Genomic DNA, 122,919 nt, shown 5'->3' with positions numbered 1-122,919 from the left:
AAAGTGGTGGCAGGGAGAAAGATACATATGACTATTTTTAGAAAAATAAAATTTGACACTACAACTTTAAAATAAATAAATAAATAAAGTTGTCCTGGTAACTTTTCACTGAGGTGGTAAATTTAACTAACAGGACTTACAGGATTTAGGTCCATGTTAAATTGTTACACTTGTTGAATACCACTTATGCAACCCTAAAATGAGCACATCTGTTGCAGAATAGCCAAAAGAAAGCACAACCATACACTATATCCTCCAACTGTCCCATTTTGTCATGGACAGTGATAATGAATCCTCTTTCATCCCACTTGTTCAGCTGTTTTTAAATTGTTCCAGTTCCTCTCTTTCCCTTCCACTTCCTTTTTGTCCTCACATTACTTCAGTTGCTGCAAAACTGAGTTCAAAATGCAAAAGTAGTTTGCACTAATTCGGCAAGAGGGAGAGGAGAGTAGTCTTGCCCTTCCGAGTGCACTCAGGCCAAAAGTGCTTACCAATGGGACTGCACTCTGATGTTGCTTTGCCACACGTGTCCACAGTTTTCATCAGTGAAACGATGGAGGGTCTGGATTACTGTGTCATGATGCCAGATTAGAAATCCTGGTTTCCATCTTGTTAAATGTTAGAGGGTATGCCATACACATATGTATGATGCTAACATGGATCTGGCCTATATTAGGCTAGAATAGATGGGCAAATGATCTCACTTCATCTGAAGGAAGATTCCTGTGAGAAGGGTGAGTGCAGCCCAACATGTGAAATGATGCCAGTGGCATCTACTACTCCTTGAAGCCAAGCCCACGAATACAAGAAGAAGACACAGGCAGTTCTCTCCTGCATCTTTATCAGCTTCTCCTCCTCAGTTATAATGGCTAAGAATCAACAAGGGCACAGTTGTTGCATGAATGTAGAATTTAAGTGCTACTTTTTCTCTACAAAAAACAAGCCACAAGGCCTTGTGAATTCACTTCAGCCTTGAACATTGAGGCCTGTTGTCTAATAATATTTTACATATACGGTGCTATTTTGAGCAATTGCTTGGGATTCCTTTTATTACAAATGGTGTCAGAATTGATAAAGGATACAATAGGCAGGATAAATGAGCTAGCAGGGAAATGTGGAAGCCCTCTCAATAGAGTAACACTGCAAAACATTATTTCAAAGCCTAACTTTGGTTATATTCTGATCCGGCCTTGCTTTAAATTATAATTGTTACGGGCTTTTCTTTCTTCTGTTCATCCATTGAACTGAAAAATCTACATAGTCAGTGCAAACTCTTGAGAAAGGGCAAGTTGAAAAATATTGTGGAACATGTGGGATAGCAATGAGTCAGTGCGATGTAGTGGTTTGAGTGTTGGACTATGACTCTGGAGAACAGGGTCTGAATTTCCCACTTGGCCATGGAAACCCACTGGGTGACCTGGGCAAGTCACATCCTCTCAGCCTCAGAGGAAGCTAAAGGCAAACCCTTTGAACAAATCTTGCCAAGAAAACCCCATAATAGGTTCACCTTAGAGTTGCCATAAGGCAAACAGCAACAGCAATGATATATCAAAAGCATTCATAATAAAATAACAAGAGTAACAGTCATCTGCTTCAGTAGTTCTGTCTCTTCTTTCATTTACGTGGAAATATGAACTGTTACCAGCAGGGCACCGATGACAGTTCTTTAGCATCAGGCATTTCCTGAGTAAAGACAGCTGTTAATATGGGACAAATTACAGCCAAGATAGATAAATCCTGTTTAAGCATTTAAGTCAAAATTACAGGTGAGCAGCTTTCCTTGGCATCAAGAGGGCTTTCCTGGAAAGACAGCATGAGCTGCGAGGTTTCCAGTAATTTGCTTTTTTGGCTACACAGAATCAACAAGATGTGTGTGTATTGTTTTTATAAAACAGGCAGATGCCAAACTCCAGCCAATGCAGACATCACGCAGCAATCTGTAATCATCTCAGTGTGAAATTGTTACCCTGCAATGTGAAGGATAAGGAGGTTTTCCTGTTATTGAACTTTTGGCCAGGTTTGCTGTACACTTTCAGGCTTGAGCCATAATGTTCAGAAACTTACAGCCTAATTTTACACTGAGTATACTGAATGTTGAATGTTAACTGGGCCAGGGCACAGGAACCATAGAACTCATCTCTTACAATAGCTCCACTGGCTACCAGTATGTGGGCACAATTTGAAATGCTATCTATGACCTAGTAATCCTGTATATAGCTTAGGTCCAGAGTAACTGACAGACTCTGAATCTCTCTCTATGAGTTTGATTATATGTTAAGGTTAACTTTTTGTATGTTATTAGCTATATTGTACTTGTTTTAAATTGTAAACCATCTTGATTCCCAGTTTGGAGGAAAAGCAGGGTATAAATGAAGCAAAGAAAAGGAAGAGGAAGAGGAATTGAACACTGAACTTTGGAGTTGGTATTCTTCTACTGTCCAACTCCAACTGCTTCAAAAATAACAAATCTATATGAAGCAACAGTAACAAATTTACTGTAGTAAAATGGTACCACAAGGCATTTCATCACAACCAAGGAAATTGTCAAGCTACATAGATTGATAGAACATCAAATATATTTATTTAAGTATAAAATTATATATCTACCAAATAGTGTTATAATATTGTAAGTTTTTATTTTGAACCATCTCCTATCCATTCCCATAATGGCAGGTTAGGAAAAGTGCATCTTTGGGTTCCACATGTGGCCTTAATATCACTTTTATGGCTCCCAAGCACCCAGCACTCTGTGGAACTATTTACTGTTATGAATTGTCCCTAATTTAAGTATTAAAATATTATTAAATATTAATTAATTATCCCAGTGTGACACAATAAATAAAAAGCCAATTTGATTCTAGGCTGCCTCAATAAGAATATTGTTTCTAAATCAAATATAGTAATAGTATGGTCAGACCTCACCTGGAATGTTGTGCCCAGTTCTGGCACCACGATACAACAAGGATGTTGAGAAGCTGGAGAATGTCCAGAGGAGGGCAAACAAAATGGTGAAGGATCTGGACTGGAAACCATGAAGACTCTGAGGAGTGACTTAGGGAGATGGATATATTTAGCCTGGAGAAGAGAAGGTTTAGAGGTGATATGGTAGCTATGTTTAAGTATTTGAAGGGATGTCATATTGAGGATGGAGCGAGCTTGTTTTCTGCTTCTCCAGAGCCTATGACATGGAGCAATGGATTCAAGCTACAGAAAAAGAAATTCCACCTAACATTAGGAAGAGCTTCTTGAAGGTAAGAGCAGTTTGACAGTGGAATAAGCTGGCTCTGGGTGGTGGATTCTCCTTCTTTGGAGGTTTTTAAACAGAGGCTGGATGGCCATGTGTTGAGAGTGCTTTGTGTATTCCTGCATGGTGGTGGTGTTCAGGGGGTTATGGACTGGATAGCCATTAGGTCTCTTCTTACTCTATGATTCTTCAAACTCAGCAAGGTGGAGAGGAGGGAGTGGGATCTTACTATTCCTAATAGGTTTGGGCAAAAGCAAACTGTTGCAGTTTGTCTGTTCTTCCTCATTAATATTTTTTGCCATCCTGACCACACTCTGATGTTGCTTGGAGCAGTCAATTCAAACTGCAGGAAAAGAGATCCCATTTAAACATTTGGAAGAACTTCCTGAGGGTAAGAGCTGTTTGACAGTGGAAGACACTCCCTCAGAGTATGGTGGAGTCTACTTCTTTTGAGGTTTTTAAACAGAGGCTGCATAGATAGGTATCTGTCAAGGGTGCTTTGACTGTGTATTCCTACATGGCAGGGGGTTAGATTGGAAGCCGTCTTCCCTGTGGTCTCTTCCAACTCTGTGATTCTGTTATTCCAATACAAAGCATTTGAGGGGTGTTTAGTTCTTGCATGGGCAGGAATCATTAGCTGTATAAAGGACCTGTTTCTGGTAGAGATGAAAACTGCATGAAATTACTTTATATATACAGAGAGAGAATGGACAAGAGAGAGAGAGATTAACATAACCTCATGCTTTGTTGGATTCCTTTAGGGGTGTCACTACAGGACCTTCAAAATTTACCTCTGTGGCACTGCTCCTTGAAATAAGCCTCACTCAGATTCATGGTGCCTAATTTTGACATTATAAATTGAATTTGAAAAACAAGTAGAAATTCAATCATTTGTTTTTATTTAGACATGTAAGGTATCAGGCACCGGTATTAAAAAATCTCCATTGGCTGCCCATTCGCTTCCGGGCGCAATATAAGGTGTTGGTGTTGACCTATAAAGCCCTAAATGGCTTGGGCCCAGGATACCTGAAGGTCCGCCTCTCCCCATATATTCCGTCCCGCACCCTCAGAACATCTGGGCAGCAACTACTTAGGGTTCCCGGGGCGAGGCTTGTCTCTACTACCAGGAGGACTTTTTCCATCGCCGCCCCGGCCCTTTGGAACACGCTGCCCACAGAGCTCCGCTCAGCTACCTCCCTGGCCCAATTCAGACGGGATCTTAAGACCTTCCTGTTCAGGACTGCATTCCCTGAATAAGGTCCTATAGGCCTCCCCCCGCCGCACTGGCAACGGGATTGGCTAACCTGGGGCCTTTTGTTTTTATGTTTTTGTAATATTGTTATGATGTATGATTTTAATGTGTATGTTTATTGTGTTTTAACTGTTGTAAACCGCCCTGATCTGATGGAAGGGCGGTATATAAATAAAAAATTTATTATTATTATTATTTATTATTATTTAAGTGGGTTGTATGCAGAAGGAACTCCATCAAGGGAAAAGCAAAGTGATAACAATCAATTTCTAATTATTATCCTCATTCACAAACTTGTTCTGTGCTATTGACAAACTGAAATATGTCCAGAGTAGGGCAGCCAAGTGATTAAAGGTCTGTAAACCAAGCCTTATGAGGAATGACTAAGGGAGCTGGGTATGATTACTTTGGAGAAGAGAAGTGTTATGATAGTCCTATATAAATATCTGAAGGGAGGTCAGGTAGAAGATGGAGCCAGACTATTTTCAGCTACTCCAGAGACTACTAGGAGAGTCAATGGACTCAAATTACAAGAACAGAAAATCTGACCAAAAGTTAGGAAGACCTGTCTGATAGTAAGAGTTATTTGACAGTCTACCTTGGAAGGTATTGGACTCTTCTTCTTTGGAAGTTTTAAGCATCTCTTGAGGATTTGTTAGCTGTGTGGCAGGGGTTTGCAACAGATGGCCTTTGCAGTCCCTTCCAACTCTTAATATTCTACTATTATATTACCAATTGCTTGTTTCTCCATTTTTGTCATATTTTCATTTCTGTCATCACAGATACAAGGTCCCCTTTTTAGCAAAGAAAGAATCAGAAATGGTGTATGGTTCTCCTTGCTTCCAATCCATGGAATGAGATCAGACACACATACATTTAATAATATCACAACACCATCAAAGACTCCATATCCATGGGCAACTTAATATGTGTGGCAGCCAAATTTACTATTCTATATTATTCTGAAGTTGCAAAGGACTGCTTGCCCTTTCGTAAAGGAGGCAATAACACTTGGGAAATGCAAACCTATATTCCTCTACAAATACAGCCACTTCTCTTCATACAGAAGCATGCTTTACAATGAGTCAGTCCATTAATCCATCTGACTCATTATTGTCAACAAAAGCTGGAAGCAGCTCTCCTGGGTCTGACGCCAAAATCCTGTCAAAACCCAGAACTACTTTCATTTGAAGAGTTACTTTTTTAAAGTAACCAGTTCCACTTCTAGATCTAAGGCCTCTCAAATGAGCTACAAACAGTTGTATTTGGGAATTCAGAGTAAATCTTTACTTATCTGTTTTGCAGAATACTTTAAATAGTTGCATTCAGTTATTTTTAAAATGCAGCACCATAAAGAATAGGATGAGCCTGCACCTGAACCATGTGATAATCTTCTTTCTCCACCATTCAGTGGGTCCACACACATCCATAAGCTAGGCTTGCCAAAGCAGAAACTTGTGAGGGCTGCGTACCAATAATAGTCTCCTTTTCAAGATATCTTCAAAAAGAGGTTGGGCAGCTCCCTACTTGGGATGCTTTAGCTGGAGACCCTGCCTTGAGCAGGGGTTTGGACGCAATGATCCATGAGGACCCCTTCCAAGTCTATGACTCTATGTGTATTTTTTAAAAAGACATATGCCAGGGGTGGACATGGAACTGCGCAGGTGGGCGATTACCAGTGTTGCCAACAAGTCTCGAAGATATTTCCCCGCACGTTTGAGCAAAACACACCGAATCCCCCTATATCACATGAAATATTCAGTCAAAATCCCAGGGAAATTCCCGTAATGTTAATATGGCAGATCTTTTGCAAATAAATGTAACCCTAATTGAATAAAAATAATTGTAACTTATTTCAATTCTCAAAATTACCATTAAAACCAAACAAAGAATCTTTCAGTCCTTTTAAGATATTTATTTTGACATAAAGGGGGTTCAGGAAGCTTTGTGCCAAATAGAAACGTGTTTGGCTGCAACCGCACTGCAGAAATAAATCCAGTTTGACACCCTTTTAATTGCCATGGCTCAGTGGTAGGGAATCCTGGGAATTGTAGTTTTCTGAGACATTTAACCTTCTCTCTCAGCAAACTCTGGTGTGACAACAAACTACAATTCCCAGGATTTCATAGCACTGAGCCATGGCAGTTGAAACAGTATGAAACTGGATTGTCTCTGGAGTGAAGATGCAGCCTGAGTTGGGTCCAAGACACATTGCAGAAATAATCCAGTTTGAGACTGCTTTAGCTGCCCTGGCTCAGTGCTAGGGAACCCTGGGAAGTGTAGTTTTGTGAGACACTGAGCCTTCTCTATCAGAAAGAGCTCTGGTGCCACAACAAACTACAGTTCCCAGGATTCCCTAGCACTAAGCCAGGAGAGTTGGCTGAGCTTTTCCTGAGGGCGGGGGCGACCACTCTCCTCTCTCTCTGATTGGCAGTTAGTGTGACTCCAAACAGGATTGGTTGCTCTGTAGCCTGGCTCTCAGAGGGAGTCAGGGGCTGAGAGAGAGAAAGAGCTTTTTCCGAGGGCGGGGCGGCGACCACTCTCCAGTCCTCTCTGATTGGCTGAAAAATGTTAGCTTATGACTCCAAAGGAATGGTTGCTCTGTAGCCAGCCTCGCTCTCAGGCTGGAGCTGAAATGTGCAAAAGTCACTAAATCCGCACTGAAATAGAGCCAGACACCAAAATCACACCAAAAGCTCTTAAAAGTCCCCATTTTCATGTGAAAGTCACCAGACTGGCAACACTGGGACTCATTACATTTTGCCTGCCTGGTGTAGGATCTTGATCTATATCAGCAAGCTGGTTGAAGACCAAATTTACAGAAGTGCAAAAATGTCTGCATGCAGTGTTAGCACTCTGCCACTTCCTTTGTGGTCAGGAATAAGTGGGTTGGAATTTCAACTCCCAGAATCCCCAGCCAACATGACCAATATGCAGGATAATGAGAACTGAAGTCCTAATCGGAGGGGGGAATGGTTACCTGACTTTGACTTAAGTGAAACAGCAGCAATGTCCACTAGGATTTAATTTGTTGACCCAACCATTATTTTTGCACACACTGTTTATTTTTATATTTTTTGCCTGCACCGTCATGTACGTCACCAATTTAGGACTGTATCACATCAGGCTACGAAGATAGAATTTTAGCAGGATAAAAGTCTGTTTGACCGTACTTATCACATGATATCAGTCCTGCTGCTGCCTGGCATTCCATTCGTTTCTGTAGTGCACCTTTTCATTGATGTGCAAAAACCATCAATAGGCTCTCAATATCACTATTATTCCATTACTGCCTTTGTGCGATAAGTCCCTTCTGCTCCAGTTCTGCTTCTCAGCCAATGGCATGGTGTGAATTGGTGTAATTCTAATCTGCTCCCTCTCTCCCCCTCCTCCTCAGAGTGATCATGGCAGCCAAAACTTTTCCGAAGCCAGTTGCTGTGTGTACATTGTTTAACTGGTCAGTAATTATATTGGTGCAAAAAGAAACACTCCAAGCATCTTTAAAAGACAAAATGCACCCTAAAACTGCATTTCACATCCTGTGTAAATACAATATTTTAGCAGAAGCTTATAGTTATACAGTATAAGGATTGTAATGGTTCCTGGATGGATTCAAGATTTCTACTAAGTCTGCTTCAAAAGTTCTGCTGCAGAAAATGTACATGGATAACAAATCTCAATCTGTCATGTCAATTTTGTGGTCCCTTTTAAAAGGACATTCATTTCATCAGGGAAATAATTATTTGTCCATTAGCTATCTAGATCTCTCACAGACAGATAACAATTGAAAACTTACACCCACAAGAATAGTAAGCATGCCACAATGCACTTTTAACCAGAAAATTAAAACAATCAGTGAAAACAATGCGATAGAATAATCCAACAGCAAAGTGGAATAGATCATTCAGATCCACTTTGCTCTTCAAATTACATTTCACTTTGTTCAGTAAAAATCCACTTCATAAAAATATCTGCAAGAGCACAAAACATTTTTACCTGGCTTCTAAATGATGATAAAATTACATCAGATATCGTCCTTCTTTTCATTGGTTGAGATGCAGTTGGCATCATTCTAGGAAATATTTTCACGTTTCTCCTTTTAAAAAAAGAGAAAGAGAAAGAAAAAGAGAGAACAACCTTAAGTTTGCAGTTATTTTCACATCATTACAGTGGACTCTGCTGCCATCATGTGGAGTGCCAAGTAATTTCTGCTTATATTTCTCACAGATGGATTAAAGTGCTGGGTATAGAGTAGTGTAGTGATTTGAGCACTGGAGTATGGCTCTGGAGAGCAGGGTTAGAATCTCAGCTGAGCTATGTCAACCCACTTGGTGACCTTGGGCAAGTCACACTCTCTCAGCCTCAATGGCAAACCCCATCTGAACAAACGTGCCAAGAAAACTCCATGATAGGTTCTCCTTTGGTTTGCCATAAGTTGGAAATGACTTGAAGGCACACAACAACAACAACGCCCCCATACAGCTCTATATGGCTTTTCTCTGAAGGACTACATTCGATATATGAGCCTGCATGTTTTTTGAGATCTTCTGGAAAAGCCTTCTCTCTGTTGCCTCACCTTTCCATGTGCTTCTGGTAGGAACACAGAGAAGGCTTTCTCTGTGGCTGCTCCCAGATTGTGTAAATCCTTTCCTATATTGGTCAGATTGATGCTCTTCATGCTATTCTTTCATAAGTAAATGGAAAACTTTTTGTTTTGGCAGGACATTGAAAGCTGATTGCTCCGAGTAGCGAACCTTTCACAATTTGCTATACTGTTTGCTGTTTTCTTTTTAATTGTCTTTGAACTTGAACTTTAATTACTTTGAACTACTTTTAATTCTGTTAGTTTACGGCCAGAACACACTGCAGAAATAATCAATGATAGGTAATCCTGGGATTTGTAGATTATTGTGGCACCAGAGCTCTCTGACAGAGACAGCTCAATGTCTCACAAAACTACAGTTCTCAGAATACCCTAGCATTGAGCCAGGACAGTTAAAGCAGTCTCAAACTGAATTATTTATGCGGTGTGTTTTGGACCTCTGTTATGCTGAAATCCTATATAGAAGCTATGCTTTGTAAGTAGATTTATATATGCAAGAATTAAAATTGGGCCATATCCACTAGAAGACTGCTGCTGCTACATGACTACATAGAGGAGCCAGCAAAGGGACCATTGCACATTGGCACCAGTTGTACAATGCAACCAATGAACAATGGAACTGATGCACATTGAGCATCAACGCGCTTCAGACACTCTTGCTGTTGTCCCACTATGCCTCTTCACAATTCACTAACAGGATGTCTTAGCACCTCTGTTACTTAGCTGAGTTATATTAAATTAAAAAAATGACATAGGATTTCAGCATATATTTTAGTTATAGCACGGTAAGCATAAGGCAAGCCTCTCAAGGAATTAGATTCCATATGGAAGGTGCCATCGTCAGAATGTCCTTCTCCGCAACCATGGTGAAGGTACTCAGAGGACCAAAGAGACAGATCTTACCACATAGGCCGATCAGTATGGGGAATTGGCATCTGACCTGCTGTGTAGAAATGCACTGGACACAGCTCTTTCTGTTGCATTTTTGTTACTGGAGTGTAATTTTGTCTTGCAATGTCTGCTTGGCAAGGGATTCTGAAAGAGAATAGTATTATAATTGTGCAGTGGGAAAGATACCAGAGAGAGATGATCCCCTTAATCTTTATAGACAGAGGCCAAATTAGGTAAATTCATTGCAATTGGTCTGAAAAACATTAAATCATGAAGTTTCTTCCTGGGGAAAGAAAAACCAACTGCCTATTTGTTCTAACAGCAGAAAAAGCATTCTGTTAAGGAAGTAGAGAAAGATATATTGGATTTAGAGTGGGGAGGCAAGGATTAATGAAAAGGGAGATAATGGATAATTGTGATGATTTAATTTTATTGGAGTTTGAAGTCAATTTGAATGTGGCTTGGGTGAACTGAGAGAATTTAGTTGAAGTAAAAATAATGCCTTCAGCGGCTTCTCTGACAGCAACAAGTTCTCTCAAAGTCTGTAGAAATATTATTATGCACTTAATTTTTTAAAGCAAACTGAAGCAAATTGGCAATATTCTACTCTGTAAAGGTGTTGTTGTGGTTGTTGTGTGCCTTCAAGTTGTTTCTGGCTTATGGCAACCCTGAGGTGAACCTATCTCAGAGTTTTCTTGGCTAGACTTCTTTCAGAGAAGGTTTGTAGTTGCCTTCCCCTGAGGCTGAAAGTATATGACGTGCCCAAAGTCACCCAGTTCTTATTATGTTATTATCCTTTTAATAAAAACCTGTAGCTAATTGTGATTGTATTCCAATTCATGCCAAATCTTAGACAGAATTTGGCAACGTTATTTTTTGAGGCGATTACAATCCCTATAGTCCCTCACCTAGAACTGCCCAGCTATCACATCATTTTTCCAAGTTTGAGTTACCAGGCGTTGTTGTTGTTGTGTGCCTTCAAGTTGTTTCTGACTTATGATGACCCTAAAGTGAACAGCAAACATCCTCTGAAGCTGAGAGAGTGTGACTTGCCCAAGGTCACCCAGTGGGTTTACATGGCAGAGAAGGGATTCAATCCCTGATCTCCAGAGTCATAGTCCATTGCTCAAACCACTACACATGCTGGCTCCCTATTGGGAAGCTAGACTTTCAGAAAGCTTTAAAGCAGGGCTGGGCATAGGCTGGTCTGTCAGGGCCCCTATGAGCCACTTTGACTTCCTCTAGGAGCCATTTTTTTATTTGTTTGTTTGTTTGCTGGTTTACTTTTGGCAGTCCATGGCAATCCTAAAACTCTCTTTCAGCATCAACATTTCAAATGTATGATGTGTGTGTGTCTCCCCCCATCAGCTGTTCTTTCTCTCTTCAGCTTTCATAACCATTGATAAAAATCAGAAATACAATGGCATAGATTATCTTGACTTCAAAATTCAGCAACATATCTTTACACTTGAGAGTTTTATCTAATGCCTAGCCTTTTTTTTTTTTTTTCTGATTTCTTGGCTCACCCCTGGCTGTTTTTGCCTCAGCTGCGGTTCAAGTTTGATTTATGACAGAGCAAAGGTATAGTTATTTCCAATTTAGGTTTTTCAAATTTTCTTAACATTTTTGGACCTAACACACCCTGGGCATTGGGTATGAAAAACTGACGTTGTCCATTCCTGCATGAAAGATCTCGTGACAAAGAAAACGAGTCTGATTCAAGAAATCTGTGATATAGTGATAAGGAGTTTCATAGATCCAGAGGGATTTTTTTTGCACTATATATAAATGTAAAATCAAGAAGAAAGCTTTCTCCGTATCTCCATACACTGACCCAGAAAGTATCTATTTTTCAGCTCTCTCTATAAATCATCCGTGAGATTTTAGTTGTCAAAATAAACAATTATTCATTGATCACAGTCTCCCTTTCTCACTGTTTTTCCTTGCTTCTCCCCTCTTCTGCTTTTATAAATGTTTCTTTTAATTGGAAAAATGTCTTTGGTTGCCATGAAGGGCAACCCTTGTGTCACTTATGGCACCACACTTTCTTTAGAGACATCTTCTTGACCATGTTTGGGTGAACATTGCAATTGTCATTGAAAGGCATAGAAATTAAAATGAATCTTAGTCATATGTATAATCATATCATATTTAAACAAAGACACACACATTTTTAAATGCTATGTTTTTTATCAGGACAAAAATGAGTATGTGTTACCTAATGAGGAAAAGAAGTGAACAGAAGAAAATATGTAGATACAATTTTAAAATGTAGTACTAGGATAAGAATGCTAGCAAAATAATAAAGTAAGGGCTGACAGTCACACTGCTTCAGATAATAACACAAGCTCTTTGAATTAAATAGATAAGCCAGTGATATAAAGAAAACTTTAGACCCATCATTCATATCTTGATATTCCTTGTTGATATTTTCATGACTAGCAGCATTTTTTTTTGCAAAGGATCCTCTCTCCCAAAGTCTCACATACCCCAGGTTTTAAAACACTTGAGCCAGAAATCTTAGATCTTATTACTGATCAGAGATAACAGATGAGATTCCCAGCTTAACATGGGACAAAGTGCTACCTTTCTGATGATATAGGGATAAGGTTTGGAATGAAAAAGTGGGATTTGGGGTGAGAGGCTACCCCTCATGGGCAACCCTCCACAACTATCATGATTTGTCAGGCACAGTCCTGATTAATCCTCTGTTGTCCCACTTTTTCAGCTGCTCTTAAAATGTCCTGGTTTTTCTATCCTTCTCCCCCCTTCCCTTCCCTTGAATTTACTTCGGTTGCAGCAAGCTGAGTTCAAAGTGCCAAAGTAGTTTGCACTCATCTGTATAGTATCTAGATTGAAGTAAGTAACAGTACCACTTTGTTGTGCTTTGGTCATACCTCACCAGGAATACTATGTGCAGTTCTGGGCACCACAACTCAAGAAGGATATTGACAAGCTGGAGTATGGCCAGAGAAGGGCAACCAAAATGGTGAAAGGTCTAGAGACTATGCCCTATGAGGACTAGCAATGTAGGGAGCTGGATATGTCTAGCCTGGAGAAGAGAGGGTTAAAAGGTGACATGAAAGCCATGTTTAAATATTTGAATGGATGTCATATTGAGAATAAAAGAAGCTTGTTTTCTGCTGCTCCAGAGACTATGACATGGAGCAATGGATTCAAAGTACAGGAAAAGAAATTCCACCTAACATTAGGAATAGTTTCTTGAAGGAAAGAGCTGTTTGTCGACTGTGGAATAAACTGCCTCTGAGTGGTGGAGTCTTCCTCTTGGGAGGTTTTTAAACAGAGGCTGGATGGCCATGTGTTGAGAGTGCTCTATGTATTCCTGCATGGTGGTGGTGTTCAGGGGATTATGGACTGGATAGCCATTAGGTCTCTTCTTACTCTATGATTCTTCAAACTCAGCAAGGTGGAGAGGAGGGAATGGGATCTTACTATTCCTAATAGGTTTGGGCAAAAGCAAACTGCTGCAGCCTGACTCAATTTGTCTGTTCTTCATTAGTAACTTTTGCCATCCTGAGCACCCTCTGATGTTGCTTGGTCATTCATGTTCCAGTTTTTATCTGTGTTAGAGAGTGAGCTGCTGTCATCCAGCTTCTTAGAGGATAACGCATGCATGGAGGGAATGTAGCCCCATTCCACAAGGCTGAAGCAGTTTCCCATCCCTGAACTAGAGATTATGCATCCTTACGCTTTTAACACTTTGGCATCATGTCACTGCATCCCAGCCCATCCAATCAATTATGAAATGGTCAATCAACATGTAGGTAAATCCCACTAATCCAATGGGTCTAGTTTAGTCAGGACTAAAAAAATGGGATGTTGACCATTGCTAAACTAAGAAGGGGGAAGTTAGTTTGTGGGTGAGTATAATTTAGATCTTAGGGATCTGTTTTTCTTTCTTTTTTTCTTTTTTTGGAATAAAAACCGCAGAATCCCTCCTCCCAGACAGCATTTCGGAGGATTCTGGATGTTGTCCAAAAAGTTATTTTCCCCCAGTTCTGATGTAAAGGGAAGCATGGTTGATGAGGAAAGAATGGTTTATCTCTCCCCCCCCCTTTTTTTTTTCCCCTTGCTTTAATAGTGCAAAGTTGAGAAAAAGAGTGATCTGGGGAGTTCAGAGGGAGTTGAGGGCCACAAAAGAGCCTTGGGGCCACATGTGGCCCTCATGCACACCTTTTGTTTTAGCTAGGGTTTTCTGCTGGCTAGGGAGAAATGGTATGGAAGTGTATAAGTTGATATGCTTATCACCTGGAGGAGGGAGTAGAGTGGCACTTTGATGTATTGTTATAGCCTATTTGTCTGCAGAAAGAAAGAAAGACCATTTAAACCTGTCAAATACTCGCTCCCCCTTTTGTAGACCTGGAATTGATTGACTCTTTAACCACAGACGAACAGTTTTAGCAAAAACTGCAAGAGACAAGAAAACAGTGTGATGTCTGGAAACAAGAACAAACTAAATCTCAAGTGTTGAGCTCATCTCCCTTTGCTCCTGTCATCTGTGCTTTTTTCTAAAAGAGAGCGCATACTGTATTGCTGAAAGCATACAGATAAAAATAATCTTTGTCAGTTGCTAAATAATTAGGGTACCCTAGGGTTCTGGCAGTCTGGAGCACTCAAGTCAAATATCCTTTTATTTTGTCAGAAAGCAATTCAAAAGTGAGGATTCACAACTAACAGAGCAGAACTTTTACCACACATCGGATCAAACATGCACTCTTTTATCCCTGAAAAGAATTATGCAGATCACGAAGTGACCTTGGTGTAAGAGAGTACACCTTGGAGGCCTTTTTTCTTACCATGACTGTCATTGACACATGGCAACCCTATGAATGAGAGTCCTCCAAGTCACCCTGTCACCAACAGCCCCTGCTCAGGTCTTGCAAACTCAGAGCTATGGCTTTCTTGATTGAATATATCCACTTGTACTGTAATGCCATCTTCCTCTTTTCCTTCTGTCTTCCTCCTTGCCAAGCATTATTGTTCATTTCTAATGAGTCATATCTTATGATATGTCCATAATACGACAGTTTCAGTTTACTCATCTTGGCTTCTAGGGAGAGTTCAGGCTTGATTTGCTCTAGGATCCATTTATTTGTCTTTTGAGCAGTCCATTGTACCCATAGAACTCTTCTCCAAAACCACATTTCAAATGAGACGATTCTCTTCCTATCAGATTTCTTCACTGTCCAGCTTTCACAGCCATACATAGCAACTGGAAATACAATGGCATGGGCAGTCCTGACTTTGGTATTCGATTATATATCTTTACACTTGAGGATCTTGTCTCGCTCCTTCACACCTGCCCTTCCAACTGAACCTCTCAAATATATCTCCATTTATTTACCTATTTTAATGTATTCCAACAATTTTTTTAAAAATCTATTTTACATATACTTAGCTCATTTTATATATTTTTTTAATCTTTTTCTGTTTCTAGTGTTTTGCCTCTATTTGTGTTTATACACACACACAAATATATATATATACACACACACACACACACACACACACACACATACACAGTCCAATTCCTCCCTGCAGGCCACATCCACTTTAAAAGCCTGACCCTAAAGCATTTTGCCAACACAAAAAGTGGCCCAACCCCAACCTTGCACAAGCTACCCACCCTTGGCTAAATCATGCCTGCAATTTTGGGTCCTGCCATTTTGTGTTGGGATCGACCAAAGAACAGAATGTGGCTCTCCAGCAGTTCTCTGAGATGGAAGATGGCCTTTGGATCAAATTGAAGTTGGCCCCTGCCCTTGATTTTGCTCAATACTATATTCTTATTTTTGTAAGAAGGGGTTCAGGCAGCCCAGACTTGGGGCAAGGTTATGGCCCTTCTGTTAAGCTTGACCCTGGTGTGAAAGGAGAGGTTTCGTGGTTGAGCCAGGAATTGAACCCTGGTCTCCAGAGTGACAATGCAACACTCAAACCACTATGCCATGCTGGCTCTTGCTAACTGTCCCATTTGCCACTGACCCCCAGAAGGTGGCCAAGGAAGAAATGCAGCCCTTGAGGTGAAAAAGATCCCCCATTCCTCCTTTAGAGTGTCTCACATCTCCTGCTACCTTTTGCACAGCAGTGAATCATTTTCAGACGTGGGAAGAAGAAAGTGTCTTTTCCTCCTCCCCTACTTGAACCCTGCTCCCCCCTTGAAGGCTGAACAGCACTACAGATGCTAGATAGACCCCACAATAAAAGCATTTCTCAGGCCTGAGGAGATCATATTTTTGTTGCAGGTCCCTGCTGTAAAGCCCAAATGGGAGCTCTTCACATCTTCAAGGAGGGATGATACCTATTAACCACCCAGAGAGAGAGAGGAAAAGAATATTCTCAGGTCATCTCTTTAAAAAAAAAAAAAGACACAGAGAGAGAGAACATTTTGTGCCAGCTTTTCCACCAAGTTTTATGCCTTTATGTCGCAGGCAAATGTTTTCTTCTTCAAAAGTTAGATTTCTCTCCCTCTCAGGCTTTCATCTAAAAGGCTGAAAAGAATTCCCAGTAGGTCCCTTCTGCGGTGCTCTTTCCACTGTTCTTATCTCTGCCCCCGGTTTCATTGGCCAGAATAATTCCTTAGCCACGGGGGCTCAGGAACAGTTCCTTGAAACATCCTTAGATAATGAATGCAGGCTAGAGCTTTACCTTAACAAAAGTTGCACTTTTATCAAGAACAAGACCTCTCTGCATTGCGCTAAGATTTTGTTGGCTTGGGGGGGAGTTATAATGAGTGCTGGTGTGGTCCGCTGGGTAAAGAACCGGACTGAAAGTCAATCTCATCTCATCCTATTTGCCCTCTTGAAATTGGGACACCTGTTTGCAGCAATGTGTTAGCTGTTTTCTTAAGTGCACTATAATTTTTGATGAGTCTATGAAGGACCAAAACTTACCATCTAAGCCAAGGTAGGGCAGGAGTACTGAGATATCCAAGTTCATTGTTGTGACGTTTATCATTTAACCTACCCTACTTCGCAGTATTGTGAGGCAAAAATCCTGGAGGAGAAAATCCAAACAGCACCCCCATATCCAGACACCTGCAAAACGATTTGCTGTCCATTAACAGTGTCTCAAATTCTGAGGAAAGTATGACCATGGGCAAGTCACACTCTCTCACCTCAGAGGATGGCAATGGCAAACCTCCTGTGAACAAATTTTGCCAAGAAAATCCCATGATAGTTTTGCCTTAGAGTCACCATAAGTCAGAAATGACTTGAAGGCACACAACAACAACAACAATGACAGGATGAGCTCTGGTTAGGTATCTCACACCAGGGTTGGGACTGGGAAATACAAATTTTTATTTGAGAAGCATTGCAACGCATACAAAAACACATAGACCAAATTATAGATATGGGTCCATGACATAAAACTGAAGGACAACAAGTAGACTAAAACAAATATTGACTGGAATTCTATATCAGCTGCTTTGTTACTGAGTAACAGAAGTAACCTAGATTGACTTATCTGTAAGTGTTTTGTATTAACGATAACTACTTAGTCACAATTTGACACTACTGCCACAACCTACTTTACCAAGCAGAAGATTCAGCCATGAAACCCACTGGGTGGCCCTGGGCAAGTCACACTCTCAGCCTCAGAAGATGGCAATGGCAAACTCCCTCTGAAGAACTTTGCCAAGAAAACCCTGTGATAAAGTTGCCTTGAGTATTCATGGGTCAGAAACGACTTGAACACACACAACAACAACAACCTGCCAGTCTACGAAAGCTCATGCTACCAGTTTCTTCCTTTCAGTTAGTCTCAGAGGTGGTACAAGATCCCTTTGCATACTGATTTTCCAAACTAACAGGGCTATGTCTTTGAATTCTAGTTAAAGTTATAGATAGAGGCACTGCAGTTACAGTTACTGAAAGTGTAAGTAACCTGTCCTGGCCTGACCCTCTCCACTCCAAACCTCATGGAAAAGTCATTCACCTGTGCTCCCAACCTCAGCTTCTTAACATCCTTTTTGAATTGTGGTGCTTAGAACTGGACACAGTTGGCCTGACCAAATCAGACTAGAGGGGCACAATTACTTCCCTTGCTAAGAGTGTTTTGAGCTTTTCTTGGGTCATGCCGTCTAATCTTCCCTGGAATGTCTGATGTTTTGTGGTGCCTTGTCCTCCTTGGTGGTGAGGACATCGGGTCACACTGACTGGACATCAGGTAGAATCTCATGCTACCAGCTTCTTCCTTTCAGTTAGTCTCAGAGGTGGTACTGGACTGAAAATCAAACAATCTCATCTTATTAGCCCTCTTGAAATTGGGACACCACCACCATCCCATCTCTCATGCAGCCCCCTGCCTTAGGTGAAGAACCTGACCCTTCCCTGATGCATATTTGCTGGTTTGTTTTTGTTCCCCATCTCAATCCATGGGGAGAGGAAGGTAAGAAATAACAACAACAAGAACAACAACAACGAGACTAGGACCCGGAGCGATGGATTTAAACTACGGGAAAAGAGATTCCACCTCAACATTAGGAGGAACTTCCTGAAAGTAAGGGCTGTTTGACAGTGGAAAACACTCCCTCAAAGAGTAGTGGAGTCTCCTTCTTTGGAGGCTTATAAACAGAGGCTGGATGGCCATCTGTTAGAAGTGCTTTGATTGTGAGTTCCTGCATGGCAGGGGATTGGACTGGGCAGTCCTTGTGGTCTCTTCCAACTCTATGATTCTATGATCATTATTAATACTAATAATTTGAATTCGACAGTGAGGAAATTGTACCTGGGATTGCCTAGAATGGAGTCAAGAGGTAAGAAGACTAGGAATGGGAAGGGCTGCCATGAAAGAGATAGAGAAGATCCTAAAGAGTGAAGCTCTACAACTGAGCACCAAAGTTAGAATCGTCCAAGCCATAGTATTCCCAATCACTATGTATGGATGTGAGAGCTGCACTGTGAAAGAAGCAGATACATAGAAAAACCAACTCCTTTGAGAAGTGGTGCTGGAGAAGAGTGCTGTGGATACTGTGGAGTGCCAGAAAATCAAATGGGTCCTTGAATGAATCAGGGCAGAATATCCTTGGAGGCCAAGATGACCAAACTGAGGCTGTTGTACTTTGGCCACATCATGAGAAGGCATGACTCACTGAAAAAGACAATAATGCTAGGAAAGGTAGAAGGAAGAAGAAGGAGCGGAAAGTCCATTAAGTCCTTGCTCAGATGCATTTAAGTACTGTGGACTTAAGTAGACTTAAGTCTAGGAAAGCTCATGCTGCCAACTTCTTTCTTTAGTTAATCTCAAAGGTGCTACAAGACAAGATGCCTCAACATAACATTCATCATCATCATCATCATCATTCCCCAGGCTCTGGGGCCTCAGGGGCCCCTTATGGATTATTATTATTATCCTCCTCCTCCTTCTAGCTCTGGGGCCTCAGGGCCTCCTTATGCCTTATTCCACTGACTCCATCCATCTGCCCCCTTGAGGGCTGTAGGCCTAGGCCTGCCTTGCCGTTGTAGGCCTGGCGGTTGCCATGGCAACGGGGGAAGCCCAGAGGAGGAGCAGGGAAGCGCGGCGCTGAGGGCGAAAGGCGGCCGCTGCGGCGGGAGGCTTTGGGGGCTGCTCCTCCTGCTTCCCCTCCGTGGGAAGAAGAGCCAGCTGCAGGGGAAAGGGCTGGGGAGCAGAGCCCCCGGAGCCCACCAACAGGTAGCCCTCCTCCTCCTCCTCCTCCTCCTCCTCCTCTCTTCCATTTAGGTCCCAAACACACTGCAGCGATAATCCATTTTGAGACCCCTTAAACTGCCCCTTGGCTCAGTCCTACCAGGGAATCCTGGGAGTTGTAGTTTAATGTAGCACCAGAGCGCTCTCTCTCTCTCTCTCTCTGACAGAGAAGCCCAAATGTCTCACAGAACTACAACTCCCATGATTCCCTAGCGCTCTCAAACCATATGGTCCAAAACACACTGCAGAAACGATCCGCTTTAACTGCCCTAGGGAATTCTGGGAACTGTAGTTTTGGCTGGCAGAGACAGCTGTGGTGCCACAATAAACTACAGTCCCCAGCATTCCCTAGCATTCAGCCAGGGCAGTTAAAGTAGCCTCAGACTGGATTATTTCTGCAGTGTGGATTCACCTCTGTTGAGGTGCCTGAAGAAAAAGCCTTCTTCCCATGCTCAGAGGCACTCTGTTCCTCTCCTTCCTCATAGGCTCCAGGGCAAAGTGCCAAACAAGTCTTCAGAAAGTCTCTCTGAGTAGTTTCTGCTCTTAATTTTAAGTCTGTGTATAAATGAATAGTAATAACAACAACAACATCAACACTTGTTTCTTCCCTTTTAACAGACTGGATAAATGCAAATACTAACATGGAGAAGAAGACAGAGGCACTGCGGGAAGAAATGGTGGCTAGGTAGGTTGCTAGTCGTTTAAGGGATTGCTCCGCTGCTGAAAGTGTTAACATGTTTGCTATTGGATTTCTGTTTTGGCAATTAGGGCCAAGTTGTCCTTTGCCCCATGGAACCGTCATTTTGGCAAATGGGTTGGTAATCAAATAATAAAAACTAAATAATACAGTATTGGGAAACTGTGCAGCTTATTGCTTTACACTCTTAAATCAGGGCTAGGTCCCTTTAAATGCTGTGCCTGCTTCCTCTTGCATTTTGGGGTTTGTAGTTCAGTGAGAGCTTTCTGGCTGGATATTCCAAATGCCCCTCTCTAAACTACAAGTCCCAGAATGCAACAGTAGGTAGGCACAGCATTCAAAGCAACCTACTCCTGTTTTAAGATTGTAAAGCGATAAGCTCGTGTAATAATAATAATAATGATGATGATTTATTTATAGCTCGCCCAATCACAAGGAATCCAGGCGGGTTACAACAGTAAAAATTAAGATAATAAAATAAAATACAATAAATAAATAAAATACAATAAAATTAAAGAGAGCGAAGTGAGTACATTCACAGTTAGGCCTGATGGAAGTTGGGCCTCTCTTTTTAATTTCTTCCCAGGTCTGATGGTGATGTCATGGAGGGAGGGCTCTTCTTCTTGAGGCAAGGATTTTATTTTAATTAATTTTAATTTAATTCTTCTCATTAAATTTAAGAGAAGAATTGGTGGACAGAGTGACATAAGTCACAGTAAATGGGGAGTAGAACTAGGTAGGGAAGGCCTGCTGGAAGAGAATCCATCTTAAGAGCCTTCTTAAAGGCTGTAAGAGTAGAAATGTCACGGATTTCCTTTGGCAGGTCATTCCATAGCTTCGGAGCTGCGATGGAAAAGGCCCTCTGGGTGACTGAAGTTAGCCTAGATTTTATTGGCTGAAGTAGATTCTTCCCCGAGGACCTTAGAGTGCGGGACGGACAGTATGGAAGTAGGCGATCTCTTAAGTATTCTGGACCCAAGCCATGTAGGGCTTTGAAGGTAATCACCAACACCTTGTACCTTGCCTGGAAACTAATTGGCAGCCAGTGAAGGGATTTCAAAACCAGAGTTATGTGATCAGTACAACGAGTACCTGTAATTAACCTGGCTGCCATATTTTGTACAAGTTGAAGTTTCTGAACTTGGCACAAGGGTAGCCCCATGTAGAGCGCATTACAGAAGTCCAATCGAGAGGTGACCAGCGCATGTACAACTGTTTCAAGGTCTCCCTGCTCCAGGAAGAGGCGCAGCTGGCGTATCAGCCGAAGCTGATAACAAGTGCTCCTGACTGTCGCATCTACCTGAGCTGTCAGGTGAAGCGACGAGTCAAGGAGCACCCCCAAGCTGCGGACAGAATCTTTCAGGGGAAGTTTGACCCCATCCAGAACTGGCTGACATAATTCCATACCTGGGCTTGGGTTTCCTATAACAAGTACCTCCGTCTTACCTGGATTCAGCTTGAGTTGGTTTTCCCTCATCCAGTCCATTACCGCCCCAAGACAGGCATTCAGAGGAGAGATGCCATCCATAGACACTGCATCAGTTTGAGACATAGAGAAATATATTTGGGTGTCATCAGCGTACTGATAACATCCTGCCCCATGTCTCCGAATGATTTTTCCCAGCGGCTTCATGTAAATGTTAAACAGCATAGGAGACAATATTGCTCCCTGGGGTACACCAAATTTTATCTCTCTTTTAGAAGAGCAACTGTCTCCTAGCGCCACCATCTGGAATCTGCCTGAGAGGTAGGACCGAAACCACTGTAGAACAGTGCCTCCGATACCTAACTCTCTCAGGCGTTCCAGAAGGATACCATGGTTGATGGTATCGAAGGCCGCTGAGAGGTCTAAGAGCACCAGCAGGGTCACACTTCCCCTGTCGATGCCTAGACGGAGATCATTGACTAAGGCGACCAAGGCCGTCTCAACTCCGTATCCCGCCCTGAATCCGGTTTGAAATGGGTCCAGATAATCAGCTTCATCCAAGACTGCCTGTAGTTGATTGGCGACCGCCCTCTCGATCACCTTGCTCAAGAATGGCAACAACAAGACTGGCCTATAGTTATTTCTATCCAGAGGGTCCAGGGAGGGCTTTTTTAAGAGTGGTCTGACCACTGCCTCCTTAAGACAAGAAGGCAGGGTACCCTCCCTGAAGGATGCATTGATTATATTTTTCAGCATCAGCTTGACTATATCACCCCCCTGGACAGCCAGCCAGGATGGGCAAGGGTCAAGAGGGCAAGTCGTTTTTTTCAGACTACTAAGGAGCTTGTCCACATTCTCAGTACTTACTGACTCAACTTGATCCAGTCTAACAGTAATGGCGGAGGCGTTGGATGCCTCTCTCATTGCTTCTGACTTAAAGTTGGCATCCAAATCAGCTCTTATCCGAGAGATTTTATCTGTGAAATAATCATTAAAAGCATTACAGTAAGCTATGGTTGACTCTAATAGAGGGTTCTGGGTGGGAGGCAGTTGTGTTAAACTCCTTACCACCCTGAACAGCTCAGCTGGATAAGATTTCACAGATGCGATAGATGCAGAGTAGAAAGATTTTTTGGCTGCATCTATCGCCACTTGATAGGACCTAAGAAAAGTCCTATGAAGTATCTTATCAGATATGAGTTGATATTTAAGCCACCGCTTCTCTAGTCGTTGTCCAACCCGCTTCATTTGTTTAAGCTCTTCAGTGTACCAAGGGTTACGGTTTTTAGTAGGTTGGAAATGATGCTTGGGAGCGATCATGTCTATAGCTCTGGTGATGTTGTTATTCCATAAATTAACCAGAACTTCAACAGAGTCACTGGCACTGCCAACCATAGAACCCCCTAGGGCTTCTTGGAACCTAATGGGTTCCATCAGCCTTCGAGGGCGGACCATTCTAATTGGTCCTCCACCCCTAGAGGGAGGAATAGTAGTCTCCAGACCAACCTTAACCAGAAAATGATCCGTCCATGATAATGCGCAGATACTAGTTATTTCTGCCCACGGATATCCCTGTGTCACACGAAATCCCTAACAATTTGCCTGGTCCATTCACTGGTTTAGGGCCATTTGGGGTGAAGGTCCTCCGTGAATGTAGAAAAACCGCAAAGAAAGAGAACACTTCTCTAGGAATCTCCAGCTTCCCCAGTGCAACTCTACGGTTAACATCTGCCAAAAGTTGATCATAGAATCATGCTGGAGGACCAACAAATGCCTAGAGCAGTGTTTTCCCTAGGAACGTCTAGGTTCTCCAGCACAACTCTATGGTCAACTTCTGGCACAGTTGCACTGCAGGACCTAGAGATTCCTAGAGAGAACATGGTAATCAAAACCGCAAATAATCAAATCTGCAAAAATCAAAGCCACAAACGTGGAGGGCCAGCTGTAATAATCATGCTGCATTTTGGGTTCTACGTTTTAGAAACCAAAAGTTTCAAAGGGTTCTTGTCTGTGTAAAAGACAGGGACATGCTAAAATGTGCAGGTTTGTATTCTGCTTCTGGGCATAGTCAACCAAAACAAAGAAAGATAAGGAGAAATTGATGACAGAGATTTTTCAAAGTTAGCTTCTTCAAGAAAAGCCATCCATGAATGTGGGAATATTGCCAACCAGCCAGGTCCCATTGCTGGGTGGAGATATTACCATAGTGGGGAGAATATCATATAAGGGAAGGCAGACTGGACATATTTGCTTCATCAGAACCATCTCTTTTCAGATATAAGGTTCTTAAATGATAAATGATTGAGAACAGATAAGCAAATGTCTATCACAGGTCCAATCCACACTGCAGAAATAATCCACACTGCAGTTTGACACCGCTTTAATTGCCCTGGCTCAATGCAGGGCAATTCTGGAAACTGTAGTTTTGGAAGACATTTAGTCTTCTCTGTCAGAGAGCTCTGCTGCCAAAATAAACTGCAAAAAATGTGATCTCAAACTGGATTATTTCTGCAGTGTCGATTGGACCACAGTTAGGAAAGTTATCAGACTGCAGCAGTTAAGGCCAATCTCATGACTGAGCCAGATGATTATACTGTGTGCAATCCCCCAAAAAGGTCAGAACAGTTCTGATTTACAGTACTCTTGACTGAAATGCTCATTTTTAAGGGAGTTAGAAATACAAGTATCAGGCAAAGAACCTGCAGTCCTCTATAAAGAGATCGGGGTAGAGGAACCATGTCTGTTTCACCTGTTGCCACTGCTTATTTGGACTGCAGACTTCAGGCCTGTGGTCAAGGATGTTGAAAGTTGTTGTCCAGCAACAACTGGACAGCCACAGTTTCCCCATGCCTGGTGGAAAACCTCAGGTTTATGTGTATTTGGTGTACCTCTCTTTCCTACAGTCCTTACTCTGTTTCCAACTACCAGTAGCCTTTCAGTACCCTGTGAAGGCAGTGTTGGGTTGGTAGGGAGAATAAGCTGTAGACTCTACCAACTAAAGTTGGTTATTAACCAGGATTTTAAACCATCGTTTGTAATTTTAAGGTTCTGATGAATAAACCGTAGTTTTACATTTTAGTTGTAGTGGAAAGGTTGATTTAAATAGGCCAGGACTGAAATATGAAACCCACCATGCAAAAGGAGGAGTTGAGGTCAGAAATCGATGATTGTTCTCAGGTTGCTTAGCAGTTTTTTAAAAATCAAGTTTGCATTGTATACAACACACTTCACATACATTGCATCTTTCTTTCTAAGGCTGTTGAGATGCATGGGGTGGGGTGAGGTGCAGAGCTGATAGTTTGCCTTTAAACCACTAATGCTGCAAGCCTAAAGTCACTGAATGCAATGGGACATACTTCTCAGTTGCCATACAGTGTTGTTGTTACGTACTCTATACTTACACAACTTGCACAACTACATGTGCAATTATTTTTTACAAAAACACAGTACTCCAACAATCCAGCCACGGTGTTTATAGGTGATCTGAATACTGACCTGCTCTAAACCTCCCCTTTGAACAATGACTTTATACTGGTAAATTGGAGCCTGGAAGTGTTACTTTTTTGAACTGCAGCACCCAGAACCCTGCAGTTACTGCTGATGTGGGTGCGGTGTTTGTGGGAATTGTAGAACAAGCGAACAAAGCATTTCCAAATTCTGTGATAACTATGGTCACTGATGATCATTCAGTTTATTCCACTCTTCCGTAAATAGGGCACAGTATTTAAAAGCCTCTGTGTAACCTAAGAATGTAGGTTGGATAAAATCAAATATGCATAGTTAGATCATCTGTGGATTTCCCCCCCTGTGTACTGCAGTCTTATTAACTTCAGTGACATTGCATAACTTTAGTTACTATCTGTGAGAAAAGCTAAATAGGAAAAAATGAGAAGAGGATGTGAAATAGCTGTATATCCCAAGCAGCCCCTTAGGACCGCAGGAGATTTCAAAGGTCTAGAAGGAAAGCACATGATGCTACTGTTTTAAATGGATACGTGAAATTAATCTCTTAACTGTAGCCACAATGCATGACACTGATGAGTTTAAGATTTCATTTATTAGGCAAACCATGAAGTAGTAATGTGACTGACTGCTTTTAATGAAGAGTGCATCCCTAATTGACCCACATTTCTTGTTGAAATTACTTTCCAAGCCCCAGTCAAAGCAGAAGATGCTTCTTTTGTTTAAAATCTTTAGCACGCATAACCTTCCTAATTGGGAAATGTTACGATCTGGAAATTGCACTGTAAAACTCTTATCCCTGTCAAAAGAATCCTGTTGAGAAGCAGTTTTTTAATCATTACCTAATTAGAGTCCTTCAGAAGCCCTAACACAAATGGAATATGTATGTTTTAAAGAAGATATTTCCTGATGCCTGAAGATTTTTTAAAAAATCTATAGAAGTCACTGACCTGCTTGAAATTTTGTTGTTGGTTTTTTTCCCATTTTGATTGGAATTATGTTTTAACTGCATTATTCTGTGCATTTCTCCTCTCAGAAGTAGGCCCAACTGAACTTGATGAGAATTATTCCCAAGTCAATATACACAAAATAAGTCTTGTAGTAATAGAGGTAGTGTAAAGATTTGACTGGTTATTTCCTAATCAATGCAGGAAAACTGTGGTCCTGACTTTTGCAGCTTTTGACCACATACAGTGTTACTCTCTGCTCATTTTTGCCAGTTTTCCATAGGCCCTCTTAGGAAATGGGACCCTGTTATCAGTTCTTACTGTTTGTCAGCCCAACTCAGGATTGTCTACTCTGACTGGGAGCAACTCTAAAGTTTCAAACATACCACCTGTTGCTCAGACATTTTTAATGTGAGACGCCAGTGCTTAAACATGAAACCTTGAGCATACAAAATGTGTGCTCTACCCCCTAAGACAGAGTGTGAATCATGACACTGTGAGATTTCAGCACCCAGTAGTCCTCACTATTAACTGCTGGATAGGGCTGCGAGAACTTGCCATCCAACAATATGTGAAGGGCTGCAGGATTCCTACTCTTGCACCCTTCTCTTTTCTTTCCACTGGACCACTCTCTCTTGTCACTTGCCTTTCCTAGCCACTCCAGTCTCCTTCAGCCCACTGCAATATTCTTTCCTTTTCTTCTTATACCACTACTTTCTAAGGGATTTTTTCACTGCCTCTGCTCCCGTCTAAAAGTGTTTCCAACTGTCACTGCTGCCAATCAAAAGACATTTCAGCCTTCCTTCCTTAATGGATTTTCTATTAAGACAGTAAGAAGAAAGAGGGGAGATGGAGTGAGAAAATGAGAAGGTTGAAAACAGAAGATGATGAGTTCTAGACATCACCCACCATCACTTCCTGTAAAATTCCATGAATGAGGCAGAGCGCTTTCATTTGGAAGTATCTTGACTCCTAAACAGATCTGCCAGGGACAACTAGAGACATTTTAGCTTCCTCTTGCATCTCTCTCTTTTATATTAGAGCGGCCTAGCCAGTCATTGCCAGAGGCCTCTGCATTGTCACTGTTTTATTTTGACTTAGATTGTAAGCTGCCTTGGGACCCACATTAAGACAAAGGTACATGATTGATTAAATTACTACCATATTGTTGTTGCTCAGATTCTGGTCAAGACTGGTTGTGTTGAAGCTGTGGGATAGTTCCTTGAAAATTCTCCAAACCTCCTTGAGAAATCTCAGCTCTGGCTTGAGACATCAAAGGGCTTTCATTCCTTTCCTTTCTTTCTTTATTGTACTTGGGTATGTGAAAATATAATTTATGCATAAAATTATATTATGCATTAAATTCTTCTCTTTTCCCTTTCCGAACTTAAGTAATACAGCAAAAATAGCAAGACAGGAAAGGCTGGTTGATTACAAAGACACAAACAGTCCTATCTATTTTTACTAATTCATGCAGGAAGGGGATGCTTATATAGCATTATGCAGTGCTTGCTCTGCATACAGAAGTGCGTATTTTACAGAAGTGTGCAAAAAAGTACTGATGAATTTGAGCAAATTTTCTTTTAATATGGACCAAGAAAGAGTATTTTGCAGCAACTTGATGAGAAAAATTGGGAAGGTTTTCTCCTCCCATATAATGCACCCTGTACACTCAGGTCCTCTGGCGGACATTTACTTCAGTCAGCCAGGATTAGGTTGGCCACTGTCACCCAGAGGAGTCATTCTTCATCCACCCCTAGACTATGGAATGACTTGCTGGAAGAGATTTGACAGCTGAATAGGCTGTCCAAATTTAAAACATCTTGGAAACCCAATCTTCCAGCAGGCTTATCCAAATGATTTTTAAATTGTGGATTTAGATGCTGAATTTTAAATGTGGACTGTTTTAAAATGTGTATGTCTTATTTGTCCTTTTAAACTTTTGTATGCTTTAACTAATGTGTTTTAACTGATATTGTTCATTGTTGATTTGTTGTTGTTCCCTGCCTTGATCCATGTGGAGAGGTGAGTAAGAAATAAAGATGACGATGGTGATAGTGGTGGTGCAAGGATCAGTTGGGTCAGGATTTAAATCCCTAATGAGGCACAAGAAGAAAACTTCCTATCCATCCTTAATTCTTTGTAGATCACAGTCACGGTGTCCAAACTGAAACACAGGAGCGATACAAAAAAGAAAATGGAAGTTGTATCACTGTGATAAACAAACGACTGTAACAAACCAGAGCCATATTCAGCACTCACCCTGGAGTAGTTTTGCACTGCAGGAAAACTACTCCACAAGGGACACAGTCAGCAGGTGCAACAGGATAGTTTGAGCAACTGCTTGTTCCTCTGAAAGGGTTTTTTCTTTCTCCTCCCCTCCCCCCCCCCCCTACTCGGCTGCTTTAATTCATTTCCTTTAACCATTTTATGTTGTCAGATTTTCACAGCTGGTCTTGGCTCTGCACAGCTTGCCATCTGACCTGGTGTGCAAATAGAGTCCTGCTGTGATAGTTGAAAGCATAGTTCAGGAGTGCCAAGAAAAGGATGCCAAAGAGGTTTAATGCAATGTCACAGAGCACCATTTCACTCTGCTCTTAATTGCAGAGCTCTCAGGCAGACGGTGTCAAGGCTGTTAATCTGGAGGCACAGGCAGTCGAGGCATAAACCTGGTTGCAAGCAAGCTGCAGCTGTCTGGGCAACGCAAAGGTGTCCAGGCAAGCAGGCAAATGGTTTGGGTACCCATTGAGCTGACAACAGCTCAATGTCTTCTCTAAAAGCCAAACCATTAAGGCCAGCACAGGAGGGTTGATACTTGACAGAACCAGGTAAAACCCCTTTGGCCTGGCAGTCTTTTAGTCAGCAAAGCTGTGGTGTTTCCTTCTATTTTACTATGGTCCAAAGACTTTAGATAATACTAGGTGACGTATTCCTTCTTTTGTAAAGCTGCTATTGTTAAGCATAAAGTAAGGGTCAGATTAGATGTTACCTTAAATATACTGGATTTCTGTTCTCTCCCTTCTCTAAGGACCTCAGACATGGTTCTTCCATCCATGCAATCCTCACATCAGTTCTCTGACATTGGCTAAACTGAGCGTGGGGAAGCGTGGCTCCTGAAGATCACTTTGAAGATCCCAAAGCCCCTCCCTGCCAGTTTTCCTAAATTGACCTTTCCAAAAGGGTGGGGGAATTTTGCCATGTTTCCTCCCTACTCTGGGCTATTTTAGACCTGCAAGAGGCCTTTGTTTTATTTGGAAGTAAACTGGATGTCATAGAATCATAGAGTTGGAAGAGACCACAAGGGCCATCCAGTCCAACCCCCTGCCATGCAATCAAAGCATTCCCGATATTTAAATAGATGTCTTTCCTGGGCACAAAACAGCCCAGGGTTGCCTTAAAAGGAGTGAAAATTCACACTGCACACTTTAGAGGGGATTTGGTATATTTGAGAAGGGTAGGTTGGAAACATCTTTTTAAAATGTCACATTGCATAGTGAAGTTGTGTGCAGACTTCCAAATTCTTGCGGGGGCCCAATGTGACTCACCCCCCCAAGCCCTCAGCAGTTGCCCAGCTCTGGACTAAACAGAGATAGGAAATGGCCTTATGCTACATAGTAAAAATTACACCTCAGTGGTGACTTCACCCTTGTTCTCTATATTCTGTTGTTGTTGTTGTTGTTGTTGTTGTTGTTGTTGTTGTTGCCAACTACCCTCAAGTCAATCTCAACTCATGGCTGCCCTGTGGATGAGACATCTCCAAGACTCCCTATCCTCCACTACTTTCCTTAGTTCTTGCAGACTCATACCCATGGCCTCCTTAAGAGAGACAATCTATCTAGCATGTCGCTTCCTCTCTCTTTCCTTCCACCTTACCTAGTATTATGGTCTTTTCTAGTGAGTCATGTCTTCTCATGACATGGCCAAAATATGACAGCCTCAATTTAATCATCTTGCCTTCCAGGGAGCTCTCAGGCCTGATCTGTTCTAGGACCCATTTATTTGGTTTTTTGGCTGTCCATTCCTAGTCCAGCACTCATCATTGTATGATGCTGTCTCTTTTTGTCTGTTTGCTATTTGCTGTGATTTAGCAGCAGAATCAGGATTCAGAAAAGGAAGGGGCACTAGGGACCACATTGCAAACATGTGATGGCTAATGGAGCACACCAAAGAATTCCAAAAAAGATTCAGCATGTGTTTTATAGACTACAGCAAAGCATTTGATTGTATAGATCATAAAAACTATCATCTGATAGTCCTGATGAATCTCTACCAAGGACAGGACAGAATTTGGGAAAACAGAGTGGTTCCCAATAGGCAAAGTGGTCAGGCAAGGCTGCATCTTATCACCTTACTTGTTTAACTTACATGCTGAAAACATCATAAGAAAACCATAATTAGAATCAGAAAAAGAAGATAGGAGGAGGCAACATTAACAACCTAAGATACGCAGATGACACCATAATATTAGCAGAAGACATTTAGGAGTTTAAACGGTTAATAAGGAAAGTCAAAGATGAAAGTGCAAAGGCAGGTCTGATGCTGAACATAAAGAAAACAAAAATAATGACCCCAGAAGAAATATACAAATTCAATCTAAACAGCAAGGAAATTAAAATAGTTAAAGAATCCTCATATCTAGGATCAAACATTGACTAGAATGGGGACTGCAGTCAGGAAACAAGAAGAAGACTGGGAGTGGGAAGGGCAGCTATGAAAGAACTGGACAAGCTACTGAAAAGCAAAGACATACAACTGAGCACTACAGTCAGAATCATCCAGGCCATTGTATTCTTCATTACCATGTACGGATGTGAGAGCTGGACAGTGAAGGAAATAGAGAGAACGAAAATCAACTTATTTGATATGTGGTGCTGGAGAGGAGTACTTAGGATATCAAGGACAGCCAGGAAAACAAACAAATGGGTTCTTGAACACATCAGACCAGGGCTCTCCTTGGAAGATAAAGTTGAGACTATCATACTTTGGCCACATAATGAGAAGGCACAGATTACTACAAAAAACAATAATGCTAGGAAAGGTAGAGAGAAGAAAAAAGAGATGAAGACCACAAACCAGATGGATAGACTCAGTCAGGGGAGTTGTAAGCAAGGGCTTGCAGGATCTGGGCAAGGCAGTGGAGGTCAGGACAGGGATTCTTGGAGATGTCTCATGAGTTGGAAGCGACTCAAGGGTAGCTAACAACAACAACAAGAAAAGACAATTTTCCTTGGAAAATGGCACATGTGGAAAGCAGTTAAAACTTTCCTGAACCACTTTAATTTAGGATCAGGAGCCCTTGACTGCTGCTGTTGGATTTAAAAAATGTATGAGGTACCACAAGCAGAGGAGTCAAAAGATGCTGGCAAGGATGAATTTAAAATGCCATCTTTTTTATTCTAAGGCACTTTGGTCTGCACACACCTCCACTCCCATGGTGTCGCCTGACAATTAAAAAGTATTCCTAGTTCGAGATCTCTTTTGTTCCAAATGTAGATCCTTTAAACTATGCTGTATTACACATAATGGAAAGATCAGAGGAAACAAAAACCTACTTCAGAGCAGTCAGATTTTGCCTTGGCACCACAGTTCAAGAAGGATATTGATAGCTGGAAGGTATTTCGAGGAGGGCAACTAGAATGGAAACCAAGCTCTATAAGGAGTGGTTTAGGGTGCAGGGTATCTCTAGGTCAGGGAAAATGTGTCCTTTATTAGATAATGTGGTTCCATGAACTAATTTCCTTATTGGGGCTTGCAGAATTATGCAGTTAGGTTTGTGAGTTAGAAGGGGTAAGGAAAGGAATAAGGAATCTCTTGCTAGGCAGAGTGAGGAAGGAAGGCATGGTCTCTGAAGATGTCAGCACTGCAAATGGTTTTGTTTTTTAGTTGCCCTGTCTTTTTGTTTGTATTCATACAGGAGCTAGGGAGGAATAGAGTAAAAACTAGGATTAAGCCAGGATAATGAGTTTAGACATAATTATAAACTACTGCCTAGTACAAGCCAAGATTCATGCACAAACCTTAAATCCATGCTATAAGAGCCTAGTTTAAAATCCCTCAAAGAAACTGCGATTGGGTTGAACCATACAAATAAACCTGTAATTTCCTGGGTCTACATCTGAATCCTCCTCCAAATATTCTTTTTAAAAACCAGGATGTGGTTTGCTGAGGTGGTCCTATGATTTGAAGGGCAAATTTCCTCCTCTCTGATTTTTTATTTTTTAACAAAAACTTGTTTTAAAGTTACAGAATTATAGTGCAAAAGTGACATTTTACTCATACACTGTAACACTGCAAGTCTTTCTTTTAAAAAAAGTATGAAACAAAGACGGAGAAGGGAAGGATACAATAATTCTGATATGTCTCAGAATTAAAAAAGAAACCTACTCGAGAGTGGGAATAAAATTACAGTTGGTGCTTGGAGTTGCCAGAAACATTATTTCATTATCTTCAACAAACAAAACAAAACTGAGAGTTGGAGCATCAATACTATTGCCTCCCAATTCACTTGACCCATCTTGAAGGGCCATGAGAATAGTAAAGGTAACCCAGTTGTTCCAAAATCAAAGATATACTCATCTGAGGGGGATCTATGAAAACTGGATAAAATATTTTCTTATGTGCTATGAATTTGGTTTGGGAGGTTTTTGATTTTTTTAATGAATGAATTTGTCTATAGATCAGTCCCTTGTGATGCTGAACTTCAAGAACTAATGCAGCAAATTGACATAATGGTTAATAACAAGAAACTAGAATGGGAAAAGAAGATGCAAGCTTTAGAAGCAAGAATGACCATCCGGGATCAAGAATTAGCAAGCGCCCAAAGCAAGTTAGATCAGAAAGGTCAAGAGGTAAGATATAACATCTTTTTTTGTGAAGGCAACATTGAAATGGAAGAAATTCTTAATAGTTTAATTTATGCATATATATGTACATGCATTTATCACAGGTCACAATCCTCTGCTTAAGAATGTACATATACAGTACAGTAGAGTCTCGGTTATCCGACATTCCGGATTATATGACGTTGGATAACTTGGAGGCATGGCTGTGGGCCTTTCCGTGCCCCAGACACGCCCCCAAACAAAAAAGGCCCCACCACCATCTTCTTCCTCGGCTTGGCTGCGGCTGGGGGGGGTGGGTGGGTGGGTGGAGTCTGCCGGAGCTGAGAGGACCGACTTCAAGCTGCAAAGAAGAGAACTGGGCACTTGGCCCAGGCCTCTCCTTCGCGACTTGCTTTGCCTCAGCCCGAAGGGAGTCCGCGGAGCTCCGTTCGGGGTGAGGGAAACCAAGCCACAAAAGAGAGGACTAGGCCGAGTGCCCGGTCCTCTCCTTTGCTGCTTGAAGTTGTCCCTCTCAGCCCTGGCAGACTCTCTCCCCCCCCCCCCCTGCAGCCAAGCCAGGGCAGAAGTCGCTACCGTGGAGGAAGCAGGAGGTAAGCAGGGAAGGAGACGGGGAGGGAGTGAGGGAGGGAAGGAAGGAGGGGAGGGGAGTCTGGATTAGCCAACATTTTTGGTTATCCAACTATCAGCCGGCCCATTTATGTCAGATAATCGAGACTCTACTGTAATCCTGTTCCACTGAAACCTGTACACATTCACTTGTATTTTTATTATTCTTTTGGCCATTTTGGTTCCCGTTCTTTTAGTAGGTGAAGTGCTTCCCTTTGCTCAAACTAAGGGCATTGGAAGAAAGATTAAAAGATTGCGCCTTACTAGCTTTCTACTGACTGGAATCATGCAGTGGGGTGCAGTGTGTCTGTGGCCACTATGTATGTAGATCAGCTACATCTGTTGGGATACAGTGGTATGTCTTCCTTGAACAACCATCCCACCTATACGTGACAGGTGGTATAGTTATCTAAACATTTCTAATCATATCTAATTTATTAATTACAGGTTGAGTATCCCTTATTGGAAATGCTTGGGACCAGGAATTTGGATTTTTTCCAGGTTTTGGAATATTTGCATGTACATAGTGAGACATTTTGGAGATGGGACACAAGTCTAAACATGAAATTCATTTATGTTTCATATATACCTTATACACATTGCCTAAAGATAATTTTATACACAATATTTTAATTATGTTGTCCCTTAAACAAAGCTTGTGTACACTGAATCATCATAAAGCAAAGATGTCATTGTCTCAGCCTCTTGTGAAAAGTTTTAGTTTGGAGCAATTCAGAGGTCAGATTTTCAGATAAGGGATACTCAGCCTGTACAAAGAATGAAACCAAAGAATGATATCCAACTCAGCTATGGAGCATGTGGTAAATTACACTGTCTCATCCAAGAAAGCAAAAGGAAATAATAATGATCAATTTCACAGGTCCATGGAGATGAAAGAAATGAACACTGCAGAATGATTCTGATTGAAAGGGCTAGAAAAATAAGTACTGTGAAAAGTGCTTGCTTGACCTGGAACCTAGGAAGGGGTGGCAGTGGGGTACAAGTGAGTGAAATGTGTTCCGTTCAATGTATGTGTGAATTCCAATTTCATACTGGGAATGCTGTTTCCTATTATTTTAAGTGTAAAACAAAGACTTAGCAAAAATGTTGTAAAAAAAATAACAGTTGGCCAGCAGCCTGGACTATTCATAGATTTTTAAAACAAACAATTGGGTTACATTTATTTTTAACCAATACAAAATAAAAATAAAATAGGGGAAAATTTTCACCAGCTTACCTGCCCCTGACCCCCCCCCCAATGATGCCTCAAAACAAGGTAAAGTTATTGCTCCTCACAGAAAGTAAGACTGCTTCCATATTATATATTTATTGCCACACTTCTGGAAGAAAATAAATAATTCCTCTCCTGCCTTTTCCTTATGCTTCTTCCATTTATTTTGAGAGCTTTAAAATCTGACTTTTTGAAGGAGCTGAGCAGCAGCACAGTCTCTGCAGGTATACATTGCCTTTACATTTCTCTTTGAAGCAAAGCTCACTTTTCTGGTGATGTTTTGCAGAAAATCTGACATCACATGGAATGTCAGTTCAGTTCAAGGACTCCTCCTGCCTCTTTTCTCTTGCTTGAAATGGAGTCATTTCCAGCTGACCTACCTGCTGCACCACTTGCAAGTCTGTGAGGGTGGGAGGATCCATTTAAAATGACAGAAGCCAGTAAAAAAAGAGCAACAAAATGTTTCCAGTTAGCAGAGCAGAGGGATGGCTTGTCCTGTTTTCCTTCCCTCAGAGTCTTGAGGTGCTATACATTATATAAGGATTTGATCTGCACATAACTCCGTGGGCACCATTAGACAGAGGGTAGAAACATTACTGCTTTGGACTACAACTTCCAAAATCCCTCAACCAGTGTGGACACAATTCCAAAAACTATAGCCCAAAAAAGTCTGATCTGGGGCCAAGTGACATGTCACTTCAAGTTTCATGAATATTTATGATTGCAAATAACAGTTGGAGTTTAACATAAACAGTTATCAGGTTTGTGTTAAAAGCGAGTGTTTTTTCTCTAGCCTTTACAAAAAAATCCCCCCTGAAACACCCTACAATTTTTGCTACAGTGAAATTTTATAGTATTTTTTTATAGTCACATAAAAAAAACATACACTAGATTGCAACTCCTCTTACCTTCATATAATTTTAGTGGTACTCTTCTGTCTTCTTAATCTCTCATTATATGCCTTCACGACACAAACCACAAAAAACACTTATTATAAAGCAGTCTCTTTGACTACAGCCAGACAGCTTCAGAATTAGAAATTTAATGACTTCAGCCTTAATCAAATGTAGAAGGTTTGTACAGAAAAAAAAAAGGAGGAAACATGTATCATCAAGTGGTAGTAAAATTTTCACAGTTCCACAGCAGATAATGGGATAATGTTCTCTGCCCAGTGGGAAGTCTAGAAATTCATATGATTGTTCATGAATAGATTAGTATATCCTCTGCCCCAAAATAAAGCACATAAAATAAATGAAAAACCTATTTTGCATTGTTCATTCTCCTTCCAAGTTACAGTGTATTTGATAGAGAGAGAGATTATATATTAGGAATGAGAGGCTAAAGAAGGAAGAAAAATGGATTTTGACTGTATACAAAGTAAACCTGGTTGCATAGACATTTTTTTAGAACTGGAGACCTGCTGATAAGCTGTTTGGCCTAAAAGGGAGACAGATGGAAACTAATCCTTTTCTCCTAACTTTGGCATTTATGCTTATTTTAGAGTAGGACTGCAGCATTCCAGAGGGCTGTTGAACAGCATTATCCCATAATTCCTGTCAATTGGCCATTCTAACTGGATCTGATGAAGCTGACAACAGCTGGGAGGGATATATTGGGAGAGATGGAAGAGAAAACGTGAAAATTATCGTCCCTGTTTTGGGGTCCCATTCTGCTCCAACCGTTGAATTGAGGCAGGGAAATATATGCATGTGTGACACTCATTTGCAGACAATGCCCAGAAGAATGTATACTTTAAAGGCTGTTTTCAGATGCCTGTGAATCATGGCTGGGTTACAGGTGATTGTGTAACTGTGAGGAGGGGGTACATCTACTAACTAAGCTAGAGAAAGGAGGTTTGTGTACATGCTGAAACACAATATTCTGAAACATAAGATACTAAAAGTCACACACAAGCATATTCTGATTTCTAAAATTTCACATAATACCACTTGATTTCTACCACATAAGGACTGGAACAACTGAGATTTTGAATACTTGCCAAATTGCACTGAATTGTGTCCAGGCAAGATACATCTGAGTCGCTGAGAAGCTGGTAAAATGAAATATTTTTCATTCTAAATCCATGTTGTTGTTATAATGTGCCATTAAGCTGATTTTCACTTATGGCAACCCTATAAATGAAAAACCTCAAAACGCCATGGCATCCTTTATTGAGTTGAATCCATCTGTAATGTAATCTTCCTCTTTAGTCACTGCTTTCAACTTTTCCCAGTATAAAATGTCTTTTCCAGTGAGGTTTTTTTTCTCAATATCTTCAATTTAGTCATTTTGTTTTCTACTGAGTCCAGAACAATACCACGCAAAGGATTAAATAATTCCAAGTGGTTACATGAGTTTTTCTGTCCCAGTGTAAAAACAGTGGACATTTCTCAGTTTCTCTTTAATAAATCTAATTATTTATTTTGCTCATTGTTGCTTATTGGTAATGTTTCTATACTTGTTCACTCAAAATTTGCTTTTTGCACCACTGTTCTTTGGTGACCCAAAATAATATCCTATTACAAATATAGGTTGGGCTCCTAAGACAGAAGCTGGATAACTTGCAAAAGACAAAATACGAAATGGCTCAAAACTATGATACACAACTTGAAGCCCTGAAAACTCAAGTAAGGAAAAATATTCCTATTTTACAGTGTTTGCAGTATTTCAAGGTTAAGTTTACTAGATTGTGAAATGCTATGTCTCTAACTTCATGGCTATCTGTACAAAACACAGTAACTGTGGCCACTCGTATAGTATTATATGGCAGTTCCCACACAAATGGATGTGCTGGCTAGGAATAATCGAAGTTGCAATTCAACACCTGGAGGGTCAGATATTTTTAAAGGCTATTTCAACACTAGATACATTGCTGAGGTGTCATTCTTTGGTTAACAATTAGAAGAAGAATTAAAACAGTGAAGTGTTCAATAGGAGATGTCTAAAGGGGAATGGAGGCATGAAAGAAAAGATGCTTCCTTTCTTTGTCCATAACCCCTTTGTTGTGCTTATTTATAACAACAGTATATGCTTAGTCATTTTTTTATTTATTGTTAACACTCCATAGCATTCTTTAGCATGATATCTTAAAGAGGTGTACAGTTGGGGGGGGGGGCGTGGCGAGGTTTCAACAATAAAAACTGACTTAGAGACAAGGAGAATAAATACTATTATAGGCACTCCATCTAAAGCAGAATGATAACTCACATAGCTGCTACATATTTTGGAGAAAGTTGAAAGAGGACTGAGAAGGACTGAGAAGGAAAGGAAGTGAAATCATCCATAAGAAGACAAGTCTAGGTATCAAAGCAGTGTATCAGGCAAAACCCGATGTGAATATCTAGGTGGCCTACCTGTCTGTTTACACATCTACTGTCCCCTGGAGGCATACTGGCCACAATTCCATGCTGCCAAACTATTTGCACCATAGAGATTGTCATGCCTCCAGAGCATCTTTGATGCTCTTGAGACATATATTTAGTTGACATTATATTAGGTTTTCTATGTATTAATTTAAGAGGGGAAATACAGATCTATAGCTTTAAGAAAGACAAGGATTGTGGGAAATCCCAGGGTCTCTTACTGTCTCCCTCTAGCTAAGTTTCAGTGTGTAGTGAGATTTCAGCCAAGTCAGACCTGGAGAGAGTATTTTCCTTTGACAGAAAGATAAGTCCACAAAGGAAGAAAGATAGTCCTCAAAGAAAGATAGAATACATCAAGAAGAGAGCAAGGTATTTAGAAAGGACTATAGTAGGAAAAAGAAGAAATCAGTTTTGTGTTATTTGTGTTTATAACCAGTAAAGCTTTTGAAACTTTAGAAATTTGTGGACAAGTCTTTTGTTCTGGCTGTGTTCCCGAGAGCCAGAGGCCTTACTACACCCAAAGTCCATAACATCGCTCTTGGGACAAAACAGAGATCATAACACATGTTATTTGATAATCTCCGCACTTCCTGAGGCATCAGTGATGGTGTCTCAGATTTTTCTTCCTTGACCCTGTCTGCCATGAGAAAGTAGTCGTCCCCCTCCCCCCGCCCTAAACAGGAATTTTTAACCTGAAAAAATTAAATCAGGATGTCCTTGGAGATTACCCAAAGGGTTTGGCAGCCCTCAGGCAATGTTTTTCCCCAGATTTCACAGAGTCAAAGTTGGAAGGGATCACAGAAGCAATCTAGTCCAAACACATTATATACTACATTTGACCCTCCCTAGCCATTGGTTTCCAGAGATTTTGGGAAATCATCAATATGATTTTTGTCATATTGAGAAGGGAGCAAGTTTGTTTTCTGCTGCTCTAGAGAACAGGATCCAGAACAATGGATGCAAGCTACAGGAAAAGAGATTCCACCTCAACATTAAGAGGAACTTCCTGACAGTAAGGGCTGTTCGACAGTGGAACACACTCCCTCGGAGTGTAGTGGAGTCTCCTTCCTTGGAGGTCTTTTAACAGAGGCTGGATGGTCATCTGTCCGGGATACTTTGATTGAGAGTTTCTGCATGGCAGGGGTTGGACTGGATGGGCCTTGTGGTCTCTTCCAACTCTGCGATTCTATGGTTTTCCAGTGAAAGCAAAATATAGAAAGGGAATCATTGCATGCTGCCATGAGCTCCCAATAGATTGAGATATAGATGCAAAATGTGGCCATATGAGAAAAGAAAAAGATGCCACTCAAATTCAGGTCTCAGACATATTGGGAGAGATGGAAGAGAAAACTTGAAAATTTGGGCTCAGTTTAGACCAGAGGTCTAAGATATATCCATGCTATTTGAAGAGCACCAAGCAGTAGATATTTGTTCCAACAAGCCCCAGCTTTGTGTAATCTTTCTTGTGCTCCCTTCCAAAATGTATCAGGTAATCCACTTGCACAATCTTGCTCTAATTTGCTGTAGAGACTAGTTGATGATGGCACATGACCCTGAAATTGGCTTTTTCACTTCAGATAGCTTATCCCAGATATCATTTTTACTCGGAATTAATTCTTTTCTTAATCTCCATAACTGAAGTATGTTAAATTCATGATCACATTTAATGTGCCCCAGAGAGGGCTGTTCAAAAGTGGGACCACAGCATTCAGCAAGATGAGTTAACCTGCTATTCCCATGCTGTGTTCCTGGCAAAAATCATCTCACCTTCCCCGCAAACCTCTGTTTGCTGAAGTAAGGAAGCCACTAATGGCACTATCCTATTATTATATTAATACAGATAATCCAGTTTTTTATTCAGAAGAACCGTTAAAGCTGTCAACACAAGATGGCACTAAACAAATGCAAAACAATTTGTGCAAACATTGGGCAAGAATAGCAGCACAAAATAACTGTAAAGTCAATCTGTATTTAACAGTGTAATTAATTAACACCACAAGTTATATGAAAGCTCAGCCTTGTTCATCCTTAACCACTCAGTTATAATAACTGGTGCATTTTTAAGAGAGACTGCTAATTAGAATATTTAAGCTTAACTGCTTTTGACAATTATGCCTCTGGTGCTCAAGAAGAAATGAGATGTTCTTCATGACATTCATTTCATTTTCAGTTTGCCAAGCTGACACAAACCTATGAGAAGTTACAGCTGCACCAGTTAAAACAAAATAAAGCACATGATGTGGAGAAATGTATGGAAAATCAAGAAGTGCCTTTCCAAATGAGCAGTTTAAACCAGAAATTGGAAGTAAGTATATCTTGTCTGAAGCAGTGCCTTCTCCCACGTATTCTTCCCTGTGCTCTGAAATATTCCAAGGAGACCTCTTGGTCAAATGGTGTGGATCCAAGCTGAATGAGGCTTTATGGGTCATCACCAATGTTTTGAAATGTGTCCAGAAATGGACCAGCAGCCAGTGGAGCTGTTGGAACAAGGTTGTTGTGTGCTCTCTGTAGCCAGCCCCAGTTAACAATCTGGCTGCAGCTCTTTGAGCCAACTGAAGTTTTTGAATACTTTTCAGAGGCAGCCCCACACAGAGCACATTATAGTAATCCAAAAAGGGTTGTTACCAATGCCACTTTCTGCTACCATGCACTTTCCATTAGACCACTTTCTGGTGAAGTTTAAATTAAAATGTCCATTCCCCTTTATAGAGGTGTAGAGCAATTAAAAGCTTCACCCCAAGTACATATGGACTCTGAAGGATTCTTGAATGCTCTTGGGTAGTTGGGAAAGGGAACAAACCATTGACATGAGGGAACAAACCACTGACATGATAATAGCCTTCCAGTGTCTTCTCTGCCACTGTTGAAGCAAACTAGCTACTTTTCCTGTAGACTTACTGTTTATGAAGAAGCAGAAACAACAACTAGAAATCAGGTGGTGCAGATATCATGAATATGACTGAGCACAAGTCAGGCCCCACCTGGAATATTGTGTCCAGTTCTGGGCACCGCAGTTTAAAAGGATGTTGAGAAACTGGAGCGTGTCCAAAGGAGGGCGATTAAAATGGTGAAGGGTCTGGAAACCATGTCCTATGAGGAAAGACTCGGGGAGCTGGGGATGTTTAGCCTGGAGAAGAGAAGGTTAAGAGGTCATATGATAGCCCTGTTTAAATACTTGAAGGGATGTCATATTGAAGAGGGAGCAAGCTTGTTTTCTGCTACTCCAGAGACTAGGACCCAGAGCAGTGTTTTGTTTGTTTTTGTTTTTTTTTTATTTATATACCGCTATTCCAAAGATCATAGCAGTGAACAGCAAGTAGGCTAATTAGCAAGTAAGCTAATTTGCCCCCAACAGTCTGGGTACTCATTTTAGCAACCTCGGAAGGATGCAAGCCTGAGTCGAGCTTGGGCCCTTTTGCTGGTCTTGAACTCGCAACCTTGTGGTTTTGAGTGAATGGCTGCAGTACAGACATTTAACCACTGCACCACCAGAGCTCCAGTGGATGCAAGCTACAGGAAAAGAGATTCCCCCTTAACATTAGGAGGAACTTCCTGACAGTAAGGGCTGTTTGACAGTGGAACAAACTCCCTCAGAGTGTAGTGGAGTCTCCTTCATTAGATGTCTTTAAACAGAGGCTGGATGGACATCTGTCGGGGATGCTTTGATTGAGATTTCCTGCATGGCAGAATGGGGTTGGACTGGATGGCCCTTGCGATCTCTTCCAAATCTATGATTCTAAGAGAGAGAGTGCCTTATCAGAGAGAGTATATTTTCCACCTCCACTGCATCTTCAAATAGCCATCAAAGTAGAAATCAATTTGGAGAGTAAATCAGACTAAAGCAGAGGTGTAGGGGAGCCCGTCAAGTCCTGTTGTGTCAAGTTTTCAAGACAGCTGAAAGGTAACATTGCTTGGATCCACTATAAACTTGTTGTCATTAGTGGACAGGGAAGTAGGTGGTACAATCCTGTCCTTACTGCTTAATCTCCCAGCAACCTTGGATATATGTGGGTTATATGTCAGAAACATGGTACGATGGTTCCACCTCTACAGAAATTAAAGTGGAGTGGATGGTAGGCTTGACCCCAAGGAACTTCAGTTCTCCAAGAGTCCATTTCATCTGCCACACATTTAACGTTCCTGAATAAATTTGTCACTAGCACAAATTTGTCACTTGTTATATTCAGCCTTATCTCAGGGTTGTTATTTGGTTATGGTCTGGATGAGGGCCAGTACTAAAGCTGAATCCAAACAAGAACCTATGTGGTTCTTATACAGGATATGCAATTGTTCCATATATGGTTGCACTTTTCTGTAAAGAGCAGGTGCATAGCCTAGGCCACTTGAGGCCCAGATGATTCTGGTGGCTAAGGACCTGTACAGATGGGCCATTAAGAACGTCCTGGCGATGTACTAGGGTTGCCTCGAGAGCTCCTTTCATGCCGCATATTGCTGGTGCAGCCTTTACACGGCTGCGCCAGCGATACAAAAGAAAAAGGGGCCAAGTGGCCCCTTTCTCTCTTCCCCCGCCGCTGTCGGGGTGTCCTTGGGGCATGAAGCATGAAGCCCCAAGGACACCCTTTCCAGGCCGCGGGGAAGCGGCGTTTTTCCGCTTCCCAGAGGCCTGGAAAAGTTGCAGATTGGGGCTTCTGGGGCTGCCGCTGTGGCAGCTCAGGCCCCGATCCGTCGGGGAAAGGGGCGGGTGCAGGCCGCCCCAAACGGGCGGTCTGTATCCCACCTAAGAGAACATTTTACCACCTTCAGCTACTTCAGCAGTTGCCCTGTATCAGAAGCTCACCAATGTTGCTCAGGGCTGATTTATGTGAGAAATGTGAAAGACATGTGATAAAGGACTCTCTGCAACTCCCATGTTGTCCAAAATCTCTCTGAAAGCATTCATGAGAGAGGTTTGACAGCTCAGTGGTAGGGCAATATGCAAAGCATTTTACACACTTAAAGGCTTAATATTATTAATCGTTGATAAAGCATTTTTCACCAGCAGGTATTGTATACATTGGTTCAAAACACATTGCAGAAATAACCCAGTTTGAGACCGCTTTAACTGCTTTGGCTCGGTGCTAGGAAATCCTGGAACTATAGTTTATCGTGATACCAGAGCTCTCTGATAGTTCCCAGAATTCGCTAGCTTTGAGCCAGGGCAGTTAAAACAATGTCAAACTGGAATATTTCTGCAGTGTGTTTTGGACCCTAGTTAATAATATGTAATTCAAGAACTTTATTTGGTCCCAGTGTTTCACCTAAGAAACTGTATATATTCACCAACTTATTTACTGCATGTTTTTCAAGATCTCACCTTTGTATTTTATGAGATATTTTTTCTTACCTGCCTGTCCACTCAAGATTTGTTGTTAATTGCCAAAAGGGTTTTATATTTAAAACTACACCATTCATTCTTTCTCAAGATGTATAAGGAGAATGTAGGCAATTGGTAATGTGATTAATTTCTGCTTTTTCCCTATAGGAATTCAGAGCAAAATCAAGAGAGTGGGATAAACAAGAAACACTTTACCAAAACCATCTAATTTCTTTAGATGCTCAACGAAAATTATTGTCTGAGAAATGTAATCTATTGCAGGTACTGTTATTTCTGTTTTCAAAGAAGAATTGGAAATTAAATGAACCATGAGGCCTGGAGAAATACTTAGCTGAAATCACACATTTTGTAAGTCTTAAAAATGACTATGTGGATATCATTGCAAATTCAAACTATGTGGGTCCATTAAAGAACTTCTGTATAAGTAGACAAACTATCTGCGTATTATATAAAAAGTGGGAATGGCACAATTTCTATTGTGAGGAAATTACTGCTGGAAATTTTCATGTGCTTACCATTGGCCACGTAACCACTGATGGGGCAAAGGGCTATGATTATGTTTTTGGATTACAATGCCTAGAACTCCTCAACATGACCACTGACTGTGCTGGCTGCAGGATTCTGGGATTTGTAGCTTTTGCTATCTGTCATCAGGAGCACACATATTTCAGTAATAAATATTCTGAAAACCAAGCTACAAGAGACTTGTGGTATACATGACATTTTCTCCTAAGTAGGTATGTTTTCCCTCTGTAACTAATAGCACTTTCAGGAGAACAGATGATTTGCATCAAGAAATTGACTCGTGTGGGGAAGAGATAGCCTCCCTTCTCTTGAAGGTCTATCATGCTGCTAGTAATCTGACTTTCCCTAACCATATGCTTCCCCCTGGGAGAGGTGTAGAGAGTGGACTGCAGTTCTGCAGTGCAAAGGCAATGCATGATAGCTGTTTCCACAATCCCAGTGAATCAAGTGGTACATGGGAAGTACAAGAATGAATAATCTGTTACACAATGGCCAAAATATTGCAACCACATGTGTGAGGAAACTTATGTTCGTTTATGACACATACGGATTCAGGCCATTAAAGAATAAGTACAGAAGAACAATAGCCCAGTTAAAAGTTTAAAACAGGGATAAATTCAAGAGCCTATAAAAATTAAAAGGGTCTTCACACAGTTTTGAAGTGACATAATCAGGCAAGTACCTTGGGAGAGGATATTCCATAATAGCGGTGCCATCACTGAAAAGACCCCTTATCCCTACAGTACCCCCCACACCTTATCTGAGAGGGAAGTATCCAGAGAGGGCCTTCAAAAAATATTACTGTACATGTGTGTAAGTACATTAGGAAAATAGTGATCCAGAGTCCTTGATCCCAAGCCAGAAAGATCTCTAAAAGCCAGACTCAGTAGTTTTAATGAGAAATGATGAGTTCAAGATGGGTAAAGTGCTATCGAAAAAGACTACCCGTAACAACCAAAAATAGCATTATTTGAGTGTCTTAAGATTTGATATATTTCAAAGGATGAGAAAGTGCAAGTGTCTGATACTTCTGCTTCCTTCATAATACAATCTCATCTGAAGTATATCATGGCTTGTGTAAGTTGTTCCATTTTATACATTGTCTAGGCTGGAAGCTACAAATCATGTGTTTCAGGTAAAATGTTGTTGCAGAGAAGAGGAAAAATATGAGGCACTTGTGCCTTTATTTATTCCACAACACCTTCATATCAAATATCATTCACAGTAGACTGATAGTAACATTTAATTGTTAGCATTCAGGCCTCCCTGACATGTGAGATTCATATGCTTCCAGCTGATTAATGGTAACCAGTAACTGAGAAAAGAAGACATGATGCCTTCCATTTGGAATGATGGAAGATTTTATGCTACCATCACTTATCCCCCCGCCCCCAGCATCTGTGATACACCTGTGCAAGTGGGTTGTTTTGCACAGCCTGTGATTCCCTCTATCTACCATTCTGCTATTAAGTGCAGTGTATAGGTCATAATATAGCATAAGGGAACTTGTACTCTGAACCATAATGTTACACCCTACAAGTGATAAGTTTTCAGGGGTGCCATGCTGCTTCTAGGTTTTGTTTCCTTTACATAAGATCACGGGAACCATATAGTGTTTTCTGATATTTGCATTTATTTACAAATATTCAAGTTGAGCTCAAACAGTATAGCTTAAACACCTGCAATTAATAGAACTCATCTAGAGTTCCAGTTAAAAAATTCTACAACTCTGTGGAATTCTGCAGTCTCAGTGTGACCCAACACCAATAGGCTGCCTGGATTTACATGCTACATGAAAGATACCCTTCCACAAAGTCCCTGACTTTTGTTAAATCATGATGTAACCCCCGCCCCCAGTCGTTATTTAAATACATTTCTCCAAAACCCTCCACTCCTTTTTCTTTTCTTTTCTTTTTTCTTTTCCTTTTTCTTCTTTTCTTTTTTATTTTTATTTATTTATTTATTTATTTTGCTTTGCTTTGCATGGTTTTGAATATATTTTGGCATGCATTTTTATAACATAAAAATCTTTTATGCATTTTTCTTCATGCATCCATTTTTTCCATTGACTGAATGAGAAAGAGGGCTATGTGTATACTTATAGCAGGACTCCTTGCAATAGGGACTGCATTTACACAGCCTCTTAGAAAGTGCTAGCTACTTGCACAGTTATTTTAATGCTAGTGTGGAGGCCCAACAGGACTGAAGTGTTTATGGTATAATGGAAGCCTGTTTCTAGGTTTTGGTGGGAGGGAGTTAGTTCAAGGTAGAAGATGCTTCAGACGTTTGGGAAACAGGGACATGAGCTCTATATGGTTCCAGGAAATAAGAGGGATGGATGAAAACAGCTCATAATGACATGCTTTATGAAGGCTGGAAAATGTCTTTAAATGCTTATAATACCTGTTCAATTAGCAGTCCCTCGCTTTTTTGTCTCACAAGCCACCCAGTTGGGCTCACTGAATTGTGGAGTACTAAATTAGAAGAACAAGCTAGAGAATAATAGGCTGGGTCACTCACATGTTCATATTTCAGCCGCTATCATTGCTTTTGATGTGGAGAAGGAAAGAGTTTGCTGTTCTCAAAGAAACACCATAACCATAGAAACAACATTTTTGTATCTAGTTTAGTTAATCAGCTAGTCACTAATGCATTTCTATTCTTAAAAGCATATCAGGAACTCCTGATGAAATCAAAAGAATATAATCAAATGAAAAAAGGTGTTGTGGCTACATTTAAGAGCAAGGAAATGGCAAACTATCTCTGAGTATTCATTTCCTTAAAAAATCATAGAATTGCCATAAGCTGACACATGACTTGAAGTCACATATATCCACACACACACAATATGATCCACCATATTCTGCTTCAAATTATCAGGTCGCCCTCATTTTAGAAGGCAAGGGTAAGGGACCTCTCTCAATTCAAGCACATTGAATTTAAGGACTCCTCCAGACAGACAAATGTTTCAGGAGGTTGTGGTGCTGGTAACTGTAATTTCAGTTTTTAAAAAATACCCAAATTAAATTTCTGCTGTCCTCAACTATTTTCTGGTAATTCGAAGCACCAGCTGCAACATTTTATTCCCATCCCATTAAAACATATCCAAGCAATATGTTCCCTTCTCTTCTTTTCTCCCTCCCCTCATTTTTTCTTTCTTTCTTTCTCGTGTTTCTCTGTTTGTTTTTTGTTACAGTGCTATAATGCACCGGTGAAATGGCACTATTGCTCTGTAACTCTAAAAAAAGTTTTTAAAAAATCAGAGGAAAAGATTAAAATCATTTGAGGAAACAGTCCCAGTCTTTAAACACCTTTGGAAAATCTCTAAAGCAAATCCAACTAATTGCTACAAACAACCCGCAAAAAAATATAGCAAGTAAATACAGAGATGACAACAACTGGCAAAATGCAAGGAGCTCCTATATAGCAAGAACTGATGTTTCTTTGGACCAATTGGAAGTTTTCTCAGGGACCGTATTCCAATAGTGGATGGAACCAAAAATGTAAGGTTGGGACTAAAAAACTACAAGCATATTTTCACTTTAAGCTCTTCTAGTCATTAAGTCCTAGGAAAGCATTTAAACTGTTCAGAATGGGAAAACTCCATAGGAAAACTAAACTACAGAACAAGTGTGTGATGGTGAATGGCACATAGCCTTCTGAGGAAGCCCTATATAAAAGCAGGATTAGGAGCCAATGGTTTCATCCCTGTTATAGATCATCATCGGAAACCCACTAATGGCATGTGAATACGTCACCATCATGTGCCATTTGTCTTGATGTCATGGTATGTTGGGAGAGTTTTGATCCTGTGGTAAGATCCTTCACATGGTGGAGTAAACAAGAAATGTGACTATCCGGTATTACACATATATTTTGCACAAGCCTCTTAATTGAATCTTACTTTTAAACAATGTCAGGTTTTCAAGTGTCAAAATTCTGCCACAATATAAATATCTGCACAAAAGCCTGTGTATGCAAATTCACTGATGAGAAGGTGCATGCCTGGCCAAAAAGTGCATTTTATGCAACTTCTTGTTTTCCAGAAACAAGCCCAGAATTGTCAAATCCAGATACGCTCTCAAAAGCCCAAAGAGGAAGAAGATACAGATACCTGCAGCCAGTGCAAAAATGAGCATCACAGCACTCAATGTGATGTTTTGCCTGAGCCCACTGACAGGAGTGAATTCTTTATGGAGAAACTTCAGACAACTGTGAGTGAAATAGCAGTAAGCAGAAACAAGTTGCAAGAGGAAAACTTAAAACTCCAACAGGAAGTAAAAACATACCAGAGAAGGTGCCAGGTAAGGAGGGACTAATTGTAACAGTTGAGGAAATTTCTTTTTTAATTTTTGATATGGACAGTGGGTAAAACAGCTGTTCAGAGTGGGTTGTAAAACACCTAAGGCAGTGATGGCGAACCTTTCTTGGTTCGCATGCCGGGGCGGGGCTTCTTCCCCTGGGGGCAGGGACCGTGTTCCGGGGGCGGGGCTTACACCCTGGGGGCAGGGACAGTGTGTCAGGGGACGGGGCTTTCCGCTCTCCAGGGGCAGGGCTTCTCCCCCCACCTTTTCCCTAGCCTCCAGCTGGGGCCCCTTCTCCTGCCCTCCTCGCCTCCCCAAACCCACAGCAGCACAGCCGTGGGTCTGGGAGGGCGAGCAGGGGAAGGAGAAGCCAGAATGGGGCCCCTTCTCCTGCCCTCCTCGCCTCCCCAAACTGAAGGCAGCGCTGCCTTGGGCCTGGGAAGGGGAGCAAGGAAGGAGAAGCGGGCAAGGGCCGTTTCTCCTTCCTTCCTCCCTTTCCCAAACCGAAGGCAGCGCTGCCTTGGGCCTGGGAAGGGGAGCAAGGAAGGAGAAGCGGGCAAGGGACGTTTCTCCTTCCTTCCTCGCCTTCCCAAACCAAAGGCAGCGCTGCCTTGGGCCTGGGAGGGCGAACGGGGGAAGGAGAAGCCAAGGAGGAGGAGGCTGGGCACGCGTCCCAGCCTCCTCCTCCTCGGCTTCCCTTTCCTCCACGCGAAAGGGCTCCATGGAGCCCTTTCACACGGAGGAATGGGAAGACGGCTGGGAGGAGGAGACAGACGTGCGCGCCTCTTTCTCCTCCTCCCAGGTGCCATTTTCTGGCTTCCCGCTCTCTGAGAGAGACAGCAGGAGGCCCGAAAATGGCAGGGAGGAGGCGGAACGGGCCGCCTTCTCTCTCGCCCCATGTCTGGCAAAATGGCGCTGCGTGCCACCCGTGGCACGCGTGCCATGGGTTCGCCATCACGGACCTAAGGGAATGGTGAATACTGAGAATTAACTGTGGTTGGACAAGGGGTGCAACAGCTTGGAGTATGTATGAATAACTCTGTCGATATCCAAAGGAAAGTGAAAAATAAAAATTTTGAATCAATTATCCTTCATATCAGATTTTAATGCAACACTAAGCAAAGCACCTGCAAAAGACCTCCACCCATGGAGTAGCAAAGACTTGGGAAATGATACTTTTTAAATGTGAAATACTTCCAGATTTTTCAAAAAGAATCTGTGTGCAGTTATAAACAGACAGCTAAATTCCAGCTGGGCTCCTATAGGTCTTTTTCATGGAGCCATGGGGACTCTCATATGCAACAACATATGCGTTCTTCCATGTAGGGAGAAAGGCATGTTGGAACTGGCTTGTTATGAGGAATGGCTCACAATAAGCCTGGAAAAAGGGGGGGGGGGGGGTCTAGGGTTACTCTTGCCATCATCCAGATTTATATTTATTTCCTGCAACTGTGTAAAATGACTACCAAAAACAGCTGGGCTTCCTGCCAAGCTTACAGCAATGAGGTCTTTGCTCACTTTCATTTTTCTTTTGCACTTTGATACAATAAAAGGAGAAGCAGGAAAGGGGGCATTATAGGAAAAGGGGAATTAAATATTGGGGAGTTACATGGATAATAATAGGTTACTATTTCAAAACAATTATAAGAAGGTTTGGAAAGAAATTAAAATATTTTTTTTAATTAGGAAAGTTACATTCATCCCTTTTGGAAAGAATCACAGTAATAAAAGAAAATGTTTTGTAAAGGCTTTTCTTTTCTTCTTTTAAGCAATCCCTATTATAAGAAATGGAGTGCCTTTTGTACAATGGCAGAAATAAATCTCCAGATTTGTTTGGCAAGCAAGGAAACCCAGAATAAAACTGAACACAATGTGTGAAACTAAAGAAAGGGGTGGCTTGGGAGTTCCTAATATTAAATTGTAGTACGAAACCTGCTTTCTTCTATGGCTGAAGGAATTATTATTATTATTATTATTATTATTATTATTATTATTATTTATATAGCGCTATAGATTTGCACAGAGTATTGCTTAGAGATTAGAGACTCTTGAAACTTGAAGGTCATGATTTAAGATTTGGGTGACACAGCTATCTTTGGTATAATAACGTTAAGGCACATGCTGAATTTTAAAATCATTGTATTAGAAAACTCTTCTATGGGTTTGGTTTAAATATAAGCAGAAACTTTTTCCTAAGATAATGTTAGCCACATCACCACATGAAGCGTTTTTAAATTAAAGAATGGATATAATTGTTTTTATAAGTCTTTTTGTCCTTTGAACAAGACAGCTGGGCACACATTCTCTCACTCGCTCATTTGCTCATGCAGGAGTGCTCATGCGCCCACCCACCTGCCCAAGTGAGCTAGTGAGAGAACGTGAGTGTCTTCCCTCATCACACTTCCCCAGCCCAGCCCCTTCCCCCCCCCCCACATCCCTACATGAGTGAGCAAAAGAATGTGTGCACCGTTCATCTTCATGCTCTTCTGTCCTATCCCTTTCTCCTTTGCCTGCTCACACAAGTGAGCAAGGGAACAGAGACATCCTCCATTCCCCTTACTCTCCATTTGCACATGTGAGTGAACAAGTGAAGGAATGCATGTGTGGCTGGGCCCAGAAACCCAACTAGTATGATTTCCTCCCAGTAACACCAGTGTTACTGAAGTCCCTGTTAAAGGTGGCATAGGGCAGCAGCAGAGGTTGCACCAAATACAGTAATCCACAAATAATCAAATCCGTGAATGCTTACGCGACAAATGCAAGCGGACAAATGTATGTCATTTTGATTTTGATCATACATTGGACTGTTAGTGTCAAAAATCAATCAATAAATTAATTGCAGGGGGAGGAGGAGGAGAAGAAACAGAAGGAAAAGTAATAACATCTGTCTAAAATACTGTCTGGTACAGATGGCAAAAAAGACAAGAGGCTGCAACTAACTATTATGGTAGATTCTGGGGTGCTGCCAAAAATAACTCTGCATCTCTTCCTCTTTCTCTGTCCCATTTATACAAAACCTTATCCTGTTTCAAATTCTCTCACTTGTTTTTATTGGTTGCTGCTTTTATGATGGGTAATACCATGCAGTAATACCATGGCAGGTAATTTGTGTCAATAGGCATTACCAAAGAGTATTGAGAGCAAGTTGTAGGGCTGCTGCTTTCGACAGCATCCCCATTATCTGATGTACTATCATATCTTAACCCTTGAAGTGAGTTGTTAATTTCTTAAAAAGCAACCAATATCTGCCAATAGTATCTCTTTCTATATTCCTCAAAGCAGTGGTGGCTTGGAATCTGCTTTGGGGTAAAGTCTAAGGTTTGAAGGAACTATCCAAGATACTGAACCTTAACCTTCAGCTCCTTAGATGTCTCCTTTCAGATTTAGCTGAAATCTCTGAGTGGATTCACAATCTCAATGACATGGAGAAACCCAAAGACCTTTTAGGAAATTGGCCAAGATCCTATTACATCATATCCATCAATTGTCTCGGTTTGGCAGGGACAGCACCAGTTAATACCATTTTCTCAGCTGCTCATAAAATGTCCCAGTTTCTCTCTACTCCTCCCACTTTTCTTCTTTGTCTCCAACTAATTTCAGTTGCTGCAAACATGAGTTCAAAGGTGAAAAAAATAGCTTGCACTCACTTGCAGGAAGAAGAGGAGAGGAAGGGGCAGAACTGACCTTCCCAGTAGACTGAAGCAAAAACAAATTGCTGCAGCTTCACCTAGCTTTGGAACAGAACATTTTGTGCCGTGCAACTCCAAATTCTTCTTGAAGTAAGCAAAAGAAATAAACACATCTTGCCAAAAGCAGAAAAAGGGGAGAGCCCTGCCAGTTAAAGAGAAGCTTGCTTTGAGGAGCTGCCCTTTGAGTTATAACAATTTTCTTCTGTGAAATATTGCAGGGTATATAATATGCTACTGGAGCATTGTTCTTTCCCAGCAAAGGCTGCTTCCTTTCTCCTGCTACTTACTCTGATTGTTATGAAATACCAGTCAGACAGCTTACAAGTACAACCCCTTTCCCCTGGCTATGGATCAAGGGCAGAGGATACCTGGGTGCATTCTGGAAGCCTAGGAAAGCCAGTCCTTAGAGGGCTGGAAGACACTCAAGTGCCCCTGTATCTCTGTGGCTGGGGAGATGGAGCTGCAACCACAAGCTGTAGTTCTGCAACTTTCTTAGGAACTGCAGGAGGAGATACTGAATATGTCTTTAAAAAGTGTATACACCAGCCCGAGTGGCGCAGTGGCCCAGAGGCAGCAAGAGAGGAGCCCCTTTAAATCACCCGGGCGTTTCCACCAGCCCAGAAGCAGCAGTGCGACTTTGGAGGCAGTGTGGATGGTGACCTATAAAGCCACCGGCCCTTGTTCCACCAGCCCCGACCGGTGCAGCAGCCCAGAGGTAGCGGGAGAGGAGCCCCTTAGAATTAGCCTGGCGTTTCCACCAGTCCAGAAGCAGCAGTGCGACTTTGGAGGCAGTGTGGATGGTGACCTATAAAGCCACCGGCCCTTGTTCCACCAGCCCTGACCAGTGCAGCAGCCCAGAGGTAGCGGGAGAGGAGCCCCTTAAAATTAGCCTGGCGTTTCCACCAGCCCAGGAGCAGCGGCGCAGCTTTGGAGGCAGCGTGGGCAATGGCCTATAAAGTCACTGGCCCTTGTTCCACCAGCCCCGACCAGCGCAGTGGCCCAGAGGCAGCGGGAGAGGACCCTTTTAAATCACCCCAGCGCTTCCACCAGCCCAGGAACAGCAGTGCAGCTTTGGAGGCCTATTTCCAACAGCCCCGGGCGGCAAAGATGTGAGTGGAGTGAAACTGGGCGAGGCTAGCATGGGTAGAGACGGCTTATGCCTTCAGGTTAAGGCTACGCATGACTCTCCTGTGGCGGTACAGCAACAGCGGTAGCTGGGAAGAGCGAGGACAATGCCAGACTCTCCCGCAGCTTTACAGCAAGGAAAGCGAGAGCCGCCCCAGATTTGCCTGAACCGTTGAGGCGACTGGTATTTTGAGTTCAAGTAACTCATCTACCATTCCCAACACTATATTCACCTAGACCTAGTGGGTCAAGGGTGCAGTAACCCACTCCAAGTGGGAGGGGATTGTCATGGGCTTGAAAAGGCCTCAGTAGAAAAGGAGGAGAACATGAGAAGGGTCGAAGAGCCATAGAGCAGACAGCTAGTGTTAGAGTATTCCTAATATAGGATACTAGCCTTATTTTTGGTTTGGGTTTATTTGCTAGAGAATGCTTCACTTAGGATAAGCAAACTTAAGAGAGATATAGAATATAGAATATTTGCTTTGCTAAATTCTTTTTAAACTGATTCACTATATAAGAAGTAAGATAGAGAATGCCTTCAAGAAAAAGGACCACAAATAAATCACAGATAATGGATAGTCCCCAGAATGAAACACAAGATTTACCTAGTAAACAAACAGAGATAAACACAATAATTCTCCAAGAATTAAGAGAATTTAAGAAATCTTTCAAAAATGAGATAAGAGAGAAGCCTAAAGAAAATTGAAATGAAATCCAGCAAGACATGCATAAAGAAATTGAAATACTAGCAGAAAAAATCGATAAGATTAATAAAGAATTAGAAAAAGTCAAAACAGAGATAGATGGAATAGCCTCTAAAACAAATAGTTTGGAAGTCAAAATAGAAACTCTTGAAGCAAAACTAAAACAGAGTGAACAAACAATTCTGCAGGAAAATAGATACAGAGAAAAAGGTATTAAACTAAGAGGTGTACCAGATGAAGCAGAGGAAAAGCTTCCTGATAAAATTATCCCACATTTAATTAAATGTATAGATATATCAGAAGATTATTTGGATTCCCAGATAGAAAAAAATATGTATAATAAATTCCAAAATAGCAAGAGAGAGGAAAATATCAAGAGACTTTTTGATTAGCTTTACAAACACAAGAATAAAAGATGAATTGTTGAAACAGAACTATAAAGAGAAGTTAGTAATAAAAGATAACATAATTGAAATTTGTAAAGATTTAACAGCTCAAACCTTAAAGAAAAGACAAGATTACAGATTCCTGACAAATATACTTCAAGAGAAGTATATCAACTATAAGTGGGACAAAACAGAAGGCATTATAGTATTTAATAATAATAATAATAATAATAATAATAATAGGATTTATTTTTATGCCGCCCAATCACTGGGAATCTGAGCGGTTTACAACAGAGGGGATAATAGACGGTTCCCTGCCCTCAGGCTTACAATCTAAAAGACACGACACAAAAGGAGAAGGGAGTGGTGAGGGAGGGAGGAAAAGACAGAAGGAAGAGAATTCCATCAAAATAGAGAAGACAAGAATAATAAAAATACAACAGGAAAAGAAAGAAACTACAAAGATCAGGGAAATACCTTTCAAAAAGAAGAAGAAAAGAAAGTTGTTGACAGACGAGTGAAAGAAAGGAGATATAGTAACTAGGAAGGAATATTAGTTCATAAATAATTAAGAGAGCAAAACACTTTAGATCACAATGACAATCAAAATTGGGTCATGGAATGTCAAAGGGTTAAATCCAGTTAAGAAAAGGAAACAATTGTTACATTTGCTAAAGAAAAATAATGTTGTTTTAATATGTCTCCAAGAGACTAAAATAAGGGAAGAAGACACAAAATATTTTAAAAATTCAGGTTTAAAAAATATGTTTGAGTCATGCACAAAAAAGAAGAAGAGAGAAGTAGCGAACATTCATAAATAAGAAATATGAAGCCAGACGAGTATATAAAGATATTGATGGAAGAATATTGATAGTTGAAGTATATCGATATAGTTGAAGTATATTGGGGGGGGGGGGGGAATAATAATTGTTAACATCTATGCACCCACAGGAAAAAAAGGCTCCTTTTTCCATTTGCTAAACAAAAAACTGTTGGATTACAATAAAAATAAGATTATAATGGCTGGGGACTTCAATGGCGTTATAAGACCATAAAGAGATAGAAAATCTGACAAAACTATAAAACAAAATCAAGGGAAACTCCCAGTAAGTGGAATTGAGATGATAGAAGAACATGACCTTATAGATGTGTGGCCTAAATTATATGGAGGGGGGAAAAGGGTTTACTTTATTTTCAGATTGTCACCAATCCTACTCAAAAAATTGACTTATTTTTGGTATCTAGAGATATGATTACAAGAGTCAATAAGATGGAAGTTGCACCTAGACTATTATCAAACCACAATCTGATAGAGTTATATGTACAAAAACAATGGAAAGACAGTTTCGAATGGAAACTAAATGAGGATTTACTGAATGATGAATTTTTTTTAACAAAATGAAAAAAGAAATAAAGGTTTTTTAAAAAAGAAAATGATACTGAAAATATGTTAATGAAAACAATATGGTATACAAGCAAGGTGGTAATAAGGGGCTTTCTTATTCAGGGGGCAAGTAAACTGAAAAAATCACACAAAAGAAGCAAAAATTGCTAACAGAAGAACTGAGAAAGAATGAGGAAGAATTAAAACAACAACCACACAATACAAATGTTTATAAGAAAATTAAATTTCTGAAAAAAACAACTCCAAATGGAAATCACAGAAGAAATAGCAACTTGAATTGAAAAAAGCAAAACAAAGAAATTTTAAAAATGCTAACCAAATTGACAAATGTTTAGCTATGAAAACAAAAAAAGACAAGAAAGCTAAAATAATTGATGAAATTAAAGACAATGGTAAAATAATAAATAAACAGGAGAGAATTAAAAAGATATTCAAAGAATACTATCAAGAGCTATACAAAGAAGAAAAAGTATCGCCAGATTTCATAAAGGAAATGAGGAAATTTCTGGACAAAAGCAAAATAGAGACAGTAACAAAACAAAGAGAGAAACTAAATGTCCCATTCAGTAAAGAAGAGGTATTGCAATCCATACAGAAGCTAAAAGAGGGGAAAACACCAGGACCAGATCGCTATACTGCTAAATTTTATAAAACATTTAAAACTGAATTGGTAGAGCCACTATGTAAGACGCTAAATCTAATAATTGAGCAAGGAAAACCTGCATCAAGGGACAACGCAACAATTGTGCTAATCCCAAAAGAAGGTAAAGATACATAATCGGTAAAAAACTATAGACCAATCTTCTTATTGAATGTTGATTATAACATCTATGCAAAGATATTAGCAGAAAGATTAAAAATATATTAAATATGTTAATCAAAAAGATCAAAATGCCAGGTAGACAAACAAAAGACAATATTAAAACAATAATTAATATCTTGGAATACTACAATATGAATAAAGAGAAACAATTAGCCTTGTTGTTTATTAACGCTGAAAAGGCGTTTGATAATGTTAGATGGGAATTTAAGCTAGAAACCCTAAAAAGAATGAATTAGGAGAAAGATTTACAGATAATATCAAACAAATTTATAAACAACGATATGCCCAATTAAGAATCAATGGTAGTAAAACAGAGGAATTCCAAATCAATAAAGGAACAAGACAAGGTTGTCCCTTGTTGCTGCTACTGTTCATTAGTGTAGGAGAAATATTAATCAATGCTGTAAGGAATAATGAATAGATAAAAGGCAATAGAATAAAAGGGAAAGAAGGGAAAATATTAGCCTTTGCCGACGACATAGTGGCTATAACAGAGGACCCCGCCAAAAACATTGAACATTTAACATATGAACTAAAAGGATGTGGCTACTACGCAGGATTCAAAAAAATTAAGAAAAGACGAAAGTACTAGTTAAAAACGTCAAGAAAAACAAGGAAGAAAAAATAATGAATAAATCAGGGTGTAAAATAGTGGAAAAAATCAAATATTTGGGTATTTGGCAATAACTCAAACTTTTTTGAAAACAATTACAAAATAAAATAGAAGAAAATGCAAAAAGATCTAATAATATGGAACAAACTAAATTTGCTGATTTTAAGTAGAATTTCACTCATAAAGATGTCCATTCTTCCCAAAATTATGTTTCTATTAAATAATCTGCCAATTATTTATAAGGAAGAACCAATAACATAATGGACGAAGGATTTGACAAAGTTTATCTGGAAAGATGGCAAATCAAGAATAAGATGGGAAGTTTTGAAAGATAGTAAGGAGAGAGGAGGTGTTGCTCTACTAGATCTAAAATTATACATGTGGGCTTGCAATTTATGTTGGATCCAAGAAGGAGATAAGAATCTGTTGAATCTAGGAGGAGTGGGCTTAATGCATGGCTGGCATGCTTATTTATTATATGAAGAAAAAGTAACATATAAAGAATTTTACAATAATCCTATAAGAAAAGCCTTCATGTTAACATGGGGAAAAAATTAAGGGGAGATTCTATGATAAACTTCCATTATGGACTTCAACACAGTCCATACGCCTTTTTCCGTAAAGAAAAAAAGGAATCCAAATGGCAGACCTACAAAGACCTAACCAAAAGAGGAAAGAATGGTAAATTGGAAATAAAACAAAGAGAAGAGTTAATAAAAGAGGGGGAAAACCTAAATTGGTTTCAGTATACACAGATAAAAGAAAGATCCCAAGAAGATGTTAAGAGTAAAGGAATAGAAATAATAATCAATGAATTAGATGATTTATGGTGGAAAACAGATAAAAACAAAATTTCCAAATTCTACAAAATACTATTAAAAAGGGAACTAGAAAAGAAAGAATAAAAGAAAGTATGGTGCAATGGGCACAAGACATTGAGCGCCCGATAATATATGACTGGCAAAAAGCATAGAAAATGACAAACAAGTTTACTGCATCACAAGACTTAAAAGAAAACCATATGAAAATAACAAACAGATGGTACTTTACCCCCTTAAAATTTAAGAAAATATATAAAATATCAGGCATGCAATGTTGGTGTTGTAAGAAAATCCTGGATCATTATACCACATGTGGTGGTCATTTAGTAAGATCAAGAAGTTTTGGGGGGAAATACACCTAACCATTCAAAAAATATTTCAGATTCAATTTGAAATGTTACCAGAATTTTATTTGTTAAACAAAACATCTATTTTCCAAAAAGGAACAGAAAATAAATATTGGAGGGTATTAATATACATAGTGACAGCAGCAAGATTAATTATAGCCCAAAATTGGAAAAACAGTGACTCACCAACTCTTCAGGAATGGTCACAAAAATTACAAGAACTAAAAGAAATGGACAGACTCACATTTCTGATCAATAATAAGTGTAAAGACAAATTAAACGAGGAATGGTTCCCGATATTACAATTTTGGGAAAGTAAACTTAATATTAAAAAAAATCTAATGATGTAAAGCCCGTAACAAAATAAGAGAGTACGCCAGCAAGGCATGGTTGTAGATAAAAGAACCTTTAAAGAATATATTATGTCTTATAGAATAGATAAAACATTAGATTTTGTAATGACCGGATATAGTCAAGGAGACAAAAAACGCTGTTGATTGTTTGTATTATCTTTTACTTTATTGGGAATATAGGATGTAGAATATATAGATGAATTTACTAATGTAAAACATAATGAGCAATGACATCTGTAAAAGCAAAGCATACTATATATATTATGAATGATACTTCTAAATAAAGAAATAAAATAAAAATGTATGCACCAGCATATTCCAGGTCTAACACATATGTAGGTTGCCAGAAGAACACTAGCAAATAGTTCCCTGACTATAGTTGTTTGACTACGACTCTGGAGAACAGGAATCAAATCCTTGCTCGAGCATAAAAAACCATTGGGTGACCTTGGGCAAGCCATACTCTCTCAGCCTCAGAGGATGGCAATGGAAAACCTCCTCTGAAGAAACTTGCCAAGAAAACTCTATGATAGGTTTGCCTTAGGATCGCCATAAGTCAAAAATGACTGGGAGGCACACCACAACATTAATCTTACCTGTGGGGCTGCAGTCACTCGGCCTCAAACATGGAATTTTGTGTGAGGTCCAGATAACAATTCTGACTGTGAAGCCTTTCATTTGTGCTTCCAACAGTTTCTTCTTTTTTCCCCTTTTCCCTTTTTTTAATTTTTTTTACTACAAAAGACAAAATAATGCCATGAGAGAGAGAGACAGAGAGAGAGAGACAGAGAGAGAGAGCTGCCTGGAAGCATCAAACGTCTCACTTTATGTCAACACTACCATTTTAAAACATCACTATGGTTGCCTTTTAAGCAAAGGACACAATTCATAAATGCATTAAATAAATATTTACCATTTCATTTCTCCATTATTTAAATGACATTATTTGTCATTGGGGAAATGTAACTTCTGCTTTCTATCCCAACTATTGCCTGCAGAATGTGAAGAAATGTTCAGCTGTACTTACACAAGTAACTAATTTGTTTGTGAAAGGCGACAGAAGTACAGACACCTAGTTGGCCTTCCTTGGTTTTTTCTGTCTTTGTCTTATTTGCTCCGTTCCTTCCTCATCTATAGGCGGATTCTCTCAATTTTGACATCACTTCTTCCTGCTCTCTTCCACTCATGGTCATGTAGCCAGTGACAGCAGACCCCATCTTTCTCCCTCTCCCAAATGTCATTGTTGTGTAATCTTTCTTATCATGGAAAAATGTCTTGTGGTCTTTCCAAATGCTAGGATATCATTGTCATTATTTGCACCATTTCAGCTGTGCAGATGTCACTATTTGACTCTGCCTGTAATGTCACTATTGACAAGTAACACAAACCTCTACCCATCCTTGTTCTATTTTATAATCTTATTCAAAGTATTGTTTGCTTCTTACTCATTAAGAGGTCACACACCCGTGCTCTGAGTTGTGGGAACATTTATTGAGTCCTTTAAGCCAAATTAGCAAATATTGATGAGGCATGGATTTGGGATGGCTATGTGAAAAAGGCATAATTTGTATCAGTGAAAATTGGGAAGGCTTTTATTTGTTTTTACAAAATGATAAAAGTAACCTACAAACTTTCACATTAGGCACTAGATGCAGCTTCTTAATATTTCAAATATTGCAATGTATGCAACAGATTAAATGCACTGGTGATACATGTGCTAAACTCATGTGAAAGAAACCCCCATGATAGGGTTGTCTTAGGGTCACCATAATTCAGTAAGAACTTGAAGGCATACAGCATTGTTTTTTTTAAAACAAGTCAATCATTGGGTTGGAGTGGTGAAGAATAAGACTGGACTTCTGCAATTTTAACAGCTGTTATAACAGTGGTTCCCAAATTTTGCTCCTCTGTTTTGGACTTCAGCTCCCAGAATCCCCAGCCATCTTGCCAAATGTTATAGGATTCTGGGAGCTGAAGTTCAAAATAACTGGAAGACCAAAGACTGACAACCATTGGTGTAGAAGAACAAATTTAAAATGGCACAGCCTCTCACTTCTGAATAACTATTTAATATGCTTGGTCCCTTGTCCCCTTTTTTTAACCAGCTACCTTACATGGGATGGAGCCTCCTGCATCATGCTTCAGTGCATGTTAATTTGCACAAAGGTGCATGGCCCTCTGACTCAATACAGTCAATATCTCAATTCCACTTCAGTTGGCCTGTTAGCCTGTGCAGAAGCGGCATTCAGCATTTTTGAGAAAGATCTCAAAAAAAATCTCCATCTCAAGACACTTGTTTTCAGTATTTGTAGTGGATAATTTCTCGAGTGATGAGTCACGATGATTATTTTTGGTAGCTTTTAGAAACTTGTTATTTAAATTTGAAATGTACCCAAATAAACGAAAGCAATAACTCCCACACTTACATATTCTGATCCTGAAATCGGCAACCTTTATCTAACTGTTATTGATGGATGGTGTGTGGCTCTTGATATAATTTAGTTTGTTATTAACATATGGCATGGGTTGCATTATGGATGTTGCTGCTGTCACTTACAATACATAAATTAAAAGTACAGAAAACATATTTCTGTTTAGGAAACTATAATTACGGATCAAAACTAGCTTAATAGACATTTCTTCATCCCAGAAAATTCTAATAAAGCAAATATGCTTAAGCTCTGCTTGTGGGCTTCCCATAGGCATATGGGCTGCAACTGGGTAAAAATAATCCTGGATTATATATGGTATTTTTGTCTGATTCAATAGGAGGCTTCTTATGTAGGGGAAGACATTAAATAGGGGAGGAATTCTAACATATAATTCTTCTCCAAACTGCTATTTCCAGTTTTCTTTGGGGAAGCCATGACAGTTAAACTGGTATAAAACTAAATCTGTACTGTAGATATGTGAATTAGAAAGCTTGTATGGTGTCCTTGTTTGAGACTACAACTCTGGAGACCAGGGTTCGAATGCCCACTTGGCCATGGAAACCCACTGGGAGACCTTGAGCAACTCACATTCTTTCAGCCTCAAAGGAAGGCAAAGACAAATCTTAATAAGAAAGTCCATAATAACCTGCTTTAAGGTCAGCATAAGTCAGAAACAACAACAACAACAACAACAACAACAACATAATAATAATAATAATAATAATAATAATAATAATAATAATAATAATATCTTTATTTATATTTCCCGCCTCTCCCTATGGATCAAGGCAGGAGCACAACAGATAAAATCAGTGTTACAATACATAGATTTTCGCAAACTCAAAAATTCCTACAATATATTAATTACCAGTCAATTATAAAAACAGTATAAAAATTATCATTACAATCTATGTGCACATCATCCATAGGAGGTAAACATTTTCAGGATTCAATCATAGTAGATCAGGTGGGTAAGCTTGAAACTTGAAGGCACACAACAACAGCAACAACAATAAGTCTTTCTGATGAGTATTTTAAAACACTTTGGGTTATGGCCAAAGTCTATGCATTGCTGGGCCTTCCTGAAAATAAGGCCTGGTACAGATGGGCCTATGGGGTGCCTTCGTCACATGCTAGGGTTGGCCGAGGGCGCTCCGCCCACATGTGTCTCAACCCTAGCATGTGACGAGGGCATCAAAATGGCGGCGCCCTGTACAGATGGACGCCGCCATCATTACGTAAGTGCCACGCGGCATCTGCACAGCGCTATGCACCACTTACATAACGAGTGTGCCACTGGTGCACTTGTTACGCCGCTACCGCAGCAGAAAAAGAACCCACTTTTTGCGGGTTCTTTTTCTGCCGGTGCGAAACCATCCGGTTTGTCCGCTGCGCCCCCCCGGGGAAAACTAGGCGCTGGCAGACCACCCTTTTGGGGCGGTCTGTACCGGGGCAAAGATTGCTGCAATCAATCTTGTTACCAATCTTGTTACCCAAATTGTTGGAGGTTCTTGAAGGAACCCACTAATTAATAAGTTTTAGGGGGATTTTATTAATAGCACAAAGGAGTCTTATAGTATGACTGGGACAACAGGCAGCTTAGGAGCTTACCAAATGTATAGGAAGTCCAAATTACACAGAACTCCAGAGGCAATTCCAAATTAATGGAGTAATTTTATTAGGCGAATGAACAACATACTTCCAAAAACACACACACTCATGCACACACACACAAGAGCTAAGAAACAAAAAACTTACATAGCCATAAAGCAATTTATGAGAGAGATTAATAGATTGAGGCTTTGCTAATGGCAATACTTACCAAGGACATGGTGGCTAAGCAGTAAGATACAGACTCTAATGACTGCAAGAGCGGCAGGTCGACAGTTCGAGGCCCAAGTGCTGCGTGAGTTCCCATAACTAGTCCCAGCTTTTGCCAACCTAACAGTTCGAAAGCATGTAAAAGTACAAGTAGACAAATAGGTACCACTTCAGTGGGAAGATAATAGCATTCTGTGCAGTCATGCTGACCACATGATCACAAAGTTGTCTTTCACAACTCTGGCTCTTCAGCTTAGTAACAGAAATGAACACCACCCCTTACAGTTGGACATGGCTTGACAACCTTGTCAAAAGGGAATACCTTTACCTTTACCTAATTATGCCATAGAGCAGTATTACATTAAAAAGTCATGTTGTATGTACTTTTTCAAATGCAAATCTTACTGTCCAATGAGATTTATTTCCAAGTGAGTGTCTATAGGACTCATACTAAATTGCTATGTAAGTTTTTTTGGAGAGAGGCTTAAAAGGGAATGATCAAAAAGAGATGAATAGTGAAACATTTAAAATAAGCTTTTTTTTCTTTATTGGAATAACCACATAGTTACATACATAACAAAGAAAACATTAACTCCTATTCCATTATTTTATCCATTACTCTTATCTTCCCATAGTATTGATGCCCCTTTCCATTTTTCTTCCTATTGTTGTAAAGTTCTATCATTTTTAGACATTGAAATCATATCAAAGTGGCTAGTTCATTCAATTTCAAACTCCATTTTTCTATTGTTGGGACAGTACTAGATTTCCAATATTTAGCAAATGTCAATAGGGCAGCAGAAAATAAGCTTTTTACTTTCCACAGAATATCAGAATTAGTGTACCCACAAGACTTCTTAATACTGAGCTGTGCCTGGGTAAGCTATTTTAAATGTGCTGTTGGATTTGTTTAGAGCATTGAAGCCAGCCTTACAGAAGTGAAGAAGGAACTGCAGTCACGGGAAGGTCTGCTGAATATGGTAGAAGTGGAATGCCACCAGTTGCGTAAGGAAGTAGCAAGAATGGAGGAATATAGAAATAAAGAAGAGAATCAAGCAAAGTAAGAGTTGAAAATATATGCCTACATTATGGGAGAGGGTGACTTGGGAGCTGATAGTGCTGTCAGCTTGAAAGTAAATCCTGATGGGTTCAAAGGCACATACTCATAAGTACGCACAGCATCCCAGCCTGAGTTACTTTCTCCCTCCCTCCTAGATTCAGTGTGATGGAGAGCCTGGAAACTGTCTATAACTTTATGAAGAGGTTTGCAAAGGAAAACAAGCAGATGTTACAAAATATGCATTACAAAATCTAGGCAAGTTACTAAGGTTCAAAACACACTGCTGAAATAATCCAGTCTGAAACCCCATTAACTGCCCTGGCTCAATACTAGGGAATTCTGGGAACTGTAGTTTTGTGAGACATTTAGCCTTCTCTGTCAGAGAGCTCTGATACCACAGTATACAGTGCCCAAGCACTGAGCCAGGGCAGTTAAAGCAGTCTCAAACTGGATTATTTTGGACCTTAGATGTAAGACATGATGTACTTATTCAGGCTTACAGTGCAGTGCATGCTTACTCAGAATTAAGTGCCACTGTGATCTGTAGGGTTTATTCCCAATCTCTGATCATGTTGTTAATGGTCTCAGCTTTAGCCTTAGGTTTGTAAGATTAGATTGCTGGCTTTGTTTTTCTTGCAAAGGGATCTTGTAGCTCCTTTGAGACTGAAAGAGAGAAGTTGGTAGCATGAGCTTTCATAGACTTGGGTCTATTTCCTCAGTGTTAGCATACCCTACATCCCTCCTGCTGGATATGTGGTTTCATAATTAATATCGAGAGCTGTGCATGTTTCAGGGACCACAATGAAACTAGAAGAAACTATATATTGGAGTCACGCTGACCATAGGACATATGCACCTAAATAAAGCTAAGATAAACACTAATGGGTTTGATGGTCTCCTCATTGCACCCCACCCTCAGGCTGTTTGCATTTTAATTGGAAGTAATCAGTGACCATGCCCTTTACCCCACCTTATAACAATGTTCCTACACACCCTTTCGGCCCTATCATTAAGGGATTGTCTCAAATCTAATCAATATTTTGACGAGTTACAAACCGCCATTTCGGACGTCCTCAGGACGTCCCAGTTTGAAAAAGGGGCGTCTCTTCTAGACGCCCCTTACCCTGTTACGGACAGAGTCCGTAACAAATGGTGGCAGCCATTCCACACGGCTGCCGCCATTTTGACGTAACGGACGCTCTGCTGCCGCACATCGCACGGCGGAAGTAACGCCGCAAGTGCGCGCTTTGGCACTTGCGGCGTCTCTTCCGGGTTGCTGGAAGGAGCGCAATTTTCGCGCTCCTTCTTTGCAGTGCAGAGGAGTCGCGCGGTTTGGCTGCTGCGACTCCTCTGCGCTGCAACCGGCAGTGGACTGAGACCACCCCGTTTGGGCGGTCTGTAACAGGCCATTGTCACTCTGAAATCCATCAGCTGTTCCAGACGCTTTTGTCAGCCCCCTGGGAAAGCCATTAAGCCTTTGTCATATTGAATGTAATGCAACGCACCCCTCAAGAGTATGAAATGGGGTATAAATAACTGCCCCCAACTCTATTCTCCCTCTCTTGAGGGAGAGAGAGGCAGGCTAGCTCCACCAGGCCTGCCTGGAAGAAGACAAGCCCTCCCTTCAGCCAACCGTCTTGAGGGGGAGAGAGGCAGGCTAGCTCCACCAGGCCTGCCTGGAAGAAGACAACCCCTCCCTTCAGCCACCATCTTGAGGGAGAGAGAGGCAGGCTAGCTCCACCAGGCCTGCCTGGAAGAAGCAGAGCCCTCCCTCCAGTCCATCTGCCTTGGTCCAGGCCTCAGAGGGAGAGAAGAACTGCTGGACCTGGTCCACTCCCCTCCTCACCATTCCCTTCTCCTTTTGTGTCGTGTCTTTTAGATTGTAAGCCTGAGGACAGGGAACCGTCTGTTATCCCCTCTGTTGTAAACCGCTCGGATTCCCAGTGATTGGGCGGTATATAAATAAATCCTATTATTATTATTATTATTATTATTATTATTATTATTCACATAGTTCACAGACCAGGGCTCCCTCTCTGTAACCCTCAGACACAATCTGAGCCACTCTGCATTTTCCACAAACCTCTTCTCAGGACCTGAAATTATTCCCCTCTTCAACCCCCAGCTTTGCTCTCTCCAACCATCCACACCTTTCCCTCCAATAGCTTTGTATGATTCTTAAGGTTGCCCTGGTTCTTGCATGTCTGCATGCATCCTTGCACATTTCTTAATAAAACACTTTATTTACTGAAACTAGAGCACTCTCTGCAGTTATTATTGGTATACATAAGTGAAAAGATCCCTATAACTCCTCTCCGCTCACAGGACTTCTTTGAGCTATAATTTCCCCAAATTTCAAGGAGACATTACATGTAGGGACTCGCAACATCCCTCACAATGTTACTTTTAGGTAACATTAGATGCAGCTGAGGAAGTCAAGTCTATTAAAGCTCATGCTACCAACTTCTCTCTTTCAGTTAGTCTGAAAGGTGCTACAAGATCTCTTTGCATACTGATTTTCCAAACTAACATGGCTGTGTCTTTGAATTTGTTTTGCTTGTCATCACATGTGTTGGGTTTTTCCCCTAAAATTCAAAAAGTACTTCTTAGTGTACCGTTTGCAAAACTGCTGGTGTCAGATGCTCGGTTTCTTTCTAAATTAAAATTGGGAGCACATTTATTCTTGTGTCCCAAATGCTTTATTTTTAGTGCATGTAACAGGAAAAATTACCAGCCCTCAGAAGGAATGCCTTGCAGGTTTGTTTGTTTGTTTTCAGTTTTAAAATTCATTTCTTTGTCATGATACACTAGCATGTGCTAACACAGTTTGGGAATTGCTGAAAAAAACAATAGTATATTACTAATATAATTATGTTCCATACAATTTTTTAAAGTGGTAAACCAATAAAATTAAATCATAAAAGCACAATGGGCACTGAATTTTGGTAGTTACATTCCTAAGTCAGATCTTGTTTTCTCTTAAAGCATAACAAAGCATTAGGTGTAATTTTTCATTATGGGTACAGTCCCATGGTGTATCAATAAGTGAGAAAAGAGATTATGAGATGAATTTTGAAGCACAGCAATTACTATAAGTGTAAACATGTTTATCTTAATTTCAGAAATCAGAGGTTATGAGACCAGGTTCCCAAAGTTTTGCTTAGTAGGAGAATTTCCTTACACTTTCTGTCTCTTTTCCCATGCTGTCTTCCATTCCCAGTGTTGAAGGCAGGGATATATTTTTGCTGATCTCTGTGGGAAGAGGCCAAGTGTAAATGCATTATGGCGCTGCACACTGCGATAGAGAGTGGTGGGGGGCTGTCTGGAAGGGTTTAAAAGTTCCTACCACCCCCTCCTCACACTCTGCGTGGATGGTGTTAAGGAAGGAGACTTCCCTTGGGGCTGGCCCCAGGGCTGTGACCTCACTTTAAATCATATGACTTAGAGGAGGCCATCTCAGATTGGCCTTCCAGTTGCCAGCCAGCCAGCCAGCCAGGGAGTAACCCAGTTCTTGGGGTTCTCCTTGGGGCTCAGATGTTTCACCCATTGGCCACAGCTGCTCCCACACTAAGATGCTCCCCCCTCTCAGGTATTACAGTTTAAATTGACTACCGTATATACTCGACTATAAGTCAACCTCATGTATAAGTCGAGGGCATGTTTTACAGCCAAAATTATGGATTTTGATATGACCCATGGATAAGTCGAGGTTAAAATCTTAGGGCATGTAACAAAGGATCTAAAGGATGATGCAAAGGAAAACCATGCCAAAGAACTTACAAAATTCTAGCAGGCATAACTGTGCTCAAAATAAAGGCTAGCTGGATGAGAGAATAGCGATGGGGCAGTGATTCCAGGACAGATTACAGTTTTGCCTTTCACAGGGGATGGTTTCTTTTTTTAAAATAAGAGTTAAAGTACAATCCTTACAGTACCTATGTTGACCTGTGGATAAGTTGACTCAGATGTTTTGGATCAATTTTTTGACTAAAATTTCTAGACTTATACATGAGTATATACAGTAATACTGTAGTTAAAGCAAATTGGCCCTTTTCAACCCAATCTCTGTTGTATGGTCTTGTTATTTCCATGGTTGGTCAGCAAAGTATCTTTCTAGGTCATAGACCTCTAGACTCTAGAACAGTGATTCCCATACTCTAGTCTTTCCAGTGTTTTGAACTTCAGCCATCTTGACCAGTGGTCTGGGATTCTTGGAACCAAAATCCAAAACATCTGGAAGGCCAGAGTTTGGAAATCATTGTTCTAGGACCGTGATGGCGAACCTATGGCACACATGCCACGGGTGGCACGCGACGCCATTTAGCCAGGCATGGGCAGCGAGGGAGAAGGCAGAAGAGGCACGCTTGTTCCCGTTCCGCCTCCTCCCTGCCATTTTCGGGCCTCCCACTGTCTCTCTGAGACAGCGGGAAGCCAGAAAATGCCGCTCAGAAGAAGGAGCCAGAGGCAGCATGTCTGGCTCCTCCTCCCAGCCCTCTTCCCTCCCGGCTTCCCTTTCCTCGGCGCGAACGGGCCCCTTGGAGCCCGTTCCCGCGGAGGAAAGGACCGAGGGGAAGGGGCCTGGGATGTGTGCCCAAGCCCCTTCCCTTTGGCTGTCCTTTACTTCACTCAAACAGGCCCCTTGCAGCCCATTCGCGCACAGGAAAGGATCGAGGAGGAGAGGGTGGGCGGACGCCTCCTCCTCCTCCCCGTGGGGCTTCGCTAGACCTGAGGTGTCCTTCGGATGACACCTCAAGTCTGGAGAAGCCCCTCAGAGAGTAGCAGGGGCCGCGGGCCTCCTCCTCCTCCTCACCACGGGGCTTCGCTAGACCTGAGGCCTCTCCCCCCCTGCAGGCTCTTACTGGTCCCCAGCTGTCTCTGAGAGACAGCTGGAGGCCAAGGGAAGGGCAGGAGGAGCAGGCGCGCGCCTGTCACCCCTCCCCTAATTTCCCCCAACTTCTAGCTGTCTCTCAGAGACAGCTGGAGGCCGGGAAAGGGCATGGGGGAAAGCCCCAGAGGGTGGAATCCCCGCCCCCAGCATGTGGCGCCACCCTCGGAGGGCGGAAATTCCGCCCTTGGCACGGCAAACCAAAAAGGTTTGCCATCACTGCTCTAGGAGGTAGCTGGGCATTTTTATTTTATTTTATTTTATTTTATTTTATTTTATTTTATTTTATTTATTTATTTAAGTATTTATATCTTCAGCCCTAATGGCTCTCAGGGCAGCTTACAATTATTATTTTTAATCAGACAGTTCCCTGCCCTCAGGCTTACAATCTAAAAGACACGAAACAAAAGGAGATGGGAATGATGGAGGGAAAGGGGATGAGGTCCAGTGGTTCTTCTCTCCCTCTGAGGCCTGGACCAAGGCAGATGGATTGGAGGGAGGGCTCTTCCTTCTTCCAGGCTAGTCCTGATGGAGCTGGACCTGCATGGTGAACTCCCTCTCAGGCCAGCGGATGACATTTTCTCTTCACTTGGATGTATTTGAAGTTTTGTGTTGTTGTTTTAAGGAAGAGTGTGGAGTTGTAATACTTTCATGATTCTGTTCTTTTAAAGACTTCAGTCAGCTTGTTCTCAATGTATCAAGGACCTGGAAATAAAGAAAGCTCAGGTTCTTTTCTTGGAAAAACAGCAGGAAAATCAACAGAAGGAGCTAAATCAGGTACTTTCTCTTACAGATATTTAAAAATCTAATTGTTGGAAATGTTCTTTTGTGAGGTCTAACAAAATTAGAATCCATGATGTAGAATGTACCCCAAGTTGGAGTAAACAGGAAAAAATGTGGGGTTGTTTCTTTTGCATATGCTCAGTTGTAGCAGGGCAGAGATGGAAAACAAGCAGCCCTCCAAATGCTGTTGAACTTCATCTCCCATTATACATCAACACTGGCTGTTCTAGCCAGGGCTGACAGGAGATGTAACTGAATAATATTTGGATGGATACACATTCCTTATCCCTGCAACAGGACAGTAAGATGTTGCAAAGTGGACTTGAGGAGGTTTGTGAAAGAAGAAATATTGGGAACATCCAGGAAACGTTTCAGGAGGTAGCACTGGCTAGGCCAGCCAGGATGAAAGGACAGAATATTTTGAGGAAGCAGAACTTTTGGATGAGGATGGTGGAGATGGTGGAAACATAGTCACATGGAGAGGTAGGTTCATGTTGTGAGAGGAGAGGAATAAAGATGGGGCAGGGCCTTGTCGTACTTTGGAGATAAGTAATTAATTTAATTAAGTAATGCATGTGTTCTGTGATTGAATCCTGTGCTGGAAGAAATACAAGATATAAATTAAATTAAATTGGTGGATGTTATTAAGTATGTAGCCAATGTTACTTAGTGGCTTGAGTGCTGGATTATGACTATGGAAACCAAGATTTGTTCTCCAGTTCAGCCATGAAATCTACTGGGTGACCTTGGATAAGTCACACTTTCCCAGCCTCAGGGGAAGGCAGTGGCAAACCTCCTCTAACCAAATCTTGCCCAGAAAACCCCATGATAGGCTCACCTCGGGGCCACCATAAGTCAGAAATAACTTGAAGGCACACAACAACAACAACAGCAACAACAACACACTGATGTAAAAAAATTATAATGGTGGTTTGTCCTTAGGTCTTGGGTGTACATCACACTAGTCAGTTGTTTTGGGTTGGCCTGTTCAATAACCACTTCACCCATACTTGCGAAGATAACTGAATGGTGACACCATATATCACACGTTTTACCTAACATATTTGCAGTTTACTAACATAACTTCCACTATTTTTTCTGCTCTGTAAGTTTCTCAGTACCACCAATGTCATTTACACTGCCCTATTTGTCCAGCTTCTTGCATCATGATTGGTTCCTTTTAATGTTTTGGAAAATAAAAGCTGTAATAATGTAATGACAACATGATGTCACAAGGATAAATTAATAATAATTTAAAATCATTTTTTAAAAAAGTAATGCTGTGGCAATAAAATTGTGATATGTATTAACACAGGAAAGCAGAGGAGAAATCTTTGGAAAACATTTTAAATTGTGTAGCTTTACAGCCCACTACTAAAATCATTTATTTCAAGCAGAACATCCTTTGTTCTGCAGTCTCAGTGTGTGCCCACTCTATAAGGCTTGGGCCTAATAAGTTTTAATACAGGTATTTATTACCTCCCGACTTCAATGAAAGTAAAGGCCTACATTGCAAGTAATGATAAAAATGCCATGAAATGATCAATATCATGGAGGTGAGATGCCAAAATACAGCTGAGTGTCATTTGATTGGTTCCTTTGATGTTGGCATCCAGAAGGACCATATTGTTCTATGTAATAGAAGAGTTTATTGCAGTCTCACTATTTGTTATTGGCAGAAAAGATATGGAGACCCACAGTGTACTCTCAAAGGAGAGCAGAACAGTACAGGAAATATGACTTTGAGGGCTACATCTAATAGTGTATAACAACCCATTAAACAATGGTTGTAGCAAATATATTTTCTGTGAGAGTTTTATAAAAAAAATATTGTATCAACATTTATCATGATTTCTCTTCTCTGGGCTACTGAGATATATTTCTGAGTGTGCCTGGAGCTTTAACTATTGATTTAACTTCTTTAGAGAAGAAGTAGAACATCCATCTCTTCATAGTACAATATATTTGTAGCACTCTTTCCAAGTGCTTCTAGCGTTGAGCGTATTTGGCAATTTTTTTTCCATGCTGGGGGGTAGATTTGGGGTAAGTTGTCTAGGTTATATTGGCTGCCACTCCTTCCTAGTATCTTTACTGTAGGGAAAATTTAACACCCTGAATTGGGTTTAATGTTTCAGGGCTGAGGAAGATTCTACATCCAAGTAACTGTTGAGTTTTCCTGTTTGATTTTCCCTGCAATGAGGAGTGTGAGGAGTCCACATACAAGTATAAGACTGTAGCCTCACAATGGGATGAAGCCTAGGGATGGGGAGAATAAATAGAATATTCATACATAGCCAATATTATGATAATACCTTTCATGACATTGCCACAGTGTAACTGTTGACATAATCTATTGTAAGAATGTTTTTGTTGTAACTAGACATTTTAAACAAGTTTATTTACATTTTCAACAGAATTGTTTTGCAAACCCGATGTATGATTTTCAAATCCATTTGTTGTACAATTATCATACTGAAGGAGTAAATAATACAGATTATGGAGGCTGATATCCTATACACTACTTTCATCTTGTACTAATTTAATAAAACATTGTGGGGTTACATCTTTGGATGGATGATTTATTTTTTTAACTTTCTTCTGTTCATCTTTCAATCCTAACATCTATTCAAATGTGGTGTTTAAAGAAAGACAGATGAAAAGTGGAAACTGTATGCTGAAAGTACAGAAATACTGGTTGTTCTGAATCATATGACATTTTAAATCTCTCTGCTATCACCAGTATGGTTGGAAGGGTTTATGTACTAGAAAAAGAAAGTCCAAAAAGTCAGTGGTAGGTGAAAAATGATACAATCTGAAAGTCTGGCTCTCATTCTTTTCTTTTGTGGACCACGTTTGCTGCAGATAAGGGACCGTCTTTATCGGGAAGAGCAGTCCCATCGCTCTGAGGTGGAAAGAATGAAGAGAGAAATCTCTGACCTGACAGAAGAGCTTCATCAGAAGGAAATTACTATAGCAACTATCATGGCGAAAGCTGCTCTACTGGAAAGGCAGTTACAAATGGAGTTAGAGATAAAAGAGAAAATGTTAGGAAAACAGGTATGCAAACAGAATAAAAAGTGGCACAGGTCATTTGGTCATTATAGAGATTAGCACCTACTGAAGTCTGAGAAAGCGATTGCTTCACAGAATCTAAGAGGGAAATACTGCCTAAAGCAGTAAATGAGACAGTTTGACATAACACTAATATTACCAAATCATGCAAATAATCAAAAGTTTTGTGCTGTTACAGTATTTGAAAAGCTTTCAAATACTACTATTTGCGTTCTTCCTATAATCGTGGAATTTCATTGATAGCTATAGATTTTTAAAGTTTCTGTAAAGATTATTTGGGACAACACTCACATGTGGTTGACAACATGGTACTAATAATTAGCTTTTAAAAGTTTAATACTCCTTTTTGTGGTCCACTGTTTGAAATTGTGTGAGAGAAGGCGGGGGGAGAGAATACTGCTTATGTAACAAAAAGTGGTGAACTTACTGAAATGTAGTCTTTCAAGGAAAGATGAAAGCCTTCTTCCCTGAAAAGATAGTTTTCTTCATGGAGGAATAATTTCAGGCTGGTCACCATCTGAACACGTGATTTCTTACCTGCAGCCTGAAATGGTAAAGTACTATTTTGGTACATTTGAGAAGGTGGAAAATCACATTTTTACAAGTATGTCCAGTGGGAGTTGCTGTCACATTGTGTGATCTCACACTGTAGGATTACATGTGTGACTAGCATGACGTTATGGGCATAAATCACATTATGCACACAATATGCAGTTGATTTGATTTATATCCTTTCTTCTGGAGTGGGACCACTTTGAAATCCTCCCACTGAAAACAATGTCTAGGAAAACTTCCTCTCTCTTGAGATCTTTTGGAGGTTGTTGATTTTGTTGCTGGATAAAAATAAATGAAGGGAAGCAATCTAGCAGCATCTTTTTGACTAATGGATTTATTTTACCTTGAGTGTTTATGGATTTGAATCAGCTTCCCATGCGATTTCTGTGTTGGCCATCAGGTGATGTCCATGTATACAGTTGCTTCTTAGGTTGTTTGAGAATGTGTTTTCAATGAACAAACTGTATGTAATATGTAATATTCATATTACATTACTGCATACACATAACTTCATTCTACCACAACCAGGTGATAGATGGCTTGCCTTATAAGTCACAAAATTGCAGAATTGTTTCTTAATGCCAGATTTATGAGTTGTGAAACTGTCAAGCTTCTCTGAAGTAAACAATTGTAGATTATTCTGTCCATCATTTGAAATACAGTACCTTAGCCTCAAACAGAGGTTTTACTAGACCAGCCTATAAAGACCAAAGCTTTTCAGCTTGAAGGAAAAATGCAGTCAAAATAACATCTTTGTCCTTAACAGGCAGTAATAGAGCTTTGGACAGCATACTGGCATTCAATTTTTTTGTCTGTCATTTTGTAGAAGCACCACTGATGAGATAGTGCAAGAACATGGAGAAATGTGTTATATATGAAGTGCCCCCTCCCCCCCCCCCCACCGGTAAAACAGCAAGAATATCTCTCATTCTCTTAGAAGTAAAAACCAGCAGCACATACCTATTGTGAAGGAAACTATTAGTGTATGGATCAAGGCTATAATCCTAAATATGCTTTCTTGACAAAATACTTTGTTGAACTCAGAGTATTACATCTCAATAAACATGCTTAAAATTGTACTGTAAATCAGTTTATATTCAGACACACAAAATGCTCTTAAGTTCAGATCCAACATTTTTATCACAATTGAATGATATTGGCATATGTGAAAGGACACTTTTTTCTTTAAACTCTTACCAAATCTTGAGAAATTGATCACATTATATATTCGGTACATAAATCTGTACAATGCTTTTATACTTTTCCTCTGAGAGCCAGTGTAATGTAGTGGCTTGAGCAGTGAACTAAGACTCTGGAAGCCAGGGTTCAAATCCCCATGTGGCCATGAAACCACTGAGTGGCCTTGGGAAAATCACACTCTCTCAGCCTCAGATGGAGGCACTGGCAAAAACAGCTCTGAACAAATCTTGCCAAGAAAGCCTGGTAAGTTGCCGTAAGTCAGAAATGACTTGAAGGCACACAGCAACAACAACATGAAAAATAATATTAGCAACACATCTCCTTTCACACACACCCCACAAGAGGCCTGAACTGTCATTCATCAAAGGTATTCAGAATTTAGTAATGGAGATCCTTGCCATCTCTCCCACTCAGAACAACAGTTCCAAGGGTTTTCCAAGTGGCAGTTGAGATGGAGCTGTGCTTACTTCTTCTTCTCCTTCAATGACCAAGGCAGTGGCAGTTGAGATGCTCAAGCTCCATAGAAAATAATGGAGTGCGTGCTCCATTATTTCTGTTGGGGCTTGCTTTCCACTTAAGCTCAAAGCCACAGAAGACAAGCCCGCCTATGAGGAGGGCTGACTGTATATTCTTAAAGCCTTTAACAGGACTATTGAGAATCTAACTTCTGAATAAATAATTCTCAAACTATCTACTGGATAACTGTATACACATATCAAAACACACTGGGCTGTTTTACCAATACAACAATATTTTGAGTGTCTTCTTGTGCAGATTTCACTGGGTACTTCCCAGTTTCTGCTTCCCCAGCCAAAAGGAAGCATTTTTAAACATGCTGGTTTCAGAGGAGACAAGAGGGATATATCATACATAATTGACTATAAGTCAACCTCATGTATTGGTCGAGGACAGGTTTGGGGGCCAAAATTATAGATTTTGGCATGACCTGTGGATGAGGCAAAGGTAAAATTTAGGGACATGTAACAAAGCATCTAAAGGATGAGGCAAAGGAAAATAATGCCAAAAACCTTACAAAATTCCAGCTGGATTTATGATCATATAAAGGCTGGATGGATGAGAGAATAGAGAGGGGTCAGTGCTTCCAGGACAGATTACACTCTTGCCTTTCACCATGGGATGGTTCCTTTTTAAAATAAGAGTTAACCATTGACCTGTGTATTCATCTGTGTGTAAGTCGACTTAGGTTTTTTAGGTCAATTTTTGACTAAAATGTTTAGATTTATTATACAAGAATATATACAGTACAGTCGGTCCTTCTTATACATGGATTCAAGCATCCACGGTTTGAAAATGTTCCAAAAAAGTATAAATTTCAAATATCAAACCTTGATTTTCCATTTTTTATAATCGACACCATTTTGCTATGTCATTATATTTAATAGGACTTGAGCATCCACCGAGGGTCCGCTGTACTTAAATCTGCCCCATTTAAAGCAATGGAATCTCATTCTGACTGAAATGAGTTCCCTATTTGCTTACCAGCAGCCTCTTAAAATGTTTGACTTAGCATTGGCTGTTCTTTTTAATGAGCACTGTAAAAGGGTTTTTAAACCAATAAGGTTTTAAAATGCTTCATTTTCCTTCTCACCACTACTAGGACATTGTGATTTTGCACATGCATAGATTTTGAAAGAATCATGTAGTAATGACCAGCATTTTTCTGTGTTTTTCTTTTGTGAAAACATGACCTGAGGGAGCACTATAATGAAAATATTTACAATTCTGGCAGCTCAGGATCTTTTTTGCCTTTTAAAGACTTCTAAGACAAGTCATTCAAACATGCTGAATGATTTTTTGTTTAAAAAAAAGCATGGTTACTGCCTTGAATGCAGGGTCCATTGAACAACAGTAATATGTTTCTGTGTTATATAGGCTATTATCCTCTTTGCACATTTGTTGTGTTTGCTGTTTCCATAGGCAATTCCACTGGCATTATCATTTACTATAAATGCTGTATGGTTACAAATGGCAAATAAATAGCAAAAATGTAGCTCTGTGCCCATTTCTTTGTAGAATTGTATTAATTCAATTATGATCAAGTTGTAAATACACTGATTTTCCTCCCTTAAATTTTCTTCAACAGATGATCGATTTGGCTAAGAAAGAACCCAAGACCTATTGGGATTCCTCTTATATGTGGGCACATGAGAATAAAAAGTTTTGCAGAGAATTTGTTAACTTGCCAAAGGACACAGATATATCTTTGCTGGTGAAGCCCCTTCCATATTTTGGAATAAATCATGTCAACCAGACGTCAATAAAAATGCAAGAGAAGAAAGAGAAGTAGGTACATGACTATGTACAAAGGCCTATTTGATGTCTTTTTGGCCTCCCTACCCCCCACCCTACCCCTAATGCCTTAATGGGGAGTACTAGAGATTAATTCTGTGGTTAACATAGGTATTACCTTCTTAGATATAGCCAAGCAGTCAACCTGGTCCAAAATTCTGCTTCCATTTAAACCCAACCAAATATTTCCAAGGCCAACCAAATACTATCAGGAAGGTCACAAACACAGAGTTTTGAAACTTTACCTTTTGGACTACAGCTCCCAGAATCTCAGTGTTAACAAGGACATGCGGAATGGGGTACTGGCATTATTGTCTTTTTTAAAACACACACACACACACACACCTTTTTTCAAGCTCAGCACAAACAAGGCCTAAACACAACTGCCCTTCAGTGTTCTCTGATCCCAACATCTGGTATTCATAAATTGCACTACCTCTGAATATGTGGAGGATTTACTTTTAAAAAAACAAACAAACAACTTTCCCCCACTCTTTAACTAAAATACACTTGGAAACTAAAAACTGTAACCCTAAAGAAAAAAAGGATAAAGAGGGAGAAAGGCAACCTCTGGCCCCAGTTCTTGAAGTTACTGTTCTTGTCATGACTAGCAAAGATGGAAACAATTCAGGAAGCCTGATGGGGCAGCTGCTGAAAGAAGAGCCAGAGGCAGTTGGTCTCTCAGTAAAGTCATTAACATCGCCCCGCTTCCCTTCTCTCCAGTCAAACTGGATCTTTAGATACCATAGCTTACAGCTGCTAATGAACCTATTCCCCATGACTATTGAATTTTCTTTTTCTTTTTTTGAAAATCATATAATCTTAGGATTATTGCCACATCACTTGCTAATGAATTCTAGTTACTAGCATGCATTTTGAGTCTACTACCTTTTGCCTATCTGAAGAGTCTTCGTGGCCTGCAGTCCCATTTACCCAGCCAAAAAACAAAAAATTCCTTTGAATCACAGTAAAGAAAGGAAGACATAAACCTCTCTCCTTTTGTGCTGCAGTTATTATTATTATTATTATTATTATTATTATTAACCTTTATTTATGAAGCTCTGTAAATTTACACAGCGCTGTACATGCAATCTTTTAGTTAGACGGTTCCCTGCCCTCGGGCTTACAATCTAAAAAGACATGACACAGAAGGAGAAGGGAGTGGTGGCGGGAAAGGGTAAGAGGTCCAGCAGTTCCTCTCTACCTCTAATTTTGGGATGGGGGGGGTGTCACATTGTTCCAAGCAACATGTTTAACATAAAATGTAGTCGGGTCTTACACAACCTGCCTGACATCTTGTTCCTGGAAACCTTTGTAACCTCCTCTGCTATAATTCTGTGTGCTCCTGAAAGCTAATTCATGCTTTTCCTACCATTTGGGGCTCCCGTGACATTTAAGCTTCTTTTCAAATTTGCATCCTTCCAGTTCTATAAATCTGTTCTTTAAATTATTTTGTAGTGGTTACATCTCACTTCCAAACTCATAGACAATCAGATAACTGAATTCACTACTAGGAGAATGACATTCAGATAAATAAAGAATTTCATAATCAAGAGTGGTATTTTTAAAATTATGGAGTCTTCTGCTATTTACAAAAATGCCTGTGCTATGACAAGCAGGTATTAAAATCATTCTTCAGGAACATCCAGTCTTGTGTCACTGTTTCCAAACCCTTCTTTATCCCCAATAGCTCTGCAGATGGCACCATATTGAAACTGAGCTTGATCCCATGTTGCTCTTCTGTAATGACACTTTAGGTCACTGTAGTTTATTGGAGGCTCTCTAACAATACAACTGCAATTATTTCAATTATAGCAGGAGGCAAACCAATGGAGCTGAGCACACTGCTATTCTTCATTTGTTAATCAAGAGAGCAGGCCATTCCATAATAGCCAAGAAACAATTAGAACTTGAGCATAATGGGTTTCACGGCCTTAAAGAAAATGCATTTTTGATAGGATTGCTCAGCTGTAGACCTCTGCCGAGGAGAAAATATGGCTCTGTTTCTGCTTTTCATACATGGGCTTCTTCCAAAGTATAAAAGGTGGAAATATGTGTGAAACAGGGAATTCCACTACAGTTGTGCTATTATCATTTTCACAACTGGCTCAGAGCTGGATACATAATAGACTATCTATATAGGATCCTGTTTAATAATGGAAGTGGAAGCATACCTTCAAGTTCTAAATTATAGAATCTTAAGATTGGAAGATACCACAAGAACCTCCTAATCCAACCCCCTGCCATGCAGCAATATACAACTAAAGCATTCCAGAAAGATAGCTATCCAGCCTGCATGACTTAGGTTCAGATTATCTGTGAAAGACTATGGGGGTGTCACTGCAGAAATAATCCAGTTTAACACCACTTTAACTGCTATGGCTCAGTGCTATGGAATTCTGGGAACTGTAGTTATATGAGACATTTAACTTTCTCTATCAGAGGGCCCTGGTGCCACAATAAACTACAGTTCGTAGAATTCATAGCATTGAGCCATTGCAGTCATAGTGGTGTCAAACTGGATTATTTCTGCAGTGCGGATGCCACTTATAACTCCCTATATAAGCTTTAAGGTCTGCAGTGGAGGGCTTTCTGTAAGTCCCACCACCATCACAGGCATGTTTGGTGAGGACATGGGAGACAGACAGCATAAGAGGTGCATTTGGCCCTTTCCATGATGCCAGCAAGTTAAGATATTTGTTTATTTATTTACTTGGTTTTGAATATGCAGCAGAAGCAGATTTTATTGAGGGAGGAACGTTGTGTTTCTATTTTATTATATTTTAAACATACTTTATTAAAAAAATTAAATGTGTGTGTTTTAAATAGAACTTTGGTTTAATTCACTTTTAACATCTGCAGAAATAGATTTTGTAATTATGCTTTGTTTTAAATGGTTTATTCTAAGATGCCTTGACTCTATATAGAGTTTTCCAATAGAGAAACAGGATACAAATTAATCAAACAAACAAACCTCTGTTTAAAGAGCTCCAAAGAAGGAGACTCGACCATCTTTCAAGGCAGTATATTCCAGTGTCAAGCAGTTCTTATGGTCAAGTTCTTCCTAATGTTTAGGTGGAATCTTTTCTTGCAGGCTTATACATAATGATGTTTTGGGGAAATGCCATATATGTGTATAAGTCAAGCTATGAGACTCATGAAGTTATTTCATCATGAAATACGTTGGACAGGTGTTTTATTTTCAGGAAAAGAAAATGCCTTTGTGTGCTCAAACATCTGCCATTTCTTGCTTTTAGGCATTCTTCTAGGATTTCTTCTAAATAATAATAATAATTTTGCCTTACTTCTGCCATGGGCTAGTCTTCGGTACAGATGGCACAGCAAGCCTAAGCCCTGTAGTCTTAGAAGTTTTGCAAGAGAAGAAGTGTTTTGCAGCTTAATTTCAAGGGGTGCTTGAATTTAGGGCTGAAAACATGTGCAAACCTTACTGATGCTGACATTTTTAAAATAAAAAAATGTCACCATCTTCTCACCTTTTCACAATAGTTCTTGTTTATTCGAACATTGAAGAAGTGTGCATAACTGTTTGGGGTAGCTACCAGTTCTATATGCATTGGAACCATAATCTTATTAATAAAATGTGGGTAGTTGCTCCTTATCAAACAGGTCAGTCATTCTCAGTTGGCTTAGGTAGTTTGGGGCCCACCACTGGCTGTATTAATGAACTCTCTACCTTTCTTCCTTCCTTTTCCTTAAATTCTCCTTTGTTAAGAATGAGGTAAGGGAGGTTGCTACTGATTGAGTTATCTTTTTGGCTGTGGATTTCTTAATTTTAATAACGTACAGGTTCACAATGACTCATTAAGAAGAGCTTTGTAAGAAAGAGGGACTGATATGTAGCTTTATAGCATCTATGAAATCATATCATTATGGTGCAATCCTGTAGTCTGAGGACTATTAGACAGTTTTGGAGCCCTTCATCAGCATGTCTGCTGAAGGAGGTCAGATATTTTAGATCCCAAATCCCATTGTTCTCTGAGCACCCTACAAGAATGTGACAGAAACTACATCAGCTGTGGAGCTTACATTCTCAGTTTCCCTCTCACTAAGACAATGGGAAAACAGTTTCTAAAGGTCCAACAACAACAAAACAGAAAAGATGGAAAAGGCAAAGGTGTTCTTTCCCTCCTTTTAACCTGGCCATTGCAAGCTAGAGAGCCAGCATGGTGTAGCGGTTTGAGTGTTTGACTATGGTCTAGTCTACACATTTAAAATATTCCTCATTCTAGTTTAATAGAAGGTGATCCGGCCATACACAGTCCACAGGTGTTTTGGATTTTTGTAGGGAGCTCCCTTGAAAAAACTCTTAGTTTTTGTGGGAAAAGGCTGTATAATTTTATGGTCATATTTGCTGAAATCTGGAGAAGTGTGCATTATCTCATCTGTGGTAGATGGCAGTAGATTTTCAACAGAATGAGGGTGAATGCATGTGAATTTGCACAGGAAAGTGAAAACAATTAACCAACAAAATGAATGTGCAAAAATGTGCACCAATTCAGACAGTACACCTATGTGTGGAGTAGCTATGACTCTGGAGACCAGGGTTTGAATCCCTGCTTGGCCATGGAAACCTACTGGGTGACTTTGGACAAGTTGCCCTCTCTCAAAAAGCAACTCCTCTCTGAATAAATCTCACCAAAAAAAAAAGCCCATGATAGGTTAGGGTTGCCATAAATTGGAAACAACATGAAGGCAGACAACAACAACAACAAACTGCAAGGTTACAGAGTCTTGGAACTTGGAACAATATAATTGTTTCCCCTGGCCCCATACAATCACATTATTATATAGTTTTAACCCTTTTTAAAGTTAAGAGAAACAGTTGTTTATCCAGTTCAGGATTCCAAACTAAAGACATAGTAGTCTGAATAGCATATTTATCTATGTGTGTACACAAAATGTTCCACACATCACTAGTTGCATTCTCATATATCAATTATTCTAAGGGTTACCATAAATAGATCTTGAATCCAAAGATGTGTATGGTGTTCCAAAAAGGGTCTTTAATGCTCACTCTGATTGTCTTACATCTTTCTAAATCTTAGAAAGATGTTCCTCTTAATTCAATTAATGATTGTCATGTCCTTTTATTCCCACAAAATCACAATTTAAAACTTTTTTAATGTGTCATTTTGGTTCTGTTCTTACTGTTAATTTTATAAGCCATCAGAATATCTTAATAAAACCTAATAAAAAAGCAAATGGTAGCCAAAGAAACAAGTGAGCAATATGAGCTGCTCAGCAGGTGGTTATTTTAATAAGGAGTTTGAACTACACCTTGCATCTCATCTTTCTCTCCTGCCAGCTGCAATTTTGAGAAGTTTCATTAAAAGTGTTCCACTGCTTTCCCCCCCCCCTTTTTTTTTTTTTTTTTTCCTGTCCTTTTCTGACTTGATATGAAAAATTTCAGCATTGCAGATGGGAATGAATTAATAGCACACTAAACTGAAGTGTGAAGGAACAGAATAGTAGAAAATATAGAAGGAATAAAAAGATGGAAATAATTGTAACTATAACACTGCATCCCATTCTTTTACAGACAGTCATATACAGGATTGCCTCGGTATGAAAACTGACATCCATTGTTTAAAAATAACCTTCAGCCATTTCGTAAAATGGCAGAGAACCAGCAGCCAGAATGAAATATTTTAAATGGTAGCATAAAGAACTCATGCATTGACACATCGAGACAGTTCTGGGAAGCTGTTTGTTGGAAGTATTCCAAAGATTTCCAACTTATTATTTTCCATCACGTAAGCTTCCCTTCTTGGTCAACGTAAACCTGATAACACGTGATTATGGTGATGATTAGATTAAAAGATAATTCAGTTTTCCCCCACCAATGCTGCACTCATTTTTACAAGTTGCTGTTCACTTAAAAGCAGCCACGGGGGACCTGAAATTGACAACAGCAGCATTGGGTATTTAACCATTCCTTCTTGATGTAACCCATAATCAAACAGAGACTCTCTAGGGCCATTCAGACTACCTTTTACCCTGGTTCAGAAACCAGATTAAAAGCGGGAAGTTCATACTGGCACCGGTTCTTTTACACTCAAATTTGAGGCTTGCACACCTGTTCAGGGGCAAATCCCCCTTGGCGCGGGTCTTTTGAAAGTGGAGTTTTTCCTGTATCTTTTGAGAAAAGCTGGGTGCTGGCAAATGTGAACTTGGCCCCGGTCATGATCGGCTCAAGTTCAGGGGAGGAATGAGGGCAGAGCGAGGGCAGAGGGCGGAACATGCCTCCCCTCTCACAGGCAGCTTTCTCTCTCTCTCTCTCTCTCTCTCTTTTTGTAATGTTATTTTTTACAGACTATGCAAATAGTTCTACAGGTTGATACATATTGATAGAATGTGTCTGTTTGTGCTACATTTCCCTTTCATTTGCTTGCTGCCGGCACAGCACCTCACTTTGCAAGTGGCTTTTTTAAAAATTATTTTATTTGTGTGTGTGACAGAATATGTGTATGTGTTTCCTTTTAAATTTGGCAAATTGATACAATGTGTGACTGCTTTTGCTACATATGTATATGTGTATGTAAGGCATTCTGGGGTCGCAAAGCAAGAGGATGCAGAGATGGCATTCTGAGGTGAGGATAGATGGCATTTTGGGGTGGAAAATGGAGGCAGAGCAAGGAGATCCAAAGAGGAGGGAAGAATAGATGGCATTTTGGGGTTGAAAACGGAGGCAGAGCAAGGAGATCCAAAGAAGAGGGAAGAATAGATGGCATTTTGGGGTGGCAATCAGAGGGAAAGCAAAGAAAGAGGATGCAGAGATGGCATTCAGGTGGCCTCCCCTGCAAGCGACATTTGTTGTTGGTGGTGGTGATGTTATTATTGTGACAGATTATGTGAATGCTTTGGGCTGGAAGGGAAGAGGTTCCAAAGAGGGCTGCGGAAACCCATGACTTTGGGGGAGTCACACTCTCTCAGCCTCAGGCGAAAGGCAATGGCAAATCTCCTCTGAACCAATCTTGCCAAGAAAACCCCAGGATGGGGTTGTTTTAGGGTTGCCATCATCTGTAATGACCCAAATACACAACACACACACACACCTGGAGGTTTTTAAATTTGACAAGCTGACAGAATATGCGCACATTGCTGCCAGTTTTTTTTTAAAGGAGGGGGAGAAGCACCATTCAGTTGGCCAATGGTTGTAGGATATGTCAACTTTGACGAAAGCGGAAGTGAATTTGATTGACAACAAAGGAGGCTCCATTTTAAAGCGGTACTGCAAATGTGAACTTCAGAGGGGCAAAGTGCCCCGATCGAGGTAAAAGATAGTGGGCACTTCTTTCCAAGCAGATTCGATATGGGGGACCCGGATCTGGCCAGTTCTATCCAGGGCAAATGGGCGAGTGGGAATGGGGTCAGTAGGCTAGCTCTCAGGGTGCCAGATGAAAACCCAGGGAATGGCTGTGGTTTTCAGGGTCTCCAGGCAGAAAGACAAATCTCAATGTGAGCAGCATTGGAAGAGAAGAAAAATTGACTCGTGGATCTTAGCTAAGATCAAGACTGCCTAGCTTAGCATGCCAGCATTTTTATGGGCATTGAATGTGTGCAGTGTCAGTGGATCAAAAACCCAGGTGCAAGGGAGTGATTGGGAAGAGAATTGGTGGAGGCACAAATGCAGGCCCATCAAGGAGCATGTTGGGGATGGCATCACATCTCATGGACACTCCAGAGTTATCAGTTGTGGCAGCAGTGATACAGGGCCTGATAACAGATGCTCTGGGGGCTGGCAGTGAACCTTCCACACAAGTCCAAAAAGTTGAACAGGGCTTGGGAAATCTACAAGACATAGAGGGAATGGTACCAACTGCTACTACTATGCATTTTTTTTAGCTGCCAATTGCATTTTCCCTTTGGCTTTGGGCTGCCATATGGCCTGGTGTACTGGGTTTTATCCAATCCAGACCCATTTACCTAGATTGCTTTCGTGTCAGTTTCTACAAATAGCTTTATCCAAAAGCAGTTCTACCCTTTGGCTGATCTGCTCCCATAACATCTTCCCCACCGTACCCCAAATCTCAGGGTTTTGCCCTGCAGCCTGAGAGAATGGGATACCACTGAGCTGGCAAACCTACTGAAGGCAATAAATAGTGTACATTTTCCATAGTGGAGCAAATGGCAGATTTGGTGACATGAGAGAAATTCAGAGGGGGGGTAGGATGTTGTAAGAGACTAAATATAAAAACCTAATTTCTCCTTCTTCATTGTGTCTTTAAAAAAAAGAGAGGGAGAAACCATTAGGCTAATAACACATTACTGATATTTTTGTGACATTTGGCCTAAAATCATATTCATTTTTTGTAAGGGTGTGCATGTGTGTCCTTATGTGCCTTCAAGTCGCCTGTTGACTTATGGCAACCCCATGAATTTCATAGGGTTTTCTTAGGCAAGGAATACTCAGAGGTGGTTTTGTGAGTTCTTTTCTCTGAAATACCATCTAGTCAGCATGCAGTTAAAACCAGCATGTGGAAACAACTTTTTTCAACTACAACTCACAAAATCCCCTGTCATCATGGCCACTACAGTCCAAAAAAGTAGCTTTTCCAAAATCTTGTCACTCATAATTATAAGTCCAAGGACCCCAGAATTATTTACTTTCATTCTTTCACAGTCAGTGGCTTCGATGTCAGTGTGAAGAATCTCTTCTGGGCTTATTCCAGACCTTAAATGAGCTACTCAAGATGCTGAATCCTATCCCTAAAATAGATTTGGCACATTGCATTGCTCCCTTAAAATTTGTAATAAAACTCATAGAGGATTCACAGTGCTAAGGCATTGACGCCACAGTCTTGCAGTGCTCTAACTGGAACTCCATCAGCCAATAGAGTTAGCTACTAGGGAGAAGCTGTAATTGAAGGGGGGAAACACTTTTTCCCCTTTGTTGCTGTTTCTCTATATGAAAATGCCCCCATCTCAAGCTGCTAGGATTTACAAACCAGCTACCAATGCTTCCTAGCATATATTTATATGTAATGTAATGTAAAATACACATACATACATACATACATACATAATGCAGTTTGATACCACTTTAACTGCCATGGTTCCATCCTACAGAATTTGTAGTTTTGTGAGGCACCAGTAGGCTAAAAAACAAGCTTCATTTATATACCGTTTCTTACCGCCTAAGCGGTTTACAACTGTAAGCTAATTGCTCCCGACAATCTGGGTACTCATTTTAGCAACCTCGGAAGGATGCAAGCCTGAGTCAAGCTTGAGCCCTTTTGCTGGTCTTGAACTCGCAACCTTGTGATTTTGAGTGAGTGGCTGCAGTACAGGCATTTAACCACTGCGCCACCAGGGCTCCTTAAAGACCAAAGTAAAACTACAAATCCCAGGATTCCATAGGATGGTGCCACTGATGGTGCTACAGTACAGTACTTAAAGTGACATCAGACTGCATTTATTTATACAGTGTAGATGCATCCTTAGAGAGTTATAATGCCCCCCCCCCCAAAAACAAAACAAAACATTCCATAATGTTCACAGTTTCACAGACATAGCACCATGGAGAGTAAGGACTGAAATACTAACACAACCTCACAATTTGGGCCAATGAAAGAGTGTATAGCAGGGAAGGGCATGGGAACTGACTCTGAGGCTATGAAGGATGAATCTAAAAAGAAGAGTGTCAAGAGTGTTTATCCAGACAAGCTATGGGTGTTATGATCCACCAGAGTGAGGAGCTCAGTTGAGGGTTTTTAACCCATAAAAGCTTTCAAAGAGTACTGATTTTTTTCCCCTGGCAGTTAATTGATTGCCAAAGTTTTACTGATTTATGCAGTTGCCCCAAAGAAGTCTCTTGTGCCTTTCTCCTATGCAGCTCTTCTGACTGTTGTCTGACTCTCCAAAGCAGCTTACATTCCTGGTCCTTATTCCTTCATCACACAGCATCTTCTCTACCCACTGATTGATTTGTCAGTTCCTATTATGCATTTAGGTTATCAGTCAGCAGAATCAAGTTATTACTTAACCTTCCAAATACATGCCAAAACCCAGCAAATCATACCAGAGTTCCTTTCACTTTGCTTGAACTTCCCACATGTGTGCCACAGTAGAACTGCTGGTACCTAAAACAACATACACCAAACTATATTGATGGTTAGGGGGAGAGAAGCTATTTTATTCTTATTTATTTAAATTAAATTATAAAATGATTATATTTATAAATATAAAGTAATAAATTATAAAATAAATGGATGCATTTATAAAATAAATTATAAAATTATAAATTAAGGGTCACCGCCTTCCTCTCTCCTCCAGGGGAAGTAAATATTTTGACTGATTGTCAGAATAGATCTGTGTATTGAAACTGCCAGCCCCTTTGCTTCTCCATGGGCTCTGTTTTATGCACTGAGCTATCTTAAGCTTCAAGAGCTGACTTGAGCATGCTGTAATGTGAACATGGCATCATAACTGGAGCTGTTGATGGAACGTATTTTGGACTTGATATTTGCATTGGGTAAATACAAATCTGAATTTCTATGAAAGAAACATGTGATTCAAGAACAGATCATCCACAAATCAGAGATTGGGAAGTTACTTTTTATAAAGTAATCCTTTATTTATTTATTTATTTAGAGCATTTATGCCCCATCTTTCATCCAATAAAGCTCCCTGGACAGCTTGCAAATAATCAATTGGACAGTTCCCTGCCCTCAGGATTACAATCTAAACAAAACAGGACACACAAGGAAAAGGAGATGGCAGTCTCAGGAGGGGATTAAGTCCAGCCAATGTTGCCTGCTCTTCCTTCCCTCATAGGACACAGCAATGGCTCTTGGAACATGGAGGCAGGGCCACTCACTAGCCACTTGTATTATGTACAAAACTTATTTGTTGTTGTTGTTGTGCGTCTTCAAGTCCTTTCCAACTTATGGTGACTCTAAGGCAAACCTATTACAAACTCTAATGGCCAGTATTCTGTATGAGCTATTTTGCTGAGTACACTTAACAAAGTAACCTCCCCCTGGCCTGACCTCCCCATGCTCATTGGCAGAATGGACCTTCTTCTCCTTGTGCAGTTGATGCCCACTAAAGTGAGCTGGGAGAAGAATTGTGGCAATAGTACTACAATTGTGGCAATAGTACTACAATTGTGACTAACTAGCAGTCATGAATACAGAACAGTTACCTAGATTAACTCAACTGTTCCATATTTAGGATTGCAACTTAGTCATGATTGTGACACTGTTGCCATGATTGTAACTTTTCCCCCCAGTCCACTTTATGGGCATTAGCTGCATGGGAAGGAGGAGATCCATTTTGCTGGCAATGGGAGAACAGGGGATTGGTGTTTCCACTGGATTGTGTGGGTAGGTGGGCCCAAGTCTCCCTCCACAATCTGTTGGAAACAGCGACCATCTGTGCTACAGAATGGATCTCCTCCTTAGCTACTTGTTGATACGGAATACAACCCATTATTGTTGAAGACTACAGGAAAAATAGTACAGTGGGTATCCACTTGGCATGTGCTGGGGTTTAGTTCTAGGTCCCCCTGTGGAAACCAAAATACATGGATGCTCAAGTCCCATTATATTCAATGGCATAGTAAAATGGTGTCTCTTATATCAAACAGCAAAATCTATGTTTGCTTTTGGGGATTTGTATATTCATGGAATATTTTCAAGTCATGGATAGTTGAACCCATGGATAAAGAACCCATAGATATGAATGGATGACTGTATCTCCTTATATTGTCCCTTGCTTGTTTCTTGATTTTTCATTACTTTTTCATCACCTTAAGGAGGGGGGAATGAAACTGATAAGAACGGCATAAAGGGGAACACTTCCACTCGACATGTTTCTCAAAATGTCCTTAAAACAAAACCAAAAGAAAACTAGTAAATGTTATTTGTTGCAACCACAAATAATTTTTTTACGTTCCTCCTATTTGTGACATTGCTTTTAAAATGTAACTTTGTCATGACCTTATTTCCTCTCAAAGTAGCTTGTTAGAGATAACTTTTACTTGCACTTTGCTTCTTCTGAGCTCTGCTACAAATTATGATGTCTGAACATGACAACAAACATGTGCCTCATGTACAGTTTTAGACACATACCAGGAATGCTAGGAATCAAGTTGATTGTGACAATGCTGTCTTTTGACTTCATGAATTGTGGAAGGCACCAACCGTTTTACGACAAGATACGGTTATATTACCAAACATCAAGCAGAAACAAACGAACCAAAACCAAGCAATTGCTGCTAGCGTATTTTTGACTCTAGGGCATATTTTATTTTATTGTGAATGTAAACCATCCTTTTTCTATTTTAATTTGCTTTCTGTTTCCATGGCAATTATGCCAAGAAATAGAAGGGCAAAAAGGATATCTTTTGGATAGTAAAAATAGAGAACATGTGGTGGGCTTTTGTAAAGGGGGTTGTAATTGGCAATATCCAGATGCCATGCTAATGTGTTTGTGCTATTTATGTTCATGCTTCTTTTGGTAATGTTTGCCCAATGGAAAGCAAAACCAAATGAACACAAGTACCTTTACCTGTGTTTGATCCAGATTGTGGCTGCTTAGAATTTTAAACATATACCCAACAAGAAAAACCCAGCATAAGATTGCAGCTGGCTTTTCAGAAAGCTTCTTCTTACACAATGAAATTAGTTAACAACATTTTCAGGACAGGCAAGGCAAAATGCTTCTTAATATCTAACAAAAGTTTATTGATGGATTTCAGTGACACAAGATGTGATGATACATTTTTAAAAGAAAGTAAGTGTGGGTAGCTTTTGGGAGAGGGGATAGGCCTGTCGGTGCTCACAATGTGACATCCTTTCGAATATTTAAACAGGGCTATATCACCCCTTAACTGTCTCTTCTCCAGGCTAAACATCCCCAGCTCTGTAAGTCTTTCCTCATGATGAGCCACACCATCACTGAGTAGTGCAGAGAATGTGGATGGCCTATTTATTTATTTATTTATTTGTTTGTTTATTTATTTATTTAGGACTGCCACTGCTGCTGCTTTGTGGGTAGGAGCTCCGTATAAAGCTGGCCTGGTGCACCATGCTTCTGCACAGAACAGGACAGAAACAGCTACCCAGATTCCTTGTTGATCACATGTCCATGTGCCTGTTCTGTCCTCAGCAAAAGCACACTGGGTAGGCTTTATATGGAGCTCCTACCAATAAGAAAGGAAGCAGCAACAGCCACTCCAAAAACAGGACAGGTTCACAGGTCCAATAGGGTGTCAGCCCAGCTGGCCTGTGCACACAAAGACACAATGTTATACTGGATTTGACCCATGCATGTGATTGCTACCATGGTTGGTCAGGGGCATGATGCTTTATAGTGGCCAGTGTAGATGTACTCATAGTGAGATACAGTTGGCCCTTCTTATACACGGAGTTTTTATACATGGATTTAGGCATCCACGGTTTGAAAATGTTCAAAAAAAGTATAAATTTCAAATATCAGACCTTGATTTTCCAGTTTTTATAAGGGACACCATTTTGTTATGTAATTATATTTAATGGGACTTGAGCATCCACTGATTTTGTTATCCACGGGGGATCTTGGAACCAAACCGCAGCATATAACAAGGGTCCGTCCACTGTACTTCGACTCACCCCTTCAAAAATGTGTCAAAATATCTTATTTAAATTATCTCCCCTATGTACTAATCTATATGATACGCAGTGTTCTTCAGTGAAAGTGCATTCAGACCCAAGATTAGTCAAGTGCTTTGGTTGGTTACATAATGGACTCAAGAGAAGGAATCTAAGGAAAGCGCTTAGCTTGGTAGTAGAGACATTTTTCATGCAGAAGGTCTCAGATTAAATTTGCACCTAAAACATTGCAGATGCTGTGGGATTGGTCTTCATGTGTTTGTATGATTAAAGTGTGATCGTGTTGGATTTTTTTTGGACAACGTTCTTCTCAAAAGAACTTTGATATCTTGTGTTCGGATATGAATATAATGTGAATTTGAAAGTTGGACTCAACTGATTTTCAAAGCTGCATTTTCTCATCAGCCCCAAATGAAGTGTCATGAAGAGTTTTATAAAACCATGTTAAATGGACAATTTGTAACAGAATCTTTATTTTGTTAACAATATGTCCTTGCACTGATGGGTAGCTATCAGCTTATCAACCTTTTCATTGATCTTTTAGACCAGTGGAGAATGAAAGTGAATGGGCAACACAGTCTGCTACTTACGAACGCTGCAGAACACAAATTCCTACCTGGCATGGCCAAGGCAGTATTTTCAACAGTGAGAGCAGTTGCACTTTGCCTCCTCAAAGACCAAGCGGAGGGCGTGAACCCATTGCAGATGGTAGATCTCCAACACCACCAGATGCATATCTAGAACACTACGGCACCTACTTTCCTGAAGAAATTAAGTCTGATATGTTACTGAAACATATCTATGTTACAGAAGCAAGTCAGATGGTAAGGGTTGGGCTAGGGAACATTTAATATAACATACTTATTTCTAGCCAGAAGGTGGATCGAGAGCAAAGTGGAGGGCGAGCCCTGGCACCGCAATGACTAAGAAGGAAGAAGGAAGCTAAATAAGTAAAGACATAGGTCATCTCCTGCAGAGTCTGTAAGTTGTAGCAGTTGAAGCTACTAAGCCTTGCCAATTGTCGCAACCTGCTGTTTTGCTAGGTGAACTGGAGATTTGCAGTTGTCCCTTTCCTCTTGCCCAGAAATGATTCCACCAAAACTGGATAATTTTCAGCATTTTATGTGTTTATATGTAATTTTGTAAACCGCTTTGATCTTTTTGTAAAGGTGGTATATAAATAAATTTATTATTATTATTACCCTTGTCTCCCACCTGGAGATGACCCACAAAAACAAGAGATTCAGTATAAGGCTCTGAGATCTGGCAGTTTAAAAATTATGTCATGCTTCTGTAATTTTAAACCCATGCTTCTGTAATTTTAAACCCTGATGTACCAGCACTTTCTGTATTAAGGAGACTGACATTATGGATCCACCCAAGCATTATTGCTGTACTCTTGTTTCTTCAAAGTCAAGAGCAGTAATATTAATAAACCAGGACAGACCTTGCCGCGCTACAATGGGATATATTTCAGCTGGGTGGCTAATGCAGCAGAACAGATTGCAGGCATAAGTAAAAGAGCAGAATATTGTACAGTGACTAATAAGAAATGTTGGTTAATTATATCTGTCCTAATTGTGTCGATTCTTTGTGTGTTGTTCAGTCTTCCCCAGAGACCCTGTTTCCTGCAACCGCAACAGAGAAGTTCCTACAAGAGGAAGACAAACGAGCTAAAGACTTTGAACTGGTTTTAAACTCTCACATTGAAGAACTGCAAAGGCAGTCAGAGAATACCCTAAAGAAATACACCGGTCTCAAGCAAAGCCGACACAGATGAGCCTGAAAAAGAAAGTTAAAATGTAATAACAGTCCCAGCGTCAATCACCAGCTACTGTTTGTATAAAAAAGGGGAAAAAAAAGATTTGCCCTTATGCAATGACGTGTTTGTAATGTGAGATTTTCTATCTAGTTTGACAGAGGAATTCACTTCGACATAAATTAGGAATTTTGTGTATTAAAGAGGTCTAAAAAAATCTCGAAATTAAATATGAAAACTTGAAAACTTTAAATGCATAGCAGATGTCCATATATCATATGCTTCTTTAAAATGCACACTGTTCACACAAACAAACAAAAACAACCTTCAGCAGTGGACATTACTAAGGACATTACCGCACCAAGGTGCTCTAGCACTGCATTTGTCCAATTTCTTTAATGTGATTACAATGGTAGCAATAATGCTATGAAAACAATTATTTCTATATTAGCTTTTAATAGCACCATAGTCCTTGCTTTGTGCTGGACGTTTCTGGTCTCAGTTTTCTGCGCGTTGTACATTACCACACACACACACACAACCTGTTTTGCACATGCAGTGGGTTTTGTTGTTTTGTTTTGCTTTGCTTTGCTTTCCTTCTGAAATCTTACCATGACGAGATCAGGCCAGTAATGAGATTCTTTGGGCAATTCATTTCTGGTGATTCAGGATTCTTGAGTTCCATGTTGTTGTTTTAAGATTTAGAATCGCTGATTCTGTAGATAGCAATGTGCTCTTTTATCCAGCATGAATGGATCCTGTGAAAACCATCTTCACTAAACAGGAAGCTGTTTACATTGTTATGTTACAGAAGTAGGGAGAATGGTTCATGACATGCCCACTCACACAGTGTCAGCCTCTCAGTCTCACCACTGTAACACTAAAGCAATTCACACTTTCACAATCGTGTGCATGTAGCAGTATTGGTGGTCATTGACAGCTTTCTCTAGTTAATGTGGAATTGATCAATAATACCGATGGGACAACTGGTCAGCAATGAATGAGTGCCAACATCGTGTAAAAGGGGAGGAGTCACATGTCGTAATTCTACTCCCATTCCATCACTATTGCCTCATGTGGTAACGTCCTAAAAGAAAACAAGGTCAAGCAAGTCCCAGACCTATCTGTTGTCATTGTGGAATTTTGTGGCTGAAATTCTACATCATGGTTACATGGCATAAGTCTGTGCCCACAGAGTTATATGGTAGCTGTGCTACACCACTCTTCTTGTGAATGACAGGTCTTCTGCAACCCATCAGTGCGCTTCCTTATTGCCCCCTTGGGCAAAAGGGAATGTGAAATTGCAGTCAAATGGTAATGGAGCTTCAGTGCAGGCAGTCTCTATAAGCCCAATGAGTGGGATCAGTTGAAGGCAAAGGCAAGTAATTACTCACTGGTCATGTATGGGCAACCATGGAAGTCCACTTGCACAACTGTGAACTGGATTCAGCCACTGTGCAATGGCCAAGAAAGTCCAGTTGCATGTGTAAAGGAACCTATATGTGCATAAGGAAAGGCTGAAGGAGCATGTTCAGCTTGGTGAAGAGAAGGCTGAGAGGTGACATGATTGCCCTCTTTAAATATCTCAAGGGTTATCACAGAAGAGGGGGCAGATTCATTTTCAGCTGTCTCAGAGGGTAGAACCAGGTCTAATTGTTTTAAGTTACAGGCAGTAGATTTTTATTGAACATTAGAAGGACCTTCTTGATAGAGTGTTTTGGTAATGGAACCAATTGCTTAGAGGGGTGGTGAGGGTCTTCTTCTCTGGATGTCTTCAAAAAGAGGCTGGACAGCCACCTGCTGGGGATGCTCTTGTCTAGTTGGAGATCCTGCATTGAGTGGGGAGTTGGACTCAGTGGCCACATGGGGCTCCTTCCAGCTCTGTGGTTCTATGATTCTTTATGATGCTAACAGGATTTCAGCCCCTATATCTTTTTGTATACCACAATGACAACATACTGAGAGCAAACACAACCTATGTCAATCCATTCAGGTCTCTATGGTGTTGTTTGTCAGCTCCACTTCAACCTCTAAACAGGTTGGGCTGAGAATTGGACCTTCCAATAGTAGAGTAGGAACTTGATTCTGGGTTTTTCACATCCAGTCCTCACATTCCCACACTCTGACACAGTCTCTGCTTCTGGGCCAATCAAGTCATTACATCAAATGCATTTTTCTTTCTAAAAGGCATTTGTATTTTTTGCAAATAAGAACAGGGGCTAATAACTGCAGGTGGGGAAAAGGAGAGTTTAACCTTTTCCTCCCTTTGCAGCTATCCTAAGGAAAACAACAATCTGCATCAGACTCCACTACTGGCTCCATGGATTGATTTTGTAAGAAGCACTGTTAGTTTGTTACTCACTCACTTACTTAATTACATTTATTGGGTTTATATTCCCCTTTTTATGACAAGACAGCTTAAAGTCAATTTGAATTAAAAGTTTTAAAAAGAAAGAAATCAGAATTCAACTGAAGCAGGGGTGAGAACTTTGCTCCTAAAGTAAGACAAATTAAATTATCCAAGAATTTCCCCAAATTTCTAGCATTGCAAAGAGCGAGCGAGACACTGAAAATTATTCACACTCAGAACTCTCATACTTGCTGTGTTTGTATTATTTTGACAATTTTGCCTCCCTCTTTTCTTTGGATGCCTAAATTATATTTCTAAAAGTTCAACTGAAGTTTTAGGTTACTGAAATGCTAGAAACGTTGGAACTCAAATAAACTTTCATTTGGGACACAATGCTCTCAAGCCTCTTCCTCCCCCCGCCCAAATAGCTATACCCCTGAACTGAAAGCATAATTTAAAACAATTTTGAAAAGGAAAAAGGTAAAACAACTGTGATTAAAGGAATTATTAGCCTGCAACTGCTCCTGTACGCATTTTTTTTAAAAGCATGCATATTTTACACAGGTTCTTTTAGCATTGCATTTACAATAGTTGAAACTGGAGCAATCTGGAGTGCTGCACTTTGGTTACCTCAGAGCCATTGGATTTGGAAGACTGATGTGGCATTTGGGCTACAGCTACCTTTGTTTTTCTGCTCAACCCACACATCTGAAGATAAGCAGATAGTACAAAACATGTCTAGAGTACTTCCTCCTACAACCCATTAAAACTGACAGAGGACTTCCCATCACTTGGAGAGATGGAGAAGGCAAAGACCTTTAGAAGGTAAGATGCCATGTTATCTTTATCTCAGCTGTGCTGTACTACCAATTTACCATCATCAGAACCTGGCTGGGACAATGAATCTTTTTAAAAATGCAATTTGTGTTGTCAGAGGAAAACCTGCCTGCTAACTTGCATCTATAGACACAAACTCTCAGCTGACAGGCTAGGACACCAACATGAGGGAAGTCAGAAGATCTTCAGCTGGAGTTAAAATGGCCTGCCTGCTATGTATGCTATTGCAGCATATGAATTTTTTAAACAATTCTCCCTTCAATTAAGCAAGTGGAGAATGCCTGCCTTGCTTTAGACTGGAATCACCTTCCAGGATGCAGTTATTCTCTAAAACTAGTTATGTGCTCCCCATGTACCTTGTTTTCATACAAGATGCCTTTTAAAAAGAAACTTTATAGAAACCTAGAATTGGAAGAGACCTCAAGGGCCATCACATCCAACCCCCTGCCATGCAGGAAGACACAGTCAAAGCACCAATGACAGATGGCCATCCAGCCTCTGTTTAAAAACCTCCAAAAGAGATTCCATCATACAGCATATTCCATGCTCAAACTGCTCTTACTATCATGAAGTTCTTCCTAATGTTGAGGAGGAATCTTTTTTCCTGTAGCTTGAATCCATTGCTCTGGAATCCTATCCAGAGTCTGGATCCTATTCTCTGGAGCTGCAGAAAGCAAACTTGCTCTATCTTCCATATGACATCCTTCCAACTATTTAATCTGAGCTATCATGTCTCCTCTTAACCTTCTTTTCTCCAAGCTAAACCCAGTTCACTACGTCGCTCCTCACAAGGCATGGTTTCCAGACCCTTCACTCCTTTGGCGCTCCTTTGGACACGCTCCAGATTCTCAATATCGTTTTTTAACTGTGGTGCCCAGAACTGGACACAGTATTCCAGGTTAGGTCTGACCAAAGCAGAATAGAGGGGTACTATTACTTCCCTTGATCTTGACACTATACTTCTATTGATGTATATTCTATTGATATAAACTGGAAGCTCTACATACACATATATATGTGCACACACTTAAATTCATTTCATGTTATTTCCACCTGGGATGAACTACAGGCAGATCATCCCTTCATCTTGCAGTCATCAAGTGATACACAGGGGGCATCTTTCTTTTCCTTTTTAAAAAGGGTTCTGCTAATCTGAGGGAGACCAAGAATCAGTCTGGAACTGACTTCAGGAATGGGGAGGTTTGGGGCCCCAAGCCCCTAATCCTTGCACTCACAATGGTGGTCTTGCCTGGCACTGTTGTTCTTGCAGTGTGTCTCCAAGTCATTTTTGACTTATGACTACACCATGGCAAAGTTATCATGGAGTTTTCTTGTCAAAATTTGTTTAGAGGAGGTTTGCACAAACTTAAAATCATTGCTCTGAGGCTGAGAGACTGTGACTTGCCCAAGGTTACTCAGTTTTTTCCATGATTTAAACCAAAGTCTCTCAATTTTCTAGCCCTACACTCAAACCATTTCACCACACTGGCTCTCTGCCTGGCACTGACAGACCTCAAATAGATTTAATTGCTTTAAGGTATTCAAGGCATTTGCCTCTTGACCCACTAGAGTCCCTGAGATGCTGCACAATCTATAAAGGGCCTTCTGGAAACCAGCTAAACTCCGTCCAAATTTATCTTTAAAAATAATTCTAAAACTTGGTGACCAGTTTAAAAGAACAACCAGAGCAGAGCAGAAGTAAAGGACATGCAAAACAGTAGAGTCTTCACAGCTCACTGGATAAGTTTTCAAAGATTTAAGCCTACTATATCAGATGCATGGAATGAAATGCTTAGGAATAGACCATTATAGCTATGGATGAGTAGGTTGTATGTATGAATAGCAATGTAAAAATGCAAAACCTGCTAGTATGGTGGTGAGGTGGCAAGTTCAGTCTTAAAGATGGCCATTGAGAGACAAAGGTAGGCAGGAAAGACTTTGCCTAAAGCCAAGGTGAGTAGAACACCATATGAATGTTTTTTGTGGGGGTTTTGGGCTATGTGGCCATGTTCTGGAAGAGTTTATTCCTTCTGTTTCACCGACTTTTGTGGCTGGCATCTTCTCTGATAGCTTCCACTAAAGTTCAGAATAAATCCTAGAGAAGTTTCATCACCTCACTAAAGTGGAAGCTACTACTGAGCAAAACCTCTGCATGCTGCTCTAAATTCCTTGGGGAAAGGGTAGGATATATCTAAATACATCCAATAAGTATTTCCAGCCTATTACTAGTGCCTCCTTGTTCCTATTCACGTCTCCTTTTTATGCTGTGAGTCAGCATCATCAGCTCCAGGTTATCACTCTTTGTCCACCAATCTTTGGAATACTTTTTGGATAATACAGTAACTCTTTCTGAAATTTTCGTAGTTACCTTCAGGTGTCTATTGAAGCTGGGTCATGGCCTCTCCTGCGGACATCTCTCCTTGGCATTAAGAGCTGCAAGACCTCATTATTTTTTTATCCCTCAGTTATTATTTCTGTATACCACTGGTCCACAAATCATTTTCTCAAGGAAAGACACTAAGAGCTGTCAAAAATGCATCATATTCCAATTGCCTGTTGCAGTTCTGGGCTGCTTTTTGGCTTTTGCTAAGATGAAACATGACAAAGCCAGAAACCATCTATCAGGCACTGCTAACAGAGAGGCAACATCACAGGATGCTGGAGTTGATTTTGCGACATGTTCAATAGATCCTGGCCCCCAAAAGTCCTTGTTTGGGGAATAAATGAAAATGAACAATATAAAACATCACTAAAAACATAATACTGAATATAACCACAACCACTAATGGTGACCAATTGTAAAACACCGAAAGAAAAGAAGCTCAAAGGCAGGGCATACTTACACATAGGAGTTTATCAGACAAGGGAAATTGGAAGTATAATCCTACGGCAATCTCAATGCAACCATGAGGTTTAATGTTATTGCATGATAACCCACTACACACAAATTTGGGCAATGGGAAGTCAGTCCGAAGGCAATCATGTGGTATCACATTATTGTGTGATAGACTGCCACACACAAATCTGGGCAATGGCATGCTATTTTTGGGCAATGGGAAGCCAGTTCGAATGCAATGAGCATTCACATAATTTCACTAAACTAGCAAATTCACGTGAATGCGTTCTGGCCCCACTTTCTTTTCATTTAAGAGAAATTCCTCACATGTGATAAACTCCACAGACTTAGGACAGACTACACAACCCAGGGTCTTGCTCCAAAATTTCACAACCAATATACCCACTGTCAAATTCCATACTTGTGAGACACTTGTTCCTCAGTTATAAAATACAGCCTGGCCAGGATATAGAAAAGCTCTTGTAACTACACTTGCTTCCTTTGCAGAAATTCAACAAGTGAAGCATTCCCCCTATGTATCGTGGCATGGTGTTAAAATAAAGCTGCTGAATTATTGCCAGTTGTACAGATGTTGAAAGTGTGGGAGATCTGAGCAGTAGTTTGGTGGAGGTTACAGCCTTAGGCATTGAGCTGTGCCAGATGTTTAACCCAAATAACATTTTCTGAAGTAGTCAGAAAGGAACTTGATTGTTTGAAACTTGCAAAAATAAATTGCTAGTAGAATCACAGAGCTGGAAGGGACTGCAAGGGCCATACAAGAATGCACAGCCAAAGCACTCCTAAGAGATAGCTATCCAATCTTTACTAAAACCCTTAGAAGAAGGAAAATTCACCACCTTCTAATGCAGTCCATTTTACTCTTGAATAACTCTTACAATCAAGAAGTTCTTTCTAATGTTGGGAATCGCTTTTCTTGTCATTTTAATCCATTGGTTTGTGTTCTAGTCTCTGGGGAAGGAGAGAACAAGCTCACTCCCTTTTCCACATGACATCCTTCAGGTATTTAAATATGGCTATCATATCACGTGTGTGTGTGTGTTGTTTGCCTTCAAGTCATTTCCAACTTGTGGCGACCCTAAGGCAAAGCTATTACAGGGTTAAGGAATAAACTCTTCTAGAACATGGCCACATAGCCAGAAAATGTACAATAAACTATAGATTCCAGCTGTGAAAGCCTTCGACTTTATTTTACAGGGTTTTCTTCGCAAGTTTCTTCAGATGGGGTTTGTCATTGCCGTAGTCTAAGGCTGAGAGACTATGACTTGCCCAAAGTCACCCAGTGAGTTTTCATGACCAAGCAGAGCTTCAAACCCGGCTCTCCAGAGTCATACTCCAATGCTCAAACCAGTACACCTAAATACCCTTAAGGAACCAGATCCTGATCTTGAGAACTAAATAAGGTCAGCCTTGGTTAGTACCTGGAAGAGAAACTGTGAATGAATACCAGATGATGTAGGCGATATTTCAGAGAAAGGAACTGACAAATCCCACCTCTGAGTATTCCTTTGCTTAAGAAAACCCTATGAAAGTGGTGGGGTTGCCATAAGTCAACAGGTAAATTGAAGGCGCACACGCGTGCGCGCACACACACACACACACACACACACACACACACACACGCACACAGTATATCATCTCTCTATCTTCCTTTCTTCCAGTTAAACATGCCCAACTCCCTGAGTCTCTTACAGCTTGGTTTCCAGACCTTTGACCATCTCAGTCACCCTCCTCTGGATACGGTCCAGCTTGCTGATTGCAGTGGCATCACTAGGGTTGGCATCATCCAGTATGGGGGACAGGGGAGAATTGCGTCTCCTCACCCCGCCCAGCCAGATCACCCCTCCCCAAACTTTTAGAGTCCCACATGGCTGTGCCGTTTAGGGCCCCCGAAAGCACTGCCACCTCCCCCTGGCCTTCAGAGTCCCATGTGGCAGCTGCCACGGGGGATTCCAAAGGTACCTACCATCCACTCAGCATCCATCCACCACCACTGATGGAGGCGATGCTGTGGCCTCTGGAGAACCCATTTAGGGTCCAGTAAAGGTGCTGTACAAGGGGGAAAGCGCTCTTGCTTGCTTGCCCACTAGCCATGCCAATCCCTCCAGGTGAATCACCCCACTAGGTGACACCCCAGTGAGGTCCGCACTTCCTGCATCCCCCAAGTGATGCCATTGCTGATAGCCTTCTTGAACTGTGGAACACTGTAATAATATAATGTTCTCTTCCCACTTCATTTTCTTCTCTTCCCCTCTCCTTTAAATGTTGGACTATAATAAAATTCTACTTAAATCTACCTCTTGGGCTCTTTTGTAATTGACGGAAAGTGTTCCTGGGTTTCTCTGCTAGTTAAAAAAAAAGGATGTTAAGAAACTGGAGAGTGTCCAAAGGAGGGCGACTAAAATAGTGAAGGATCTGGGTATGGAAACCATGTCCTATGAGGAACGACTTAGAGGATGTTTAGCCTGGAGAAAAGAAGGTTAAGAGGTGATATGATAGCCCTGTTTAAATATTTGAAGAGATGTCACATTGAGGAGGGAGCTAACTTGTTTTCTCCTGCTCCAGAGAAGAGGACCTGAAACAATGGATGCAAGCTACAGGAAAAGAGATTCCACCTCAACATTAGGAGGAACTTCCTGACAGTCAGGGCTGTTTGATAGTGGAACAAACTCCCTCAGAGTGCAGTAGAGTCTCCTTCCTTAGAGGTCTTTAAACAGTTATCACACTATGCCATGGGTCGGCAACCTGCGGCCCGCGGGCCGGATCCGGCCCGCGGAGGCTTTTTATCCAGCCCGCGGCAGCCGCCGCAGCCGCCACCAAATGCGGCTTTTTGCCTCTATGGCCGCCACCATTTTTTCTCCCAAAATGGCGGCGAAGTCTCGCGCAACCTTCCCTGAGGTCGTGTGAGACTTCGCCGCCATTTTGGGAGAAAAAATGGCGGTGCCCATAGCGGTGAAGTCTCGCGCGACCACAGAAAAGGTCGCGCGAGACTTCACCGCTATGGGCACCAGGCCTTTAGGAGACCCGCTGCCACCGCCGGAGTCCCCAAACGGGGCTCCGGAAGCAGCAGTGGGCCTTTAAGAGAGGGGGGTCTCTTAGGGCCCCGCTGCCTTCCCTGGAGTCCTCCAAGAGGCCTCCGGCGACGGCAGGGGGGTCTCTTAGGGGCCCGCTGCCATCCCTGGAGTCCTCCAAGAGGCCTCTGGCGGCGGCAGGGGGTCTCTGAGGGGCCCGCTGCCGTCCCTGGAGTCCTCCAAGAGGCCTCCGGCGGCGGCAAGGGGTCTCTGAGAGGCCCGCTGCCGTCCCTGGAGTCCTCCAGTGCTGGTGGCCCCCGTCGGCTTTTTTGCCAGCCTCTGACAGGGCCTGGGGCCCCGTCAGGGGCCGGCAAAGATGGGGAGGCCTGGCCCCTGGAGGGTGGAAGCTCCGCCCTGGCACGCGGCCCCGCCCCTCGAGGGTGGAAACTCCACCCCCGGCTTCGGCCCCCCAGTCGCCTGAGGGAAAGCAACCCGGCCCCTGGCTCAAAAAGGTTGCCTACCCCTGCACTATGCTCTTAAAGTGCTACTATTCCACTTTGACTCCTCTAGCTGCCTCCTGTTGCATTGTGGGATTTGCAGTTTTAAGGAGGGGTATTTAGAATTCTGAGAATTCTAAATACTCCTCCTTAAAACTGCCAATCCCAGAATGCAACAGGAGGCAGCTAGAGGAGTCAAAGTGGAATAGTAGCACTTTAAGAGCATAGTGTGATAAACATCAGTGGCTGGATGGCCATCTGTCGGGGATGCTCTGATTGAGATTTCCTGCATAGCAATGGGTTGGACTGGATGGCCCTTCCCGTCTCTTCCAACTCTATGATTCTATGATTTTGTGATTCTCTGAAAACTCTCCAATGGATCATGAGTTCACATAAAGATTTGTGGCTAGACAATGTTCAGATCCTTGTTCGTTTTTCCTTTTCTTTGGATTCCTCTTTCTCTCTGCAGGGATTTCTAGTTACTTCCCGGAATCTTCCTGTGTGGCTCTTTGATGTCCTCATTATAGACATTCATTTGATACCAGACAAAGCAGAGCTGAAACTTTCCCCCGGGTCACAAAAGGAGCTTGTTGTGACATGTAGCAAAATTGTTAAGTGCTGATAAAAATAAAATACAGGGAGAAAACCTCAGGTCAGTGATAAAGCAAATGTTTTCTATGCAGAAATTGCTCATCTCAGTTCCTGGCCTCTCTTTATAGGCAAACACTCCAGCTGTCCCAGTTTTTGCAGGGGCAGTCCTTATTAATCCTTTCGCATCCCACTTTTTCAGCGCTTTTAAAATGTCCCAGTTTCTCTCTTCTCTACTTTCTTTCCTACTTTGTTTTCAGCTTTCTTCAATTGATGCAAATATGTTCCAAATGTAAAAGTAGTTCCAAATGCAAAAGTAATTAACCCATTGGGAGACAGAGAAGAGGAGAGGAAGGAATGTTGCCCTTCCCAGTAGGCTCAGGAAAAAGAAAACTGCAGCAGCATCTCCCAGCTTGTGTGTGTTTTGTACATCAGTAGCAGTTGTCATCGTTCCTGACTCCACTTTCATGTTATTTGGCCATACATGCACCAGTATTCAAACTGTCAAAAGCTGGAGAGTATTTGGAGGGGGGAAATGGTGTAAAAAAAAACTGAGAGAATCAGTATGGATAGTACCATGCTGCTATGGGGAAGATGCTGCCCATGGTTCAAACGTAGACCAGTCATAGCTGAAATTTCTATTATTTGGAAGCAGGAGATTCACGAAGGCAACTGATGACTCTTTGCTCCTCACACCCCTGTCTTTGCACACACCCCTGTCTTTGTGTTTAACAGATAGATAAGAAGGGGAATTTCCTCCTTGATTTACAAATGTTTATCCCTGATTTACAGTTGTTGACCAAGAGTCCTTGCTTACGTGACAGATGCCTTGTTGAGAGCATCTGACCTGCACATACTCTTTGCTTTGATAAATAGATTAGAACAAACATAGCCATCTCCAGGACATTTGGAAAATCCACAGAACCCACTGCAGATATAAAAAGCCCTCTAACTCCAGCCAATCGTCTCACAAGAGTCCGATTTGTTGCCTAGCAGAGGGTCCAAATTAACAGAGGCAACATAAGCAAGGTGTAAAGTAAAAGGCAAGTTTATTTCTGCAGGATGTCCAGAGTGAAACACCTGAATGGTTTTCAGCTTATATTCCCTTTTACAGGGAATTAGATGAACATTAACATCTTAGATCAAAACACATCCTCTCTAGCTACCATTCATCAACAAATTGCGGCTGTCCCGGAGATGGCTATGTTTGTTCTAATCTGGGGCCATTCACACTACTTTTTAAACCGGTTTTGAAATTGATTCTTCCATGTGAAGTTCATATTGGGCCCGATTCTTTCACAATCCATGTCGAGGCTTGCACAAGGAAATGCCCCTTACCGCGGGTTATCGGGAATCGGGCTAAAATCCGTCTTTTCTGAAAAGACCCGGGTTCCGCAAAATATGAACTTGCCCTCGATCATGATCGGGGCAAATTCAGGGAGGGATTAAGGTCAGACGGCGGGCAGAGGTCAGAGTGTTCCCTCCCCTCATCCGAGGGGAGCGGGAGGAGGAAAGAGCCGAAGGAAAAAGGGGGATCTGGATGCAAAGGGTGACAGGAGGCAAAAAGGGGGTGACTGACGGGGTCAATTCAGGGCAGGTCAGGGCGCTACAGCAAGGGAAGCCTATGCTATCCGGCAGAGACCTTTTTCCTTTGGATTTTAATTTTTTAAAATTATTTTTGGCAAAAAAATGTGTGTGTTTGTTGCTAAAGATATATACATATATAGATATATAGATAGATCGTGAGCAGGAGCGAGGGTCAATTCAGGGCAGGGCAGGACGCTACAGCAAGGGAAGCCTCTGCTTTCCAGCAGAGACCTTTTTCCTTAGGATTTTATTTTATTATTTTATTTTTTTATTTATTTTAAATAATTTTTAATTATTTATCAAAGCACTAGGATTGCACTTTAACTACTCTGGCCCTGAATCCCTAGTTTTTGTAGGTCATCTCCAGGCAGGAGACCAAGGTGCATATTCTCTAGTTTTGGTGGCCTCAGCTCCAGTCAAATAGAAAACACTGTGCAAATCTCCAGCTCAGCTATTAAACTAGCAGCCTGAAGCAATTTGAAAGGGCTATTTGTTGCTGCAACTTGCAAAAACTGTCCAGAGAGTCTCCATATTTACTTAGGGTGATTTTGCACTGCCAAAACAATACCGTTTGACACCACTTTAAGTACTGTAGTTTCATCCTGTGAAATCCTGGGATTGGTAGTTTGACACAGCCTTTAGCCTTCTCTGCTCTAGTGTACTAATGCCTCACAAACCCCAGGATTTTGTAGTATGGTGCCATGGTCATTAAAGTAATGTCAAACTGTAGTATTCCAGCAATGTAGACACACTCTTAGGCGGGTTACAGACCGCCATTTAGTACGTAATGAATACGTACTAGGGTTAGGAAGGGGCGGTGCTTCCGCACCCCCCTAACCCTAGTATGTATTCTGTACATACAATATGGCAGCGGCCGTTCCACACGGTCGCCACCATATTTACGTATCGGACGCTGTGCGTCCGCACTTGTCACGGCGTCTATGACGTCGCGAGTCCGCCCCTGGCGCCTCGCGACGTCAGAGAGGCGCCGCTTAAAGAAGCTCCATTTTGGAGCTTCTTTTTTGCTCCGTAACGGAGCCGCACGGTTTGGCTGCAGCAGCTCCCTTACGGAGCAAACAGCGGCGGCGGCAGATCGCCGCAGCACCAGGGCTCACCCTCCACTCTGCATGCACCTTTTGGTTTGAAGCAAGTAGCCTAGATTAAGTGTTCTGTATTCCATCTCCCTAAATTGAGTGAGAGGGAATAACCTCCTCATTTTACCCTCAGGAAACAACCTCTTCAGCTAAGGTTTCTAAACTTCCAAACAGGAAAATATGTTCTCTGTATATGGGTGTGTGTGTGTTTGAATGACAAGCTGTGAGCAACTCTGGCTGGTCCTTAATGCATAATGGCATCACCGGAGGCAGTTTCTAGGTCTCAGGTTGTGGGTCAGAAACCTCAGGGCCAGGGAAAATCCTGATCTGACAACCCTAATGAGCAGCATCCTTGAAAGAAGCAGGAGAACTACTCCATTGAACAGGACTGTCAGTTTTGATAGACTCTTTAATCAGTGGATATACAGATTTATCTCTACTGGTGCCTTTCCAGTGGAGAGTTGGTTGCAGAGACCTTTAGTATTCTGGAAAAAGCCTGCCATGTCCCAAAGTTCTGTTTTCCTGCATGTCTAGCAAGCAATTACTGTAGAGGTTCCTCCTCTAAGGCACTGTTTCCTGGAGAAGCACTTTGCTGCAGCAAAAACAACAAGCTGGATTGACCTCCCTGTCAGGGCAGGCTGCCTGTCGGTTAGTAACAAGGAGCAGAATACCCCAGTATTGGATGTATTCCTGCTCCCCAAACATAGTCATTAGTACACAGCCTGGAGGAGCATAAATATATTAATCAGAACTGAATTAAACAGAAAGTTGATTACAGAGGTACTTCAGCGGCAGTTTATGCTGTTGAAATATGTATCTCTTCCATCCAAGGAGAGTGCTAGTGATTTTGATTTACTGTGACCCTATGATCCAAAAATACCAAAGGTTGATGTCTCAGGTATGAATTGTGCAATGCAGTCCTATGTATGTTTACTCAGAAATACATCCCGCTATGTCCAAAGCCAGTGTGCCATAATGGTTTGAGGGTTGGGCTATAACTCTGGAGATCAGGGTTTAATTTCCCTGCTTGGCCATGGAAACCCACTGGGTGACCTTGGGCAAATCATAAACACTCAGCCCCAGAAAACCCCATGATAGGTTCACCTTAGCTATTGTATTTACATTTCTATACCATTTCATAGTGAATTCAGCACTCTCTAGGCAGTTTACAATCTGTAAACCAATTGCCCCCAACAAGCTAGGTACTTTACCAACCTACGAAAGGATGGAAGGCTGAGTCAACTTTGGAACCCTGTGGGATCAAACTCACAACCTTGTGGCTGCAGTACCGCATTTAACCACTGCCCCACCAGTTTTTGTTATTGTGTTGCATGGCAACAACTTGGAGGCACACAACAATAACAAAAAAGCTCAAAAGGTAGGACTGCAACTTTTCATAGGCCAAGGTTGGGCAAAATGCAGCCTGCATGTGGCCTTCCAAGGCTATTTTCGTGGCCTCCTCTGAACTGTCGACTAGCACGAATATGGTACATTTTCATCATGTTTTGGGGCAGGGAGAGGCTGGGCCAATTTTATTGCAGGAGGAGCCATTTTTTGAAACATGAATTAGTCAATAAAGTTGTCTGTCTTGCTAACAATATGCTCTGGTGTTACTAGGGGCCTCTTTGATCAATATTAAAATTTGTTTGTCAATTAATCCGTTCCTGGGCTGATTCAGGGTCCACCACAATACCTCCTTCCTAAGGGGAGCTCCATGGGGTTCCAGGTTCCAGAACTCGCCCAACACCTCGCCCCCATCAGTCTTGGAGAGAGCTCTTTTTTATTATTATTATAGGGGAGACAGCAACCTGAAAAGCCCATAACAATGGTTTTAAAATGAATTCAGAAATTCCTTCTGCAGAGAATGTATGCCAGCCATTTCATTGTTGTTGTTTTTGTTGTATTGTTGTATACCTTCAAGACATTTCCAACTTATGGCAAGCCTAAGGCGAAACTATTGTAGAGTTTTCTTAACAGGATTGGTTCAGAGGACATGTTTGCCATGACCTTCCAGTGAGGTTAAGCACATGTGACGTGCCCAAGGTTACCCAGTGGTTTCTTGGGTGTTTGGGGGGCTATATGGCCATGTTCTAGAAGAGTTTATTCCTGATGTTTTGCCAGCATCTGTGGCTGGCATCTTCAGTGGATTACATGACAGTGGGTTACATGACAGAGTGAAGAATCAAACCCTGACATACAGAGTCATAACCCAACACTCAGACCATTACACCACTCTGGATCTCTTGGCAGTCATTATGAGAGAAATCACTGGTTAAAACCCAAGTGGGACAAGGTTAGTTGCTTACAAAACAAATGCGTTGCTCATTCTGAACAATGACTGCTCATTTTGCTTTGTATTCCCACATGGGATAAATAATTTTATTTTAAAAAATCAAAGTTGGAATTGGGGAGGGATGGATCACAAAACAGACACCCCTGGCTGCTGTGAGAATCAATAAATACAGCAGTTAGAATAATATACGCTTGTCTCCCGCTGTTTCCTGATTGTACGAAGTAGAATACAGAAAGGAAAGCCTAGTGGCTATTGCAAAGAAGCATAGAAATATAAAAGCCATGCTAGAACTAAGCTCTTGTACTGGCAGAATTGTATCCCACTGGGGTTGTGTTATTCCTGTATTTGTTGGGTGTCCAAATCTTGTAAAATTTGCAAGAGCTGCATTATTGAAGGAGAGCGAGCGGCTTTGATCTGAGCTGCCTTTTAGCCTAGGGATGCTCTCCTTCAGAACAAATCTGGCTATCTGATTTTCAATAGGAGTACTCTGTGCATTTGTCTGCATATATAAAAATATTAAAATAAATCAGTTTAGGATTTGGAGGGTGAATTAGCACCATCTCTTTCTTACCCCCTCCCCATGGTCACTCATACGTGATGGACTATCCAGAGACCACAGCAGAAAGGGAAATCTTCATGGATTGTAAGCCAGAAGTTCCCAGTCGCTAATTGTAAAATAATAATAATAATAATAATAATAATAATAAATTTCTTACCCACCTCGCCCCATGAATTTAATATAAAGCAACCTTATAAATTCAGGGTGGCAAGCAAGATTCTTCTCTCCTGTCCCATTTTATTTTGCTATTTCCTTCTTCCCTAGAGAGTCCTTTAAAGTTCTGAATAGTTTTCATACCCTTCATACCCAGGACTTCCTCTGCCCCATCCCGGATTCGCCCCTTTTCACTTGCTGCCCCTCACTCCTGGAACCTTCTTCCCCCACGAGCAAGAGCCATCACTTCTTTAACCAGCTTCAAAACTGAGTTGAAAACCATCCTGTTCAGAGAAGCCTTCCCAGGCATTGCATAATTGTCACTTGCTATTTGATGTTCTTTTGGTGCCTGTTTATCAAACCATTTCCTGTATTGCTATGTACTGTATCTGCATTATCCTACTTGAGAGTATGTATTTTCCCTGGGAAATGATTAACCATCCATTAAGAAGCCAAGCCCTCCCTCCAGTCCATCTGCCTTGGTCCAGGCCTCAGAGGTAGAGAGGAACTGCTAGACCTCTTACCATTTCCCTCCACCACTCCCTTCTCCTTCTGTGTCATGTCTTTTTAGATTGTAAGCCCGAGGGCAGGGAATAATCTAACTAAAAAGATTGCATGTACAACACTGTGTAAATTTACAGCGCTTCATAAATAAAGGTTAATAATAATAATAATAATAATAATAATGATTCATACCCTCCCCAACTGTCCCAATTGATCCTCTCTTATTCCATTATTTTCAGCTGCTTTTCAGTTGCCCCCATTGCTCTCATCTCCCCACTTCCCCTCTTTGTCCCCAGCTTACTTCAGTTGCTGCAAATTGAGTTCAAAGTGGAGAACTAGTTCATATTCTATTCATTTGCAGCAGGCAGGGAAGAGGAGGCTGGGTATAAATTTATATATATATCCCACCTCTCCAATGAGATTGAGGCAGCTTACAAGAATATTAAAAACATTAAAATATAATAAAATACAATGCCCCAAAATCTTGCCCTTCCCAGTAGGCTCCAACAAAACAGCCTGCAACAGCCTCTCCTAGGTTGTGTGCACTTTCTCATTAGCAACATTTGCTACCTTGACCACATGCTGATGTTGCTTGGCCACATCTGTTCTGGTTTTCATTTGTGAAATATTTAAGGTCTGTATTTTTATTCCTACTCCCTAAAAACTTCTGTGTTTTGCTTTGCTCTGACTGAACCACTAATTCAAAGAAACTTTGGTCCTCCTTGAATGAAAATCATCCACTTTCATGGAAGTGTAGCACTTTTACAGTTGGCCCTCCTTATACGCGGATTTTTTATATATGGATTCAAGCATCCACAGCTTCAAAATATTCCAAAAAAGTATAAATTTCAAGTATCAAACTTTGATTTTTCCATTTTATATAAGTGACACCATTTTGCTCTGCCATTGTATTTAATGGGACTTGAGCATACACAGATTTTGTTATTCACAGGGCTTCCTGGAACCAAACCCCAGCAGATAACAAGGGTCCACTGTATAAATGAATCATGACTTAAACTTGCTGGGTGTTCAGAACTAGGGCTTCATTCCCAGTGGACTCACATAGGATTGGAATTTGTTGTTGTTGTTAGCTGCCCTCAAATCAACCTCAACTCATGGCGACCCTGGGGATGAGACATCTCCAAGACCTGCTGTCTGCCACTGCTCTGCTTAGGTCTTGTAGATTCAGGCCTGCGATCTCCTTGATTGAGTCTATCCATCTGGCATGCAGTCTTCCTCTTTTTCTGCTGCCTTCCACATTTCCTAGTATTATTGGCTTTTTCAGTGATTCATGCCTTGTCATGATGTGGTGAAGTAGGACAGAATCAGTTTGATCATCTGGGCTTCCAGAGAGAGTTCAGGCTTGATCTGTTCAAGGACCTATTGGTTTGTCTTTTGGGCTGTCCATGGTATCCTCACCACATCTCAAGATGCGTTGATTTTCTTTTTATCTGCTTTCTTCACTGTCTAGCTCTCAGATCCATACATGGTGATGGGGAATACAATGGAACGGACAATCCTAACTTTTCTGACTTTAGTGCTCAGTTGTGCTTTACTCTTTAGTATCTTGTCTAGTTCTTTCATCGCTGCCCTTCCCATCCCTAGTCTTCTACTAATTCCTTGACTGCGCTCTTCTTTCTGATCAATGCTTGATTCAAGGAATGGGAATTTTTTTAACTATTTCAATTTCCTCATTGCCTAGGTTGAATTTATGTAGACCCCCTGTGGTCATTATTTTTTTCTTGATGTTCAACAACAAGCCTGCCTTTACGTACACTTTCTTCCTTGACTTTACTTAGTAATTGTTGCAAGTCGATAATGTTTTCCACTAGTAGTATGGTGTCATCCACATAGCTTAGATATGGCCGTTCCTTCCTCCTATCTTTACTCCTCTTTCTTCTAAGGAGATTATCACATGAAAAAAAGGGACCTACCCCTGCCGGAATATAGTTGTTTATGGGATGCACCTGGGAATTATCGCATGAAAAATGCTGCCAATGCTGTCAGGTGACTGCATCCCAGCTGCCACCTGTTGTTGTGCATTTTCAAGTGGTTTGTGACTGTGCCAGCTCTAAGGTGATCCTATCGTGAGGTTTCCTGGGGCTGAGAGTGTATGACTCACTCAAGATCAACCCTTGGGTTTCCATGGCCAAACAAGGAATCGAACCCTGATCTCTAGTCTTAGTCCAACAGTCAGACCACTACAATACACTGGTTCTCAGCTTTAGATTTACACATCTTTTAATTCCAAAATCTTCTGAAAATTCCAATCCCACCTTCCTTTTCAATGCAGCAACTAGATAAGTCACTTGTTTCTCTACATCATGGTTCATTGAAAAATGGAAGGTGCCTGGATATGCAATGCACATGAAAATTAATACATAATTCACATTTAGATGTCCAGTGTTAGCTCACAAGGTGGCAATGGACAACTGTTACATCACTTGGCAAGCATAAAATTACACTTCACCTCCTCGGTGCTACATTTTGGCCCACATTAGCGAAGATTAAAAATGAACTCTTTGGGCAAAAAGCAATAAATATGTTGGAGGACAGTTTTGACTGTCTGTCTGTACGTGGCAGTTGGTTGAAAGTTAGGGACACTGCTTGCAACTCCTCAAGTGACAACGTGGCAAAATGCATGACGTCGGTATGAAATCTGGAGCGATAAGAAAGGATTAAATTGCCCCACACAAGTGGATGAGGATTAATTTACCTTTCCATCCAACCTATATTTCCTTCTTGGGTCATGCTGATGTTAAACTTACTATGTCTGTGGCTGGTGGCTTTATTCCCCTCTCTTAAAAAAGCAAAACAAAACAAAACACAGCAGCCTTTATTCTCCTTCACTTAAAAAAACAGCAACACAGCAGTGCTTAGCTTAAGTGCTATTGAAATAATACCAATACTTGGGCACCCATTTACCTAAAGAAGAGATTTTGAACCTGTGCATAACCTCTTCTGCAAACACACTCATACTTCCTTGCTACCTCTACCACCCAGTTCTGAAAAACAACTCCATTACAGTTACTTCCCACCGTTTCATTCCCAACAGTGCTTTTTTAGCAAAACGCTTCAAATAACAAGGTTCGGATGGGGAAGGCAGCTCAGCAGACAAAGATCCACCTTGGAAGTCAAATATTCCGACATCTCGGTACCACATATAGCTTGCCTTCTTTTTTCAGCTCTTGAACCCTTTGGTGGTTTCAAATTGCTTGAGCATTAAAAACACAAAGAAAACAGAACCAGATTGAAAAGAGCCAGGTATTTTCACTACTGTGAAAATAAAATACTCATTTTCTCCAGCCCACTCCTCTTTTTCTTCCCACTCAGAATAAAATAAAATCAAATTACAGGGGTGCCATTCAGACCTTGGCCCTTGAAGCGTCTTGAGTCAAGATGGGAATTCATGCTAGGAAAATTTTGCTCCTAATAAAATCACTGCTATAAATGGATTTGTGCAAAGGGAAGGTTAGAGAGAAATATATGTTTAAGAAGGCTGTATCGGGTAATGAGCACCTTTGGTGGCTGGATCACATGATAGAAGTAACACAGTGTGATTTTTCTGCTAAAATGATTCTAATAAATCATTTCATTCTTTTGCCGTCACTTCATGCTTTGTAACAGTTTGAAATCCTTTAGCTGGAACACTTAAAAAAAAAAAGACACATTTTCTACTGGAGTGATATACACATCAATATGTATGTATGTATATCATTCCAGTAGAGAATTAGTATCTATCTATCTATCTATCTATCTATCTATCTATCTATCTATCATCTGTGTGTGCCATTCCAGTAGAAAACTAGATAGATAGATAGATAGATAGATAGATAGATAGATAGATAGATAGATAATTATTATTATGGAATTATAAACACAGAGAGAGAGAGAGAGAGAGAGAGAGAGAGTTGTGTCTATCAATCTAGTAGAAAACTTGTCATCAAACATCAGTTTGGAACAGAATTCCATAAATACTGGGCCACAGCTTGGAAAAGTTATTTTGATATAGATGTGTGTGTATGTGTGTGTGGTGTGTTTCTGACTTATTAGATAAACCAAATACAGGTTATAGTCATCAAATTACAAAAATTAAAAATAATTAAAACCTTTTAAAACTTTTACAGTCAGTTAGCTCTATAACATATAAAGCAATATATTTACACTAGAATAACAAAAATGAAGTACACTTAGTGAGATCAGCACTGGAGATCTGTATTGTACATTTGCCTGGTCAGAGCATTTAAGCTGGCAGACACAAGAACTGGCTTTTTGGATAGTAACCCAAACCAGACCTTGGAAAAATTACTTTTCTTAGGTTACTACTCCCAGAATCCCCAAGGAGAATCATCCCAAAATAACTTTTCCAAGCCGTGGCCCATTACTTATAGAACTGTGTTCCAAACTGACATATATTATCCTTTGAGAAGGCTTTAAAGAATTTGAAGCATGCTGTTTCCCTGAATAGGACTCTCCTAGAGCCACTGGGTATATGGCCGCTATTCAGATTTTTAAAAAATTCTTAATTGTTTTAAGTTTTGTTGCATGTGGCCTTGGAAGGGTTTGCCCTAAAAGGAAGTTTCTAAATGTTTTAAAGAATTTTAAAAAATGAATTGAAATTTTTGACATAGCTTTAATAACAGAAGAGCTTTCTTCTATTGTGGGTTGCAAAGGTAAGCAGAAATCTTGCCTTCAGAAAGTATTGTAATGGTAATTTGGCTCTCCCCCTTCCCAAACTCTTTTAATTCAATAGTTATTCTTCCACTTCATCTTGAAAGATTTATTTAACTTCAAGGATTAATGGCTGATGGCATACAAGTAAATCCTCCTGGATTCAATGGTGCTTACTTTCCAGTAAGAATGCAAAGGAATACAGTCTGATTTTCTTAGGTGTCATTTCCCTTCCCAACCTCCTTTTACTTTGCACATACATGGGCACACTCTGTCAGCAGCGCTTCAGTTCTGGGAGGCCCACAAAAGCTTAAAAATGCAGATAATTCCCTCCCGTCATTATTCTATTGTGATGACATGAGCACATATGCTTCAACCATTACTGTGATTAAATAATATGGGGCATGGTCATCCAATGTTGGTCAAAGTCACAGATGGGAAGCCCACTGTCAGGGAGGACCCACTGTACAGTTTCAGAAACATTTGGTACAAAGTAATTCTTTTTTCCCCGTCTACAAAGTCCACAAAGTCCAAATCTGCCACTTTATGATAGCATGGAAGTGATCCTGACCGTGGAGCCACATGGGGCCCCCAGATCTCACTTCTGTTGACCCTTAAACTTTTCAGCACACAGCTGAAGACTCTCTTTTGCCAAACATCCAGGGCCAACTGCAATATCCAACATTGGTTAAGTATGCAGCTTTTTGCTGGTGTTGTCATGTGCCTTCAAGTCAACTCTGACTTAGAATGATAGAATCAGTGAGTTGGAAGAGACCACAAGGACCATCCAGTCCAGGCTTGCTCAACATATGGCCCAGGGGCCAGATGTGGCCCGCCAAAAGATTTTGGGCAGCCCATGAGGATGTGGAACAACTTCAAGGCTCCTCCACTGCTCAGCCTCCTCCTGAGGAGAGGACCATGTATGGGAGGATGAGGAGGAGTGAATGCTTGCACTGATAGGCTTCTCCACTGCTCAGTTTTCTCTCGAGGAGAAGGCCAAGTGGTGGCAGAGGAGGAGGAGGACAGGCAAACGCTTGCCCCTCAAGACTCCTCTGCTGCCCGGCTTTCTCCCAAGGAGAAGGCCAGATGGCAGAGGAGGAGGATGGGCAAGCTTGCCCTGCAATGTTCTGCTGCCACCCTCCTTTCTCCCGAGGGGAAGGACAGGTGGTGGTGGTGGTGGTGGTGGAGGGGGACAGGCAAACGCTTGCCCAGCAAGGCTCCTCCTTTGCCCAGCATTCTCTTGAGAAGACCAGGCAGTGGACAAGAAAGAGTGGCAAATGCTCACCCCTCAAGGCTCTTCCATTGCTTGGCCTTCTCCCAAGGAGACGTTCAGGTGGAGGAGAATAGGCAAGGCTCTTCCACCGCTCAGCTTTCCTGAGAAGTGGGCTGGGCAAAGGAGGAGGAGAATGGAATTAATATTAATTCATTCTAATTAATATTATTTATTAATGTCAATTAATATTATCAATTAATTAATATTTAATTAAAATTATGTGCAGCCTGAAGAAATTTAGCCTATTTCAATTTTGGCTCCTACCTACTGCCAAGTTGTGCAGGTCTGATCCAGCCCAACCCCTGCCATGCAGGAACTCTCAATCAAAGCACACCCGACAGAGGGCCATCCAGCCTCTGTTTAAAGACCTCCAAGGATTATATTATTAATTATATTATTATATTAGAAGATTTGGAACGGCAAATTACAAAACTCTTTTTATGAAATTGAGGAATTTGGAAAGGTATCTGGTTTTAAAATAAACAGAACAAAAACAGTGATACTGACTAAAAATATGACAAAAAGAGAAGATATCTGTCTGGAAGAGACAACTGATTGCAGGGTGAAAAACAAAGTAAAATACTTAGGGAGTATGGCTAACTAAGAGAAATGTGGACTTGTTTGACAACAATTACAAAGTAAAATGGAAAGAAATTAAAAAGGACATGGATAACTGGAGCAAATTGAATTTAACTTTATTTGGTAGAGTGGAAGCAATTAAAATGGTAATTTTACCAAAAATGAACCTTTTGTTCCATACTATCCCAATTATCCACAATAAAAAAACCCATTTATAGAATGACATAAAAATCTGAGGGAATTTATCTGGCGAGGGGAAAGACCAAGAGTCAACTGGATGACAACGACAAGAGATAAAAAGGACGGAGGAAGAAATGTACCAGGCCTAAAAGTTGTATCACCAAGCAACTGCCATAAATTGGTTACTGGATTGGATTGTGCTAAAAATAAGAAAATACTTCATGTAGAAGGCTTTAACAATAGATTCGGATGGCACGCATATTTGGGATACAGGAAGGTAATGGTTCATAAAGATTTCTGCCATTACATGATTAGAAGTCCATTATTATTTGCATGGAAGGAAACAAAAAAGAAAATGTACAGGAAAATTCCACTCTGGATCTCCCCCAAGGAGGCTTTTTTTGGAAAATGGATTGTGTTAGATAAATGGTTGAGCTATAAAAATAGTGTGAAGAAATCAGAAAATAATAAATATAAGTTGAAATCTATAAAGGAATTGGAACAATTAGAACCAAAGACACATTGGTTATTGCATACACAACTTAAAGAAAGATTTAGAATGGATGTCAAAACAGAGGATATGAAAAGGAGGGAAATGAATTTGACGATATCATAAAGAATTATGAAAAAAAGAAAACAACAGTGAAAATATACAAATTATTGTTGTCAAGGAAACAAGAAGGGGAAGTGATTTCAGACAATATGATTAAATGGGTTACAGATATAGGAAAGGTAATTGATGTTCAAAGTTGGGCATATGCTAGAAAGAAGACTGCTAAGTTTATGAAGTCATAAGATTTGAAGGAAAATCAATGGGAAATGGAAATGAGATGGTATTTGACACTGGCAAAATTTGCTGAGATTTATAAAACAGATTTAAGTAACTGTTGGAAGGGTAAGAATAATGTTGGATCTTGGTTTCATGTGTGGTGGCAGTTTTCATGGATGAATACGTATTGGAAGAAAATTCATGATTTAATAGAGCAAATATTTAAAATTAAATTTGAATTTAAACCAGAAATTTATTTACTGAATATGGTTAACAATATAGACCCGGTGGTGGAGAGGAAGGACTGGAGAGTTTTACTATACATGATTTCTGTGGCAAGACTTCTAATAGCTCAAAAATGAAAGGACCCTGAGATACCTAAGAGAGAGGACTGCCTTATGAAATTAATGGAAATGAAAGAAATGGACAGATTGACAGCATTTTTAAACCAGAAAGAATTTGAGAAAATCAACAAGGAATGGTCACCCTTAACTGACTACTGTAAAGAAATATGGTGTTGATGCAGCAAGGAGATCTTGAGGGGATGGTTTGGATTGACTAGAAAGATGACAACGTATAAATAACAAGTACCGGGTAAAAAAATTACCCTTTTTTTCTTGAAAGAGAGCGACTAATATATTGATGACAAATAATAGAATGAGGCTTTGAATGTAACTGTTTTATGGTAAGCTGTTTTAATGTGAAGGGAAGTGAGGGAAATTGAAATGACAAATGACATAACAAAATATGTGCAGATATTTTATGTTTAGTGTAAAATGTAATATATAATTTATTTATTTTTTAAAGATCTCCAAGGAAGGAGACTCCACTACACTCCGAGGGAGTTTGTTCCACAGTCGAACAGCCTTCACTGTCAAGAAGTTCCTCCTAATGTTGAGGTGGAATCTCTTTTCCTGCAGCTTGCATCCATTGTTCTGGGTCCTGTTCTCTGGAGCAGCAGAAAACGTGCTTGCTCCCTCCTCAATATGAAATCCCTTCAAATATTTAAACAGGGCTATCATATCACCTCTTAACCATCTCTTCTCCAGGCTAAACATACCCAGTTCCCTAAGCTGTACCTCATAGGGCATGGTTTCCAGACCATTCGCAATTTTAGTCGCCCTCCTTTGGACACACACCAGTTTCTCAACATCCTTTTTGAATTGTGGTACCCAGAACTAGACACAGTATTCCAGGTGAGGCCTGACCAAAGCAGAATACAGTGGCACTATTACTTCTCTTGATCTAGACACTTATGGCAACCCTGTCATGGGGTTTCTTGGTAAGATTTATTCAGACTGAGTGGGTTTCCTTGGCTGGATGTGGATTAAAACCCTGGTTTCCTGAAGTCCTTGTCAAACATCCAAACCACAGCACCACACTGGCTCTCACATGCTTACATAACAGCCACAGTTATTCCTACTTTGGCACTTTTGTAGTGCATTTTTAGGTGGGATCAAGATGTCCATAAGACCTTTGGAATCCTTTAGTTCTGACTTGTGACCTTCCTAATGTCTGCTCCCAGGCAGGAGTTGGAACAGTGTTGTCCCCATGCAGCCTGCCAATACCATACCTGCCCCCCATCCTCCTAAATCTGGAGTCACCCAAATGCCAATATTCATTTTTTTAAACTGGCAAAATACAGGGGATAGCAACTCCAGACAGCACAATTCTCATTTAGAACAAAGCTTCTGCAAAGCACTTTTTAATCAAACGTGGAACTCACCTCCAGTTCTGCAAGAAAATGGACCACAGCAATCAGGGCTATATGACAGGATTGCTGCTCCCATCAGCCCTCGATAACTGCCCAGCCTTGTTCTAGGCAGGGGTGTCTGGTGCCTTCCATGTCATGTCATGTCATGTAGCAGTGTTTACTTCAAATTGTAATCTGGCCTAGGTTCTAAACTGATTTTGCGAACAGGATATAACACACTGGATCATTGCAGTTTGGACTAAAAGCCTGCCCCAAAATGTTTCAAAACACCCACACAGGGAAAATTATCTCCTCCGTGTTTTGATGCTACCTGTGCCATTTTAGGCCCAAGAGAAGCCTATTGTTAGCAACAGGAAGGTCACCTCCTATTTTAGAAAAAAGACCGTTCTTGGGCCCATGGGCCCTCAGATGTGGCAGCCATGCCCCCTATGCCCACTAGCGGGCATACAGAGACAAAACAATTTTTTAAACCTTTGGTGGTCCATGGGGGCTGCAAGCTGTCTATGGAACCCCACTGAGGCCAACCGTACCCTAGGAGCTTTAACTACTCCCACTTTGAATTTGTTTTATTCTGAGCTACTAGGGAACAATTGTGACTCAGTAACATAAGATTTGTAGAAGATTGCAGATTGATTAAAAGGATCTGATGGTAGGAGACAGAAAAAGATTTCTGTCTGAAACCACAGAGTGCTACTACTACTCAAGAGTAGACAACAGCGCTAATGGAGAAACAATCTTAAACTAATGTCAGAACTTGGAAAAGTTATTTTTCTTATCTAGCTGGAAGATTCTGAGAGTTGCTATTCTGGCTGATATGAGGCAGCTAACCTGCACAGTCCTTAGTCTTAATGCCATCTGTTTCAGATTGTTTTTAAAGAAATGTCTTCACTCTAAACAGCCTCTCCAATAAATGATGCTGGAAATCTTGGGTACAATTATTTTTAAATGACCTATGCACAGACCACTTTTTAAATTGCCATTTAACAGATTGATATTATTCAGTCAGTCAGTAATTTATTTCAGCCAACAAGCCATCAACATCAGAATATATATAAAAATATAAAACATATAGAGCATTTAAAGTGTTTAAAACATTAAAAACATCAAAATACACGGACTTTTAAAAATAAAATCATGGAATATATATTCATAACCTGTGCAAAGGATAGAAATTTATATTTATTTTAACTGAAAAGCTCTAAAAGGGAAAAAAAAAAGTATAATACAAGGCCTTAGGCACAGAGCCTAGATAAGTGCAAGTTGCAAAAGGCCAAGCTGTTCAATTATGTTGACTCATAGTCTTGCGTGTTTTAACAGCCGAACAAAGAAACTTAGCCACTATTTCCGTTTTACTTTTCTCAGTATCGTTCAGCAGGTATTCCATATACCAACTGTTCGATCTGCCTGGAGACTTGAGCAGGAGGGGAGAGATTAATCTTGCCCTCTCGTCTTTATAGAAGGTACAAAAGAATAAAACGTGTTCTAACGACTCAATAGAACCATCACCACAGGGACAAACCCGTTCATGGTAAGGGATTCCCTTGAACCGACCCTCTAGAAGTGCTGAAGGAATTACATTAAATCTGGCTTTAGAGAACACAGCTCGGTACTTTGGAATAGTTAGGTTTTGCAGATAAAATGCCTCCTTCTCTGAGTTAAACTGTAGCCCTAGGCTAATGGGAGAGCAGGTGGTACAAGCAGAAGATAAAGAATATTGAGTATCAATATCTCTTATGCGGCGTATCATAATCTGCTGGGCTCTCGAAAGGTCTTGTGACATTAAAAAACTATTTGAGAAACCCAATCTCAGCAATTTTTCCTGGATATTTTTAGACCATAGGGTGGTATAATTGTCTTTCCGTATAAGATGCCAGAGACCTGAGTCAGGGCCCGCATAAAAGAGTTTCAACCAGTACTTTAAAGTCCACGTCCAAGCAGAGCATTCCACAGAGTGGCAGCCCGCTTCAAGTCGTAAAGCAGCTGAAGGGACGCAATTAGGTACTCCAAATAATTTGCGAAGATAAACGGAAAAGACCTGTTCTAATTTTACAGAGAAACCTTGGATCCAGATGGGTATTCCAAATAACAATTGTGGTATAACCTTGGCCTGAAACACCTTCAAGGCTGCAGGTAAAAATTGGCCTCCTTTAGTATAAAAGAATCGGATTAGGGCTTTGGCACTATTATTTGCTGATTGAACAGCTATTGAACTCTGGGATGTCCAGCCAAGAGATGCTTGAAAAGTTATTCCTAAATACCTAAAAGTGTTAACTTGTTCTAACCTATGTCCATTTAGAATCCACCTGGATCGAGTCTTTTTTCTTGAGAAAACCATAATTTTTGTTTTACTATAATTGATGATCAGGCCGTTATCTTCACAATAACTTCCAAAAACTCTCAAGATATGTTTCAAGTCTATTTCCGAAAAGGAAAGGAGAACTGCATCATCTGCATACAAAAGTAAAGGAATATTAACAGAGGCTAGTTTAGGAGAGTGGCGTGCTTCCGCGGAAATGGAAGCAGAGAGATCATTAAGATAAAGGTTAAATAATAAGGGTGCCAAAATGCAACCTTGACGCACACCTTTTTGAGTGGGGATAGATTTCGTGAAATTACCCTGAGTGCCACATCTCACCTGTATAGTTGTATCTCTATATAGATTCATAATTAACCAAAGTAGTCTCCTATCAATAGAAGAGGCAAAAAGTTTTATCCACAGCCTTTCTCTCGGAATAGAATCGAATGCAGATTTCAGATCAATAAATGCCGCGTATAGTCCTTTGCTTTGGGAAGTAGAATATTTCTCAGCCAGGTGGTTTAAAACCAAACAGTGGTCGAGAGTTGTTTTGCCTTTCCTAAAACCAATTTGTTCGTTACCTATAATATTCTCACTATCTATCCATTCTGCGAGGCGGTTTTTGAGGAAACGGCCATAAAGTTTGCCCACAACTGAGAGTAAGCTTATGGGTCGATAATTAGATGGATCGTTTCTAGAACCCTTCTTATAGATAGGGATTATAACTGCGTTTAACCAACTTGGAGGAATTTGGGCCGTTTGATTGATAAGAGTGAAGAGGGAAGCAAGAAGAGGAGCCCACCAAGAAATATTGACTTTCAGAAGCTCCGGCAGAATTAAGTCGGGCCCTGGGGCTTTTCCAGATTTAATCTGGGTGATAAGAGATTTTAGTTCTTCTTGGGATACGGGGGGCCATTGTGGAATATTCGAGCAATCATGGGAAAGTCGATTGAACAAGTTGGAAGCATCAGAGGTTTGTTCCCTGAAGTCACTATAAAGTGTGGCAAAGTAATCTTCCCAAACATTGATGGGAATGTTACAGGAGGGGGAGCCACCAGTGTTTCCTAACATCCCCGTTACTGTGGCCCAAAAAAGCTTAGTATTTTTTTGTAAAGAGAAGTTTATTAATGATGACCACTGTTTTTGAATAGCCTCCCTCTTTTTCCTTGCTAGAAGTAGTTTATACTGTTTTCTGGTGGTAAAATACGATTGGGGCAAAAACTGGCAATTGTCTCTCCTGTATTGGATATACATATTTTTCAAGTGAGTTCTAGCTTCAGCGCAAGTCTTATCAAACCAAGGGGCCATTCTTCTACCTTTAAAGTTACTTGGTTTCTTCTCTATAGGAGTCAACAGGGGGGTCAAAGTCCTAAGGAGCTGGGAGTAGTTCTCTATAGCATGTTGCACTTCTTGTGATACGGTAATTTGGTTTTTAAAACCCAGGCATATAGGTGAATTGAGAAGAACTGAAGTCTTTTCGTGGAGGGTTTCGGTCCACCATAGCCTATTCTGTCTAATTACCATAACTGAATCAGTAAAGGATGGTTGCATCTGAGAATGTATATTCAGGGGAATCTTAAACAAAAAGGAAAGAGGAAGATGATCACCATCTAATCTTGTTCCTACTGAAAAGCTAACTACCCGATTTACAAAAGTGTCAGAAACCAGTACATAATCGATGGTCGAGCTGCCTTTTGCTGAGATATAAGTATACTCACCCCAAGGATCAAATAAAAGCCCCAACGCCTCCTCTCCTCTTCCTGGAGCCAGCAGCGGAGCAGCAGCATCAGCGGCGGCGGTGGTAAACCGACGAGAGCACCATGAGTAAGAGAAAGATTTGTAGTGGAATTAGCCCAGGTTCCTTTTCTCCCTCTCCACCTAAAGCAGCTAAACAACCAAAAATGGAAGACTTCTTTAATAGAATACAAAGGAGAACAATTAACAATGCAAAAGCCTCTACTGTGCCCTCTCCATCATCCCCTGAATCAGTAGAATTGATAGACTGGAATTCTCAACTTGAACCCAAAAGGCAACAGCTGTCAGAACCATTATCTTTATTGCTTACACCTGATGATGATTTAAACAGAAATCAATCTGGAAATATCAATGATTCCCATTTGCAATCTCCAGTTCAGTTAGCCAGCTCCCCTCATACCATAGGAAATAAATCCCAAAACAAGATATCTAAGAAAAACCTGAAATGTCTCCCCTGGGAAAGCACAACGGAATTCATGGCCAGGCAATGCTTGCTTACGGCCCAAACAGTTATTGCATTATTTGATCAACTATCCGAGATTAAACACAATCTAGATCTGCTAAAAAAAGATTTTCAAACTTCAGCTTTTAAACAGGCTACTGCCCCCAGCATTCATAGGGCAGCCCCAACGGGAAAGGATAAGACATTAATTACTGCCTTAGATAAGGGGCAAGCTGGCAACAGGAACAGCAATGACACAGGTAAACTTCATCATAAGGACAATAATGCCAAAAGGACTAAGCCCTCTGATAATGTACGAGGTGATAACGTAAGTGCTGACTTTAATAATAGAGCCACTGGGAAAACTATAAGTAAACAGTCACGTATTTTAGAAACCCAGAAGATTTCATTTTCTATCTCTCTGAATAGAATTAATCAAGGACGATGGAACTCGATGAGAGCAATCAAAATCTCTTTAGGGCAGTTGCTCCACTGCCACCACAAAATGATAGACCTTGATACCATTGAATGGCTTCCTACAGTTCAAAATCAAAAACGACTTGTTTTATCATTTAAAGAGTCTACTATTCCAGCTATGATCCTGAAAATAAGACCTTATTTAGCATCTTTTCAAATTTTTCCCTTTAGAGTGTTCTCAAATGATACAGTTAAACCGCTGCTTAGTTATACCATAGCAAGTAATAGACCTTCCGCCAAAAGGCCATCAGAAGCTACTAGTC

The 122,919-nt window shown here is 40.7% G+C and overlaps 1 protein-coding gene across 1 annotated transcript; it reads left to right on the top strand.

Moving 5' to 3' along the window:
• The first annotated feature begins 19,509 nt into the window (after positions 1–19,509).
• On the top strand, positions 19,510–92,408 carry DEUP1 (deuterosome assembly protein 1). The gene is made up of 13 exons (XM_089512851.1): positions 19,510–19,662; positions 20,296–20,362; positions 32,886–33,057; positions 37,420–37,515; positions 40,421–40,555; positions 43,733–43,846; positions 48,157–48,414; positions 63,848–63,993; positions 69,550–69,655; positions 72,524–72,718; positions 76,593–76,792; positions 90,959–91,238; positions 92,021–92,408. The coding sequence occupies exons 2-13, from the start codon at positions 20,319–20,321 to the stop codon at positions 92,192–92,194; spliced, it is 1,920 nt and encodes a 639-aa protein (XP_089368977.1). The 5' UTR covers positions 19,510–19,662; positions 20,296–20,318; the 3' UTR covers positions 92,195–92,408.
• The last annotated feature ends 30,511 nt before the right edge of the window (positions 92,409–122,919 follow it).

Source organism: Sceloporus occidentalis, unplaced genomic scaffold, assembly GCF_023333645.1.
Source record: "Sceloporus occidentalis isolate IW3139 unplaced genomic scaffold, rSceOcc1.0.p SCAF_2, whole genome shotgun sequence".
NCBI lineage: Eukaryota > Metazoa > Chordata > Lepidosauria > Squamata > Phrynosomatidae > Sceloporus > Sceloporus occidentalis.
The sequence above is the reverse complement of the archived record's forward strand: the minus strand, read 5'-3'. Positions and strand labels throughout refer to the sequence as shown.

What these genes read in the sequence shown, in the direction of transcription:
- DEUP1 (XM_089512851.1), top strand. Translation starts at nt 20,319, where the DNA reads ATGGAGAAGAAGACAGAGGCACTGCGGGAAGAAATGGTGGCTAG. An exon ending in CGGGAAGAAATGGTGGCTAG is followed by an intron (nt 20,363 to 32,885) that starts GTAGGTTGCTAG and finishes ATTTGTCTATAG; the next exon opens with ATCAGTCCCTTGTGATGCTG. An exon ending in AAAGAAGAGAATCAAGCAAA is followed by an intron (nt 63,994 to 69,549) that starts GTAAGAGTTGAA and finishes GTTCTTTTAAAG; the next exon opens with ACTTCAGTCAGCTTGTTCTC.